Genomic DNA, 144,179 nt, shown 5'->3' on the forward strand with positions numbered 1-144,179 from the left:
ATGGCATCGATAATATATCTTTTGTAACAATGGACTCTAGGGGGTGGACGTCCACATAGGTTGGCCTAATAATGAATCCCTTTGCTGACACATGTAAGAAATGGCATTGGTACTATGCTATCTTCGTACCAATGGACTCTAGGGGGTACACCCATGTATGATCTGTATCAATCTTCACAATCTTGAACTTTATAGCTTGATCTCTCTCTATGAGTGAGTTCTAAGTATGGACAATCCAAACTGTATGGTAGTGGTGGGAGTGTATCCATCTCTAATCCATGTCCTGAACCATGAATGCATCTTTGCATACCAACAATGTGTACCCCTACTCTACTAATTGTCTAGAGTCAATACCAATAACGAATATCTATAACTAGGGAGCTCCCATATTCTCTATAAACAAGTTATTAATGAAAATAATGGCTCAAACAAACATTGACATCACTTATGGAAAAGGCAATAATAGTGGCCATATATCTATAATAAGGAGGGCTTTTGCATATATAATGCTCCTCTATCTAACCCTCTAACTAGTAACGTCTTGTCTCCCATGCCACTCTAGGGAATCTATTAATCTCAACTCAAAGTATGTGAGAAGGTTTGTATCTAGCTTATGGCACATTGCATTCCAAATTATATGTGCACATCCATGCAACTTGGTGTGATGATGTCCTTAAAAAGCTAGAGAAAATGATCCTTGTAGAGAAAGTCATATTTATACTAAGTTGTGTGAAGAAACTTAATGTTCTCTAAGTGCAATGATGTCCAACTTGATGATATACTTCAAACTCTTGTTATCCCCAACCATGATGTGGTCTATGCAAATCAACATCCAATGTGTCCTCTTGCAAGCCCATTTGGGAGTGTAGTGGGTGTCTATTTGGAGTTGGCACCTATAAACTATTAAATACATGTGGTTGCTTGGAAAAGAGTCTCAACCACGACCAGGGTAACGACTCCTTGCACAATCATGTCTAGTGATGAGTCGTTGAAGATTGTTCTAAACCTCATCAATATGAGTGTCCTTTCCATCCTCCTTTGCCTACTATGAAGAGACCCTAGATCTCCGAGAATTTGGGCCAAAAGTTGATCTAGGGTAAACATGATGAAGCTCACTTTACTAAATTGCCTTAACAAATGAAAAGAGATTAAAGTAGCAATCCAACTAGCAAAGTTATTTAATATCATAATCTTGGTCTTTTCAAGGTTCATGGGTAAGAACTCATGAAAAAAGCATGTAGGGCATCAAGATTTACTTAGTAGTTCGTGAGAAATTAAAATCTACACAATATCAATTGCATACCAACCCTACAATTTGTGCTCCTAATCGATCTCTCATGACCTTACATTTTATTTATCAACATTTACTATACATATGCAACTAGATAAGTACATCGCTATCCATACTCCAACACATCTTACATTAGTATTTTATCCATAAAGTTTCTAAAACAAAAGAGCAAAAAATGCTTAAAAACTTAGTGTATGAAGTCCTTCACATAACAAGCCAAAAGCAAAAAAAAGCTAGTTATCATGACTATTGTATGAGCATTCAAAAATAACAACCATACTATGAGAAATATAGATTTCATTTTGATGTTTATTCTACATACTTCTTTAATTCTTACATGACACAACACATTGTTAATAAAAATTCAACCACCCATTGGCCACTCTTTGTTTGAATAACAAAGTGATGTGTTACAATTATTGGTGAGCAAGTTATGATTGAAAATGTTTTAAAAATATGTAAATGAAAACAAGGCAAGCAAACAAAAAGAAACAAGATAGCACAAAAGCTTTGTATTGCAATGTTGCTTTGGAGCTCAATTTCCTTGGGTAGCTCTACACCTTATTAAGAGGATATTAGCACATTATCATCAAGGAAAAAACTATGCACTTGAACATGCTAAAGGATTGCCCTTTCTTTTTCCACTAGAATCTCAAAAGCTAGGGCTACTTGTGCTCTCATTAGTCCCAAAAGCAAGGGCTACTCTCTCTAGGGTAAAAGGGCCAATAAAGTGATACCCCCCAAAAAGGGGATGCACCCCATTATAGTTGAGTGACAAATTTGCACAAAAAAGACATTTTTAGTTACTCAACATTATGAAATAAAAATTTTCAAATTACACATGAACTTAATGTGAGTCAAACAATTCATCCATGTAAATTTTTTTATATTTTGGATTTTATAAAGCCTTAAAGCAATGCATCCTTGAGTGTTACTCTATTGGCCCCTCATTGTCATTCTTTTATAAACCCTTCATTTATAACTAGGGTTACTTGATAAAAATATCAAAATACCCTAATGTTTTTTTCTTTGAGCTCCATATGATATAAATAATTTAACCATTTAAAAATATTTGTAAAACTCACTTGGAAAAATAAGTTGCAAGGGAGGATTGTTAGATGACACTTTATTGGCATGTTTACCCTAGAGGTGATTTTTCGCTTACGATTCACCATGCCACCGTACTTTTAAATGTACATATGCCCTAATTGCCAATGCTAACAAACCACATTAGATGCACCTCATTCGAACGATGACATATTCTCGCAAAGAGCACAAATTTCATTTTTGGAAATTTCCACATTGTAGCCAATTACTGGTTTACCCTTTGCTTTTGGTGAATTGAAAAAGGCAATAATATCAGCATATTTTCTTAAGGAAACAAAACGCATTAGAGAATGCACCTCGCTGAGATGATATTGCCCTTCTCATTTAAGGAAACATGTTAAGAGCATTAAGTAATCGACTGGCAGTTCAGCATCGGCATTTAGTGATTCAAATATGTTAAGAGCATTCAAGACAGAAGGCCAGCTTGCATGTCATGATATAGCATGAAAAGCTGCATGCTCTCATGAACTTGCATGGAAATTACCAAATTGAAACAATGAAAAGGAGGTGCCCTGGGAGCATGTTAGAGCTACAAGGTGCTGGATGAGGGCTTTGAGGCTTATGGCGGCACTTCCTTCTTACACTCTGTCAATTTGTCTATACAGTAAAAATGAAAAAGAGGAGCCTTAGGAAGCAGCTAGGGAGTTACAAGGTGGTGTGACAGGGCTTCCAGGGCTATGGTCCGCCGGTCACACATTGTGTCACTTTGTCTGTTACAATCAATCATTCTTAGATTTCTCAGTTAGGCAATACTACAGAATAGTGCCCAAGCTAAAGCTCTTGGTGAGAGGCTTTCAATGAACAGAAATGAGCTTCCAATTTTATCAAAGAAGTCCATAGGTTGGACAACTAACAGCTTGCACCTTTGAGAGGTTTTAAAATTAGTGATTTTACATCACAAAACAAAAAAATTGGTTGAATTATCAAGCTGCAAAACTGGAAAACAGATCCGCTTGTTTGACTGCCTAATCTGGAGATTTGTTTTCCTTCAAAGCTTCCATGAAACGTGCTCTTTCCTCTTCAGACATTGCAGATAAAGAACAATCACCGACACCCCAGTCAGCACCTCTTTCGCAATACTTGTTTTGTATCTCTTGTTTATGCCTGCACAGTGACAGTTGAACTTAAGTAGGATCTGTGAGGCATACAGGCATTCATGAATGATAACTCTAAAAGACACTGAACCTTACTTCTCTGAGTTTTCCTTGGACCTCTTCAACAGTTCTTGAAGCAAGGGAGAAGATTTAAACTTCGCATCATAGCCCTGGTACATTTTCCTATTTTCCTCTGCATTGACAGCCACGTCAAACAAGCCTATATGCATCAGTTTACAGCTTAGCTTGTCCAGTGAGCTTATCACACTCATCTAACATCTGAAATCTGCTGCTACAACAATCTAAGCTTGGCGGTAAAGAAGTGACTTAAAGAACAGATCAGAGCCCATAAGGTTTAGTTCACCAAATTATCAATCAATCAAACAGTTATGATGTCTGAATTAATATTGACTAGAGCTGAATTTACAAACCCTTGTGCTGATCATGAGGAACCTGCAGAATCTGTCAGAATATGTAACTATACATACACAATTCAGTGCAGTAAACAATATTTGCACATTACTTGGTTGCTGTCGAAGACCTTACGGCTTAACTAAGCAACAATAACCAATCTTTAAACAGGATATATTATAAGCTTGCGTGCTTAAGGGATCCTTTATACCTAAAACAATAAACTTGTTTCATTTGCTGAAAACCAAAATCATGTTACTAATCTATTTCAATAGACCTTTGTGTACAAGAACTCAGTTCAGTCACATAGAAAGAACCATCATTGCGGAGACTGGCATCAACAAGATACAGTCCGCGACCAGCCCAATTTTGTCTGCATTAGATCCTCTATTTACTTGACAGCAGCACCTTAAAAGTATCGATGAAAAATACACCAGCTGTCAGTGGGCATGACCATTATGGAGCTCAACACAATTTCTCAATGATCGCGACTACAATGAAGGTGAGGCAAGAAGCACCCCTCTAAAAGTGGTGGGGGCCTAACCTCAACTCTGGAAAGAAGCAGATCAAGGCTGCTCTGAGGTAACCCTTGGTGAGACAACAACTGCATTTTCCCATGTAGAGACATACTCAATAATTATCAGACTACCTGCTGAATTTTCTCCCAGTGCTAGTGGATGCCAATGTGTTTGCTTCTCAAATGGAAATCTAGCTTCCATCCCACAGCATGGCTCTCTGATTGTCAGTGTAGAGCATAGAGGGTTGCTACCGAGGATAGCCCAACTCATCCAAAAGCTGTCTCAGATACAAAATCTCAATTGGTACTGGACATCATTCACGAAGCACTAAGCTCCATGCCAACACGGGCACTCTGACTGTCAGTGTCAGTATACAGTATAGGAGGCTGCTACTGCTGATAGCCCAACTCATCCAAAACCTATCGTGGATACAAAATCTCAATTGTACCATCATATAACAAAGATGTAAGGAGGGACCCGGCCATCCATAAGAGGGAACGATCCTTCATGTATTTTGGGGGCTACAAGTGCCTGAGAAGCAGTCTCCTAGAGCCCCTTGACAAGTTCTACTTGGGAGATGGGGGCAGTTCATGGGATGAAGAGGTTGGACAGCTGGCAAGGACCATCCCTCCATCCTTCCCACCCTTCATGTCCCTACATCTGACTTCGATCCTCCCTCTTATTGGATCCTTGATTCAATCTAGGAGCATGGGGAGTTGAACAAAGAGATATGCAAGCATTGGACCAGAGATTGAGGTCAACAGTAAGAATGAGGTGGCATGGACCCTCGGAGAGTTGCACAGGATTTCCCAAAATGAGGCCTTAAGAAGTAGACAGCTCTGTTGAGAGGAGGGAAGAGTAATTGATAGGATCTACCAGCCATCCAATGGTTGCTAAAGGTCTCCCCAGGGGATCATATCCTTCAAACCTAGGGGCTCTCACCAACATTGAGGACGAGAGGATGGAGTTCTCCTTTTGTGAGGAGAGCAATACGACATAGCAAAGCAGTGAATGAGACAATGCACAAATTATAAATACAAAAAACAAAGTAAATGGGAACTGTTGCACCACCTCTAACCACACAAGAAATGTTCCGTCATAGCCAATGATAGGCCCAAAGTGAACCAAGATGATGTAGACCTCCATGTGATTTCGTGCTCCAACAAGTATGACCATTGTTGCCACCATGGAAAGCAACAAAAGGTCTCCCACCTTCAGTCTCTTTTGAGAAATGTGACACCATTTGACGTTGTTCCAACATGCTTGAGACTCCTTTCAGTATGCATTTTTATATAACTTGGATATGTGCAGTTTTATGGTTGTTCACACATTGGTTTCTTTCATTTGTGTTTGTTGAATGTAATTAAGCTTGAGTGCATGTCATCACTTTATTGTGCTTGAGATATTTGCAGGTCATTGCACTTGCTACTCATTTCCACCTAAGGTAATGTACAATTTATTTCCTTCTCTCCTTTCACTTCATTATGATCCAATCAGTGCTCTTGTACTGAGAGATTCATTCCTTGTTCTCACATTAGTAATTACTCACAGAGTTGTGCTTAGTGCTGTGGTGCTTACTAGTGCTCTACAAGAATGTTGGAGGAATCTCTAATTTCCACAACTATACGAGTGTAGCCACTCACCCTGCTTTTATAGACAAAAAGATGGGATGATCTATGAGAAGTCAGTGGAAATCCAAAGATACCACCCCCATGAATTGGGGCTTGGGATGCCCATGATTTACCACTTCCAATACTTTTCCTGTCTCCACAGCCTTCAAAGGCACGGAAAGGGGCCACCATGTGTAGGCAGTTCTTCCAAGTTAACCAGCCCAATACTATGGGAGCCCAGATCATGGCCTTTGAGACCAGTATGGGAGAGGGAAGACATGCCCATTTGTGGGGCACGGGCCAACTTGCCTAACTCATGAGTGCATGCCATCTGCTTAGATGCACCTGAAGTCACAATAGCTCCTGTGCCACATCATCACCATATCACCTATTACCCAAGTGAGCCTACCTTTGAATGAACGTTCCCTCAAGTGCTTGACCATTACCTTAATCAGGCATGTCACAGACTCGGACATCTCTTATGTTTACTGTTTAGCACAACCCACACTACTTTCATGTATAGGTATATTGACTCATGCCCACCAATGCCACAAGTCCACATAAGTCCCAACCTCCGATGCTTGCACATATGGTTGGTAGCATCACTATCTACTATCTAGGCATTAGAACAGTTGGATCTTTAGTAGGCATGGGTGATCAACAAATTAGCATGCCTATCCGTTTGAATACAACCTCCATCTCAACTACCTTTATAACCCCCTTTGGCTTCTTTGCTCCATCTTGTATCCCTTAGCCAAGGCCCTTCCCTAACACAATGACCAGGATAGGTTTGGTTGCAGATTTTGTTCCTCCTTGCTATAGCTGCAACCTTTCAAGACAGGCCCTCTCATTTCCAGAAGAATCTTCAAAACTGTGGAGGGTTACACTGTTAACATGAAAACAAAACTCAATTGAACTGAGACAAACATGACAGATGGAGTAGGTCCCATGAAGTTAGGCCAGCAGGTGAAGAACCAACTCATTATTAGCAAAATCCTTTCACATAGCCTTGATAATTTGGTGATTTGTACACAGGAAAACTTTCTCAAAGAAGATCAAGATCACCACCAACATTCAACTGTGTAACTGCACTCCTAAGCTAATAACACACATTGTATCCTTACTACATCACTTGCCCTTAAAGAGAAGGCCATGATATCACAAAGGTCTTGTGCCTACAAACTTGCATGATGAGCTGAGCTTTTGTACAACAGAAGAAATGCCAATACATGTGATTTCCAATTTTCCATTTCTGCTTGGCAATAGACTCTTGTACCAACTCACAATTAGTGATATCCTTCCACATGGCCTTGACGATTTGGCGATTTGTACACTGCAAAAATTTCTTAAAGAAGATCAGGATCACAAACAATGTTCAACCATGTAACTGCATCTCTAAGGTAAGTGCACACAAGGTATCCTTGCTACAATACTTGCCCTTAGAGAGAAGGCCATAATATCACAAACGTCTTGCATCTATGAACTTGCATGATGAGCTTTTGTACAACACAACAGGAGAAACACCAATACATGTGGATTTCTAATTTTCCATTTCTGTTTGGTAATAGGGCCTTGTAATACCTTTTCTTGCTTGTGACTATCTCCAAATACCCATTTATCTTTGATAGAGGTTCGATCTTGTGTTTCAAACATGCACAGTTGCCTTCTCCCAACTCAAATGTGTTGAGCAAAGTAATATACGACTGGGACCTAATGATCTTCTCAAGAACCTTCTCTGTTTTGTTGATGCAACTTGTCTAACAGAAATAATGCCTCCAGAAGCCAAATGCAGTTGTTTTAAGCTGCTCTTCCTCTGTGACTGTTCAACTCAGAGCTGTCTGTTGCTTTAAATCACCTCGCCATGAAAACAATGTTCCACTGCCTGCAATAACTGCTCAAAACTTAACTGCTTATGCCTTGTCTTGTGAAAATGCCCCTGTCTGCTGCTTCAACATGAAGAGACACAGGTTGCTTCTGCCTTGCCTGATGAAATGCAGCCTCATATTGCCTCAACTAGTAAAAGGCACAGCCTCGTTATTTCTGCACTGTAAACCACATCCGGGGCTGGCTCAACCTTGGAAAATGCACCATCCTCCTGCAACATCACCTTCCACGCTGCTACAGGTGAAGGTGCAGCAGCAGCCACCTAGTTTGCAGCTTCTGTTGGTCACTCACACATAGCAGCCAGCATCCTTCAGATGAGGGAAAACATAGTTAAATTTAGTTACTTTTCCCTCATCTGATGAGGGAAAACTTGAGCCCACAGCTGGCATGCACACTTGCTATGGTCAGTGGTCCACACTCTGAAGATTTGACCTTTGAAGAATCAGTTAGATGCTCCACAGTGCAAGTATCGATCCTTGAGGCAAGTTTCCTCAATATAGAGGTAATCAAGGCCAAATGAGAGCAATAAAGCTAAAGTTAAGTCCTAGGACTCACTCACTAATTGAAAGTGTCTTTGTTCATCCCTGCATCATTGATCCCTACCCAAGACTTTACTAGTTGCATCGAGCTACAGTTATGACACTAATGTCTAGACTTAAAGGATTATGCCATTACCTTCTACTGCTTAGCAGATTAGAATTCGAAAACAAAGTAACACAGTTGGCAGCTAGCCAGAAGCATCAACTCAACCTACCTACAAGGACCCAAAACTCTTAGAAGTCGCACACAGACCTCTTAATTCCAGCCAACCAAGCAGTCAACCCTTCCAGTTAACTTTCACCAGTTTATTTAGGCCATAGCTTCCAAATAACACTAAACAACCTAGCATCCTAGGAACCCCCTAATAACATTTCCCTTGAAAAACCGATTCTGAAAAAACAAAACGAAACAAAATAACGGCAGGATCAGATACTTATATTGAAGCTTGGTCATGAAGCTTCTCAACAAAAGCCCATGCCAACCAACATGGGAGACAAAACGTTTTTTAAAGACTGAAAAAAATATAAAATTATTTCTTAACAATGCTTAATTGCTTGAGTGCATAGAATGGGCCTTCCCATGCTAATCAAATATACGTATTTCCTAGTTTAGCCTCCCACATTGAATGCAGAAAGAAAATAAAAAACAAGTACCTAAATATGTATAATCCTACACTTTGACTGTGTCCTTACTTTCAACCTACAATCTCACCACTATAGAGGCTTGGCTCATTTGCCCAGTCCAAAATATACCTTGGATTTTTTTGAGGTTTTCTGGCTGTGGAAGGGAAGGAAACTCCAATGATTCAAGACCTGGTGAGCCTGACAAGAAACCAGCTTGAGCTGCAGAGCAGATGATAGATGTGAGTATGTGACATTATGGTCATTTTCTGTAGGAGTTATCTAATTTAAACATTTCAATAATGAAATCAGTGAACTTTTACATACAACATTTTGAGCTGAGCCATGAACCTTCAGATGGTTACCTCTGGCCACACAAGCTCTCCAAAGTAAACCATAAGGAGTATCATTGGCCCTTTATGTACACAGTTTGATTATGGCAAAACACAATCACCCATGGAATCATCATGTGAGTATGTGATATTACCTTGTTCTTCAGTCATTTTTTGTAGGAGTTGTCTAAAGTAGAAAAACATAGGGGGTGTATCACTGGCCCTTTTTGTACACATTTGATCAGTAGAGGAAGACCTTTTCACCAATATGCATGCTTGGTTGCACTGTGAGGAGCATCCAAGTGACTGTCTTTTAAAGTCTGTAAGTACCATCTAGGCATTTGTCTAGCCTCCTGATTATGTACATGCTCCTAATGAGCCTCAAGTTCAGCATCTTGCTGATATTCAGATCAGTCATACACCGAATTTCTGCATTGTTTTATGGAGCAGTTGGCGGAACATTTTGTTCATTTAATGAAGCTTTAGCTGTATCACCAAAAGAAATAGGCAGCAACCCTTTAAACACATCTTTTTTTTTGCAACCTGATATGTGTCAAAACCAGAGATAATTCTAAATTTTCATCAAAAATCACATCCCTACTAACAAAGAATTTCTTGGAAATAGGATCATACAATGTGTACCGTTTGCTCTCACTGCTGTACCCTACAAATATGCACTTGAAAACCTTGTTGTCCAACTTCTTTCTCAATACTTTAGGAATATGAGCATATGTAAAATACCCAAAAGTATGAAAGAGGCCAATTGAAGGTTTACAACTGTTCCAAGCCTCAAAAAGCGTGATATGTTGCAATGCCTTGGTAGGGCACCTGCTCAAAATGTGACAAGCACACATAACTGCTTCCATCCAAAAACCATGTGGTAGATTTTTAGCTTTCAGCATACATCTGGCCATCCCCATGAGTGACCACAACCTTCCAATTTTATGGCACAATCATAGATGTCTTGCATAAATGTATTAGGGTTACTATGAATGGATTAGGGTCTTCCGTACATAACATACATTTATCAAAAGCTCTAACTCTACCAAAAGTCCAAAACCCTAGCCCTAATTGTATAGTGCCATATAGTTTGATATGATGTATAGAACATGCATGTGTCATAAGAAGGCAAGGCACATGCATGATCACAACTCACTTATATCTTATGCAAAGATCAGCTAGTGGTAACACATGTTAATAAAATGTAAAGATGTGATGTGACATGTGTCACATGATAGCTACTAGTATAGTTGAAGAATTAATGGCATGTGTGCTATTAATCTTCTCATGGTGAGCTAGGGCAAGATGTGTTCTTGAAAGCTTACTGTGCCACCCCTGTGACAAAGTAAGAAAGCTGACCAAGGGCATGGCAAAACACAAACCCCATGGAATCATCAATGAGTTTGCAATCATATACTTTGTGTGTGTGTGTGTGTGTGCACAAGCTTTGTATGCTTGCTGGATTTATTTGAAATTGATGACTCGATCTGTAATATTTCTGTTGGAAAATATTACTAGCTGCGTGAGACTCATGAAAATGACAATGCCGGCATTGAAGGTACGGATGGTGCGATCTTTATGTTGTACACAACGTATCATGACCCTCCACTGGCAAAAATCGGGACCAAGGAAAAAAAACCCGCATAACCGCAGGTGAACTCCCTCTTGGGAGGAGGTCAAGAGGATAATTGATAGATTTATGGCAAATTTTTTTAATTACCTTCCCCTAGCCGAAGCATGGCTGAGGAAAGGGGATGGGCTGAGTTGGGAAGCTATGGAGGTGGAAGGGGGGATAGCCATGCAAGGCAACACGTGGGAGGGAGCCCTCACCCCCCCTCTTCCTATAATCACCCCCCCTCTTCCTATAAATACCCCCCCCCCCTCTAAGGGGTGAAGAAGGAGGGAAGCTCAGAAGGGTAGTGAGGCTGATAGTCGTGAGAAGAGGGAGGAAGGACGACTGTGGAAGACCAGGCGTGGAGGAGGAAGAAGCTGCCGTGTTGCTGCGCCGTGAGGAGTTGCCGCAGAAGAGCCGTGCTGCCATCATTTCGCCTCCTGCCCGCCAACAAGCCGTCATAAAAATCGTCGCCTCCTCTTCTACGTAGAGTGCTCACGGCTACAGAAGCTTCCAAGAAGCTTCTTGGGAAGCTTCTAAGGGGGCTCTCTAAGCCCTCTTTTCCAGTGCATTCTTACACAAGGGGTTTTACCCCCGCGAATTAAGCCCTTCCCCTTGCCTCCCCCGGGAATTAAGGCCTTTCCCCTTGCATCCCCCAAAATCCATTCTTACCCCGGGTTTTTTAAACCCCCTTCCCGTGGATTCACATAAAGCCATACTAGTCGGTTTTAAAACCCCCCTTTTCCCATTGAATCTCCTTAAGTCCACTTTATCGCCCCCCCCCCCCCCCCCCCCCCCCCCCCTCCCCCGGGTTTTCTTTAAAACCCTTTTCCATTGCAATTCCCACAAGCACATTTTACCCCCGGGTTTCCCTTAAATCCCCTTTCCATTGCGACTCCCATAAGTTCCTTTAGACTCTCAATAAGCCATCCCAGCTTTGAAGCAAAGGAGAAGTTTATAAATCCCCATTTCCGCAAAGCTATACAACCCTTTCTAGCCGGAATTTCAAGAGAAGAATCTCCCAAGCCTCCATTTCCGCAAGGCTTTTGCAAGAACCCACTCACGAATCCCTCTTTTCCGCAAGAAAGAAGGCCCAAGCTCCAAACCCTAAGGCCTTCCAAAGCCCAATTCCGCAAGACAGTGCTTCGGTCGAGGAAGCCGTACCGCAAAGGGAATTTCGCGTATAAGGGAGACGAGCCAAGACCATAAGATTGCGGCCAAGGCAAGAAGGTCGAATTCACGATGGCCCCTAAAAAGGCACAAGGCGCAACCGCTGCAGGAGGATCATCTCCTTACATTCATGTGGACATTTCACCGAACCCACAAGTCCAGGTTTTCTTCCTATTTTTGATTTACATTGAAATATTGCAATTATGCATGGTTAATTCACGGAAGTAAAATGCACTTTTGCGATTAAAATACATTGGCTATTTTAAAGGAAATAACTCACGATTGAAGAATCGGTCATTTGTATTTTTCAATGAAACGAACGTAAAAAAAGGAACATAAGATGTCTATGAATTCTTAGCAAGTTGTTTTTAAACATTGCAAAGTAACGAATCTAGATCAACTAATGACCATCATTACAAAGTCCAAATTATTGTAGTACACTTCGATTATGCATGGAAAGATTAAATCACATGTCGCATTATTAGACATCTCTTTCTTCGCAATGATTCATTAATGAAGATTGCTAACAACCGTAGGAATTTGCAAGGCATGGAAATGATTCTAGGGCTGCATGAAGTAGATTAAACTCTAGTCAATTGGCATAAACCTCAATCAACTATGTAAGTAGTTACAAAAGGTTGTGTAATGCTCATTCAACGTACGAATAATTCATTCAAAAATGAAGTTAGGAAAAGGCTGCATGGTTCGTTTTAACATAAACCCTAAAAGCTTAGCAGCATGAATCATGAATGCATCAATGGAAATTATGCCGGAACTTAACATACGCTTTGATCTTAACCAAAAAAGTTAAGGTTTGTAAATCTAATCATACGTGGGCAATGAATCGTGTGCTTACGAGAATGGTATTGTAATGCAACTAGCTTTTTTCCCCCTTTGATCAAGACAATATCTTTAGGAATAGACAAGTACATTGTTTTACTCTAAACACCTAAACCGCAAAGGACTCGCTTAAGAATGGTTAAATCGATGCAACATATCCCAAGTGCTAACTAGGGTTTAGCACGTTGAGGACGTGACCTAGTCGCTCTTATTGCCAAGTTGAAACTCTCATACCCTAAAGACATGCCCACATTCATGGAATGTAGGGACAATAGGATATACTTGCAAGAAACGATCTAGGGTTTCTATCCTAAGGATCGCTCGCTAAAAAGATGAAACTCGGTTTGAGATGGAACCCTAGGACTAACGATGTCGGCCTAGTGCAAATCAAGAACAGATTGGATATGAAGACACCCTAACCCTGTTTCTTATCTAATCATGATTCCGTGATTAGAAGACACCGTTCAATGGGTAAAATAGTCCCATGGATTAGATGCAGCACTTGTGCAACAAGTTGCTGAGTTGCATGATCTTGTGGTTTAATCACAAGAGAATGGCCAATTCCTCGGAATGAGATTGGCAGATTCTTGCGCAAGTTTATCTTACACGAGGATAAGTAGTCATCCTGATATAGCACATTTCTTGGGAAAAGTGGCCAAGATAAGGGGATTAGATATTTGCTTGGAAGCAAAGGACCAATCAATAATTTGGAGCAACATATTTTCTATTAATAGAACTTAAGGTATTGGTTAAGTTGGGTTAATAGGATACAGCCCTGACCCAAGGACACAAGGGTCAACAAACAATCCCTTGGGGAACTTGCCAAGTCGAAATTGATCCCAGATCGAATGCTGGATGCATTCGGAGAGAAGAATTCACTCCTTAGCAATTGGCCAAATAAACAACCACTGGAATTAATTGTGCTTGTAACAGTTTAGAAAGCATTGTTTGCATTGTTTGTTCAAGGAACTAAAGAATGGGAAAGATATTTAATGCTTCAGATTGAAGGCCTGAAGGAAGAGGCAACTTCAGTTACCCCCGACTGTCTGCATGACCCTAACCAAGGGGGTTGTTAGCCGCGCCGGGAAGGTGGACCGAACCCGCCGCGTGAGGTCTCTCCGTTGAGCGCTACTTAGAGCAGGAGGACGCTTGGATGCCAGGGGGAGCTCTGGCCGTAAATCCCTCGCCTTCCGTATGTGAGGTGAGAGGATCGAGGTGTAGCTCAGAGTGCAGTAGACAGTGAGAGAGAGTGAGACAGAGTGAAACACGACACCCAATACCAAATAGACTGAAAGAGTGTAGAATGAAAGTATAAAGTACAACCCTTAAACCTTAGGATTGTAGGGGGTGTTCACACCCGAACATAGTAAGTGCCCGTAAGTGTGTAACATAAGCACATAAGAAAATAAGACTATAAGTCTGAGGGAAAAACCTCTCCTACCGAGAGTAAAAAGTGTCCCAATGTCCTACTGATCATCAACACTCCCATATGAGCGTAGGCGTAAGTAAGACGTGAGTCAAATACCCAACAAACCCCCCTGGAGTGAAGAGTGATCAAGAGTACAAGGATCATCCGCCACCAAAGGATATCAAATTTAAAGCATCGCGAAATGCTTCAAATTTGTCATGAGGAAGAGCTTTGGTGAAGATGTCTGCCACATTACTGGTGGTAGGACAATAGACAAGGCTGATATCACCTGCATGTAGCCTCTCTCTGATAAAGTGATAATGGATCTCAATGTGTTTCGTGCGTGCATGAAACACTGGGTTCCGTGCCACTGCAATGGCACTCTGACTGTCAGTGAACAAAGGAGTAGGCTCCGTAACAGATACATCCAGATCAGCTAGCAAGCGTCTAAGCCATACGCATTCAACTGTGGTAGTGAAAGCTGCCTTGTATTCAGCTTCACATGACGATGTGGCAACAGTGGACTGTTTCTTGCTAAGCCAAGAAATGCAAGAAAAGCCAAGAAAGAAACAATTGCCACTAGTGGAGTGACGTAAATCATAATCACCAGCCCAATCAGAATCACTGTAAGCATGTAACTGTAGTGGTCCCCCCTTGGCATAAAGCAACCCAAGAGATCTAGTACCCTGCAAGTAACGAAAAACACGCTTGACAGCTTGCTAATATGACATACATGGCTGATGCATATACCTGCTCAAGGCTGAAACTGCAAACTGTATGTCCGGCCTAGTGTTGCATAGGTAGATAAGACATCCAACTGCTAGAGCATATGTATGTATATCAAACAAATCACTGTCATCATGTAATGACAGTTTTAGTCCAGGTTCCATGGGGGTACAAACTGGCTTGCAATCCTGTAAGCCAAACTTCTCAAGAAGCTGCCCAATATACCTTGACTGTGATAGCCCAATACCGTGAGTATCATGTATGAACTGGATGCCCAAGTAGTAATGCAAAATTCCCAAGTCAGACATGTCAAAAGTTTGCTGCAAATTTTGTTTGAATGCTGAAATCTGATCAGCATGTGTTCCAGTGAGCAAAAGGTCATCAACATAAAGACATATAATCAGCATAGATCCCCCTTCTTTACATAAGTAAAGGGTAGACTCTGATGAGCTGTTTAGAAACCCCTGACCAAGCAAGAAAGCATCTATTTTTGCATACCAAGCTCTAGGAGCTTGTTTCAAACCATATAGTGCCTTTTAGAGCTTGCAAACCAAATGTTCTGAGCCTTCAACTGCAAAACCAATGGGCTGCTGTACATAAACTTCCTCTTGAAGTTCACCATGTAAAAATGCAGTCTTGATATCCAGCTGATGCATTGTCCAACCATAATGTGCAGCCAAAGCAATCATAGACCTGATGGTCGTCATACGGGAAGTAGGAGCAAATGTCTCCTCATAGTCAATGCCCTTTTTCTGTGCGTAGCCTTTAGCTACAAGCCGTGCCTTGTATTTATCAATGGATCCATCTGCTTTCCTTTTTAGTTTGTAGACCCATTTCGTTCCAATGGCTTTCTTCCCAAATGGCAAAGACACCAAATCCCAAGTTTGATTCTTAGTGATAGAATCTAATTCAGCTTGCATTGCTGCCATCCAATGCACACTGTGTTGTGCATTCTCAAAACATTCAGGCTCTTCATTATCAAAAGTACTTGCTGCCATAACAAACTCCATGGTATGTGCCGAATCATGCAAACGAGTTTGCCTTCTAGTACGACCAGCCATGGGTGCATCCAAATGACTATCTTGCATAGTCTGCAAACACCATCTAGGTATCTGTCTAGCTTCCTAATTGTGTGCAAGCTCTTGCTGAATTTCAGTTTCAACATTATGCTGAATATTCCGATCAGCCAATGGCTGAATTTTTGCACTTTCCATAGGAGCAGCTGGCTGAACATTAGGTTCATTTTCTGAAGCTCCAACTGAATCACCAAAAGTAATGGGCAGCAGCCCTTCAAAAACATCACGGGCAGCCTGATATGTGTCCAAACCAGCCAAGGATAATTCTGATTTTTCATCAAAAACAACATCCCTGCTGACAAAAACCTTCTTTGTAATTGGATCATAGAGTCTGTAGCCTTTGCTCTCACTGCTATATCCCTTAAAATGCACTTAACAGCCTTGTTGTCCAACTTTTTTCTAAGTACTTATGGAATATGGGCATAGGCAAGACACCCAAAGGTACGGAAGTGGCCAACAGAAGGTTTACGGCTGTTCCAAGCCTCAAAAGGTGTGATGGTCTTCAAGGCTTTGGTAGGGCATCTGTTCAAAATATGGCAAGCACACATGACTGCTTCCATCCAAAAACTATGAGGCAAGCTCTTTGCCTTCAGCATACATCTGGCCATCTCCATGAGTGACCGATTCTTCCTCTCTGCTACCCCATTCTGCTGTGGAGTATAGGCAGTAGTGTATTGAAGGACTATGATTTTCAACAAGTGCACTGAAAGCCAAAAATGCATCATACACTTCTGACTTCTTTTTCAAACAGTAGACCCAGCAAAAACATGTAAAGTCGTCAATGAATGTCACAAAATAGTAACAAACGCCCAATGACATTGTTTGCATAGGCCCACAAACATCTGAATGCACCAACTGCAATCTAGTTGTTGCTTTGAAAGCAACATCACGAGGAAATGAGAAACGATGCATTTTTCCCAAAATGCATCCCTCGCATAAGTGCTCAGGAGGTCTCTCCAAGAGAGGTAAGCCATCCAGCATCTGAGTACGCTGCAAAAGCATCAAGCTGCCAAAGTTTACATGCCCCAAACGAGCATGCCATAACTCCGCCTGTATCATAGCAGGAGTAAGAGTGGATGTCAAGTATGCCGACTGATCTACTGAAAGAGCATCCAACTCATATAAACCATGACACAAAGATCTTGTCAAGACCAAAGTCATGCGTTCTTTATCTCTAACCATGCAACGGTCATCATCAAATGTGACCTGCAAACCACAACGTGCCAAAGAAGAAATAGATAGCAAATTCTTCTTGATCCCAGGCACAAATAAAGCATCCTGCAGGCGGAGAATAGAGCCATCAATGGCTGTGAGCTGAATCTCCCCAATACCACGAATAGGGTATGATGCATTATTGGCACACTGTACAGATTTCCCAACGGGAGGTGCACTAACTGAAGCAAACAAATCTCTGCGAGATGTAATATGCCTAGAAGCACCACTGTCAAAGAACCAAGTGTCAGCATCTTCTGTAGAGCTAAGTGCTCTATCAGCCCAAGAGATGTCATAACTGCAAGTGTAAAAACAATAGTCCCTGTCTACAACAAAGGACACAGACTCACTAGCAGTGGAAGTAGTAGAAACAAACATTCCTGACTCCTTCTTCTTCTCTTTGGCAATGCGCTTCCTGCACTCAGTTATATAGTGACCTGGCTTCTTACAATAATGACATTTTCCCTTTTTAGCTTGCGTGCCCCCTTGTGTCTGATTCTGTGATGTGTCAGAAATACCAGAACTCTATGGAGCATTTTTTACCTTGCTGTTTTTGCCTTTCTGTCTTGCCACAAAAGCCTGCTCAGAGACTATAGCATCCACACCACTATTTTTCCTTGTTTGCTCGTCCTCTAGAAGCAAACTAACCAGCTGAATAAAAGTGAGTGGCTGCACGACAATCCTCATGGTGAGGTTCAAGGCAGTATGAAAAGACAAGTACGAAGGAGGTAAGGAATTCAAGGTGGTGGATATCAACTGTGCATCCGAAAAGTACTCATCTACATTCATAAGTTGTTCCCGCAAGTCATGAATCTTATTCAAGTGATCCTGCATAGAATCACCTTCATTCATCTTCAAAGTCTCTAACTCTTTCTTCAAGAAAGAGATTCGAGTCTCATTTTTTCCTGCAAACATATGCTCCAAAGTCAGCCATGCATCTCGTAAAGAAGATGCTAAACGAATGTGAGGGGATGATGGACCGCTGAACTGCCAAAGCAATCAACGACAAAGCCTGTGTATCTCGTGTATCCCAAGCTTTTTGAGCTACAGTTCTTGGAGAAGGTGGCTAAGGTGGAGCGGGCTGAGGTCCCCGTTGTCCACGTCCCCCTTGAGGAGGAGTAGCGGGAGCTACAACTCCCGGTCTAGTTTCCTCTCCACTGACATAATCCCATAAATCCTTAGCCACTAATACATTCTTCATCATGAATGACCATAGCGAATAATTGTTTCCATCCAATCTGTCTTCCTTGGATACATAGATAAATACATCACCTCCCTGATTTGCCATGATGACAAATTTCCAAAGACAAATGAGCAATGTCAAAGCAGTAAGGGCTGGAAATCTGCAAATTTCCAGAAATTGCAGCAAGCAAACTTCTACAATTAATGTGCAAGGGTGTACTCTATCAAGAACTGTCTTTAATGCACGCTTCCCAAGGTGCAAACAATGCTCAGCAACACTGTAATGTCAAAATCCCCAAAAATTCTGTCACAAATACCCCAAAATGTGCATTTAATGTGTCTCTGTCACAGACACAAGCACGTGTCCCAATGCAGAAAACTGATCCTGCTGCTGCAGAACTCCTGTGTTGAAATAAAAAAATGCAAAATGTTACCTCTGCAGAATGATTGCAGCTGACTGATGACGGGCATGGATCCCGAGGGAATGTCTGCGCACAGGAACAGGCTGGCAAACAGAGGCCCACGCGTCAGCTGGTTGCTGAAACAGGGACGGATCTGCGCAGTCGGTAGCTGGTGGTGGGCTTCTGCAGGTACAGGAGGCGGCGTCTACGGACAGGTGGTGCACGCAGGCCAGTGGCGCGCGCAGTCAGGACTGGCGCACGCTGACACGTGGCGCGCACGCAGACAGGTGGCAGCTGGGCAGAGGAGGCGGCGCCTGCAGACCTGGCGGCGGGAGCTGGCGGCTGGAGGGACAGAAGGTACTGTCGGGGGCGGCAGACTGCAGACAGGTGGCTGAGCTCGGAGCTGAGCTCTGATACCAAATGTGTGAGGTGAGAGGATCGAGGTGCAGCTGAGAGTGCAGTAGACAATGAGAGAGAGCGAGACAGAGTGAAGCACGACACCCAATACCAAATAGACTGAAAGAATGTAGAATGAAAGTACAAAGTACAACCCTTAAACCTTAGGGTTGTAGGGGGTGTTCACACCCGAACACAGTAAGTGCCCGTAAGTGTGTAACATAAGCACATAAGAAAATAAGACTATAAGTCTGGGGAAAAAACCTCTCCGACCGAGAGTAAAAAGTGCCCCAGTGTCCTACTGATCACCGACACTCCCATATGAGCGTAGGCGTAAGTGAGGCGTGAGTCAAATACCCAACATTCCGGGCCCTGCACAAGAGGCCAACATGACTCGAGATTGGATCTCGAGGCCCGCATACTAGTCTACGGGTGGAATCTTAGATTAGTAATCACTGTGGATTACTGGATAGCCTTCGAGCGGATTATGGATAAGCCTACGGGCTGGACTTTATAATTGTATTCCAAGGATAATGTGGGAGCTTTCGCTCAACCGCCAAGACCCACGGACCGCTTATTGTTTCAGGCGTTCCAAGCAAGCTCTAATGGCTCTCTCTCACCTAGCCGACGCGCCGTCGATCCTACGGGTGTAGTGAGCTTACCTTAGCACCAATATGAGTTGCCTCCTCTCTTCCACACACCAGTAGCTCCACGATCCTAGATGCTAGCTCAAGCATCCTCAAGCCTCCTCCACCTCCTAGCTGCACGCGCAAGAAGAGAGAAGGGGAGAGAAGAAGAAGAAGAGGAGATGGTGAAGAGCTTTACCCTCTTGATCCCTCACTCTCACACACACTCACTCCCTCACACTCTCACACTCCCTCTCTCAAGAGCACACACAAGCAAGAAGGTGAGAAGGAGAGAAGAAGAAGAAGACTCCTTTTGTCACACACCAAAGAATGATCTCTTATTCACTTTTTGAACTTTATATATACAAACCCTAAAATCCCATGGACACCCATCCCTTTTTTACATGACCGGTCATTGTGGCAAGGTCCTTTTTCCATTTTCCTCTTTTAGCGCCGTGTCTCTAGCCTACACCCATCTAATATTTTATAATGGGCACAGGAGGCAGCCTGGCGCTCTTTTACAAATATTTTTCGAGTTTTTTTAGGCACCTTTTCTTTTATGATTGCGCTTTTTGCCCCGGTCCATCTTTAGGGGCCACTTGCGTGCCTTTGCTCTTTTTCTTCATCTTCCTTTGCTTCTTTTCCATTTTTCGCCATCTTGGCTTCGCCATCTTGACTTGGGGTTAACATTACCCCCCTCCTAGACGGGTGCCAGTCCCATGGCACTTTTGGCGTGGATGTAAGGTTAAGGGCCACATGTAGACTCAGGGGTTTGTGGAAACTCAAGAACGATGGTCATCGGAGCAGCTCAGTGGATTGCATGGGTGAACGAGGGCCTCCGAAGTTGGTGGTTGGGCGGAAATAGTGTACCTGAGGAAGAAGGTGCGGTGCTCTACCTAGAGGGGGCTGCTGTCGTCAGCGTATTGGTGCGGTGTGCTCGTGCTAGTGAAATGGGGAAGTGGGTCTGCGGACCCGGGTGATGTCCCACACTTGAGGACCCCATTTGTGCCAAGGGGGTGTGGTGCTAGTGGCTTAGGGTGACAGGTCGAACCATAGGGGAGTGTTACTTCCCTAGGTGTGTCCTGCCGTTGATATACCCTAAGCGTGACGTGGGGGCTCAAAAAGGGCTAGGGGGTTAGGAGTGGAGCCAACCGACCGAGATCACTGGACACGCCTAACTTAAGGACCCCTAGGTGCAGTTTTTTTTTTTTGCCACATTGCGGGATAGTATTACAAAAAGAGCAAGACAGCCAAGGCTAGCTCTTGTCATCAGAATGAGGGGGGGAGGGCGGGCGGATGGATTTGCGTAAAAATTGATGGCTCTGCATGTACCCTTTCAGGTTCATGCGGACATGGAGAGAGATGGTGGATAGGAAGGGGTGGTTGCACCTAGTGAATTGGCTGTCGCTCATATCCTCTAGAAGCGTTAGGCAAAATGAAGGTAGAAGGCTAGCCCGCATCATTAAGCGGGTCATGGCACAACTATCGATAGCGTTAGGATCAAAAAAGAGGGGAGGCAAGCCACTTTCTTGCAGTGCCGGATCTTGCTTAAGTAGGAGTTTAAGGAGCCTAAGGTAATTACAGGTGGTTATGAATGCGGGATCTAGGCAAGAGGAGAACTCCGCAAGAAAACGCGTCATGGAGGCGGGCAGGCTTCCTAGATCAAAAAGTAGAGCGTTTTCAAAGGAAGTGGCGTTGGCATTGTAGATAACGGGGAAGTCGTGCCTCCCATGGAGGGTGGCGACAAAATCCACACCTACCCTATGGGGATACACCATAAACGTGGGGTCGTTCCGCTCGTGGGGTAGGGTGTTACAAAAAGCCATCCAGGCGAGCATGTTGGTATTATATATTCGCCTCCTCCAGAGGGGTTGGCAGTCGTAGCCCCTCACCGTGTGTGGCACCTCGTATATCTTGTCTTGCCAGAACTCGGCCTCTTCCGTGCCCCACAAGGTGGGGGTTCTTGCTTTGTCCTCCAACCATCTTTGGCCTAGTCGGCTGCCAGCCGCTATCACCTCCTTCATCGCCTTGATCGACAGGACCCTTCTCAAACTATCAGGCATAAGAAAACTGAAGGAGAAAGGGTCCTTTTCCAGTTCTTGCCGTTCCCAGACCACCAGTTCTGCATGGAATTGCATAGGTAGGTCTTCGGGGCATGGTGGGAGGGGAACGGATGGCTGCACGACGGGCTTGGTCTGCAACCGTTTTCTAGCCTCTTCCACCAGCTTTTTCCACCGCTCTTTAAGGATGGCCTGTCTGTCCAGGGGCGGGGCGGGGCGGGTTGTTGCTAATCTTGTTCGTGCGGTGAGGGGGGCTCCGGGATTACATCTTCTCTGAATCTGTTCATGTCAATTCTGAATTCGACTTCCACCCCCTGTCAGTTTTCTTGTAGTGTTCTTTCCTCAAAGCCGAGGGCATTTGTCTCCTGGGGGGTTAGGCCGGCCAGTAGTAGATACTTCCGCTGCTCCTCTAGGCCCAGCCTTACCTCTGCAGGTTGGGGTGGCATCGTCAACCCCGCGTGCAGAGCTCTGCGTGCGATGCTTAATTTCTTCTTTACCACCTCCAACGGCTCCGTTCTCTCTGGTTGAGTTGTATCCAGCAACGTATTGAGGAAGGCTTGTTGTTGGGCGGTGAAGGCTGTCTGGATGGCGCCCGCTTTGCTTTCTGCCAAGATTTTTTCCTTCTCCACCAAGGCGAGGCGCCACGCCAGAGCCTTCACCCGCGCCTCGTTCTACATGGCCCATTCCTTCGCCCTTTTGCTCATTCCTTCCATGCTCTCCCCCTGCTTTTGAGCTAGGGTTACGAGCTTCTGCTCTTGGGCCCTGAGCTCTCTGCTCAAGTTGTCTTGTTCTGTCTTCCCGAGACGTAGCTGATCGGAGATAGACTCGATCTTCTTTCGTTGCTGTTCCCTCTCTTGGCTCCTCTCCTCTTCCTTGGTGTTCAATTCCCCCATCATCTACTCAATGGTAGCGGTCTTTGACTCCAGTTCTTGATATTTTGGCTCCAGTTCCTTAAATTGCATCAGGAGGAGTTTGTACTCCCGCTGCATCTGCACGAGTTCCTGGTTCTCGTCCTCCAGCTGCTGCTTGTAACTCTCTTCCTTGTTTTCTTTGGCCTTCAACTCTTGCTTAAGTTCAAAGATTTGGCGTTGTTGCATGGCGATGATGCGGGTTTTTTCCAATTGGAAAGCTGCCATTGACTCTTTTTCTGCCATCAACTCAGCCACAGCCGTCCTTTTCTCCTCCTTCGCCCTCTCCAATTGGGAGAGCAGCTCAGCGACGTATTCGTCGTAATCGACTGGCGGCGTCATTATTGTGTGGGTGGGGGTGAGGGTGGTTGAGGCCTCCATGCGCGGGCGCTTTTGATCCTACCTTGATTCAGCATCTACGGCTGGCCTTTTTGGTCTTGTGGTCATCGCCTCCGTGCTTTTCCCTTGGGTCATTTCCTTACTGATGAAATATTGCATCCAGGCCACCAGGTTGGACACTTCCAAGCTGGTAGGGATGCTAGGGGTGGGCGTAGTGGGTTCAGCGGGGGGCGCCATGAGGGTGGGGATGGGATGTAGGGGTGCTTTGTCTTTTCCTTCTGGAGCGGCGGGGGGCGCGGGTTCTGGGGCCTGCATGCTGAAGCTAGGCCTCTCTTCCCTGGGCTGATTCCAAGCTTCTGGGTCATCTGCCCTGCACTGCTGCTCAATTGACCGGCGGGTTGCTTCTGCCAGGTCGTCCTCCTTCTTTCTTCTTAACTCCTCGTCCTTCTCCGCGACTCATCTTTTCCTTTCCTCCTCGGCCTTTTTGCATTCTCCCTCTAGTTTTTGTTTTTTCCTCCTAATCTTCTTTTCTTTTCCTTTCAGCTTCCCGCTTGGACGCCTTTTTATCCTGCCTTACTTGTTCCGTTGTCTCTTCTTCTTCCTTTCTCTCTCCTCTGCCTCCTTGAGGGATTGTCATTTCGCTTTCTTCAAGTCCTCCCTCTCCTTTCTACGGCCTTCATCCTATTTCTTCTTCTTCTGCGCTGCTTTTTTCTTAGTCTCCTTAACCTGCTTTTTGCTCTTTTGCTCTTCCCCTTCTTCCTCTGTCTCCGTCCTATCGCTAGACCTGTCTTGGTATTGATGGGGCGGTGATCGGTTGGGTGTTTCTCCCTCCCCCTCTTCTGCTTCCTTTACGGCCCCTTGGATAAGCGTCGTTAAAATGCCCCCATATGCGATGAATGAGGCTTTGGAGGAAGCCCTTTTTCTTTCTGCGGCCTTCGGCATCGGTGATTCTCCTCTTGCTGGCAGGCTTCCTAATGCTAGAGCTCGGGCTGCCTGATCGATAGTTTTGCACACACCTGTTCCAGTCGACTTCGTGCAGGGTTTGGGCCGCTACATTTTCTAAGAATGGTACGCTGATCCTGTGCATCAGCGCGTTATAGCACTGCCTGGAGAAAAGTGCATGTACGAGCTTCGCTTGTAGCCTGGTTTCTGCGCTGGGGATGTCTTGGATACTGATGCCATCGTTCATCAGCACCTCCTTCTTCCTCATCCCCAGCATGGCATACACGTCCCTCTTTTGCTTCTTCTTAACCTTCGATTCCAGCCCCAGTGCCTTCTCCACTAAGGCCGAGGTTAAATGGACCAGCACCTGCTTAGCATTTTGTCCTCTCCCCACTGTGGCAGTGCCGCACTCTCCGTCGAGATTGTAGGTCCTGAGGAATTCCACACAGCTCGTGTGCTCAGGTTCTCGTGAGAAACTTTCCAGGTACTTTTTAAGGTTGCAACTTTCCACGATGCTCCTGGCCGCCTCTTCTTTGGCCACTAATTCTTCCAAAATGTGGATAGTTCGGAATTTCAGCTGATTATAGGCGCGGTTCTCCAGGTTGATGTTGTACCGCGTTCTCTCTTCCTCTGTGAAGGGGAGTCGGTGAACTCGGTCCTGCTGTGACATCTTTTGTTCCTGTCATAACCATAAGTTTCGTTAGTGCTCACGTCATAGTAATCACTAAAACTTTATGCTTCTGAATGAACTCGTTAAGGTCTAGTGCAGGTTCGCTTTTCAGACTTTGACTTTTTGCTTTTTAATTCAAAGTTTTTGTGTCCTCCTTCCTACCCCATCCATTTTCCACAATGTATGTCTACATACTTCATGGCTTGATTTGCTTTATTACTTCTGATCTAATTCACCTTACCCCTTCCCCTTTTAGTATGAGAAGAATTCTTCCTAGGATGAGGTTAGAAGGTGTAGGTCTTTCGGCATGGTCGGCTACTTGTGAAGGAGCCAGGTATAGAAATTGGGATTATACTCCAAATGGGCTTCACGGTCTAGGGCGGAGGGTTTAATCCCCACTTGAGTGATGTATGTGAGAACATCAGTTAGAAAGTCGCCCAAGTTGACTCGACTAGCGATGTGTAACTCTTCTTCAATCAACAGGCGGTCAAGGTAGGGGTGTCCCTTGATGTGGTCTTCTATAGGACGGCCTCGCAGCATGGTTAACACTCGATATGATGTCAGCGCGACGTATGTGGGGTCGTACTTTGCCGTTTTGATAGCGCATCGCTGCTCGGCGTTGGTCATTACTCGGCATCCTTCGACTTCCCATTGCAGTCTAAGATCATACCAATGCCTTAAGAACTGGGATTTCGTCTCAGCCAGTTTTGACAACTCTGCCACTTCTCGGTCAGTGATGGCAGAGGTGGTTCGCTGATCATACAACATGATGAGGCGTTGTTTGATTGCCTGCTCTTTTGAGATCTCACCGCTGAGCATCTTAGCAGCGGAGGTAGGGGCTTTTGCAAATGCAAATTCAAACGTTTCCCAAGAACAAGGCATCGTTTGAACTTCGACTGCGAAGGATTCATCCAATAGGCCTAAATCGAGGCGATCGTAGCTCAGAGCTAGCAACACAAAAGTAGCGTCCAGTCATTTAATGCAATCCACCACATCATCCCCTGTTTCCTCAACTAAATCAGGTGCTAGTGAGAGAAAGAATTTCCTCTCGTATGAGGGCCTAAGGCTTGCGGGTGGTTGGGGTTTGGTAGGACTTGAGCCTTTGACTACGGAGAGTTGCTGTGGTAGGACTTCAAGAGCTTGCGATTGGGTCGCTGGGACAGAAGCTAGGTTAGCAGCGGCCTCGCGTGATGGCCTATTGCTTTCAGGATGGAGTTGGAAACCCGGATCATTTCCTGCTTGTAATGATCCTCGAGCTAGCGGTTATTGATTGGTTTGACAGGCTTGGGTGATTCACGTTGGTTTGCGCGTGGATGGACTCGATGGTTGCGGATCGGGGAAGCTCTGCGGCTCGTGGTTTCGAGGTCTTACGGTTTTCGGGATAATCGAGCTTAAGGTTGGCGTGCGAGTGGTGCCTCTGGCCACGTGGGCCTTAGGTATCCATAGCCAAGCATTGCCCTCATAGTAGCCTTGTGTGCGCAAGAGAGCCTTGGGGACCCATCTCTAACTGATTACACGTCTATTCCTGTGGCTGCATTTGGGCCTCCTAGGTTTAGAGTTTCTGGTCTTCTGAGGGTAGAAGCGTCGACTCCTAGGCGGCTATTGCAGTTGTTTAGGCACCCATTGGAGGCGGGATTGTGGGGCCTTAGCTTGGGCTGGTATGGGTTGCGGGCGATGGGACTCGGGGAGTGGCGGCCGCATTCCACCCCCTCCTTAGAATTACCTACGGGTGTTTCTATCAGTGGCTGGGTGGCCTGGGATGAGGTCGCGCAGCCCTTGCTGAAAGCTATAACAATGCGAACGTTGCCTATTACTACGTAGATGCGCTGCGATGCATAATCGACATTGCAGTGGGTCTGCTTTTTGAAGGTATGCCCCAGCAGTGACTCTGTGCCTGCATTTTTAGCATTTGGCAGTACATAGAAAAACATTGGAACAGTCTCAGACTCGATAGAAACGGCAGCCTTGCACTTGGCGAGTAGTACATAGGAATGAGCCTATATGGGCTTAATTTTGCAGTGGTGGGTTGAAGTTGTGGTGGCTGGCCAAGTTGAGTCCAATGATCGTAGGTCAGGACGTTGAAGTCTGCTCCCTCATCGATCAAGGCGGGGAAAGCACATGTTTGTTTAGCCGTGACTGTGATACGAAGGTATGCGGGTTCCACGGCTTCCTTGTCCTCGTCGTCGATTTCAGTGATTGTGGCTACTCGGACCTTGACAGGCGGTTCTAACATCGGTGGTTCATGCAAAGGATGCGTAGGAGGGTAGTACTTCTTGACACGGCTGCCATTGAAGAAGCCTATTCCTTCACCGTTTAGAGTCTCGAGTTCGACATTGCCTGTTCGGCTGATTGCACGAACCTTGAATGGTCCAAGACCTCTAAATTTCATCTTTTGCTTATGGCCTTTAACTGAGTAGAGGAGCACTAAGTCACCCTCTTCGAACTCGCGCTGCTTGACGTGCTTGTCAAACCAGCTCTTGCGTCGGGCTTTTTCGCAGATCAGTGCATGGGTGGCAAGAAGACAAGTCTCTAAGAGACGTTCGAGCTCAACTAGTCGCTGCGTCCATGCCTCCTTCCCTTCCCATTGCTCTTGAAGCGCTATTCTCAAGCTAGGGACGAAAAACACTACCGGTAGAATCGCTTCTGTCCCATATGTCAGCCTAAAGGGGGTTTGACCGACAGCCATTTTATAGACGGTTTGGTAAGCCCACAGAGCTGCCATCAACTTGTTGTCCCAGTCGCTGCGTGAAGCAGAAACGACCTTGGTTGGGACATTGATGAGAACCTTATCTGTTGATTCGGCCTAGCCGTTTGCCTGAGGGTAGTATGGCGAGGATTTGTGATGGATGATGAGAAAGGTGGACAGGAGGTGTACGATCACTTCATTGATGAAGCGCGTGCCTTGGTCACTGACCAGTTCGATGGGGCAACCGAATCGTGAAATTACTTGCTCCCATAAGAACTTAGTCATCGTTCTAGCGTCGTTTTTTCGTATGGCTCGCGCTTCTGCCCACTTAGTGAGGTAGTCCGTGGCCACAATGATGTACTTGGCCTGCGAATACTGTGTTGCAGGACTGATGGGCCCAATGAAATCAATTCTCCAATTTTCGAAGGGTTGTCGAGCAATAACCGGGGTTAAGTCCATTCGATCCTTGCAAATTGGGACCTTCGTCCGCTGGCACTCATCACAGTGCTTGACAAATCGTGTTGCATCGCGGAAAAGCGTGGGCCACCACAGTTGAGACTGCAACGCTTTTCCTGCTGTCGTGTCTCTGCTAAAATGCCCTCTAGCAATGCCACCGTGCGCTTCTAAGAGCACATCGTGTACCTCATATTCGCACACGCACCTGCGCAACAATCCGTCTTGCCCCAGCCTGTAGAGTTGGCCTGCAATCAGCTTATAAGGCTGGATCTTGAGGATTAATCTCCTAAGCCGGGCTTTTTCTATTGGTCGGTCAGGCAGTCCATGCTCAAGCACTTGAACTATGTCATCTGCCCAATATGGTGTCAGATCAGCCTTAAACAGGTCTCTCTCACTGGAGAGGTTAAACAGATGGGCGTCCGGCAGTTCATCAATAACACCTTGCCCAGCGGCTTTTCCAGTGGGAATGCGCAACATGTGATCAGCCATGTAATGCTGCTTTCCCTTCCGTACCACTACGGAGAAGTCGAACTCCGAAAGCAGAAGGAGCCATTGAGCTATCCGTCCTGTAACACAAGGTTTGTTTACTAGATATAGCAAGGCTTGATGGTCCACAAAAAAGGTGAAGGGCGTGGCCAAGAGGTAATGCCGGAATTTCTTCACTGCGAATACCATGGCTAGTCCTTCTCTTTCCGTCGTTGAGTAATTCATTTTTGTCTCAGTGAGTTGTCTGCTAGCAAAGCTCACTGGATAGTCTAAATTGTGTTCGCCAGGCTGGCACAACACTGCCCCCACGGCAAACTTAGAAGCGTCGATATGCACGTGGAAGGTGATGGTCCAATCTGGGGCTCGTAGAATTGGTGTTGTGGTTAGAGCCTTCTTCAACTCTTCGTAGGCCCTTTGGCATGCTTCAGTCCATTCGAAGACTATAAGCAGTTTGTACAATGGCCTGGCGATCAACGTATAATTGAGTACAAACCGCCAATAGTACCCGGTATGGCCTAGGAAGCATTGAACTCCTTTGTAGTTGCTCAGGGGTGGAAGGTCAACAATGACCTTGACCTTCGAGAAGTGAGTGGCAATGCCGTTCTTTGACACCACGTGCCCTAGAATGCATCCATGCTTCACCCAAAACTGGCACTTTAAGGGGTTCAGGGAGAGGCGGTATAAACGACACCGCTTAAAGACTGCTCGGAGTTTATCTAAGTGTTTGACCCATGTCGAGTGGACACAGAGGTCGTCGACAAAGACTTCTAACTCCTTGCGAAGCATGTCCTTAAAGATGGTGTACATGAGGCGTTGGAAAGTGGCAAGGGTATTTGTCAACCCGAAGGGCATGACTATGTAAGCAAAGACACCCCACTCAGTGGAGAAAGCAGTTTTATGCCTATTAGCAGGATGCACTTGAACCTGGTTGCACCCTGAGAAGCCATCCAGGAAACTGTAGGCTTCCTTGCCTGCCACTCTCTCCAGCATGTGCTCTGTGTACGGCAACGGATAGTTGTCCCTCTTGGTAGCAGCATTCACCTTTTTGTAATTGACGCACACTCGGATTTTTTCATGTTTCTTCATCACGATGACTATGGGCGATACCCAGTCCGTGTGCTCAATTTCATAAATGAATCCTGCTCTCATTAGCTTATCAATCTCCTCCTTGACAGCATGAGCATGTTTAGGATTCATAGGGTACAGTCGCTGCTTGATCGGTATTGCGTCTGGCGTCATGGGTATGTTGTGGGTCACGACACTTGGATCTACCCCCTTAAGCTCTCCTAAGGACCAGGTGAACACGTCTATGTACTCTCCCAAGAGAGCGACAAGACTCGTTTCTTCTTCATTAGTCAAATCATCAGCAATGAAGACTGGTCGGGGTGGTTTCCCCTCTTGGGCTAGGTCCACCTCCTTGACCTTGACTAGTCCCTCGATTGGTTTGCTTGTTTATGCTTGACGTTTGGCACCTAGCAGCACTACCACCCTATCCCCCTTTTTGAATTTCGTAAATCGTTTAGGGAGATCCTACGGCTTCTGCTGTTCTTCCGTTCGATCCTCCCTGGGTTGTTTTGCATTTTCCTGTCTCACTCACCTGCGCCTCAAGTAGACCGGTAGGTCCCCCTTGGTGCGTTTGGTTGCGGGTGGCCTAGGGATCTCTGGATCACTATCCGAGCTAACCTCTAATTCAAAGTCGAATCCCCCTCCTTCGCTAGAAGAGGTGGTCTCTCCTGGTGGGCGCAGTTCAGATGGTGATTCAGTTCTAAACACCGACCTCATTCCTGGCTGGGCTAGTCTCGCTTGCTCGAGGTCTATGGCTCCCACTTGTTCCAGCCAGGTGCGATCACATTCCACGCTCATGACTCCTCGCTCTCTCCGGAAGACACTCTTTCTCTGCGGCTTGGAGTCCACTCGTATTTGCTCTATTTCTTGTCCTTCAGTGTCGTATTCCACGGTGTCCACCTCACCCTCACTTCCATCACTGAAGGACAAGCAGTCTTCGTATTCATCGTTCGAACTTTCTTCATCAAACTGCTCGTCATCTCCTAGGACTCAGTCTATCCCTGGTCGTTGGTCGGGCATTAGAGCCCAGTTATACATGAGGTTTAAGTCATGCACTTTGGTCCATTGCCACTTGGGTTCATCTAGGAGATCCTGGAGTGGTTCGAGATTTGCAGCTGGATTGCCAGCTAGCTTGTCCAATAGATATTCCAGTATCTCCTAGAGTTCCCTTTTGTCGGTTAGAACGTGGAAGTTGACGGGCTTCCGCTTCCCTTGAAGACTTCATGCCATCATGCAGACTGGCACGGAGGGTGTGTCATCAGCCTTACCAGTTGTTTTGATGGCCGGCTCATATGCTTCGTGATCAGAGAACGGCAAGTCGATTATAGCAAGGACATACATCCAATCCCGCTCGTCCTCTGGGCATGGGATATACTTAGTCAAGGGCCTATAGGACTTCTTGGCCTGAGTATTGCCCTTGAGCATAGTAAAGATGGCATCTAAGTCGACAGATGAGGTCTTCCAGGTATCCATCTCTACTCTCGCGGCATCTATCCTATTGCCAAGGAAGATTAAGCCGTTACCCCAACCTTCGATGACCCTAGCATTGCGCATCTAGGGGCGGCCTAATAGGATGTCATAGTCCACTCCCTTCATGACTATAAAGTCAACGGAGAACTGGACACCTACGATCTTCACTGGCCAATTCTTAAGCACCCCGAATGGCTTAACTCTCATACCGTTTGCTAGTGTGACATTAAACCTAGCAGTCTCAACAGGTGGGTTTCCCCAAGTCTGAAGCACGGTGTAGCTAAGCACACTAACCCCGGCTCCCGTGTCTACGATTCCCTTCCTCGTTGTGTCGCCTAGGGCTAAAACTAGCAAGATTGCATGTATCTCGGAGCCTTCCCAAAAGGCATTGACATGCAAGGACTTAGGCACAGTGTGCAGCATCAAACTCGGTATTTGCGTTTCTGCCTCATGGTCATGAGGGTCTATCGTGACCTGCTCTTGTGTCCCTTCAACACACTGCTTAAGGTCCTGCCATAGGGTGGAATGCTGCCTAAGCAGATCTCCCAGACTGAGTGTTACAGGGATAGTCACTAGTGTGGTTAGGAGATCATTGGGTGTTCGTCTCTCTCCTAACCTGGATTGTCCTGACCAGTGGTCGTGACTGAACCGCGGCCCTGTAGCAGCGTCGAGGCTTGGCCTTAACGGCACCGCTTGTGGTGCAGTTGCTTCTCTCGACTTTGGTTGTGGGAGTGAGGTCGGCGTACTTATGCTGGAGGGGTCATCGATCCCATCCTCTATGATGGGCTCAGCGTCCTTTAGGTGTTATTGGGCTTCCTTCACCCATTCCCTCACCTTCTCTATGGCCTCTAATTGTCGCTTCGGTTGCGGGTATTCCCCTACCTTAGCGCTTCCCTTTTCGCACGTCTTAGGGGTTGACGTCTCTGCTTCTGCATCGAAGACCTTCTTTCCAACGGGCAGAGTTGTAACACTCTCAGTCTTTAGGGCGATTTTAGCTTCCGACTTCCTCTTCTGCCGTCTACGGCTCTTCTTCCCTATCGAGGCTGCATCCAGATTACTAGGCCCTGGCAGAGAGATGCCAGCTTGCTTCGTTTGGGCACAAGTCATGACCCGCAACGGGATAGGCGTGGCCTCCCCGTCGTGGTTCTCGACACCGAACAGCCCCAATGGGACAGACGGCTCATTGACTGAACTAGATGATGGTTTTCTCCTTGGGCAGTCAACGAAAAGATGGGTGATTCTGCACTCAGCGCACCTTTGGTCAGCCTTATCTCTGTTTTCCTGCTCTCTCTCGAGGCAGCGTGATAAGACATGACCTGGGTGGCCACAGGTCCAACAGGTAATTGGGTCCTGTGCCTGCCCTCCTAGGCCCTTACCTCGTCCTCTTCCCAACGCTATCACCGAGACTGGTCGATAGTCCATGAGGACAGCAGTGCCCTCATCGTCATGTGAAACATAAGGGCATATGTAAGCTTCCTCCTCGTTTGGTTCTTCCACATAGTGGACAGGAGCGTCACTCGGTGGGTGGGTTACGTAAGGACCAAGAGGCCTAGGAATGCCTGTAGGATTTATCTCCATCCTAGGAATAGCCGGCTTAACGTCGTTGGGCGCGGAAAGGGCCAATGGGAATCCCCTTCCGAAGAATGACTGCGGCCTGCTCACTAGGTAAGGCTGGCCGTATGGTTGTGAGTACAGAAGTCTCCTTGGCAGTCTACAATACGCGACATCATGACTGAACCTACCGCAGTTAGCGCAAGGCCGTGACCTAGGGTCTTGATACTCGGCTGGTAAGTGGTTTCCGCCACAGTACACGCATTGGATGTGTGGACGCGTTGGTCGTCTCAACATTTCTTGCAACTTGGCTAGTTCCAGTCTAACATCAGCCAAGTCTTGATTCGTTTCGGTGGCTTTTTCCTTATCCTGGGCTGATGGTGCTGATCGCTCACTCGAGGCTGACAGCCTCTCTGAGCTTCACGAAGCGGTCTCTTCTACGTTCACGCTCCTGGAGCTCCACTCCTTCAGCTGATCGTCCACTCGGATGGCCTCCTCAAAGAACCTGGCTAGCACGTCCCGCTGCAAGCTCGAGTTGCCTACCAAAGCCTTGTATAGCTCCTCATTCTGAATCCCACTGATGAATATGGTCGACACTGCTCTTTCAGTCGGTCGCTCTCCAGTAGGGATTCTCTTAAAGAGACTCCGTACATGGGTCACGTAGTCGCGAATGTCCTCCTCTTTTTGCTTGACGTTCATCAAGCGTACGAGTAGATTATCGGAGTATCCGCGCTCGGCAAATCTCTTAATGAAGAGATCCTTGAGGCCATCGAAGTTGGCTCGCTCCGCGTTATCTAAGCTCGTATACCACGTACTACCCTTGTCGCCCAAGCAAAGCCCGAACGCTTGCGAGCGTTGAGTCAGATCGTTAAGGCCGTTGGCTTCGCAGACTTGCTCGAACTGCTTGACAAAGCTATAGGGATCGTTATGGAGCTGGTACTTATCGAGTTGCTTGGCAACAATAGGGATTTTAGCCTGGCTCTTTGAGCCTTGGTTTGCTCCTAGTCCTGCGAGCAGCGATGTCGCTAGAGCTGTGGCACTTTGCTTTGCAGCCGTGTTATCGAGCAGTCGCTTCATAAGAAGCTCACTCAGCGTTAAGTCTCCTTCTAGTGCCCTCTCATGGTCCGTTCGATTCCTGTCAGCCAAGTTCAGTACCCGCTGCACCTCTCGCAACTCCATGCCTTGCCTTTGGTTCCTAGCCTGCTGATCCCTATTGTACTCAGCCATGCTTTGCAATGCCTTGCGGACCAGCTTTCTCTCCTCTTCTAGATCTGCAATGATAGCCTCCGCCGTTCTACCACGGTGCTCGTACCGAGCATGAGCGTCGTAACTACTGACCAGCGCTGCTGAACTGCATTTGGAAAGGCTCCTAAGTCGAATTCCTCGTTGTACCTATGGTCTGGACTTTCTTCTGCCATTGTCGAGTTGTCATGCTCCACCAAGCTATCGATTAGGTTCAGTAGGCTCGTCAGATCCACTTCATCAGCGTCCCTTGCTTAGTCCTACCTCTAAGCGTTGACGATTTGTCTCTGTATTGGGTTCTCTCCTGTTGGGGGTTCCTTGAGTGGTTTATCTAGGTGGGTTCCTTCAGTTATTTAATACAATCCTCAATTTATGGCCACTCAATGTGTCTTTCCTCGTGCACTTGTGCTCAATCAGGCTTTCAGTTTCCTTAAGTGTACTTCTAGTGCAAAAATTCAGGGTGAGTGTAGCAACCACTTCCTAGTCGTCTTACGCACTCTCGCGTTGTTTTGGACCGAATAGGCTTGTTGGTCAACTTCCTGGCCGTCTTGTCAGGGTTTAGGGTTTCCCTAAGTTGTCGCCTTGTTCGTTTTTTGTCCAATCAAGCCTTACAGCTCAGCGGGTCGTGTCTAAGCCTCTAGGTCTTGCAACTGCCCACGTCTAGCTGCTAAGCAGTGGCGCCCTACGATTTTGCCTATTCCACATGCCAGAATCAAGTTCTGAGTGCCCTACGGGCTTTCGACAGTCTGAGCTGCTGAGTCCTAGCCGAGTCAGGTCAACTTTCTGAAGATCTGGCAAAAATCTACACTCGGCCCAACTAGTCCGAATTGCAGGGTCCGAATGGGTTACTCGAACGGGCCCAGGCGCATGGGCCGAGGGCCGAATCCGAGGACTCGGACGGAGTCATTCGGACGGGCCGAGCGGTTAACTCGGACAAGGTTATTCAGACGGGCTGAGGCAAGTGGGCCGAGGGCCGAATCTGACACGTGGCCGAGAGCCGAGTTTGTCCACGGTCCGAATTATAGACTCGGACGGGCCGATTAGGGTTTTGGTTGGATGGGCCGAATTTGACACAGGAGTGGTCACTCGGACGGGCCGAGCGCGGCGCACGTAAACAGTGGAAACTCGATTTCAATCGTTTCTCATGCTTCACTCAATCATACCAGGCATAACCTTCCAGATCCGACCTAGGGAAGTAAGAGAAGGGATTCATATACCTAGATGGAGTGGCGGGCTTGTCATCGGTGCGATTAAATCGAATCGGTCGGTAGCTCTGCATGTATATTGCCATATGCTACTTTCCCCCTGCATACTCTAAGTTTGCCCCTAAAGAGACATCCCCGTATGCACCACTATATGAGGACATAATGGGATACATGAGAATTGGGGATGTTCTACTAGCAGGAGACTTTAATGCACGCACAGGAAACAACCAATCTACTTTCTTTGACACTAGTGATGAGATATTCAGAGATATTGCATTAGATGAAGTGGGATTAGCTAGATCAACCCAAGATAGAGAGATAACAGAATATGGAACACACCTACTGGCACTGGGAAGTGCACATGGTTTGGCCATCCTTAACGGGCTACCACAGTGGCCAAGATCTAATGGCTTCACATGTTGGAATAACAAGAAAGGGTCAAGCACAGTGGACTATTTGATTGGATCACCCAACTTGCTACCTGACACAAAAAGTTTTGAAATCTCAGACAGACCTATTGGATTAGTAGCAGACCATGCTATTCTAGCTTTCACAATGCAATATGGGCATATACACGAAGCATAGTCACACATACCAAAATTACCACGCTATGATTTTGTGGAAGTGACCTCACACATATACAGCATTACTGTGCGAGATGCATTGAGGGAGCTAGACACACAGGCCTCTCTGGATGAGTTTACAGGACAGTTGGCCGAGATAATACACACTTCAGCAGCATATGCTTTCCCACACACTACACCGTCAGATAAACCTCCACGAGGTAATGCTCCACAGAATGGCTGGTATGATGATGAGTGCAGAGAGACATAAGCACGTTTTCAGCGAGAGATGGCACTTGGCATATATACACATAAGCATGCTCGAACACTCTTCAGACGATTGGTACGCAAAAAGAAGCGGGAATACCTAAGCAGACTAGAAACGGAAATGTATTCCATGTTCTTGGGGCAGGACAGCAAGAGAGCATGGAAAAAGATGCACGAGAACCAGCCACCCCTACAAATTACTAGACTGGATGATTGGCATGGATATGCTTGCACACTATGATATTCCTAGCCAAGAGCCTATGCCACTCCCCTCAACCTCAAGACCAGCAAATTGCAGATTTTTCACAGAAAAAAAAGTGAGGAATGCCATATGGAAACTGAAAAATGGAAGAGCCCAAGACCATGAGGGTTTAGTGGCTGAACACTTCACGCATGCCTATGATATTCTGGCACCAACGCTGGCTCACATCTTTAATAGGGCAGTTTGTGAGGGATTTCCAACCTGTTGGTCAGACCATATTATTGTGCCGCTCTTTAAGAGTGGAGACCCCGCGCTACCTAGTAACTACCGAACTATCATGATTGGACACATGCTGGCCAAGATATATGGCTCTATCGTGGAACAAGCATTGAGTGAATGGGCCGAGATGCATGGCCTGAGGTCAAAAGGCCAAGCTGGCTTCAGGAGGGGATATACAACTCTAGACCATATCTTTAAGTTGAGGGCAATCATCAAAGAAGGCAAGGCATTCAAGAAAAAGATCTATTGCTGTTTTGTGGACTTTCGCAAGGCCTTTGACACAGTGCCACGTGCTAGACTCATGAGAAGAATGCAAAACATTGATGTGCCCATAGAGATACAGTGGAGTATCTATGCCCTGTATGCGACAGTGACAGGCAGAGTACGAACACCTGAGGGCATCTCAAATACAGTCAATAGCACCATTGGGGTGAAACAAGGCTGTCCACTTTCACCGACACTTTTTGGGCTGTATATAGATGAAATTTCAGAATATGTGGATAGGACTGGTGGGGCCGGAGCCAGCCTAGCTGGAGTGCTGATACCATTACTGCTTTATGCCGATGATATTGTACTTATATCTGACTCACCTAAGGGACTAAATAGACACTTGGATGCATTATCAACTTTTTGCAGAGATAGAGATCTTAAGGTGAACCTTGGGAAAACTAAAGTTATGGTATTTAACACTTCAGCTTCTTGGGTGACAAGAGCTGAGCACCAGTTTACTTTTGACGGAGAGCCAGTGGAGATGGTTAGGCAGTATGTTTATTTGGGGGTCACATTGAAAGGACCACAGTTCTCTTGGAGAGAGACATCAGAGGCTCGTCTGGCAAAAGCATATGCAGCCTTAGGTGCATTGGAGAGGCAATGTGCTCACATACAATTTCATGAGCCGTGCACCAAACTGTGGCTTTTTGACACCCTGGTTACACCCACACTCCTATATGGGGCAGCTATTTGGGGTCCGAGTCTCTTTCACACGAGGAGACAGCCTTTGGGGGACCAAGATGGACCAGAGAAGGAATACTATGACGGATGGGAGCATATGGAAAGACCACTGGTCATGATGATCTCACGCATGATACGAGCGAAGAGCTCGACCCCACATGAGATTATCAGAGCTGAGGTGGGAGCATCACCCATGGTGGCTGAGGCCTTGGTCCAGGCAGTGACTTTCATACATAGACTATGGGAGCTCCCCCAAGATAGATACCCACGGCTAGCCCTGGCCTCTTCTAGACAACTAGCAGCAGACGGTGACAAACACTGTTGGTATGATCAGATGAGTACATGGATGAGTCTACATGGGCTGCAGATTGACAGACTACCCCCCTTCGACTATAGCCTGGATTGCCCTACACTTGACCTAAGCCGATCAGAGCTAAACCATGTGATCAGAGCAGACATACTGAAGTTAGATACGGAGAAGACCTGGATCCGACCCCCCTCCCCCCATGGCACGAGGATGGCACACTACCAGACCCACTTCCTTCAGGCATCTGAGGATGGTTTCATCACCCGACCCAATTACATGGGCACATAGCTGCCTCATGGACTACGCACAATTATTGGTCAGATCCGCACCTCATCCCACCACCTAAGGATTGAGACAGGCAGATGGGAGGGTATACAGACAGAAGAACGCATATGCCCACTATGCGACAGAGAGCCAGAGACAGAGGAACACTACATCTGCCGATGCACTGTATATTATGACATACGAGGTAGATACCACTGTCTATTTCGAGAGGGTTTTGGACCCCTGAGACGGATCATGCAGTTTGAGGATCAGAGATGCTTGGGATTTTTCCTCTTGGAGCTCCAAAGGCGCAGAGCAACAATTCTACGGAGTAGGAGGTCCCCACAGCTCGGCTCACATAAACAAAGAGCAGTCACTGACTTTTTCACTGATACACGACAGAGTATGGCAGATACCACTACTACTGCCACACAGCCTACAGGAGTACATCATCATTGGACCTCATCCTCTGTAGGTGTCCCTTTGGATAGAGCAGTGGCACTTAGCCGGTCTAGGCGCCCACGTCCACCCGGACGAAGGCCTAGACATCCACACCACTAACAAAATAAAGCCATCATTGAGCGCCACAGGAGACAAATGCCGAGACGCCTCAGCCATGCAGAGATACACCTCCCTAGAGAACAGACATATCATTGATGGAGAGTTTTCCTTTTCCTTTCTCTACTCTCACTTTCAGATCACTGACATGTTTCCCCTTTTATAGGACACTACTTCATTTCTTTTTCAGTCTTATAGACATGCTTTTCATCTTTTTTCTCATTCCAGATGAGAAACACACCATCATTGTATGTACTGATTTGGTCTCATAGGCCACATTGGCCTTTTAGAGACGTTAATATACTCTCTCTCTCTCTCTCTCTCTCTCTCTCTCTCTCTCTCTCTCACACACACTGAACTGTTGCAAACGAGTGTTTCCTTGGCCTTTTGGCTCTTATACCCCTTCCTGGGTATGGTATTGACGCCCCCAATCACTCACTTACCATTCTTAAGCATCGCAAGTGAGCTTTTTGCCCTTCTGCACGATTTTTTGTCATGTTTGCCCTGTTTTGCAACAGTAAACCCTACCCTTCTCCGGTGCAATTTCCTAATCCTATCCTACTCTAAATGCAACACGAATCGAAAGCAAAATACTGAACTGATTTCTCCATGTTTCCTAATCATCAAACAAACAAAATAACCCAAAATACTTACTTGTTTTAAAGATAAAAAACACCCAAACTTCCTACCTATCTCAAGCTCCGTTTCAGGGATGAATCCCTTACTTCGATGCTCGATATGAGGCGCGCAAGTGCTCAAGCTTGAATCCGTTGGTCCCGGCAACGGAACCAAAATGTGGGAGCTTTCGCTCAACCGCCAAGATCCATGGACCGCTTATTGTTTCAAGCATTCCAAGCGAGCTCTAATGGCTATCTCTCACCAGTCGTCAATCCTACGGGTATAGTGAGCTTACCTTAGCGCCGATATGAGTTGCCTTCTCTCTTCCACACACCGGTAGCTCCACGATCCTAGATGCTAGCTCAAGCATCCTCAAGCCTCCTTCACCTCCAAGCTCCATCCTCCATAGCCGCGCTCGCAAGAAGAGAGAAGGGGAGAGAAGAAGAAAAAGAGGAGATGGTGAAGAGCTTCACCCTCTTGATCCCTCACTCTTACACACACTCACTCCCTCACACTCTCACACTCCCTCTCTCAAGAGCACACACAAGCAAGAAGGTGAGAATGAGAGAAGAACAAGAAGACTTATTTTGCCACACACCAAAGAATGATCTCTTATTCACTTTTTGAACTTTATATATACAAACCCTAAAATCCCATGGACACCCATCCCTTTTTTACATGACCGGCCATTGTGGCAATTTTTCCATTTTCCTCTTTTAGCCCCGTATCTCTAGCCTACACCCATCTAATATTTTATAATGGGCACAGAAGGCAGCCTGGCGCTCTTTTACAAAGATTTTTCGAGTTTTTTGAGGCGCCTTTTCTTTTATGGTTACGCTTTTTGCCTTGGTCCATCTTTAGGGGCCGCTTGCGTGTCTTCGCTCTTTTTCTTCATCTTCCTTTGCTTCTTTGTCATTTTTCGCCATCTTGGCTTCGCCATCTTGGCTTCGCCATCTTGACTTGGGGTTAACAGATAAATATGATAACCTGTTGAAAAGGAACTTGTTTGACACTATTTTTCTATGTCAAGTGCTAAGATTACGTGAAGGAACCGATGCCTAACGGTCTAATTAAGGAAGCTGCTTGATGCATATCCAACTAAATGTGATAGATAAGTAGACAACTAAAACAACCTAAGGAAAGTGCGGTGGATGTGGCCATGGGTCCGTCCTACGGATGGGTGGTCCCGGTTGGCCGGGAACTTTTCTCAATCATAATGGACAACAAGAAGATCGTTTCAAAGAAAATGAATAGCAAAGGCGCTGACCTATAGTCTAGGTGATAACAACCCCGGATTTATGTTGTTTTAGGGGAACGGAATGGGACTATGCCTTATGGCAGAGAGATCGAGCCTTGCATCCCTCTCGTTTCCCATTCTCCTTGAACCAAGTGTAGCGTGAATCCGCTTCGGCCCTGGCGTTTCTGCATAAAGTAGTTCACTAGGGTTCAACGCGTGCGAAGATCTTCTCCAAGATTGATCTCAGGTCTGGTTACTATCAGATAAGGATCAAGGAAGAAGATATCCCAAAGACGGCCTTCAGCACAAGATATGGACACTTTGAGTTCCTAGTTATGTCATTCGGGCTCACGAATGCACCTGCCACCTTCAACAAGTTAATGCAGGATATCTTTACGTACTCGTCTTCTTCGACGACACCTTAGTCTATTCCAAACAGGAAGAAGATCATGAACCCCAACTTTGGATTGTCCTTGAGACAATGAGAGCACATAAGCTCTATGCTAAGATGAAGAAATGTGCATTCTTGAAGCGTCATATTGAATATCTGGAATTCATCGTATCAGTGGAAGGAATCTCAGTGGATCCGGCCAAAGTCAGAGATGTTCTAGAATGGCCAATACCAATAACTGTCAAAGAAATACGCAGTTTTCTTGGATTAACAGGATGGTATAGGGTCTTCATCAAAAACTATGCTTTGATTACAGTACCTCTGACGGACTTACTGAAGAAGCAAACATCCATTGCATGGTTAACTACCGAACAATCTAGCTTTGATAGATTAAAGCAAAGTTTGGTATTAACACCTATCCTAAAACTTCCAGACCTCAGTAAGGAGTTCGAGGTAGTAACTGATGCTAGCACGCTTGCCTTAGGATGTGTGCTCATGCAAGAAGGTCACCCTGTAGCCTACTCTTCAAGGAAACTGAAGAGCCATGAGAAGAATTATGCTACCCATGATCTAGAACTGCTAGCTGTCATCCACGCTCTAAAGCTTTGGAGACACTACCTGTTGGGTAATAAGTTTACTCTAGTGACTGATCATAAAAGTCTCAAGTGGATCTTTACCCAGAACGAGCTCAACATGAGACAACGTCGGTGGATTAAAATGCTGGAGGAGTATGATTTTGAAATCAAATATCAACCTGGAAAGGAGAATGTAGTTGCCGATGCACTCAGTCGCAAGGCATTCCTTAATTCTCTGATCTTGCAAAATCCATCAACAGCTAGATCTCTAGCCACAAAGGTATCCATACCAAACAACCCAATACTTGAGCTAGCTAGAGAAGAAGCATGCCATGATCCAACCTATCAAAAGATGCTAAGGGAGATCCCGATTAAAGACCAGGACCAAAAGCTACAAGCTAAGTATCATGAATTCTCTATCAATAGTAGACTTGTCTACTATAGAACGAGATTATGTATACCGGCAAGCTAGTCACTTAAGCAGAAGATACTGTGGGAAGCTCATGATTCCCCTTTCTCAGGACATCTTGGCTATGCTAAGACTCTCAATGCAGTTAGGAAGAGCTACTATTGGGAGAGGCTTAAAGGTGACGCTCTCAAATATGTCACTGAGTATTTGTCGTATCAGCGTATCAAAGCCAAACATGTCAAAATGCCTGGAAAGTTACAACCACTTGACATTCCCCAAATGAAATGGAAATTCATCAGTATGGACTTTGTTGTTGGCCTACCCCAAGTTCAAGGAGGATACAACTCCATCATGGTTGTGGTTGACATGCTTACTAAGGTTGCACACCTTATTCCAGTAAAGACAAACTATAAAGCCTCAGACATTGCAAGGTTGTTTATCAAGGAGATATTCAAGCTATATGGGCTACCCAGAAGAATCATTAGTGATCGTGATTCTCTCTTTACATCACATTTCTGGAGAGCTATCTTTGAAGCCATTGGGGCTCAACTTTGTTTTAGTACAGCTTACCATCCCCAAACTGATGGCCAAACGGAGCGAGTCAATCAAGTTATCGAGGATATGCTAAGGGTACACTGCTGTCATGAACCAAAAATGTGGATTCAATACTTGCCTTTGGTTGAGTTTGCCTACAATGCTTCTTACCAACAAAGCATTCAGATAACCCCTTTTCAAGCATTGTATGGTCATGACTGTCGAAGTCCCCTAAACTTCTCAGATCCAACCTTGAGGGTTGAAGCTTCAAGGCAGATGTTGGAAGAGATGGATGACCAAGTAAAGTTAATAAGACAGGACATCCAAGCCGCCAAGGATAGACAGAAGGCATACGCGGATTTGAAGCGTCAAGGTAGAACCTTGGAGGAAGGAGACATGGTCTTCATTCGCGTATGGCCAAAGAAGAGTTCCCTATCCTTAGGGGATTGCAAGAAGCTAAGTCCAAGGTATTGTGGACCATACAAGATCCTCAAGTGCCTAGGACCTAGTACTTATAGATTGCAACTCCCTGAGAACCTAAAGGTTCATAATGTATTCCATATCAGCCTATTGAAGAAGTATGTACCTAATCCTAACCATGTACTTGATGACCAACAAGTTGTAATGCCTAGTCAAGGAGTCCTTGAGCTATGGCCTAACAGGATCTTAGATGTTAGGGAGAGACAACTGAGATCCAGAACCTTGAGAGAATGCCTTGTCCAGTGGAAAGATTATCCTGAGGAGGATGCCACTTGGATAGATGAAAGCACTCTCAACCATCAATATCCCCATTTTATCTCGAGATGAAGACATCTTAATTCATTTCACCGAACCCACAAGTCCAGGTTTTCTTCCTATTTTTGATTTACATCGAAATATTGCAATTATACATGGTTAATTCACGGTAGTAAGATGCACTTTTGCGATTAAAATACATTGGCTATTTTAAAGGAAATAACTCACGATTGAAGAATCGGTCATTTGTATTTTTCAATGAAACGAACGAAAAAAAAGGAACATAAGATGTCTATGCATTCTTAGCAAGTTGTTTTTATACATTGCAAAGTAATGAATCTAGATCAACTAATGACCATCATTACAAAGTCGAAATTATTGTAGTACACTTCGATTATGCATGGAAAGATTAAATCGCATGTCGCATTATTAGACATCTCTTTCTTCGCAATGATTCATTAAAGAAGATTGCTAACAATCGTAGAAATTTATAAGACATGGAAATGATTCTACGGCTGCATGAAATAGATTAAACTCTGGTCAATTGGCATAAATCTCAATCAACTATGTAAGTAGTTACGAAAGGTTGTGTAATGCTCATTCAGCGTATGAATAATTCATTCAAAAATGAAGTTAGGAAAAGGCTGCATGATTCGTTTTAACATAAACCCTAAAAGCTTAGCAGTATGAATCGTGAATGCATCAATGAAAATTATGCCGTAACTTAACATACGCTTTGATCTTAACCAAAAAAGTTAAGGTTTGTAAATCTAATCATACGTGGGTAATGAATCGTGTGCTTACGAGAATGGTATTGTAATGCAACTAGCTTTTTTCCCCCTTCGATCAAGACAATATCTTTAGGAATAGACAAGTACATTGTTTTACCCTAAACATCTAAACCGCAAAGGACTCGCTTAAGAATGGTTAAATCGATGCAACATATCCCAAGTGCTAACTAGGGTTTAGCACATTGAGGACGTGACCTAATCGCTCTCATTGCCAAGTTGAAACTCTCATACCCTAAAGACCTGCCCACATTCACGGAATGTAGGGACAATAGGGCATACTTGCAAGAAATGATCTAGGGTTTCTACCCTAAGGATCGCTCGCTAAAAAGATGAAACTCGGTTTGAGTTGGAACCCTAGGACCGACGATGTGAAGATGCCGTTCAATGGTAATTCCTCGGAATGAGATTGGCAGATTCTTACGCAAGTTTATCTTGCAAGAGGATAAGTAGTCATCTTGATATAGCACCTTTCTTGGGAAAAGTGACCAAGATAAGGGGATTAGATATTTGCTTGGAAGCAAAGGACCAATCAATAATTTGGAGCAACATATTTTCTGTTAATAGAACTTAAGGTATTAGTTAAGTTGGGTTAATAGGGTACAGCCATGACCCAAGGACATAAGGGTTAACAAACAATCCCTTGGGGAATTTGCCAAGTTGAAATTGATCCCGGATCGAATGCTGGATGCATTCGGAGAGAAGGATTCACTCCTTAGCAGTTGGCCAAATAAACGACTACTGGAATTGATTGTACTTGTAACAGTTTAGAAAGCACTGTTTGCATTGTTTGCTCAAGGAACTAAAGGATGGGAAATATATTTAATGCTTCAAGTTGAAGGCCTTAAGGGAGAGGCAGCTTCAGTTACCCCCGACTGTCTGCCTGACCCTAACCAAGGGGGTTGTTAGCCGCGCCGGGAAGGTTGACCGAACCCGCCGCGTGAGGTCTCTTCGTTGAGCGCTACTTGGAGCAGGAGGATGCTTGGATGCCAAGGGGGCTTTGGCCGTAAATCCCTTGCCTTCTAGGCCCTGCACAAGAGGCCAACGTGACTCGGGATTGGATCTCGAGGCCCGCATACTAGTCTACGGACGGAATCTTGTATTAGTAATCCCTGTGGATTGCTGGATAGCCTTCGGGCGGATTATGGATAAGCCTACAGGCTTGACTTTATAAATGTATTCCAAGGATAAATATGATAACCTGTTGAAAAGGAACTTGTTTCACCTTGCTTTTCTATGTCAAGTGCTAAGATTACGTGAAGGAACCGGTGCCTAACGGGCTAATTAAGAAAGCTGCTTGATGCATATCCAACTAAATGTGATAGGTAAGTAGACAACTAAAACAACCTGAGGAAAGTGCGGTGGATGTGGCCATGGGTCCATCCTACGGATGGGTGGTCCCGGTTGGCCGGGAACTTTTCTCAATCATAATGGACAGCAAGAAGGTCATTTCAAAGGAAATGAATAGCAAAGGCGCTGACCTATAGTCTAGGTGATAATAATCCTGGATTTATGTTGTTTTAGGGAAACGGAATGAGACTATGCCTTATGGCAGAGAGGTCGAGCCTTGCATCCCTCTTGTTTCCCATTCTCCTTGAACCAAGTGCAGCGTGAATCCGCTTCGGCCCTGGCGTTTCCGCGTAAAGTAGTTCGCTTGGGTTCGACACTAGTTGCCGTTTAGGAAATGACCAATAGGGGAAACCCTGATTCAGGTCGTCCTAAGTGGGAACGGCCAGAATACTTCCGCTATGTAGCAAACGCGGAAAGTCCTAGATCGCAAACCCCGTGACATTCCATGGGAGTGCCGGGCGGAGCTTTCTAGACCTCCTTTCCGATGGACTGCTAAGACGTATCCTGAAGGGAATAGGTGGACACGTTACACAATCCTTAGGCTTGGCTACTCTAATGAACTTGGAAATATATATTTTCATGTCTTTAATGAATTTTTTTTCAAGCTTTCAATTTCCTTGGCCTTATTCAAAATTGAGATCAATGTAGCACCGCTCTTTCATTTTTTACACTATTGACTCTTTACTACTACCCATGTTGTAAAGAGTGAGTTACACCAGAATAGAGTGAGAAAAACTCCTCTTTTTATAGAACCTCTTGGCCATGATGCACACATGCACAAATAAAAGAGAAGAAATAGACATTTCAATAGATATGCACATGATTTACATACATCCAAGTGGTATGATGGTGAACTAAAGGAATATGCTACATGTAGGTGCAGTGTATGTGTATGTAATGACCCATGTCTAGGTGCTTGAATGTGAGTTAATTTCTAATTACCTTAATAAGGTTGGATTGAACATTTCAAAAGCCTCAGTTTTAAATATTTGTTTTGAAAAACCATTAATGAAAAGAGGAGGTTGATTAAAAATTGAAAACCCTAGTTTGTTTTTGCTTACCCAAAATTTGTTTTGGTGGCTAAAGGGCTCTATTGAACCCGTCCTTGTGATAATTAGAAGATTGTGCAACCCTCAAGTTTGCTACCTGAACTTTGTCTACAAGCATGTGCATTGTTTTGTGAAGGTTACTATCCTCCAACTCTGAGCACAAAGTTTTTGGGAGAAGGGGAGAATGTCACATGCCCTAATAAAGTCATTTTGAACTTTTTTTTGACATGTGTATAGATGGTGTTTGAAAATTATTTTTAAGTCCTTTTAAGTGTATTGACAAATTTTGGTGATGGTAAATTCTTTATCAAATTTTTTCTAACTTTTAGGCATAAGATCTATTTTGAAAGCTGATTTGTGATTAAAGGAGCAAAATTTGGTCAAAGTTCTTCTCACAAAGTTCGAAGAGAAGGTCGAGGAGAATATTTTGTCGTCTCGTAAGCTCGGTCCAATTTTTCATTGTTTTGGAGATATGAGTCTTTGAAAATAAAAAACAAAAAATTTTCAACACAAAATGTATCTTACTTTTGCGCTATTTGCTACTCCTCTGTTTCCTTTAAACTCTAATACAAATTTCTCTTTCTATCTTTCTACTATCGTCTCTCTATCGAAAATTATATTGATTTTTATCAAATTGTGACTACTCATGTTGCGCGGAGGGTCTCTTGCTGGTTGGAAATGGCCTGTCAATAGTTGTAGCAGCTATGGCAGTCTTCTCTCTCTCTCTCAACTTGTACAAGACAGGAATGACCCTCTTTTTTTTTCGTGAAGATAATTGAATTAGATAGTGAATGTTTACATAAGACCATCATGTCAACATTCTGTATGTAGCAGTTATTTTCTATTACATCAGACCAAGAGGTCAGCATACTTTGTCTCTCTCACTCTCTGTGTAACTAATATTTACATGAGGCCTACAGGCTATTAGAACAACCAGAACAACCTATTACATGAACAGTACTATCAGATCACACAGAAGGAGCAGCTGGAGTAGAGCAAACAATCGCCATCCAAGGAGCAGCAATATCCGGAAGAACCAAGTCCGCTAACATCATAGAGGAGATTTGCCACAACACTATTCCCCGCACACGGGCCACATGCCCATGGATCCCCGATGCTGAATCAAAAATAAAGGCATTGCGAGTACGCCATATATGCCACAGGGCTGTCCGTCTAAGGAAATGAAATAGGCAGGAACAATCTCAACTAAAAGAGGGCATAGAGGACATATCTCCCATAATCCACGAACCAACTAATAGGCAGTGCTGAGTCACCGAGAACCGGACACGCGAAATTAAATTCCAGATTTGTCGCGCAACAAGGCAGGAGACAAAGAGGTGAAGCAATGTCTCATCACACGTAGTGCAGAAAACACAACGCCCAACAGAGATCTTTCGGGCACGGAGCACTTCGCCCGTTGGAAGACCCCCAATGAGTAGCCGCCACATGAACACTTTTCCCTAATACGGGACCTTAGACTTCCAAAGCTGGATAAATCTTTCCCACCACTTCTTTTTACTGTCCCTACGATGCCATAACCTATTCACTTTCCCCATGACCCATCTCTTGGCTTCCACCATCTGATGATATATCTGATTAGCTGACCTTTTCCCAAAATCATTAGGAAGCACAAACATCCAGTCACGACAAGGATCCAATGGCTCTAATACAGGCAAAGGAAAGAACCTCTGAAGACTTTCCTGTATGGATGACCAAATGTCCCTGTATCCACGAGGCACCCAAAAGTACTGACAAATACGCCTAAAGGAATAAAGACGGGCCTGCCCAGGAATAACACCATCACGGACTGTCTTCAACCCCAACCTAGCCATTCGATTGAACTTGTCTCGCTCAAATCTTTTTGTGGCTAATCCAATAACCTTGAGCAAGCCAGTATTTCTCCTTGCAACGAATTTTCCTCTTTATGAATATCAGGGGGACGCCAAACTGCAAAACGAAGCACCTCCTGCCAAGAAGCTATCAAATGAGAAAGAAGAAAAGATTGGGAAACCTTTAAAGGCCTCATAGAATTAAGCACATGCCACCAGGAAGCATGAACAACCATGCTACCATGAGAAATGTCAGTCTTTTCTATGAAGAATTTAGCAATGTCTGACCAAGGATGACACTGAGTACATAGACTCTGCAATAGGGAAAGCCTCAAAGCGACCATATGCAAATTGACATCTAGCAAAGCTGCACCCCCCCATCCTTTTCGGAGTTGTGACATGCTGCCAGGAGATCCATACATGTCCCAAACGATTGCATTTCTTTTTCCAGAGCATAAATCTAATAGGCTGAACCAAATCCAAAATGAACTTCTATGTCCAAGGAAGTAGTGGCAAAAAGAATGAGATCATACTGATCATTATACATGGAGCCACTTTTAGTCTAACATGTAGTGGCCAACTCTGGGATTTCCAATACATGAACCTGTCATGAATTCAAGAGGCCATCCAATCCAACAAGGCTCGGGGAGCAACCTCCACACCAATAGGGTATCCCAAGTGTCTGGTTATATTGCCCCTTGTGATCGTAATTCCATTCCAGCCCAAGGCCTACAGATCATTCTCCGTAAAAGAGAGAAGGGTGAATTTCTGAGTATTAATGTGAAGACCCAATGCCAAAGCAAAAAGATTCAAGGCCACTATTGCCCGGTTAACATTAATACCATCCACCTTAAGGAACATAAAAGAATTATCCACCAAAGATTGACCCACAAGCTGGTCACTGCCAGGAAGAGTTAAGCCAACTGTCTCACCTTGAGCTGCCAACTTATCCAGTAATGAGAGCATGGGGTGAGTAACCAAAGCAAACAGCCAAGGGCTAAGAGGACAGCCTTGCCGAAGGGACTAGGATAAGGCAATTTCCTCAATAATCCCTCCACTAAGAGCAATATGGGCCACAGCACCCTGACTGATAGTATCAACTAGAGAAATCATACGGGGCCCAAAACCCATTGTAGACATTAATTGCCGCAAAAAAGACCAGCTGACATGATCAAAAGCCTTCTCAATTATCCAGCTGAAGCATAACAACCTACTGGCTAGAAGCTTTGGCATAGTCAATTCCGAGCTAAACATTCAAAATGTTGTGCATAATATTCTGACCTTTAATAAAACCATATTGACGTGGATGAATGAGGAGCGAAAAAACTTTTTGCAATCTGTTGGCAATAATTTTGGAGAAGGTTTTATATAATGATCCCATAACAGAAATGGGTCTCCATTGTTTCAAAGAGGTCGGAGAGGGAACCTTGGGCAACAATCTAATGACAACAATCTTCCAATCCATAGGCATCATACCAGAGTTCTACACCTGCTGACACAAGCAAGTTAATGGGTCCTTAAGCAGTTGCACATGGGCTGAAAACAGCTCATTAGGAAGCCCATCCCAACCTAGACTTTTCCTTCTAAGCAAGTGAGACAACACCTCTTCCACTTCATCTTTAGAAATATCAGCCTCCATTAGATTCACCCATTTTGGTTTGACCTGATTACTAACCAGGTCACAAATATATATTTGAGCCGAGAGAATAGCATCGGAAAGAATCTCTTGCGGACCCAACAAGGCCCTATAAAAGTCAACAGTCATCCGAATAATAGAGGTAGGATCGGTCACCATATCACCTTGCCCATCTTTTAAGCACACAATATTTTCCCAGGCATATTTCTGATGCAGACGAGCAAAAAATTGATGAGTTTGACAGTTATTATCATGTAAAGCTTCAGCTCTGGCCAACAGTTTATATTTTGCATATTCCTCTTCCTAAAGAGATTGGACCTTGCCTTTCAACCATTCAATGCATGTGAGCAAGTCATTGTTAGAGTTCCCAGTCTGACACAGAGACAAGGAATGAGCTAACAAGGATTGAGCATATTGCAATTCAGCTCGAAACAAGGAAGCATGCTGAATACCATATTGTTGGGATAACGCTTGGGCATTATCCCTAAAAACCGCCCATGCTTCCACCCAGAGAGGACCCTGGAGCTAAAAGAGGCTATCAATTGCTGAACACCTGCCAAAAACTGATTGTGTTGCAACAAAGATTGATTAAACAGAAGAGGCAAACAGGCAAGGAGAGCCTTAAATGCATGAACAGGTCTATGGCTCATTTCCAAGACCAAAGGGTAATGATCTAACAAAACATGCTATTTTTCCACGCGCATATCGATGACTGTAGGAAGAAAAGAGTCACTTTGACAGATATATATCCTATCTAGTCGGGCCCAAGTGTTTGGATGCTGAAAAGAACGATAAGTGTATCTAGCTTGTGATGGATATATCTAGGACCACATGTTCTGTTTCAAAAATGCCGCTGCAAGAGCATCCCAAGCCTGTCCCTCAGGACCATCCATAACCGAATGCGGAGAGGTCGATTGCTCTGCAAAAACACATGCATTAAAATCCCCCATAACAAAGCCTGGACAAGCCATGGCAAGGCAGTGCAGGTCTTCCCAAAGCTGATGGCGTTCCCTTGCATTAGAAGGAGCATACACACCTACCATCCACAAAACCTCACCCTCATAAATTATTTCAAGAATCAAAAATCGGCCACATGGGTCTTGAGAGACCAACAATGGTTGTAGGGAGAATTTAACAGCCAACATAACTCCCGATCTGTGCGGAGGACAACCACTAAAGAAAACTGCACAATCCTTATATACATATGAAGATTCAGCCAAAGCATGCTGTTTATGCTCCACAACACAGAAAACATCCCATTTTCCAGCTAGCACCACTTTCCACAACCGATACTGTTTTCTGCCCGAAGAAATACCTTTCACATTCCACAGAGCAATTAAGACTAGAATGACCCTCTCTCTCTCTCTCTCTCTCTCTCTCTCTCTCTCTCTCAATCTTAAAACATCTTTTTCACTTGCATGGGCAAGTTTTACCAAGTTGATAGCCTTGTAATCCCATTTTCCAACATTATCTACATTACTGAATTAATTTTTAATAATGTAGATAATGCCAAGTTTTGCCAAGTTGGTAACCTTCTAATCCCATTTTCCAGCATTATCTACATTATTGAATTAATTTTAGTACCCAGAAAATTAGACAAACTAACCACAATTAAATTGGCTAGGCCAATTCATCTCTCAAGTGTTCCCAAGACTTATTTAGCTTCCAAATTGGCATTAAGTACCATTAAATGCCAAATCCCTAGTGTCACCAACTAACACTTATGGCTAATAAAATGTCTAAGGTCAATTTCTAGCACCAAATACCACCTAGTATCTGTGCAACATTACTTAAGACAAATTTTGCCTTTGACATCCACTGATTTCCTCCAATCCTTGGCTTGTAAATATGAAATAATCTCATTTGCACTTCACATACGCAACACATACTTAAATATTTAATTAAAAATTAAACAAAATGTTAAGTAAAGCAATCAAATTTTCACATCCTCATGGTATCCCTACCCCTTGAAATCCTTGCAATTTTCCCCAATTGCACTATCACATGTATCAAAAGCAAAGTACTACACTAGAATTTCCACAAGGCATCAATAAAGACAACATTGGCACTGCTACCAAATCACGCTACTGCCAAACACATGCTGAAAATTACCAACGAACATAACATAACATAAGACTCACCAAGAATCTCAAAAGCATTGCCAGAATATCATGGGATGTATACATTACTCATGAGCTCAACTTATCTATAAAACCAAACAACAGTATAGCATAAAGCAAGCATAAACCATGGCTGAAACATCAATGGCATCCTAACAGATGCTGCTGTCCATATAATCAATTGAATACCATTGAAACCTACTAACCATTTACCACAAATACAATATAAGATAAATAGTTTGTAATGATTAAAAACTAATGATCCAATGCCGATCATAATTGATGCTACACTAAGTATAAAGTGATGCAAATGTATAGTTCCATAGCTACAAATAAAAAACCATACCGTATGCATATCAAACATAATAAATAGTACATTGAGTAGTGATCTCCTAGCAAACAAATTGTCAACTACAATACCCTGAATTTATGCTGAATACATCCGAAATCCACTACATCTAGAGCTGTCCATCACTAAGGACTCAAGAGCAAAGGTGCTAACTCCCTCACAAGCACCAATCAATATTCTGGACCCTTGTCTACTAAACCTGATTGAGCCCGATCCGCCTCTAGCTGGAAAGCATCAAGGTAAAGCTACGACAACTGAGGATGGCCTAGCAAGTCATCTCCTCCATCCATTTGGCATCCATTGGTGAATAGTTCTAAAATTTCTCCAAATACCATTTAAAAACCTTATCCTTCATCTTTCACTTTGTGTGTGCCAATATCTGTTCAAATACCAATTCTCATCCATGGTCCAACTCATCAACTTCAAAGTGACTTTCAATAGATACATCCTCTGCCACATTACCATGAAAAGGCTTCAATAAGCTCACATAGAAGGCATTGTATATCCACCAATGTGGAGTCAATTTCAGCCTATAACATACAACACTAATCATCTCCAACACTTGGAATGGCCCATAGTATGTCATACTCCACTTTGGGTTACGGGTACAATCTCTCATTGCCCTTCATCTTTTCTAGCCTTGTCTTTTCAAAACGCAGCAATACATAATTACCCTCTGCAAATTGTAAAGCGCATCTATGACAACCAACTATCCTCATCATAGTCCTTTACCAAACCTATGGAAGCCAAATTGTCATAAATAGGCTACCACAAAAAGGCTATGCTTGTTGTATTTCCATGATAACCAGCACTATCACATGCATTTACATGACCAACACTAAGTTCTTGTGCTCCAACAGTCCCAAAGGGTGTAGATACATTTCCATATGGCCAACTTTGTGCCCTAGGCATCATATGCCTATGCTACCATACATGGAATTGTACATTCCATCTGACATACCTAGATACATTGGGTGTTAAGAACCATGCATTGGCTACTACATACCATAGGGATTCGTCCCATACATTCCCGTATGTGGTCCTTGTAAAAAATAACAAGTATGCTCTAATACCATGTCAAAATAAGCAACAATGCTCTAATAGCATGTCAAAATAAGCATCTTGAGAGTTCTTGCCACCTCCGATTTTCACTTGCAAAGAAGTCTCTCTAAATAAGAGTACATGGAGGACTTCTTGTTGACTTGATTGTGCAGCCTCGTGTAACACAAGAGCTAACAATCGAACTCATAGAAGGTTGGCAATCATAACAACAAGATAATGTGTTGAATGAAGTGGAAGTATTTTTCAAGGAGCTTGTTTAAGAAGAATGTAACCTAATCATCATCTAACTTCGGAGAGCCAGTAGTGGCAATCTCAACCAGTAACCGTCTTTATTCAGTCAACTTGACTTTCAAATCATCCCCTTCCTTAATGGAAAACTCCTAAAGCTCAAAATCGAGATTGATACGTCAAATGTGATCTCTCACCACATAGTGTTCAATGAGATGACTCCAATGCATAGTTACAAGGGAAGAATGCTGTAACTGAGAGTGAAACTCAAGAAGCAACCCCTATATAAGCTCAACACTGACTATAGCATTACAAGCTCTCCACTGACGGTGAATGTGCTTAGGGTGAGCTAGTCAAGGGTACGGCATAGACTCCAGACCAACTACTAGGTCCCAAAGTCCTTGAGATTCAAGCACTTGTTGCATGAAGTTCGACCAAATAGTGAAATTGGACCCATTGATACAAGTCTTATTCATGAAGGCATTCTTGGCCATAGCAAACAAGAGTTGTAGTGTTGTAAGAAGGATAATGTGGGTAGGGGGGATAGGGTGGAACAGTGGAATACACATGGAAATTAATCCCAAAGTGCCCACCACGTATGCAAAAAGTGCACAAGGTGGATCCAAATGTGGGCATGGACATGGTGACCATATAAGTAGGCCATGGAGGAAAAAGAGGGACACATGGAGCAAAAGATGGAAATCCTTGCATAGAAGTGACCCATAGAGTATATGGCGAGGTATCATGGGCAAAGGATAGAAATTCTTGCATCAAGAAGGTCGAGGAATGAAGGGTGAGTGACCTTGAGAGTGAGAGGGATGCCTATCACAACCGTCCCAAGGTAAAAAGAAGTACTCGCATGTGGGTATGTGGAAGGCATTGTGTTAAAGGGTGGCATTTTCCCTTATAATGTGCCAATGTGCAAAGTGGCATTTACTTGAGGATAGGCGACATGGAATATACAGAAAGAGAATGAACTAGGAGCAAAGATGAAAGACCCAACTCCCAATGTGCTGGATGAAGAAGTTGAGTGTAATCCTAGATAAAAAAGTGCCAACTCCATGCTCAAAAAAAAAGAAGATACAGTTTCAAGTATACATGTATATGTATGTCTGCGTCTAGAGCCTCCTCGATTAAAATTGACATACTCAAAATTATATGAATCCTACGCACTAAAAGGAGACCAAGAGAGGGTTTTGATTCATATGACTCAAAGAGGTTATACGAACACTGGGCCTAGCTAAGATGAAAAAAATGATTTGCCAATTGTCCCAAATGTCATATGTCCTCCATGATCGGTGACCAACATCACCAATTAGTCCGGATTTAGTCACAAAGCTAATAGGAGGGACGTAAACCCGGCTATACGTGATGCACAAGTACTCTTCAAACTCCTCTTCTGTCATGTGACTCTAATCGGAAACAACAGAAGAAAAAGAAGATGAAGGTGAAGGTAGCATGTCATCTTTCTTGCCAAGACCATAGTGTCTCCTCAAGGCCTCCAATCATGGAAAAGATTGATAAGACTTCATGAAAACCCAAGGAGAAGTGGTCTAAGACGTTATGAATCAATCACGCATAAGCCTCCTTAATATCTACAAGATACTCTTTACAAGAGCACAGGCTCTAATACTATGCGAAGATATGCCACGGTTTGCACAAAGAAAACACAAAATGTATAAACACGACTAAAACACAATAACTCCGATAGTAACACAATAACACAAATCCTAAACGCAAAATGCATATTGCAAAAAACATAAATACAAACAAAGAAGAGAGAGAACTCTGAACTGAATGAATGAATGTTGTAAATGAAGGAAAGAATGTACCAGATACTCAAGGGCAAAGTTGCCCAACAACCAATCGCTCTCATGGGAGTAGGCTAAGGGAGGTATCAACATGTGTCATCCACCGGAGACAAATCCCAAGTACAGTAACCACTAGTCGGAGCAAAGGCTAATGAAAAAAAGTGTTGAAAACACAAAAACGACCTACTATAGATGCAAATGCATATCAAGCTAATGCTAGAAATAAAACAGTAGCAAACTCGAAACCAAAAACGTAGTAGTCTCTAGGGTTGAAACTAGTAAACACAACAATGTAACTACTTGAAGATGATGACAGCTAATCACCAACAACAGTGGGAGGCTGAGTGGCAACTGTAGACTACATAGCGGCAGTTGCTCAAAGCTAGACAATAGATGAAAGAGGACTAATGTGGCTGAAACCTGCAAGACAATGATGGGCTAAATTGTGGGCAATCTGTCTATTTATAGATGCAAAAGTATCATAATTAGGATTTTGCACATACAGAAAATCTCTAGAATCACTCCTTGTTTAATGAGATTTTTTATAACTAACATGTTTTGGGCATGTTTTAAAGAGCCAATTAGTGGATAATGAATTTTTAGCTCCACAACTCCTCCTCGATCAAGATCCCTGGTCTAGGTCGCGCCAAGTTTGCTACTGAGAACAAAAATCTCATTTCATTGGACGATTATGTCCCTAGCTTGGGATAAACCTTTTATCTGTTCAACGGCTTTGGCAACAATTGGGGCGAGCAATTTTCTTTACTACAACAACAGTCAAGGTCATAGACTCTCAAACTTAAGGGTTCAGAGTTTCACTACTTCCAAGCTGTAGCCACCACACAAAAGCATACGAACAATGAGCATCTTTAGTATCAACACTTTAGATATCTCGAATATGATTCTCTTTAAGAGTTATCACAATGTTAGATGGTTAAGGGCCTTCCTCGCCTGAAACTATCCAAAGATATCTATCAAGCCTACCAACCCAAGAAACAAAACCACGGTTTTCCTCAACAAACCACACATTGAGCTAAGGCAGCTCTAAGATTGATTCATATTGATCTTTGTGGGCCAACATGCACTACCACTCTTAATGCATAAACATCAGGCTCATCAAGATAGCCTCTCTTGATACTTATCTAGTGCATCTTGCCACTTGGGTTTCTAGCACATTCAAGAATAACTCATTTGCTAGTTTTACCTCAGTTCTTGTAATGACAAACATGAAGATTTTTAATGTGGAATGCCCAATTGATTAAATCCCTTGTAAGCCTTAATCTCATTGTTCAAGGATAGACACTACCTGAGTATACTCACAATAAGACCTCCTTCAAAATGTCTGAACTTAAGCAAATAGCCAAATTCAATGATGAAGGCTTTCACACCTAGAAAAAAAAGACAATGTACCATCTCATGAGGAAAGACCTTTGGGATCTATTTGAGGACGGATTCATTGAAGAAGTCCCGGCTCAAGACAAAAGAGTGGAAAAAGATGAACAACAAGGCTCTAGGCATCATTGCTTGGGGACTATTTGATGATGTATTGCACCATATCTCAAGCATCAAAGATGCAAAAAAGGCATGGGATGAGCTTGCCAAGATCTTTGGAACTCAAGCTAAAAACTCAAAAGTAAACCTACTCATGCAGTTCTATAAGCTGGATGTAAAGGATAGTCATAGCAGTGCTACTAGCAAGTGTAAATCAAGAACCATATGAGAACCTTGTGTCTACCCTCAGTAATGTTCCTAATCTCTCACTCAAAGACATTGAGTACTCTCTACTTGATGGAGAAAGTAAACTTAAAAACAAGGATACAAAAGAAATCATCTCAAAGGACAATCTCTTGTACACACACCAAGGGAACTTATGGAGCAAAAGAACATGGACGAGGATTCAACACCAACAACAAGGATCGGGTCACATGTCATTATTGTGATAAGTGGGCACATGGCCAATGAATGTTTCCACAGGAAAAGAGCACAATAGGTGCAAAATGGTAACCATCAAAATTAGTTCATGAATGAAGAAGATGAAGAAGATGCTTTCACTATTAACAACAACTCTGATAGATTGTTTTAAAGAAATTTTCATTGTATCTTTCCCATAGTGGATTTTGTTTCCCTTAGTGGATGTTGTTTTGTAAAAACCCTTGCCAAAGATATGTAATTTCAAGCTTTAACTTAATTAAGCTACCTATGGGCTAGTCTCCCAAGCCATGTCATCATGTAAGGGGAACAAAAGCTAGCAAGTATAGGAACTCACCATTTGAAGGGCGATGTTGAAAGATATGACAAATGATGTATGCTCTAGAAAGAGATGCTTTGTATCCCATAAGCACAGTGAAGAGAGTGGAACAATCCAAAGGCTACATAAGCATGTACTTAGTTCTTATTTCAATGCAATACTATTATACTTTGTTCTTTCAGTCATAGTCAGTGTCATACTCAAGATTGTGTTTATAAGTCTAAACTTCCATCTTAAAACCTAATTCACTTTGAGTAACAGTCAACTTCTTGTCTATGTCGTCATGAACATTGTCTTGGTGTTCCATTCACCATAGCCATGCTCTAGATCCATACCTTCTCAACATCATTTTTATTGGATATTCCTCCAATACAAAAGTCTATCATTTGTTCAAACCAACAATCACTTTATTCAGAGAGATGTCATTTTTTATGAGAGGAATATAAAGCAATCCACTGCACCATCCTTTGAGCTAATTTCTCCATCTATTAAATTAGAGATAGTGTCTTCTGAGCCAAGTCTGTTACCTGCTCTTGACCCACCTAACTACAAACTCTTTAGTATCCAAGGCGCCTCCACGAGATGTGTTACCTCGTTGGTACCAATAGACCATGCAAGATCCAGGTATCCTTCCACCAGATTCCACTTCGAAGGGCCCTAGAAGATCTACTCAACTTGTACCTAGCGTCATTTGCATCTATCTTTATAGCAAATTATAACCCATTTTGTACCAGAAGGCTCTAAAAAATCCCCAATGGCATGAGGCCATGAAAAAGAAGCTTTAGAGTATCAACTAAAATGAGACTTGGACTTTGGTGGACTATAATGAGCCACAAGAAAGTCATCGGGACTAAGTGGATTTTTAGGACTAAATTGAAAGCTGATAGAACATTGGACAAATACGAGGCTCGCTTATTTTTGCAAGGTTTTCAACAAAAACATAGTATAGATTATCATGAGACCTTCGCATCCACTGCACAATTAATATCATTCCGTCTATTGGTTATACTAGTCACTCAACATAGCTAGCTGCTCTATCATATGGATGTCAAAAGTGCCTGTCTGAATAATTACTTAAGAGAAGGAAATCTACATGGAGCAACCTCTTGGATTTCCTTCTGCCGACCATAAAGATAGGATCTTTCGTGCTCCTAGTTACATAGGATGGATGAGTTTCTTAGTACTCGAGTCTCGTGGTTACCCTTCTAACCCTTACAACCCAAACTTATATGTAAAATCTATTTCAAAGGGGATCAACTATATCCTTCCATATATTGATGATCTATTTATCACAAGCTTAGATTTTGCTACCATACCGGATATAAAGGCCTAGCTTTGTTCCATATTCGAGATAACCAACCTTGATCAATTGTCTTATTTCTTGGGGATGAAGGTAGATCGATCTAGAGAGAGTATTTTTGTCTCACAACAAAAGTATGTCCTTCAATTAGGTGAGTAGTATTACACTAATCAAACACGACATGTGGCCTTACCTCTTGATTCCATTGCCAAGCTTTCTAAAAATTTACTAGATCACAAGTTTCAAGCAGTAAAGAAAGCACATAGAGAAAAGATCAATAGTAACCAGAGTGTACTAATGAGAACACGACAACCGGATGCACGTGAACTGTCTCTAAAGCTAAGCAATGTGCCACACAGTGAGAAGACAAACCAAAATAACCAGCCTGAAAATCCTGCACAGGAGCAAAAAGCCAAAACGCAAGTGCTGATCAATAAAACGCAGGCAGCAAACACCAAAATGCAGATTTGGAAGGGTCGGTAATAACATATCCTCAACCCTAAAACAACCCCAAAAGGCTGAAAACGAAATGGCAGTCTACAAAATGCTGAGGAGATAGGCCGAAAATTATTAGAAGATGGACACCCAAACTGTAAATTAGTCACAGCAGTCAGCATAGGTCCAATTAGCAAACAAAACGTCAAAACTCAAGCCTAAAATAGTGTAAAACAATAGTAGGAACAATGATCCTAAAATCTGATACCATGTCAAAAGTGGATGTAGTGATGGAAGCGTAGGGAAAACTGCTGTAATAAATTGCTGAATACGAGGCAAAGGAAAGAGAAAAAGAAACACTGCAAAAGAAAAGAACACTGCACAAGGAACTCAGAAGCAAAGAGATACTCAAGAAATGGAATCCATATACCAAGATATCAGATAGTACAGAACCGATGTGAGTCACTAGCTATGAAGAAACTGGCACCTACTCCTCTCCCTCCACCAAAACCAATCAGGTGAAGAATGATCAATGAATGTGGAGAAGAAACCTGAATAAATAAGTAAAAATAATGCCATAAATCATGTCAAATCGGCCAGCATTTACCGCTAGTTGGCCAGCAATAAATACTAAAATAGCCATCCTTAAATGCTTGGAAAAAAGCCTAAATAATCTAGGAAATGTCCTAGTGCCCTAGCCCACTAACATGCACAAACTCAACCATGAACTAACATATCTGCTAACACTCTCTCACTCAGCATGGGTGATCTGATACAATAGAATATACAATAATAATATCCCATCATAGTACATACAAGGACCACCAGAGGAGAACCATGCATATCCAAGTAGTGGGTGCGCAAGTGACCACCATGGTGTCTCAGAGAGAACCTGATGTCGATGTTGATTGTATCAACACTTGAAAATAGAGAAAAATCCTCGCAACTCTCAATATCTGTCAACAATGTCTTGCAATAGCATACAAGACCATCTTGTCAAAAATGCCACTCAACATATGTGACCATGGATTTCCCACCTTTGACCAGATTGCCAAAGTATCCCCTCGTGTGAGCTCAGACTAGGAGCCAAGACTGCTCTCTATAAAATAAATAACTCATCATGAACCTAGATGACAATCCCATCTCCAAGATTTTAAACTTCAATCAATGCGTCAGGAAAACCCCTCTCTGGAACTTATACACCTATATACCTATATAGATAAGGTTCACCTACCCCATCTCACCACCCTCTCATACTCCCTCTCTGGCACTCCAGAGTTGTAAGGATGACCCTATCACCTGTACTAGCAGCCTGGAAGGGAGACCCCTGTAGCCATCGCCACAGCCACATAGATGGAACCAAAACCTAGACTTGGAGAAGAGAGAGACTCACTGAGAGAGTCGTCACGTGTCGTCGCCGTCCATACTTACTCCTGTCGCAAAGCTACTAATATTCTACAGTCCTTCCGGAGACGTCCCTTCTTGCTACAATAATAGCACTGAGACTTCTTCTTCTTCTTCTTCTTCTTCTTCTGTAATATGCCACCCCTCTTTGAACTGGAAACATTTGAAGCACCAAGAGATAGCATCCTCACAAAAACCTAAAGTTGAACACAAAAAGTCTCCAACATAACACTTGAAGATGAAGAAATAATGTCGGCATGCTAAACATCAAGAGGAGATGCCAGAGGAGCCACGAGGAGGGAGATACACAAAAGATGAAGAAAGGTAAGGGATTTTCAGGGAGAAAAGTATACCAAAAATACAAACTCACAAGGATTGCACAAGTTTGAAGCAGTAAAGAAAACACATAGAGAAAAGATCAATAGTAACCAGAGTGTACTGATGAGAACACGACAACTGGATGCACGTGAACCCTCTCCAAAGCTAACCAGTGTACCACACAGTGAGAAGACAGACCAAAAATAATCAAAACCGGCCTAAAAATACTATTGCACAGCCTTGCACACGAGCAAAACGCCAAAACGCAAGTGCTGATGATACCATGTCAAAAGTGGATGCCATGATGGAAGCGTGTGGAAAATTGCTGTAATAAACTACTGAACACAAGAGACAATGAAAAGAGAAATAGAAACATTGCTAAAGAAAAGAACGCTACACAAGGAACTCAAAAGCAAAAAGATACTCCGAAAATGAAATCCATATACCGAGAGACAATACACAATCAATGTGGTGTCAAAAGATGACGTACCAGTAAGACAATAGGTTTGGCGGGGAGAAACACGGAGTGAACTCGGCAAACATGGAGAAGAAAAGAGAAGAGAGAAGAAACTCTGATGAATGGAATGATGAGGATCTGAATCATGGAGTGAATGTGATACAAGGGAACAAAGGTGCCGTAGCACAAGAAAGATGATGAAGACAGCCACGAACCACAAACCGCAATGTCCTCCTAAAGGGGTGTGAGGGTAGTGGAGAAGCTGGAGAGAAGAGGTGACGGACTGAATGAATCAGCCGTAAGAAATGAATGAGAGTGTGGCCTATAAATAGGCCTAGTCAGTCTAGGATGATGCCCCTTTTTGGGGCTACTAACCCTAAACGCAAAACGCAAAAATGCAAAAACGCAAACTACGGATGAAGGGTAAAGGGTTTCTCAACACCCCCTCTCAGGCCCAAAAAGGGGAACAAGAGAAGAGTGAGGTGGAGATGCAATGCTACATGCTGAAGAATGCTCATTCAACAGGTGCCACTTGGACAATGTCCCTCGTGGAGAAATTGTTCACTTGCCCAAGTGCCCTAGTACAAAGATGATGAAAACATGCAATGCATAGGAGGAATGTCGGACTTTGTGTAGTGCCGAGAACCATAAGGATATGCACGTACTCAATCTCGAGAGGTGGCTCCATGCTGACCAAGTGACCAAGGCAAGAAGATGTAGAGGATCCCTAAGATCCAAGATTTCCACCGCAAAGGGAACCTGCAGTAAAGAACAGGAAACAGAGTGAACTGGAGAACCCGAAACTCAACCTCGAGAGAGAAGCCACTAGCTCCGTGCATCCATGCTGGAAGGAATACGAAGGCCTCGTCACCAAGTCGTAGCTGAACCTCCAAGGTCCCGATCTAGGTGGTACCTGAAGATCTTGGGTATCAGTAGAAGAGATGACTAGTCGAAGACAGCCACCCCAAGAAAGTAGAGGATGGATGAAGAACTTCATGTGGAGTAAGTTTCCTCTCTAAAGTGGGAGGTGAAAGGGCCCCCGTTGAAGTCGAAGAAGTAGATGCCCCCTCTGAGGGCAAAGAAATAACATCCCCCTCAGAATCCCCCTCTGAAGTAGATAGGAAATCCAAAAACTCATGGATCACGGACTCCGAAATGTGTAATGTCGAAGGAAGTGCCGTCAGTCGTGCCGAAGAAGGTATCTGGGGCGCTGAAGAGCTCCTAGAGGTAGCCTCTCGAACCTAAGTAGTCGAGGGTGGGGAAGGGTGGGCTCAGAATGAGTAAGAGGTGGGCAACAGTCGCTGTCTCTCAGTGGAGTAGACTGGGAAGGAGTCGAGCAGCCACTCTCTCGAAGGAGCAGACTGATGAGAAGACGGTATCAAACAATCACTCTCTCGATGGAGCGGACTGCAAAACTACAGGCCGTGGTAGCCACTGAACCCGAAAATAGGTGGGAGAAGATTGTCGCGGGCATTGCGACGATTTCTAGGAGGTCATAGCACCAATCGATCCTCCATCTGCTCGAAAGGACTGAGTGTGTATCGGATGCATCTTATTGCCTTGATCATAGTACTCTGATAGCCTATGAAGAACGATCTCTGTGGCCCAAAAAGGAGAGGTGACACAAGGAGTGCCTAGTGGAAGACGCATGTACTCCGGAGGGGTGGGGAGCAAAGGTCGATGTCGACAGTCTTCGGTGGGATGACCGTTCGTACTGCAGTAGGAACACCCAGTAGACTGGCAGTCTGTCCGTGGAGACACCATGGTACCGATGTGGCAACCTAAAAAAGAAAGAGGTTAACCACCATGAACCACGAACCGCAATGTCCGCCTCAAGGGGTGTGAGGGCAGTGTGAAGGGCTAGAAGTGAGCTGCTACTGGGAGGAGGATGTGACCAACAGTAAGAGGTAGCAACCAGTAGAAAAACGCAGGTGAGGAGAGAGAAAGACTAAAAGCACAAGCAACAGGTGAGAGAAAGACTAAAAACGCAGGTAGGACAGCCTGCAGAAGAGAGAAAGACTAAAAACGCAGGCAACAAGACTGTGATGACATGGCAGGCTGTACGGCAACAGGTCTGCACAGAAACAACATTCGTCTAGCCGAAATCAGCTCCAAACCGCGTGAAGAGGGCTGGAAATCAAGCACCAACTGATGGAGACAGCAATGGATAGCTTCAGCTGAGATGTCCTCCGCGAACAGGGTGTGGGCAACAAGCTGAAACACCTGATATCTGCAAAAACGAGATTATTTTCTGAATGGAGAGTGATCAGCAGCAGCCGCTTTGTTGTAAACAGCTGCAAACTGCGGGTGAAAGGCTGGAAACAGCCCCAGACTGTAGATGACAGCAAGAGACAGCTGAGACTACGATGTCCTCCGTGAAAGGGCTGTGGGCAGCAAGCTGGAAAACCTGAAATCTGCAAAAACGAGATTGTTTTCTGAATGGAGAGTGATCAACAACAGTCGTTCTGCTGTAAACAGCTGCAAATTGCGGGTGGAAGGCTAGAAACAGGCGCCAAACTATAGATGACAGTAAGGGACAGCTGAGACTGCGATGTCCTCCGCGAAAGGGGTGTGGGCAGCAAGCTGAAAACACCTGAAACCTGCAAAAATGAGATTTTAATGCAGCGGAAGAAGACGAGAAGTGGATGCCGAGACCCGCCACCGGTCTTTGCCTTCACTGGAGTGGAGGATCTTCGCTGCTAGGTGAGCAAATCCAGCTCTAATACCATGTCAAAAGATGACGTACCACTGAAATCTGCAAAAACGAGATTGTTTTCTGAATGGAGAGTGATCAGCAACAGTCGTTCTACTGTAAACAGCTGCAAATTGCGGGTGGAAAGCTAGAAACAGGCGCCAGACTGTAGATGACAGTAAGGGACAGCTGAGACTGCGATGACCTCCGCGAAAGGGGTGTGGGCAGCAAGCTGAAACCTGCAAAAATGAGATTTTGATGCAGCGGAAGAAGACGAGAAGTGGATGCCGAACCTGCCACCGGTCTTTGCCTTCACTGGAGTGGAGGATCTTCGCTGCTAGGTGAGCAAGTCCAGCTCTAATACCATGTCAAAAGATGACGTACCAGCGAGATAGTAGGGTTGGCGGGGAGGAACACAGAGTGAACTCGGCAAACATGGAGAAGAGAAGAGAAGAGAGAAGAAACTCTGATGAATGGAATGATGAAGATCTGAATCGTGGAGTGAATGTGATACAAGGGAATAAGGGTACCATAGCACAAGGAAGATGATGAAGACAGCCACGAACCACGAAACGCAATGTCCTCGTGAAGGGGTGTGAGGGTAGTGGAGAGGTTGGAGAGAAGAGATGACCGACTGAATGAATCAACCGTGAGGAATGAATGAGAGAGTGGCCTATAAATAGGCATAGTTAGTTTGGGATGGCGCCCCTTTTCGGGGCTACAAATCCTAAACGAAAACCCTAAACGCAAAACACAAAAACACAAAAACGCAAACTGCGGGTGAAGGGTGAAGGGTTTCTCAACATGTGAGTCACTGGCTGTGAAGGCATTGGCACTCGCTTCTCTCCCTCCACCAGAACCAGTCAAGTAATGAATGGTCAATGAATGTGGAGGAGAAGCCTGAATAAATAAGTAAAAATAATGCCATAAATCATGTCAAGTTGGCCAACAATAAATGCTAAAATAGGCTGTAAATTAGTCGCAGTAGTCAAAGCAAGTCCAATCAACAAAACAAAAGCCAAAATTAAGGCCTAAAACAGTGTAAAACAACAACAATAACAATGATCCTTCAATCTGAACACTCAGTGAGGCTAGGATGCTGACGCCAAGCTAGAGATGATGTCGCTAGGCAAAAAGATCTCCATACTGAAAAACACAGACGAAGTTGAAGCCTAATGGAAAAGGGTGCTGACACCAAGTGGAAGATACTCCAAACACAAGGCCTGATACTAGAACACGATGCCTCAAGTAGAAGAGAAAGAGTGAAGGCAACTACGAGCCACGAACCTCAATGTCCTGAAGAAATGTAAGAACAGTGGAAGGGGCTGATGAGAGAAGGGAGGTGTCTGATGACGGAGAAAGAGGGGTGAAGAATGACTAAGAGTAGTAGGGTGGTGAAGAATAACTAAATAGAGAGAGAGGGAGGTAGAATGAATGAAGTGACAGTCTATTTATAAGCATAGGCTGTCTAGAGTGACACACCATTGTATAGGTGCCCACTGAAAAAGTGACCAAAATGTGAACACTAGCCCTTTTTAGGGTTGTTAGTACAAAACCCTAAATGAAGTGTATAAACTAAATAAGTGGTTTCTCAATACCCCCTTTTAGGCCCAAACATGGATGAAGAAAGAGAAGCATAGAGAGATAGGATGAAAAAAATGAGAATCTCAAAGATCCAACATTGCCACCTTAAAGGTAACCTGTAGTAAGGAACAGTAGATGAGATGAATTGTAGAACCTAACTCCACCTCAGGAGAGAAACTACTAGCTCTAAATGTTATAAGGAATTCGAAGGTCTCGTCACTAAGTCGTAGTTGAACCTCCAAGGCCCCAATCTAGACGGTCTCTAAAGATCATGGGCATCAATAGGAGAAATAACTCCTAGAAGACAGCAATCCCAAAAGAGTAAATGGTGAGTGACGAACTTCATGATGAGTAGGTACCCCCCTTGAGGGTGGAGGTACAAGGGCCCCTCTAAAGACGAAGAAGTGAAAACCCTCTTTAAGGACAAAGAGAGTACATCCCCCTCTGAAACTCCCTCTACAAGAAATAGAAAATCTAAAAACTCATGGATCACAAACTCTAAGTCATCTAATGACAAAGGAAGTACCGCCAATCGTGTCAAAGAAGGTATCTGGGACGTCAAACGCCCAAAGGTGGCCTCTTGAACCTTGAGTAGTCGAGGGTGAGGAAAGATGAGGCTCAAGCTGGGCAACAGTCGTCGTCTCTTAGTGGAGCAAACTATGGAGCTGAAGTAAAGGAAAATGTTGAACAATCACTGCCTCTCGAAGGAGCGGACCGCCAAGGAGATGGTAGCAAATAATCACTATCTCTTAGGGAAGCAAATTGCATTACCATGGATTGTTGAGGTGGCATTTTTTAAACCCTAAAAGAAGTACAAGAAACTTCCATAACGCATTGCGGTAGTCACGAGAGGCCGTAGTATCAATCAATCCTTCTATGGCTCGAAACGGCTTAGTACACATCGGATGCATCTTATTGCCTTTAGCATAAAAATCTAAAACCCAATGCAGAATAAACTTTGTGGTCTAAAAGAAAGAGGTGGCACAACAAATGCCTAGGAATAGATGTATATACTCCGATAGGGTAGGGAGCAAAGGTCCATAACTACAAGCATTAGTGGGGATTCCAGTGATATCAAACGAGGAGCACCCAATGGCCTATCCATCTGCTTGTGGAAAAGTGGAGTGTCAACCTGTAAAAGAGTGGGTGGATACGAGAAAAAGATAGAGATATCTCTGTCTCCTAGTAATACAATGGAAATAAAGGAAAAAATCAACAAATAGAGTATTGACGCCAAGCTGGAGATGATGATGCCAGAGGTAAGAAGAAGATCTCCACATTGAAAAATGCAAATGAAGGTGAAGCCTAATGGAAAAGGGTATTGATGCCAAGCTGGAGATGATGATGCCAGAGGTAAAAAGAAGATCTCCACATTGAAAAACGCAAATGAAGGTGAAGCCTGATGGAAAAGGGTATGGACACCAAGCTAAGGATGGTAACACCAAGTGAAAGATACTCCAAATGCAAGGCCTAATACTAAAAAAAGACGCCTGAAGCAAAAGAGGAAGAGTGAAGGCAACCACAAGCCACAAACCACAATGTACTCTTAAAGGGGTATGAGGGCAATGAAAGGGGCTAGTGAGAAAAGAAAGGTGTTTGATGATGGAAGAAGAGGAGTAAAGAATGATTGAAGAGTGGTGGGATGGTGAAGAACAACTTGAGAGAGAGAGAGAGAGAGAGAGGAAGGTAAAATGAATGAAATGATTGTTTATTTATAAGCATAAGCTGTCTAGGGTAGCAAACCATTGTCTAGGCACCCAATGAAAAAGTGGCTAAAATGTAGACACTAAGCCTTTTTGGAGATGTCAATGTAAAACCCTAAATAAAGTGCGTAAATTGAAGTGATTTCTCAACATAGTTGGCATATCACAGCTTTTGCCTTTGATACCCCTATTGTATCCTTAAGGTTCTTGCCTTGTTACCATGAAATAATTGCCATGTGCATCATATATGCTTAAGCAACCTTACATATTTGATTAATATCTTAATCAAATGTTATTGACAAGATTAAAGCATCTCAAAATTTCATGTCCTCGTGACAAAACCTCCCCTTTGAAATCCTTGCAATCATTGCATGACATTGTACCAAAGAAAAAGCATACTGCACTAGAATTTCAAGAAGGTAACACAGTCATAACATTGCACATTGTTGTTTAACCATGCTACATATCCTAAACCTGTTGAAAATTTTCAGCCAACATATACATAACATAAAACTGAAAATCAATCCAAAATCATTGATAGAAACTCATTGGATGCATCCATAACTCATGTTTCTCAATTGTTCTGACTATCAGCCATAGAACAATATCAATTCAACATAAACCATGGCCAAAACTATCAATGGCATTCACTAACATGCTATTATCCATGGAACTAGTTGTAAACCATTGCAAACTGAGCATAATCCGATCGTAAACTAATCACTTGCTGATCTGAGAACTGATCACAAATTGTTGCAAATGTGAGCCCAAACTAATCACAGACTCATTGCAAAAATTGACCAGCAATCAATGCAAAAATTAATACTAAACTTATCCTAAAAGTGACCATAAACAGTTTTCAAACTAATCAAAAACTGAGCTGAAACTGATCGGATTTTTTGTCTCAAAATTGAGGCAAATTTTATGTAATTTCATAAGCTAATGCAAAACTATAGTTCCAATGCTGGGGTGAAACTCATACTCATCTGTATATACTTCACAGTGACTAGTACACTAAAAGTATTGGCCACATAGCAAACATATTATCAACACAGTACCTTGAATACATCTGAGATCCCCTACTACATACGAGAGCTATCCATAACTGGAGGTGTTGAAGTGCTACCTCCCCTTTGAGAATTAGGCAATACTCCAAACCCCTACTCTACTGAGCCTGATTGAGTCTCAACTAAAGTCAACTCTAACTGAAAGGCATCTAGATAAACAGTTTTCAAACTAATCAAAAACTAAGCTGAAACTGATCAAATTTTTTGTCTCAAAATTGAGGCAAAATTCATGTAATTTCATAAGCTAATGCAAAACTATAGTTCCAATACTGGGGTAAAACTCATACTCATCTGCATACACTTCACAGTGACTAGTACACTAAAAGTAGCGACCACATAGCAAGCATATTATCATCGCAATACCTTGAATGCATATTGAATATATCTGAGATCCCCTACTACATATGAGAGTTATCCATAACTGGAGGTGTTGAAGTGCTATCTCCCCCTTGAGCATTAGGCAATACTCCAAACCCCTACTCTACTGAGCCTGATTGAGTCCAAACTAAAGTCGGCTCTAACTGAAAAGGCATCTAGATAAAGCTGCAACAACTGAGGATAATCTACCAAGTTATCCTCTTTCATCCATTTGGCATCCATTGGTGAATAATTTTGAAATTTCACAAAGTATCTCGTGGAAAGTTTACCTTTGAACTTTCTTTCCTTATGTGCCAAAATCTGCTCGAGTATCAAAATCTCGTCCAGCTTCTCAATCTCAGGTTGAATTTTAGCAAATATATCCTCTGGCACATCACCATGAAAAGGCCTTAACCAACTGGGACTTTTGATCACATGTGCTTATGGATTCAAATAAGCCATGGCACTCTTTGAGCTTGTTGCAATGTTACCAATATTTTGCAATTGCTCCCATCTCCTCATCACATTGTTTCAAACAAGTTAGTAATTGAATATCTATGGATTTAACACTATCAATAGCTGTCATATAGCATCTCACTTTTGCTATAAGAAGGACCCAAAATATTTGGTTTCACAACTCTGAAGTTAATTTCAAACCTTGCCAGCCTTGTGAAATGGTTAGAAGATATAAAGATTGATTGCCAAACTTGGCCATCTTCACTAGAAACAATCACTGAATTATCTTCTTGCTTCATAATGTGATCCAGGATTGTGTACCCTATTTCTTGTGTGACAATTCCCTGTCAATCTGAGCTTTGGCACATATGTTGCCAGGTTGGATGTGTTAGTGGTAGTTCCATTTTTTTTAGATTCCAGGGCTGGTAATTAGGTGGAACTAATGGACCTTTGTTGGAGGTAACATTTTACCAGTCAACAGCTTCTGCTTCAACATCCGGTTAAGATGCTATTATTACAGATAGAACAATCTGCCACTGCAGTAGAAGATTTTGTTTTCAGTGCCATCTTTGGACAGCGGACTGTTAATGCAGGGCGATCCTTTCATGGGCAATCTAGAGGATTTTTGAGGACTGCTGCAATTCTATTGCAAGCTGGTTGCAATGGCCAATTTGGGTTGGAGGTTTGAGGCATGCTGCAGTTCTAGTATAAGTTGGTTTTAATGGCCAAGTCAAATTAATTGTAGAGGGCGAGAGGATAATCCACCTAACTACCCCACTTTAAAGATGTTTACAGAGACAGTCCCATAAGAGTGGTTGTGGGACTTGGAAACTCACTGAGGATTGGATGTAATTCTTGGCCTTTTGAGGATCTACGAGAACGCACAAATACGTTAATGAAAATAGCATATATACGCTCCGACGAGACAAAGCAAAGCAACGGGATTACCGGGAGTAGCCCAGACTGACAAGAGCAAGCACGCCGCGATGGAAGCCATGGTAGCCGACGGTGGCCTGGCGTCTGGTGCAGCAGCTGCGATGATGGCAAGCTTATTCGGAGGCGATAGGCGGTGCGCAGAAATGGCCTGTCGCGGAGCTCTTAACGGACGCATGTTGCCTGGTGGCGAGGCTCTTGAATAACAGGGAGCTGCCCACAAGGACAGGGACAGAGCGGCCATGCCTGCTTGCTCGCTCGCACGAGAGCTATGGCAGGTTCTCGCACACCGTTCAATTTTTTGCGCTACCACGTCGCGCGCCAGCCAAAGGAATTTGTATTAATTGAAAAATACTAGCTGGCTGGCCAGGTCCGCTAATCGCACGTTGTGCGGTTTGTGAACTTGCAAAGCTGGTGAGGCTTCATCTTATTTGGTTTGCATTACGATAACACAAGAAAAGCCTAGAGTACCATGCAATCAAGATACCTTCCCCAAGTTTTAATGCATGTGTGCAAAGGTATTGTGAAGTCAAGATGCCTTCACCAAGTTGAGAGAGAGATTGAACATGTACAACTCTCTCTACAATAGAAAGCACAAAAGGCTATTTCATTTCTTCTCGATCATCAACTCTATGAGAAAACATACGTCTAGAGGTTTGCAAGCTCTAGATTTTTCTTTCAATGACAATTGCCTATATTATCCATATCTAAAATCTATTCAAATTGCCCAACTAACATGACTTTGAGTCGCATTTGGGGCTTGCAAATGTTTGCAATCGAGGATCATGTTATAACTAATGGAACTAACAAAAAATTTTAAACATGTATATGTTTGCACTCCATCAAAAAATCATAATTTAAGACAATACTGAAGTAGGGTGGACTTTTTAATTAACTTAAGGGAAATTGAAACCCAAACACACTTAAGTACACACACACACATGGGAGGGGAGGGAGAGTAAATAGAACCAGATCATTATCCTTAATTGCATGGTCTAGAAATGTGCCCTCCCTTCAACACACTACATGAGCCAGAGCCACACATACACGTCTCATTACGAGAGAGAGAGAGAGAGAGAGAGAGAGAGAGAGAGAGAGAGAGAGAGAGAAAGGTCAGTCTTAAAGGTAGTCTAGTGCACACCAAATTTTAGATTTTTAGATAGTTTGAGAAATAAGATATTGGTAATATTCTATACTCTTCATGTCTAGGAGTGCACTCTACATGTGCCATATAGAATAGGTGGAGAGGTTTTATGGATATTTCAATTATAAGATAATATAAATACCCTATGTAGCTTTTATGGATGTATTAGTTTTCTTATCTAAGGTACTAATGCGCAAACAATATGAAAAATTCAATGATGCAAACTCTTCCTTTTATGAACACATACATGACATAATAGTTTTGTTATACTTGAATAATAGACATATTGTCACACATTCATGAACACATGCATGACATAATAGTTTTGTTATACTTGAATAATAGAAATATTAACACACATTCATGAACACATACATGACAGAATAGTTTTGTTATACTTGAATAATAGAAATCTCGTCACACAATATTATTAAAGAGACCTTATTTTGTAACATGTGTGCATCTATATGTCACGCACCCTCCTTGAAACCTTTCAAAGCTTCTCACATTATTGATGTGTTGGTATAAAAAACAATTTCCACTAAATTTATGGGTCTTTGATGGTATGCTTGTTGAGTGGACCTTTCTTCAATTTGTATTATTTTATTATGCTTCGTCGACGACCTACTTGTTCAATGGACTTTATTTCAATGTTTGGCTTGCAACGATGGAGTGATGGCTGATACATCACATGAATAGCGATGCACTGGGAAGGAGGCAATTTCATCAAGTGTGACCCATTTAAACAAACTACATAGTATAAGCGATGATATATGAGAGAGAGAGAGAGAGAGAGAGAGAGAGAGTGAGTGAGTGCAACAGTAGTAGAGTGATGCGATAATGGTGTTTTGTTAGTGTGTTGGTGGGTGTGGTGATGGTGGGGATGGGGATCGGCAGGTGCATGTGAGAGAGTAGGTGTATGTGGTACAAGAAGACATATTGATCAGGACATTGATCGCAATGTGGATATGATCCACTACTTGGCCCACCTACCATCACCGAACAAGATGGCATGGGAGGAGAGGGAGACGACATTCATGGGTGCACCCCCATCAATGGATGTTCATGCCAAAGGATGTGGTCTAAGTGGTCCACCAACACATCTTTCACCTTGAAGCATTGGCCGAAACTTCCATTCCATCATTCACCAATAGCATCATGGTGGCTACATTGTTATCGAGTTGGAGCCACCACTTGGCACCAACGTTGTAGTTGGGTGATGAGCCGAGGTGTAGTAGTTGAAGGGGAAAATCAAGTGCAAGGACAGGGTTCATCAATAGTCTCATGTCATGCGCATGTGTGTGTGTGTGTGTGTGTGTGTGTGTGTGTGTGTGTGTGTGTGTGTGTGTGTGTGTGTGTGTGTGTGTGTGTGTGTGTGTGTGTGTGTGTGTGTGTGTGTGTGTGTGTGTGTGTGTGTGTGTGTGTGTGTGTGTGTGTGTGTGTGTGTGTGTGTGTGTGTGTGTGTGTGTGTGTGTGTGTGTGTGTGTGTGTGTGTGTGTGTGTGTGTGTGTGTGTGTGTGTGTGTGTGGCCTTCCCACTACTCTCTCAATTGCCCCTTGACCTTTCCCAAGTACTAAGAATATCAAACTTTTGAGTGGAGAGTCTCGTTAATCTAGCACTTCATACTAAAGTGGGAGGTGTTCATGGTAGTGGAGAATAGTCCAAAGACCATGTGGTTATTCCTCACTATGAGCTCCCATTCGTATTCCTCACCTTCTCCCCGAGCACGTGACATATTTCATGCACACGCACACAAAGGCTTATCATCATCGACCTACTTCATGTTCACCCTTGGCATGCAATGCGTTTGAGAGAGAGAGAACATAGAGAGAGAGAGAGAGAGAGAGAGAGAGAGAGAGAGAGAACAACTTGGCATATTCTTTTTTTAAGATAATATGGTTGTTATATTAATACAGTAAAACTTTACAAGTCCCAACTTGGGTAAAAGCACCTACCTAAGTAGGAAAGAGGGAAAGGTGATATATGCATGCTGCTACACAACATACTAATCAATAGAGTCACAAACATTGATAATGAACCACCAACAACCATAGGATTCATAAGAAAGGGGTGGCATGGATTGATATTTGGGAGTGTTATTGGGCAACATATTAATGTTAGTCATCACTATGGGTAGTAGCTTGTTGGCTACTCGTGTTGTTGAAGTGCATGGACCATAAAGAATAGAGCTTCTATGGATGCAACAATGTAGGTTGAGAGAGAGAGACAGTGACACAGTATATATGGGTACAAAGATTGTATCGCTAAGGTTTTTGATAGATATGTGTGTGTGTGTGTGTGTGTGTGTGTGTGCGCGCGCGCGCGCACGCGCGCAACATAGTATAGTGCCCTAATGGGCAGGCACAGGCATGGTGGCCCTTTATTCCCAACAACCTCCCCCCTAAAGGAAATGTGCCTAAAGATAGAGGAAAAGAATTAGCTAAGTCTAAGTATGTATAAAGCTAAAAACCTATACCTATCCAACTCCCATCTGGAAGACCTTTTGTGAGAAGGTCTACATGTTTATCATCAATATGTACCTTGACTAGCTCAATGCTCTTGTTGTCAAGTACTTCCATGATGAGATGATACTTCACCTGTATGTGCTTTGTCTTTGCATGAAAGATAGGATTCCATTCTAACATAATAGCACTCTGACTGTCATAGTGGAGGATATGAACCTCTTTAATGCCAAGCTCTCTAACCAGACGTGAAAGCCATAAGGCCTCTTTGCATGCCTCAGTGGCAGCCACGTACTCTGCCTTTGTAGTAGACAATGCAACACACTTCTACAACAGCCTGGATATCCAAGAGACTAATCCCCCTATAATGGTAAACACATACCCTGAAGTAGACTTCTTGCAGTCCACATGTCTAGCATAGTCTGCATCCATAAAGCCAATGGCAGATGCCTTTTACTTTCCAATGCAGATGCACAAATCCTTTGTACCCTTGAGGTATCTCACGATACCTTTCACTACTTCCCATGCTTCTTGCTAGGGTTTGGCATGTACTTGCTAACCACTCCCCCTGTAAAGGCAATGTCAAGACGTGAAGCGACCATAGCATACATCAAGCTACCAATAGTTGAAGCATACAGAATCTTGGCCATTTTAGCCTTCTCATCATCAGATGTAGGGATGTCCTCAGCATTGAGTTTCACATATGGAGGCAATGGAACACCAATTGCTTTCCCCTCTCCATATGGAAATGCTGCAAAATCTTGGATACATACTCTTGTTGTTGGGATAGATAGAGAAGCCCCTTCAATCTATCCCTATGTATCCTCATTCCAAGAATATGATTTGCATCACCAAGATCCTTCATGTCAAAGTTGCCATGTAGACTTTTCTTTAGAGAGTCTAAGTCATGAACATCCCTACTTGCAATCAAAATGTCATCGACATACAAGACTAGGATAATCAGGTAGCCATTTGTTGCCTTCTTGGTGTATAAGCAGTGATCCACTTGACTCCTGTGAAAGCGCTAAGACTACATGAATGTATCAAACTTGTGATATCATTCTCGAGGTGTCTGTTTTAGCCCATATTACATACAATCTTCTCTTTTCCCTTTGCCACAAAACCCTCAAGCTGGGGCATATATATGTCCTCGTGCAAATCACCATATAAGAATGCAGTCTTTACATCCATTTGTATGAGTTCCATATCTTTAGTTTGTTGTTGCAACCAAGCCCAAGATGGTTCTCAAAGTAGTCATTTTGACTACAAGAGAGAAGATTTCATCAAAGTCAATCCCATGTTCCTACTTGTACCCCTTTGCAACAAGCCATGCTTTGTTCCTTTGGTGAGGAACTAGAGGTGACTTTCATCTTATAAACCCACTTGCATGGAATAATATTTTGCCCTTTAGGCAGATGCAACAAATCCCAAGTACCATTCTTTTCAAGAGATTCCATCTTTGATAGCATAGGCTTAAACCACTACTTGTTGTCCTATCTGCTCATTGCTTCCTTGAAGCATGATGGTTCACCACAGTCAATCACCATGACATAATCAATAGCATACTAAGCACTAGGAACAAACCTATTAGGTGGCCTTGAAGGTCAGTCGACCTACAGAAAGAGAAGGTTCAACATTTGTCGATAGCTTGTTGTCCTAAAATTTCTACATGCTATCCTACCACATCTGGCTATCCTAAGTGCATGTTATCTTGTTGATATTGTGGTGTATCATGGGCAACATCTTGATGACCATTTTTAGTATCATTTTTTGCATTTTCATGAGTATTTATAGTAGGTATTTGTTGTTGTCTAGCATAGTCTATTGTCCAACAGGTATATCTTCCCTGAAAATAACCCTTCTAACCTCCTCTACCTTTTCGGGCTACTTATGCATACAATCTTCATGGAAGATAACATCATTGCTGCATACTACTTACCTTTTATCAAGATTCTATAATATGTATCCCATTTTGCCCTCGTCACCATATCCTAGGAAAATTCATTTACACGACTTTGGCTCAAGTTTGTTGTGTTCCTCTTTTCAAATGTGCACAAAAGCCTCACAACCAAACACTCTTATGTGAGCATATGAAGGTGGCTTGCCTGACCATTCTTCCAGAGGGATTCTCCCCCCCAAAAGACATGTTCAATGTGATCGATTGATCAAGTGAATTGTTTTCATAATAGCCTTTGTCCAAAAGCCATGAGGTAATGTAGCATGAGACAATATAGGGCATACTTATCCTGAATGGTCCGATTCATATGCTCTGAAACTCCATTTTGGGGTGTATTATGAGGGGTAATGACCTCCCTCCTTATCCCTTTATTGTCATAAAAGTCTTCAAAGGCTTTGGGCACATATTCCCCACCATTCTTAGAGTGAAGACACTTAAGTGTCTTGCCAGTCATATTTTCAACCAATGCCAGGAATTCCTTAAACTTATCTAGAACCTCGTCCTTTTACGAATAGGATACACCTAGACTTTGTGTGTAGCATCATCAAAAAATGCGATAAAGTATTTCTTTCCCCCTAAAGATAGCCCTGGCATCTAAAATACATTTGAGTGTACCAAATCTAAAAGAGAAGATTTCAATGAAATAGACTTTTTATGTGAAGTTTGAGCATGTTTACCATAGACATCAAGATCACAATGATGAAAACCAACATACCACAAACAAGGCAAATAAGCCAAATGAGAGAGCACTTTCATTCTAGTTTGACTCATGTGTCTGAACTGGACATGCCACAAAAGAAACACTTGGCTGCTTGGTTATGGCAATAACATGGTCATGCACACTTGATACATGTAATGGATACAAAGTATCACTCTTTGAACCTCTAGCAATGACCCTATATATCCCTTACTAATCTTCCATTTTCCATCACCAAAGGTGGTATGATAACCATCATCATCTAGCTACCTTGTGCTAATCAAGCTCTTCTTGAGTTGGGATACATCCCTTGCATTCTCAAGAGTAAAGACTGAACCATGCTGAAACAGCAGCTGCACATTGCCAATGCCTGTAATATCACATGCATAGTTGTCCCCCAAGTAGACAACATCAGGTCGACCCTCAATGTAATCGAAGAGCCACTTATGGTGAGGAGTAACATGAAATGAGGCACCTAAATCCAAGATCCAATTATACATGTCATCGTTTATATATGCTACCAAGGCATGTACACTAAAGCAAGAAGAGACAAAGAGTACATCATTACCAATATCGCTCTCATGGCTAACTACATTCACTTCTATCTTAGCATTTCTCTTCTTTGCTAGCTAAGTATCCTTTTTCTCATCCTTGTTGTCATCACTCTTCTTACCCTTCCTTTCTCTTTCTTCCATTTGTAGTAGTCACACTTGAAGTGACCCTTCTTGCCACAATGATGGCACTCTACATCTTTCCCATGAGATTTAATGTGTCCTTTACTTTCAGATTTCCCCTTTTGTTGAGACTGCCTCTAGTATGCAAAGCACTGGAAGACTTGTTGGATGCATTATTTTGTCGATTCATCTCTTCCATAAGTAGAGCACTCTCTACATCGGAATACATTAGCATAGCATTTGAGTTGCTCATGGCTATCCTGTAAGTATCCCAGCTTTCAAGTAGAGTACACAACAAGAAAGTAGCCTTGAACTCATCATCAATATTGAACTTCAAGGCAACCAGCTAGTTGAAAATGGAAATAAACTCATTGAAGTGTGTAGACACGACTGTACCCTATTTCATGTGGAGATTCATTAACTACTTTAGCCTGTAAACTTTACTTGCATCACTCTTCTAAGCATACAACTCCTCAAGTCTCTTCCAAATGGCATAGCCAGAATCCAATCCTTCTATGTTAAACAATAAGGCATCAAAAACTGAAAGTTCAATGTTTGAATGAGCAAGCTCATCCCAATCCTCTTGTTCCATGTCCTCTAGTCTTGCTCCCTTCGTCTTGATAGGCTTCACTTGCTTCTTCTACACCAAGATGTTGTAGCACTGCTTTTGCCAAATTGCAAAGTTATGTACCTTTAAGCTTCTTGATGTGCATAAGATAACTGTTGTCACTATTGCTAGCCATGATTGCAGCTCAAAATGATAAGAGAACAAGCCTAATCCGTCACACAAGCAGTGCAGAAAACCAACTTGCAATATACTTCCAAAATCTTAGTTCTGGTTATTGATCATATTTCAGCATGACAGTGACATTTCATAACAATAGCATGCATATAGGCATCACCAAATAGCAGTAGACAAGTCTAGGTACAAACTGCTTGCAAATGGTCTTTGATGCTTACTGTATATAGCACCAAGATGTCTACACAAACTAATCTGTTTTTAGCTCAAAAAACGAGTCATAACACATATCCAATTGCTTAAGCATGTGACCTTATGTTAGTACCAAAACCATGCTTATGAGCTTCATTGGAAACATACAACCCTATCAAAATCACTTGGAGATATAGCTCCTAATATTTGCAATTTCTTACAGCTAAGACAACCTTTCTCGAGCTCCAAATCACAGGCATGTTGTATACAATAGTGAAATAACTATAGTGGCAAAATCAGCTCCAAATCAATCCCATAACATAGGCATAGCATCTCTTGGCTTTTAGGCATCAATCGGTGACAAATAGGCATTAAATGTCAATGCCAACAAGCATAACATCAAATGTTAATGTTGTTGCCATGTTTTACATTGTATGTGGATTGTTATAACAGTCTAGAAGTGATAAAAAATAGTCCCAAATGTCAATGCTAGGAAAAGATCCAATGTATAAGCATAAAACCAAGCATTTGAATGCTCAAATGAGCTGCTAATGAAGCCCAAATGGAGTAGGAAAGTTGATAGAAACTAAATGTCTACTGTAAATTGATCTGCTACTATCCACGTGGCTATGCTTGTAGGTCTAGGAAGGACTAGGGGCTACTCTTGATACTGAGGAAGGTGAGGGGGGTTGTCAAGAACCCAAACAAGCTCCCAGTTGAAGCTCAAATGCAATGGTGTGACTAATGCTTCCCAAGAAGCAAAGAGCAATGGTTTCCTTGCCATGGAATGAATGCAATGTCTTTCTCAAGAGACACAAAATGCTCAATCTCCCACTCCAAAATGCCAAGCTCTGATACTAGTTTGAAGTGCACGGATCATGGAGTATGGAGCTTCTACGGATGCATCAATGCAAGTTGAGAGAGAGAGACATTGACACATTTTATATGGGTAGTACAAAGATTATACCACTAAGGTTTTAAATAGGTATACATATATATATGTGTGACATAGTAAAGTGCCCTAAAGGTTGGGCACGAGCATGATGGCTCTTTATTCCCAACAGTTGTCATGTCACAACAATTATTCTCTACAATTGACCTAACTATCACACACAGAGAGTCCCTCTCTCTCCTCCTCCCCTTTTCAACACTATTTCACACCCCCCACATATCACTTTTATCACTCCCTCCAAGCCTCCCACATGTATGTGTGTGCATGCGTGTGTGTGGTAGGCAAGCACTAGCTCAATTAGGAAGTGGTAGTTCAAGGTGGGAAGCAAAGATGGAGTGGGAAGGCCAGAACATAGTGACACAAGGCCAAGAGAAACACAACATAGTGATATGAGGGAGAGTGGGAAGGCCATGTTGGTTAGCACACACACACACACTCTCTCTCTCTCTCTCTCCCCACACACACACACACACACACACACACACACATGCACATGAACACATGATATATATGCACATGATAGTGGCTACCTTGGTGGCATGCAATGGTAAATGAGTGACAAATGGGTGAACATCAAGGCTACATTGACAACAAATAGCATGAGAAGTTAGCAACAATATAGTGGCAAGCTAGATAGGCGTGGCAGAGAGGAGGGCAAGGCCATAGGAAAAGGTCATGTGATGTCTTTGATTTTCACGTTTAAAAAAAGCACGTGTTACTAACACACTCACACACACAAAACTGAGGGACTGAGAGGAAAAAATAAGAGAGAGAGAGAGAGAGAGAGAGAGAGAGAGAGAGAGAGAGAGAGAGAGAGAGAGAGAGAGAGAGAGAGAGAGAGAGAGGGAAAGGAGAGAGTGTGTGTGTGAAAAAGAAGAGGAGAGAGAGAGAGAGAGGAAGACGAAAAGGAGAGAGAGTGTGTGAAAAAGAAGAGGAGAGAGAGATAGAAGAAAAAAGAGAGGTGAGAGAGAGAGAAAGAGAGGAAAGAAGAAGACAAAAGAAAAATGAGGAGAGAGAGAGAGAGAGAGAGGGGGGGAAGAGAGAATGAAATTGGAGAGAGAAATAAGGAGAGAAAAGGAAAGAAAAAAGAGGAAAGAGAGAGAGAGGAAAAAATAGGAGAAAAGAAAAGAAAAAAGAGAGGACGAGGGAAGAAGTTAGGAAAGCAAATTTTTAGTTGTGGGTCTAATGATCCTTGAGTCTTCATCTTTCTCTCGGACCCTTCTACAAACTTATAATTTAAAAAAAAGCATATTTTTTAAAGTTAGCAACTTAAATGTAGAGACAGGTCCTCTGTTTCTCTATTTCTCTCTCCCCTTTCTATCACATCTTGTAGTATTTAGAGGGCCTCCTTCGCCCTCTTCATATAAGCAACAACAACAATGAGCTTCCTCTCCAAACAACTTTGTGCACCCCTCGAGCAGTAGACTCTCTATCTCTCTCTCTCTCTCCACACACACACACACACACACACACACACACACACACACACACACACACACACACACACACACACACACACACACACACACACACACACACACACACACACACACACACACACACACACACACACAAACAATTGGGCAAGAGAGTATAGTATTAGTGAGTGACAAGCATTGCAAGAGCAAATAGGTGTAGGTAGTAGGGGAGGGCAAGGCACACACACACACACACACACACACACAAAAGCATGGTGAAACTATCAGTAGCCTAGCAACACAATGAGCACAATGAATAACTATAAAGCGATAGAGCCCACTAGCCAAAGCCATAGCCAACATAGCATCTAGTAATGAAGTACTTGCATGAGCAATAGTGTAGAAGCATAAGTGTCGAACAATGGTGGTGGTGGAGTGAAAGGGTGAATAGGAGTTTGAGAGAAGAGCACAACTGGAAGCAAGAGCAAGAGCTATGGAGATTTGAACAAGAGAAAGTGAGACCAATGTGTGGAAACTTCTAATAATCACAATGTGTGACATGCCTTCCTTTTATTATTCGATCATAGTAAAGAATAAGGAATAGAGATGACAACCACCACCTACAATGTATATATTAGCAACTAGGCACATGCAACTTTTAAGCCCCAACAACCTCCCACTTAAATATGAATGTGCTTAGAGCAAGGAGAAAAGTAAAATATATACATATAAGTACATCTAGATGAGGCAATATATCATCTCATCCTACACCCATCAACCCTCTAAGGAAGGCATAACATTCCATGGGGAGATTTTTGTGAGCACATCAATAGGATTCCCGTCTATGGAGGTTTTCACAAGCTCTATGTGCTTGTCCTTAATCCCCTCTCCAATGAAGTGGTAACACACCTCAATGTACTTGGTCTTCACATGAAAGACTAGATTGCGTGCCAATTGGATGGCATTTAATAGAATCCAAATGCAAGGTAGAAGTCATAGAAGTAATATCAAGGCAAATGACCTAGCCATAGGGCCGCCTTGCAAGTCTTAGTGCAATATACTTACCCTTGGTAGTAAACAAGGCAATGCATTTTTGCATTCTAAACATCCAAGAAACATCACCTCTAGAGATAAACTTCCTACTATCTACATATCATGTATAATCTAAGTCAATGTAACCCATGACTTTGCTATCCTAGTTGCCATAGCAAAAGCACAAGTCTGTAGTTCCCTCAAGGTATCTCAGGATACCCTTCACGGCAGTCCAATGTCATTGACAAGGTATCACCATGCAACAAGCCACAACTCTCATTGCAAATGCTATGTCAAGTCTAGTGAATATCATGGCATAAATCAAGCCGCCAAATGCATACAAGATCTTGGTCATTTCAGCATTCTCATTATTTAAATAGGAAACATTCACCTAACCAACATTTACATGAGAAGGGGTGCCAATGGGTTTACCACCTTGCATGTGTAACTACTTAAGTATATTGTGAACGTATTCCTTTTGTGAGGCATGAGTAGAGGAGTCCAACTTATGATAGCATTATGGGAATAAGATTGTGAATGCATAAAGGCATCAAACTTATGATACCATTCCCTGGTGCTTGCTTACGTCTATATAAACTCTTTCTCAACTTACATAGTAGGTGTTTCCTGCCCTTTTCCACAAAGCCCTTAGGTTTTTTTATATAAGGCTAGTGAACATCCACCAAATAGTAAGGAAGGGGCAGCAAGTATGAAACTGACTAGGGAATGGGAATTGCTATTTTGAGGGCCAAGGGATGCAAGGAAACATTTCAACCATGCTTAAGGGCTGGAATGGCCATTCCTTGTTTCTATGGTTTAATTGCAAGTGCTAGTGGAGCCAACCTTTAATAAGCAGAAAAGCATAGCCATAACTTGTAGTGGTACCTGCCCATCCACCTACCATAGTGAATTTAGATAAAATACCATGAATATTATAATTTTGCAATACTTAGTATGATTCTACTCTCTATAAATAAAAAGAAATCACTACAATATATGCAACTAGTAAATAATAAGGAAAAAAATGCTCTCTTACTTTTTCAAAATCCTACATATAGGAGGAACTTCATGCGATGTTCCCCTTGGTCTACCAAATAGGGTCACAATGCAACCTACTCCCGCAAAAATATATTTTCAAAACAATGGATTGGATCTTTATACCACCTCACTACTAGCTCTTCAACATCCACCAATGGATGCAATACATGGGATGGAATATAACACCTTCCAACTACTACATGCATGTCGGCTATATCAACAACCTAGAGTTTGAGCTGTGGAGGATTTGTTGGGTTGAAAGGCTCAACATTGTTTGAATTTTTACTTTTTACCTTTTACCCAAGCCCCTTGGTCCTATTGAGTACCATGAGGGTGAGGCCATGACTTGAGCTCAATGGGTTTATAAGAGAGTTATCCGAGTCATTCAACCAAACGATATTGTAATTGTCCATCGATCTCAAGGTTTTGGTTATCAAATGGAGGGATTCCCTCATCTCCATGCTGCAGAGTATTTAGCTCTAGATGTGGTGAGTAAGCCATCTAAGTATTACATTGTTTTCTTAGAGAAATTTCATGGTTGATCTTGTATGAGAAACATGACTTCTGAGAAAAGCCCTTGTATATAAAAAATAAATAATATTGTTTTGCTTTTGATTATTTGTCTTAAGAACAATTGTGATTCAATTTACTTAAGTTGTTGTAATATAGATTTAAAATGAATCATAGCATGATTTTCTAGTCTTTTGCACTATGTTCCAATCCACTATGCATTCGTGGGATTACTTTTGATGGGAAGACTTTATGAATATCTTAGAGAGTCTCTACTATCCCCTAGGATATTACGTGGACATGTGTTGGCCTCCTTTTTTTTGCAAGTAAAATGTGGCTGATTATATTACTCAAAAAAACTGATTACAACAGAGTGCTCATGCTCAACAAACTAGCTAGAGTTGATGCAAAGTCACAAATACATAATGTATACAAGCCTCTCAAGGCAGTCTAGGGGGGATGGGGGTAAGAAGCCATGGAGGGGTGCGTATCGCCATATGGGGCTACCTGCCTGCATCACAAAAAACAGGTCCTGGCCGCCCCAAGTACGCATGAAATGACAACGGAGCTCCTGACAAGCCCTGGACTTGCCCTGCACCTGATCCCATTGACTGCGGAGGGAGTGGATGATGGAGGTCCAGAGCTTTGCTAAGGTTGCATGTACTGAAAGTCTCTCTCTGCCAAAAGCCTCCTGACACAGTGCCTTCCACATATGCCATCTAGTAAGACTCCCTATGATCTCCCATACCTTAGAGTGGTCTGTTGTGGGCTCCAGTACCTGGGAGATGGGTAGAGTCTCCAAACTGACCACTGCACACGACCCTGCCTCAATGATGAATATCGTGTCTTGCATCTCAGCCTCATATAGAAGGTGACGGCCCTGGCTAACTGCCTGCCAGCATAAAACTCCCCAGGAGATACATCCAAGGCTAGGTGTTATATGACGAAGGATGCGGCATGCTCCTCTCCACACGAGCTGCGTCTCCTCACATGACCAAAGGCAATGCTTTGGGGTTTCTAAAGGCTGCTGTGTGCAGCGCTTACAACCTCCCTCTCCTTCTACATCTAGGCAAGCCAAATTCCCACCGCCAAGCCTCTATGTGCCACCAGCCATAAGAAATACGATATCCTCCTTGGCCTCTAGCTATCCCATAGGCAACACCAGAAGGTCCATCAGAACGGCTCCGTGATGCTATGCTCTGCCCAGTGCCTGCTACATGATGGTGCCCAATCCATATCCTCCTGCAAGAGTATGTGTCTGCCAATCTTGGCAGTGTACTCCAGGAACCTCAATGGCTTCTTGGCGACTGTAGTGGCCGGCCATAGCCACTCTCTTGGATCCCACTCCAGCTCAGCAAGTGGTTTGCCCTCCTAGATCCAAAGGCGCTACTCCCTGAGCTCCTTCCAAGAAACATAGGGGTCCAATCGCCATGTCTTCCCTTGGAGGCCCACCACCCGAATCCTCCTCCACAAAAGGGTAGCTATCCCCTCATCTTGATGCCTTTTGTCAAGGGCCAGACGCCCCCCCTTCTGAACGGTGAAGAAAGTCCCCTACGAGGTGCCGCCCACTCTACCTGCCACTTGTAGAGGGATGCCAGCTGGTGAAAACCTAGCAGCCCATACCTCCCCGGGCTCTATCGGCTCTCGTATCGGGGGAGCAAGCCACTCCAGAGGTTTTGCTATGTCTATCTCCCTTCTCCTCAACTCCACTCCTCTCTAGCAGCTTGATACTCGCTGCAACACCTCCTCGTCCGCCATCCTATACACCTCCTGCGATGTCCTGATGGTACGAGCCGCGGGCCAGCCTCCCAACCAGCCCATTGAATGTGGGGGCGCTCGCCAATCTGTGCCCCTTCCCTATCTTTGACCTGGGGGTTCCAAATCACCGGCTGACGGTCTATCTCCTCCTGGAAGCTTAGGGGGCTCTGGATTAGGGCCTTATGGAGGCCCTACCACATGCGAAGTAAGTTGTGTAGGAAAGGTGATTTGGGGGAGTGATTTGGGTTGATGTGAAGATCTATCTCAGGGACGGCCTCCACTCACCACCAAGCCTCAGTCTACAATCTCAAAGACCCTCCTGCAATAAAACCTTCCAGGTTTGCCCGTTTGATGTGAGGCCGCAGACAACTAGCTTGCCCAAGAGGGCCATACTCTAATACTCTGGGTCTATGATCCCAAGCCCTCCCTCTGACCGATGTCGTATGATGGTCACCTTGGCCCTGGAATCCCTGGACCCATTTGACCCTGACCAAAGGAAGTTCCGCACTAGGAGGAGAAGTTGCACTACGCTGATGAGGAGAAGCACCAACACGAGGCGATGTACTAGGCCGCCGCTAGGAGGACATGGTTAACCACCAAGACTCGGTCGGCTAGTGAGAGGCAAGCTGTGCTCTAGTAGGTCATCTTCCTTCGAATAGAATCAAGGACATAGGAAGAAACTGCTGGGGGTAGGAGTGATGTAGAGTCCCACCTGAAACCCTAGGTATCAAACGGTCTGCTCTCCGCTCACCCACCTAAATCCCATGTGGACGCCCCACTCCGTGCTAGAGTTCGAGTCTGTGAGGAGACCAACCGACTTTTGCCAGTTGATTTTCACTCCTGCTGCAAGACAGAACACCTCAAGAGCCAGCCTCATTCTCTCTCCAGCGTCATCTCATCGTCCTTTATGTAGAGTGATGTGTCATCTGCATACTCAGAGTCGAACAAATCAGTCTCCTTTGGAAGTCAAAGGCCACGTAATCCGCTCACACGTGACTCGAGGAAATGGGACATCACCTCTACAAAGAGTAGGAACATGTACGGGGATAGGGGGCAGCCCTACCATACTGATCTCTCCAGTTGAAACTCCTCCCCATGCCTACCACCTATGAGAACCTTGGTGGTGGCCAATCCGTAAAGTGCAGAGACCCCGTGAATCCAAGCTTGAGGGAAACCCAACCTCACCATGGTGCCTTATAGGAAGTCCCAGTCCCCCCTATCATAAGCTTTCTCAAAATCCAATAGTACAGCCAGTCTTTGCCCACTGTGCTGAGCCCACTTTGTCACCTCAAAGAAGGTGAATACATTGTCTAGGATGCTCCTATCCTGGACAAAGCCTGTCTGTATGTCATGGATGATGTTTGGAAGCACGGGGCGTAGTTGCCTACCAATCATCTTTGCCATTGCCTTATAGGCCACTAACAATAATATGACCAGTCTCCACTGGGAAAGCTCCAACCGGTCTCCCCCTTTGGGGAGAAGATTGATAAGGCATGTCGAAAGACTCCCTCCCATTTGTCCTGAAGTAAAGATCTCCTGGAAGGTCATCAGTAGGGGGTCCTTTACCACTTCCTAGAAGGTAGTAAAGAAGTCCTTAGAGAGGCCATCCTCTCCCAGGCATTTCTGTCCGTCCTGTGTATAGAAAGCCTCCTCTAGTTCCTTCTCTATGAAGGGGGCTAGGAGAGAGCATCCCATCTCCTCTAAGACGAGGGATGGGACGTGATCCCATACCTGCTGTCTACATCGATGCCCCCTAGTTGAGGCAGTCTCCTACTTGAACATGCGACTGTAGTAGTCGGTGGCAATTTCCATCACCTAGTAACGAGTCCTCCCATATTGATCTCGAAGGCTGCGTATCTGCTCTCCTGAGGACCAAGGCTTGCATTGGCCTCATATATGCCATTTATTATTTCATTGATGGTGAAAGGCTAGCGTACCTCAATACCAATCTAAAGAGGATTTGATGGATGGAAGAGCTAATGCTCGTCAAAATATTCATGTTTGAAGAATCAATAATAAAGTAAATGATAAAAATATATCAAGATTGGTATATTTATGATCGAGTAACTCATACCATTTCTCTTGATAAAATAGCACATATGGACATACTAAAATAGAACAACTATGTCGTTAAAGGTTTCTTGGAATAGCTCAATCAATATTGTCTTCTCAAAGTCCACGAGCACCCTTCTATATATAAAGAAATATCCATCACTAGCTTCCATGATTAAGTCCCTAACCAGTGTTTTACAAACCTCCTTCCAAAGCTATGAGCATTGTATATATTTTATACAATAAAACTTGAACTTTTTATGGTGTGAATGATCACATGTAAATTTTAGCAATTTTTTCAGATACCCCTACCTCCAATCACTTTATTTGATTAGCAAGAAAAGAACTTTCTATTGAAATAAGTAAAGTTTCTTCAATTCAATGGCAAGGGTCCCAAAATAAGAACCAACATTGAAACATGGATTGAACAAATGGAGGGCTTGCATTTTGCAAGTTCTTGCAAATCATCAAGGTAAATCCTCTCCAATCCTCATTGATCGTGGTGCCACTCACTCCTTCATGTCTCCTAAGTGTATAAAGAAGTTAAAATTAAAATTATAACTTGCTAGAAAGCTACTAGTCCAACCAACAAATGGGAAAGAAGCCTATTCAACTCATGCAATCAAAAATGTAGAACTCCATTTAGGGAACCAACATATAAATGTGAATTTTCAGGTCGTCTTGTTCGTAGAAATGTACAATGTCTCCTAGGTGTGGATTGGCTAGTTCTTGATCAAGAAACTATCCACTCTGGGAAAGGGAATATTTCCTTTAATAACAATTGAAGAAACCTTAGTTCAAACTCATGGAAAGATAAGAAAACCTAGAATACAATTAACCAAGGCCAATTGATTAATTAAGGGTCTAAGAAAATGACTACCCATATATCTGATCAAGGTGAGTAAGGTAGAACCACATGTAGAACCTAAAATAACCTTCATAGCTTAGCAAATATGTTGATGTGCTTCTAGAAGATCTAATGGAGTTACCTCCTAGCCATGAAGTAGATCATGAGACTAAATTAACAAGCTAGTGTTGGAAAAAGACTTTATAAGACATCTATTCATGAAGCTATTAAACTTAAAGAACAAGTAAAACAACTATAGAACTCCAACTGAAGAACTTTAGCTCCTTGACCCTAGGACTACTCCCCTATAAGCTCTCTTGTTCTTTGAAGCATTAGAGGCTAATTTTGGAGAGATTTGGCACAAGGATGGAGAGGATATCTTTATGGGCAGCTATGGCCACTTCTTGAAGCTTGAATTTCTTTAGGAAGCATGAGAGTTTGAACCTTAAAGCTTCCCATAGTCATCTTGTACTTACATAGGATCAAGCATTGAAGTCTTGGAGTTTATTGACCATCAAGAAGCTCATGCATGCATCATGGAGCATTATGGAGCATGAATTCAAAAAGAAAAGCCCATCCATCGATCATGGGAGAGCATTGGAGCTTCTTGAAGAGGGATTTGCATCCGATTGAAGGAAACCTACATTGAGCTCACTACAAGGTACTCCTTTGATTCTTGGTCTCTCTTTCTCATTTCCACTGCTAAGCTGAATCCACTTGTTGGAGAGACCTAAGGATTGAAACTTGTCTTCGAATTAGAGCTTTTCATGAAATGAATGTTGTCCAACTAAAATAAATAGCCTGATTACCTTTACCATTGCATAAGGAATGAAATTAGTCATGAGAAATTTGATCATCTGGTAGATGCTTACCTCTAACATCCCCTTGTGGTATGTTCACTAATTTGATCCCAAAAGAAATTATTAAGCCATTGTAAAAGGATCATTTGGCATCTACCGAGTCATTGGATTGCCAAGGTAAGCACCTCTCCCACCCAAAACATTGTCCATTCCATGCACTTCATGAAAATGCCCAAAGTTTCCTTTTCTACATGCATTTTATGCTAGTTGATTAATAAAAAATGTTTGCCATGTATACTTTAGCAAGGAAAAAGGCCGATGCCATGCGAGGTTATAAGCCAAAAGAGAAGCAACCCTCCCTTATCACTTGTGACCTTGAAGGGGTGCACCACATGGCCCACGTTGTTGGGGAAACTTTGTTCACCTCCCAATGATCTAGAGCTTCATACTTGTGTGTAGGTATAGGTACACTTAGTGGTTACTCCATTTTCGATGAAAGATACCCAAATATGAGGCACATTCATTGACCGAGGCATCTATGTCGGACACTTGACAGGCACTGATGCTTTCATATGCAATGCTCATATAGAATAAATTGATACTTGGATGGATGTGGGATCATGTTTGGTATATAAATTGGATAACATGACGCTTAGGCTTTTCAGCCCATAAGCTAGTCAAATAGGGAGAAATCAGGCTAAGATAGGCAATGTGCTAATTGCAAGTAGTATTTCTCTCTCATGTTTTCTCTTTCTCTCTCTTCTTTTTGTAGTCTTATTCCTTCTCTCACCTCTCTCTCAGATCTCCTTCATCACAATAAATTAGTCCTATAACTTATAATGATCATTATCCTAGATCGTTTTGTGTTGAACTTTTGAAAGTTTGTCTCAAGAAGTAGATCAACTAATCTACAAGTCTCACCATTTACATTCCTTATTATGGTTTTTCTCTATTCCTTAATAGAAAGTAATTATTTTTATGACTTTAATAATAAACCATTCAAAAGAAACAGCCTAACATCTAGTAAAACCCATAAACTAATTCCTTTTTAAAGGTAAAATCTCACTCCGTAAAACATTATGTGTTACGGCTCATTAAGTGATTTACAAATTATTTATTTTAAGATTTTGAGAATAACTCCCTTGCCTTTTTCTTTCATTTGGCTATTTAAAGAAAGGTAAATCAAATTTTCTTTCTTACTCTCTCACTTAAACATAAATAATTCATTTTATAACCTCAAATGATGCCCCCTAAATGATAAATTTAAATCTACAAGCCCTCGTCTCTATTTCCTTGCTTGAATAACAAAGTTGTAATTATTATGAATGAATTGACTTTTAACATTCACAATCAACATTGAGGCTTACCCCCATATTGTTAGTTTGGTGTGAATGGAAATATTGTTTTTTAATATGATAACAATTTTGTATGTGTAAATCTTTGAAATTATTTCTTTGCATAAAATGAATGAATTATATTGCCTTAAATATTCATTTTAGAGTATCCATGAGCTCAAATACTCTTGTGAACTAATTATCAAGATAGCAAGTATGTTTGCATCTAATCAACATGCAAAATATAAAGGTTTTTCAATTATTATATTCATTAAATTTTAATTTTAATTTTTATTTGACTCAAAAAATGTAGAAATATCAAAGAAGCTCAAAAATGGTATTCTTAACATCCCCAAGAATTATCTTTTTTAGAATAATATATTTTTAAAGTTTTTAAATATATTATATTTAATATTAACATATTTTAAAAATCACATGAACTTTTATTAGCATTGGAAACCTGAATTTTTTTTTGATAAATATACATTGTGATGTTTCTTACAAATTTTCAAATGACATTTTTAATGATTTTTTAGTGTTTCTTGGAGTTTTGTCTTTTTATAAATTTGGATAAAAACCACTAAATGTCATCAACCATGTAGAGTAGAAAAGCATGTGTTTGTGTAGTGTCGAAAATTTTCAAACATGGAAAATTTGAACATTTTGTTGTTCATAATAGATAAGTGAGTCGAGCACTACTGAAAATGCCGACATTTGTAAGTTGTGCCTTTTGAAGGACTTGTCCTCCAATCCATCAAGTATGTTGATCTATCAAACCTCCGACTTAATAATTCCTTTCAATTGTTCAATCCTAACCTTATGCCCCACACTCATTGCGATACTTTTACTTGCCCACATATGAACCAACTTGAAAGGCTTTTCTTTTAATCAAATGTTATTCTAAGGTTTAAAAGAGGATTTCTATTGTCTTTCAGTGACCAAAAATTTGAAGAGGGGCTACCATTACACTTAGATGATGGCAATGAGGATGGTATTGATGAAAAGAGGTTCATGTTCTGACAATGATGATGGCAATGAGGATGGTGAAGATGATGATTATCATAATACAATGTTGATATTCTCTCTCTCTCTTCTTAGACATTCAACTATCCTTTATCTCTCCCCTTTGCGCCTTGATTCATGGCACCTCATCCTCTTCTTGGTGGTTCCATTCTCACGCACTCTCCCTTCATGTTTGGTGTCAACAGTTTCTCTTCCATTTTTTTTTTCTTCATTTTTTCACTTTCTTTCATCTTCTAACCTTCAAATTCCTTTAACTTTCAAATCCCTCCCCCCCAAGTTATCCAGAGCCTTAGAACACACACTTCTCCTCATTCCATGACTTGATAACCATTTTCTTTGAGAGGAGATCTTGGGCAAGCCTATTGTTATGGTGTATTACAAGATGTAGAATAACTTGGCAGACTTGCTCGCAAAAGCTTTTAGACATGGCCTTCACTTACCTTCTAAGTCATAAAAATAATTCCTAAGATATCACTTCGTGATCTAAGACAAACTTTATATGTCACGAAAATACTCACACTAGATAAACATGCTGATAAAGTTATCAATGACTCTCCTTAACACTACACTATTTCCACCCTTCTCTCGTATGGGAGCTCCCTTGTACCAAAATTTTTCTTTTGCTTGACTGTGGAGATGAATTCTTCCAAGACACAAACAACAATGCATCTATATTGAATTATTTTGAAAATATGGTAACAAGTTGTTAAGTTTATAACAATTTGTTTGAAAATTTTAAAGTTTTTAGTAAAATTTTGCAGTTGCGAGCCAAATTAATTATGCCATGGTTGCCTTAGGCACATGTCCCTTAGAGGAATGGAAGTTTTGACTCATTTGTAATATCTTCCACCCTTGGATTGTTCTTGTTTTGATTATTGTGATCGTTGCTTATATGTCAAGCAAACTCATAATGCTCATAAAAAGTTTGGCTCTACATGCATGAGTGAGTTGTTGGTGGTTGTTCATTCTGATGTTGGTGGTCCCATGCCCTATCAATATTTGGGTGGTGCTGTAAGAGAGGGGGATTTAATAACGGGGAAACACTAGCTACACTGGCTGGTACATAAGGTGAGAGAGACTTAATTTTTCATTATCAGATAAATATACAAGTCTTCTTTCTCCTTCACCTTGCTCTCCAAGCTTCCATGTTTTCCTTCCCTCTCTTCTAGTCTTTCTTTCTCTATTTCTAGTATTTCTCTCTCCTCGTAACTGTCTTTCTCTCTCTTCTGCTCTTCTTCTTCTTCTCTTCAGTATTCTCTCTCCTCTTTCTCTCTCCCAGTTCCTCTCCTTGACAATTGGCATTAGAGCCTAGGTTCTTGGTTCTAGTTAGTCCCTCATTTTACCCAGTTACAACTTTCTAGTCACATGAAATTTTGAGTCATAGGTACATAGGTACAGGGAGCAGTAGGGGAGTTCCCAAAGATTTATGGACCACAAGGACTGCAGGTAGGAGCATTAATGGCGGCTTGGACCAAGTTTGGAGGGAGGAAGACCGACTTTAGTAGCTCGTGGGTCATTTTTGGCCCATTTTGAAGGTAAACTCTTAGTAACTGTGGTCACAGGAGTTAGAAGAAAGCCTAGTTGGGGTTACTTTTCAGGGAGGGTCTTCTCTCTCCTCATTTCTCAAGCTTCCTGCAAGCTCCCATGGAGGAAATTAGGCCCAAATATTACTCCCCCCCTCTTCCATGAAGCATCAGCCCTTCCCCTTTCAATTTTGAAGCTCAAGAGCCACAAACCAAGCAGGGTTGAGCTATGGTGGCCATCTCCAACCCTTTAAGAGTAGCCTCATAAATTGTGACGCAAAATGCGGGCTGCTTCGGGGCCTGTTTGACAGCACCCCAGCCCTCCTCTCCTTCCTGGCTCTCACTCCCAGCTCATTGTAGGTCCCCTGGGCAAGATTGAAGCCTTCCTTCTCAGCTTCTTGGACTCCTCTTCCACTTCAAGAAATCTTGATCATGTGTAGTCCATGGTAGCCATGAAAGCTTGGCATCAAGCTCAAAAATCTTGAATATTTTGGTCTTTTCTTGGTCCTGGGAGTCCCTCTTTAAGCCTAGCTCAAGATTTTAGCCATCAAGAAGCACATGAAGAAGATTAGAAGCAAGATTTGAAGACATGCACTTGTGGGCATCCATGGCTATGGAAGTAGAGCTTCAATTTCAGCAAGAGCTCTTTAGGGGAAGGACTTGAGCCATCCTATCCCCAAGCTACAACCACATTGGAGCTCATGCTCAAGATTTGAAGGCTTCTTGCAAGCAAGAAGGCATTATGGAGTGCTCATTTGGAAGGAATCACCCCCTTGATCAGTCTATGCAAGCAATGCCCTTTCCCCATGGAAGAATCCTTCTTCCCCAAGCTTGACTTCATCCTTTCTTGATGGAGCACAACCATTTTGGAGCTATGGAGCATGTGGGATCAAATTGGATCTCTCATGAAGGATTGAAGTGGCATTAGTGGCTGCCTTCTTCATCAAACAACTCAAGGTAACCGATTCTTGGCTCTCATTCTCTCCCATTAAGCCTCTTGTTGAATCCTATCCACTTGTTTGAGAGAATGCATGAGTCCAAGTAGGTAATAGGAGTCCCAAACATTGTATGCATTATGAATATTAATCTCAGTCATTCTCATTTAATCTTATGGCATTGGAATGGATTTTACTCATGTTGAAGCTTCATTGAGATTATATTTTTGCTTACCCATAACCCATTTGGCTTCTTGTGAATTGGCTGAGCCAAGAATTGATTAAGAAATCCATTGTATAAGGGTGAGTAGGCAGTGAGTCACTGCCGATAAGCTCTCTATCCCTATTCCCCATTCCAATTCCATGCACTTCATGAAAAGCCCAAATTTTCCATTCCTAAAATGCATCTCATGCTGGGTGTTTAATTAATAAATGCCTGCCATGTATATTCCAGGTGAGGAAAAGCCCTATGCTAGGCGAGGTGGCAAGACAAAAGAGGGGTGACCCCCCTTGCCATCAAAGACCCTGAAGGGGTGCACAACTCGGCCCGAGGGAAACTTTGCCCACCTCCCAATGATCCGGAGCCCAAAGCTCGTTTGCAGGTGCAGGTACTTCTTGGGGAAATTGAGAAATTGACTTGGCATAATGGAATTTTGATGACTATGACATGACACACTCTTGTGTGCATGGGATGTACGGATGTACCTTAGCAAATGTATCCTTAGATATGCATGCAGCCATGTATGCAGTGATGTATGGAAATGCATTGCCTTACTTGGGTTGACGATGGATGTATGTATCATTGGATACACCTATGCAGTCATATATGCAGTAATGGCAGTGATTATGCATGTATGAGAGCCTACCTTGTTGATACGGTCATGGGAATGCTTATTCTCGTGCTCATAATGCTGAAGTGATGCAAAAAATGCTAAGGGGTGCTAAGTGATGCATGATACCAAGCAAACAGTGAATCCCACAGTGCAATAGAAGGAGAACCCAATTTCAGCCCTATTGTGACTGTTTTAGAGTGCTGGAGAAATTGCTTGCATTTGCAAAGGTGTTGCCACTCCCAAGAATTGAGGTACTAACCTTGGAGAGTACCTTCAGGCCTTACCAAGAACCTCGTTCAGTTTTGGATACCCACTTGGAGCATACCAAGTACCTACAGCCCACAACAGGCCTTTCCTAAGTGTGGACAGGGTGTTGGATTGCACAGAACAATCCCACATTTCTGATTACAATTTTTTTTGTATAAAACCTAGGGATGCGTGCATATGATGATCTCGAAGAGGGCATCTCTGCCTCCGTTTTGAACAAAAAAGTAAGTCAATCGAAGTTGTCTAGCTCTAGTTATAGCCAAAACAGTGACATGTGGTCTCACAGGACTGCACCTAGACATGGCGGGTAACAGGGGGAAAAACAAAGCAAATGAAGATGTTCAGCAACAAATAAGGGATGCATGCACCATGAGGGATAACATCAACTTTGAGGTTGAAGAGGAAGACCTCTCTCACTCCATGGGAAGTCTTAGTGTACTCAATCATACCCTTAGCTCACACGAGACTAGACATGCGGAGAGGCATAGGGAAATAATGGAAGGTCAAGCTCAAATGGTGACGAAGATGCGCCAAATGACCTCTACCATGGAAGCACTTGTAGCCAAGTTCTCAATGTGGATGGAGTCCCAAATGAAAGGCAAGGAAAAAGAGGATAGACCAAGCATACAAGCTGAAAGAGTGACCATCCCATCCGTGAATGCAGCCTATGCAAGTACCCAAGGTATTTTGGGAAGAATGGGCATCCCCAATATCAGCTTTGAACAAGGAGAGCCCTCACAAAGGCATGAAGAGCCCACAAAAAATGGGATAAGAAGTAATTCTCAGCCACCAACCACACCCATGCCACCCATGCATGCTCAGCCATCTTTTGGAAGGAATCACTCAAACAATGGGTCATTTCTTGGCAGCCCAATGGATCAGCCCCATTTTGGGTATATGGGATAGCCCCCCAACCATGAAAGGGAGTTGAGAGACAAGATCATTTTCTCAAAGTTCAATGGCCAGCCATCCTCCCCGGCTGAATTAGAAGAATGGCTCTCGAAGCTTGAAGACTACTTTGACATAATGCCAAGAAATGACGATCAAAAGGTATACTTTGCCACGATACACTTAGAGGGCTTTGCCCACACGTGGTGGCAATACACAAAGAGGAAAAATCAATAGCTTGTGACACTTGGGATGCATTCAAAGCCCTTATGATTCAAGTCTTTGTATCTCCGGTTGAGAAGGAGAAGCTTGCAAGGCAATGGTATGGTTTAGAGCAACGTGGGATGATGGTGCGTGACTACACAAACCAATTCCTCAATCTCACAATGTATGTTGAGTCCATTAGTGACGATGCAAAGCTTCACAAATACATTTATGGTTTGGATCCCCAACTCTCGGCTGATGTTTCAACCCAAAGCCCATCAGATTTGTTCAAAGCTATTGAGTTGGCTGAGAGGTACTCTCATAAGTACCGCCGAGATGCTTCATTTCAGCATGGGCAGCAAAGAGGGGCTTCTCAGCCACTGTTTGGGCAGCAAAGAGGACCTATGCAGTCACATTTTGGGCAGCAAAGAAGTGTTGTAAGAGTCGGGCAATTTAGAGCAGGTTCTGGTGGTGGAAATATGCCATTCAGCACCTCGAAGATCCCCACATACCCCACCTTTAATGCCTCTAGGAAAAACAATAATTTCAGGATTGCAAACCAAGGAAGAGCTGAAGATAGACAAGGAGACAGCAAGGGGAAAAATGTCTCACAGCTTTTGGTGGTCAATGCTCTATCCTGATGGACCTCTACAAAGAGAGGAAAGAAAAAGGACTTTGCTTTAAATGCGGGGAAAAGTATACAGCCGAGCATGCATCTAAATGTGCTTACAGGAATGCAAAAGCAAGAAAACATAGCATGTTAGTCTTTGATGAATTGGATGAGGATCATGAGGATGCTAGTGCCTTTGCAATCATGGCTGAAAATGATAAGGTTGAAAAGGAATGTGGGCAAGAAGAATTCTTTGACCTGGCTGACACCTTCCCATTTGACCTCGGCGGTCGTGTGGATGTAAATATGGGTGATAAGAATGATTCACATGTTGCTGCCACTGTTTGTACTATCTCCTTGGATGCTTGGACAGATCTAAGAGCCCCAACACTCTTCGTCTTCAAGGCAAGATTCATGGGAAAGATGTATTTGTCTTGATAGATAGTGGTAGCACACACAGTTTCATAAATAGAGCAGTCATGGACAGGCTGAAATGTTTTGTCTCTAATTTACAGCAACCAATGAGGGTGCAAGTGGCCAAGGGGAGTGAGGAAATTAGTACTCATGTATGCCCAACTGTACCTATTAAGCTTGCTGAAAATTATGAGCAGAAAGTGGATTTGATTGCACTAAATATGGGGACGATAGACATTGTGTTGGGCTGCGATTGGCTGAAAAATATGGGCACCATTTCCATGGATTTTTCATTGCTGTACATGCAGTTTTTCAGGGCTGGACAGCTTGTTCACTTGCAGGGAATTAAAAACAATAGTGAATTTCAGCTTATTACAGCCAAGCAACCCAATAAAGAGTTCAAGAAACGCTTCCAAATTTTTGTGCTGCAATTAAACAAGAAAAATGCAGATTAGTCCCGGAAAATGTAGGATAATTCAGCCCTTAAGGCTCTACTTGCAGAGTATGGTGACTTGTTTCACCTACAACATTACCTCCCAAGAGAGCGGTTGATCATCCCATTGATTTGGAGCCCCATTCCAAGCCGATCAATAAACCCCCTTACAGGCTGTCCAAATGTGAAAGAGAAGAAGTGGCCAAGCAGGTCAAAGATTTAGTAGATATGGGATTCATTGAGCGTAGCTCATCCCCTTTTGCATCACCTATCTTGCTGGTCAAAAAGAAAGATGGCACTTTTAGGATGTGCATTGATTACAGAGATCTGAATAAGATCACTATCAAGAATAGATACCCTATTCCTAGGGTGGATGACATGTTAGATGAGTTGAAGGGAGCTAAGTATTTCACAAAGATTGATTTGAGATCCGGCTACCATCAGATACGCATGCGTAAAGGGGATGAGATAAAGACTGCATTCAGGACCGATCGTGGGCTCTACCACTTCTTAGTCATGCCCTTTGGCTTGACTAATGCACCAACCACGTTTCAGAGCCTCATGAACAAAATACTTCAGCCTTACTTATTCAAATTTGTATTGGTATTTTTCGATGACATTCTCATTTATAGTCGCTCAAAGGAAGCTCACCTTATGCACATGAGGCAGATATTTGATATACTTAGACAGCATAGACTCTTTGCTAAGGAGACAAAGTGTTCGTTCATGCAGACTGAGGTTGAGTACTTGGGACACATTGTCAGTGAATCAGGCATTAGAGCTGACCCAAAGAAAGTGCAGTGTATCAGAGATTGGCCCACACCTGCAAATACTACCTCCTTGAGAGGATTCTTGGATCTCTCCTCATTTTACCGTAGATTCATTCGGCACTATGCCACTATTGCAATCCCTCTCACTGATAGGATGAAGAAAGAAGCATTTTTCTGGGATGCATTGGCATATAGAAGCTTTAATCAGCTGAAAGATTTGCTTACTTCAGCCCTTATCTTGGTATGCCCTGATTTTTCTAGGGAATTCACCATTCAGTGTGATGCCAGTGGGAGAGGAATTGGTGCAGTTTTGCTGCAAGAACATGGGGTCATAGCGTTTGAGAGCCGAAAGCTAGCTGAAAATGAGAGGGTTATGAATGTTTATGATCAGGAAATGCTGGCCATCCTTCATGTCATCAAGAAATGGCATCACTATTTGTATGGTAGCCGATTTAGAGTGAAAAGCGACCATAGAGTACTCAAGTACTTCTTGTCTCAGTAGAATCTGACTCCGAAGCAAAGGAGATGGGTAGCCACCTTACAGAACTATGACTTTGACATCGCCCACACTTGTGGGAAGGACAATGTAGTGGTTGATTCCCTGTCTAGAATGTGGGCATGTAAAGTCTCTGCTATCATGGAATTACACAATGATTGGATACATGAGCTTCAGGAGGCTTACCTATACTAGATGCTGATTTTAGCAATGGATTGCAGAAATTACAGCAAGGACAATGTGTGGAAAACTCTTCGTATCAGTTGAAAAATGGGCTTTTATGGTATAATGGCCGAATTGCCATCCCTCATACCTCCCCATTCAAGCAGAAAATCATGCAGGAGATGCATTCAGCCCCCATAGCTGGTCATTTGGGAGTCTTTAAGACCCATGACAAAATTGCTAAAAGCTTTTACTAGAAGGGCCTTTGGAAAGACGTGAAAGGCTTTGTCTTGGGCTGCGTGCCTTGTCAGCGAAACAAGGACAACACCTTAAAACCAGCTGGTTTACTTCAGCCATTGCCTATGCCTGAAGGCAAGTGGACACATATCACTATGGACTTCATTACCAGCCTACCGATGAGACCAAGAAAGGTTGGGATAGCATCTATGTAGTTGTGGACAAACTCACAAAGGCAGCCCATTTCATTCCCACGAAGACTCAGTATAATGCTTCTCAAGTAGCCAGCCAATTCATGGAATATGTTTTCAAATTGCATGGCTTACCACAGGTCATTGTGCATGACCGAGATGCTAAGTTTATGAGTAAATTTTGGCGGGTAGTTTTCAGCTCTATGGGAACTCAGTTAGCCCCTTCCACTGCTTACCATCCACAGACAGATGGTCAGACAGAAAGGGTCAACAAATGGCTGGAAACTCGAGGCATTTCTGTCATGATGTGCAGCATGCTTGGGACTCATGGTTGCACTTGGCTGAGTTTGCCTATAATAACTCTACACATGCTAGCATTGGAGTTTCACCTTTCGAGGCCTTGTATGGCTACAAGGCGCTCCTTCTTGTGGTTATCTTCAATGATAAAATAAATCACAAAGCAAGGAAGAATTGGAGAGAATGCAGGCCTTAGTTCAGTAGTGTAAAGCTAACTTGAAGAGAGCCCAAGATCAAATGAAGCTTTATGCTGATGACAAAAGACGGGATGTGGAGTTCCAAGAAGGGGATTTGGTGCTCTTGAAAGTGCCTAAGTTACGAAATGCCTCCCTTAAAGATGGGTCCAGCAATAAGTTGGCACACAGGTTCTATAGACCATACTGGATTATCAAGAGAGTGGGAGACTTGGCATATCGATTGGCATTACCCCATCTACAAAGATCCCTAATGTCTTCCATGTGAGTCAGTTGAAGCCCTTCATTGGCTCAATAGTGGACTATGTTGAGGAACTCCCACCAATAGATGAAGAAGGTATCATTCAATATATACCCGAAAAAGTCATAGAACAAAGGGAAAAAAGGCTTTGCTCTCGCTCGATCATGGAATACTTGATTAAGTGGCAAGGTTTACCACTTGAGGAAGCTTCTTGGAGGCCAGCTTTAATTTTGGAAGAGTTCCCATACCTTTTAGAAGCAGATTTGGCTGAAATCTAGCTAACTATGGCCCTATTTTCCCCCAGACAAACTGTAGACAACACTCTGTTTTAAAGCATTTTTTTTCTGCACTATGGATAGCAATACACACCATACATGGGCTGAAAGTACTTCTCGAGAGCTCCGTTTTGATGTATAGTACACCCCGTTCGGAGTCTCCCACAGAAAGTTATGACATATTTACTACAACAGGGTCCTGTAATAAACATCATGCTGTCCATTGTTTGCAGCCCGCATTTACTCCAGATATTTGGGTCAAAAACTCATGTTTATAACTCCCCAATAAGGCCCATGTATCATACATACCCCATAGCCCATCATACACAATAATACCTCTTCATTCATCAGTATACCCTTGTAATAATGCCACAGAGTAGTACTCTGACCGGCCCCTCCCAGTTACAACACGTGCCCAAATTGTTTTTGAGAGCAAAAACCTTCGGGTGGGGATGGAATGTAAGAGAGGGTGATTTAATAATGGGAAAATACTAGACTGGTTGGTATATAAGGTGAGAGAGACTTAATTTTTCATTATCAGATAAATATACAAGTCTTCTTTCTCCTTCACCTTGCTCTCCAAGCTTCCATGTCTTCCTTCACTCTCTTCTAGTCTTTCTCTCTCTATTTCTAGTCTTTCTCTCTCTTCTGCTGTTCTTCTTCTTCTTCTCTACAGTCTTCTCTCTCCTCTTTCTCTCTCCCGGTTCCTCTCCTTAACAGGTGCTACTTATTTTGTTACATTCATTGATGATTTCTCATAAACTGTATGGATTATCCCATAAATTAGAAACCAAATGTTTTAACTACTTTTCAGTGCTTGCTTTGGTTGAGAACTAGTCTTGGCAAATGTTGAAATACCTAAGATTAGAAAATGGGGGCAAGTATATATCCTACGCTTTTGAGTAGTTCCATGATGATTAGGGCATTAAGTATCAGTCAACAACTCCTTATACCCTACCCTAGAACAATGTTGCCGAAGTGCATGAATAGGACCATTCAGGAGAGGGTCTATAATATGCTCAATCATAAAGGCTTATCCATATGTTTTGGATTAAAATAGTTATTACTATAGTTCATTTGATTAACAAATCCCCATGCATTGCTCTTGGTTGTAGAGTTACAAAGGAGGTATGGTCTGGTAAACCTCCATCCGTCATATGCACACTTGAGAGTCTTTGGATATGAGACATTTTGCCATATTTCCAAAGACAAGCAAAACAAGTTGGATCTGAAATTTGTCAAATGTATCTTTCGTAGATGTGGTGATGTGGGTGAGATAGACTATCATCTTTGGGATCCACAAGCTAAGAAATTTATCCATAGCCATAATGTTTTGTTCTATGAGGATGAGATGCATAAGATACTTGAGCAAGTGATTGAGGTGCGCAAGGTGATATTTCAAGAGGCATCTCCTATTACTATATAGCTAGCCCCCATTAGATAGCCTACAATTACTGCTAATGCTTGAGTGGCCCAAGATCCACCTATTGTGTAAGATCATGTTGATGTTGGATAGAGAGGATATGATGTACAAGCTCAATAACAGTTTTGTGACACTCTACTTGAGCTTCACATTCTCCTATTCGTTATGAGCCCTCTATGGATTATGTCATGGTGATAGATTCTACTAATCCCCCTTTCTTTTGAGGGGGCTGACAATTCTTCTTGGGAGAGGGCTATGCAATCTCAGTTTGATTCTTTGCAAAAAAACTATATGTGGAATTTGGTTTTTCTAGGTAGTGAGAAACGTTCATTGCCATGCAAATGAATTTATAAGCTGAAGTGCACCCCTGGTTATCCTAAGCCAACATATAAGGCCCATTTGGTTGCAAAGGATTTTAAACATGAAAAGGGAGTTGATTTTGATGAGATCTTCTCTCCCATGGTTAAAATGACTATGGCCTTGGTTGCATAGTTAGATTTGGACTTGTATTAGATGGATGTTAAGTCAACTTTTCTACATGGGGACCTACATGAGGATTATATCATATTTAGTTGAATACGTTTTGTAGATAATTGAAAAATCTAAAGTTTTATTTCATATATAGTATTCTAATTATTAATTAATTTTAAAGGTATTCCAATCCTAAGATGCCCTAAGTCAAAATCTACTTCAAAATCAAAATAAATTAAGGTTTATAGGTGTACATTAAGTAATTATTATTTGTTTGATCTCTCTACATTTCATCTATTATACATGGCTATTATATAGTTTAATATCTTTTGACTTTATCTTAGCTTCATTAAAAAGTAAACCCCTATTGATATTCTTAACTAATAACTATCTACTACTCACAATCACATTAATATCCCACAAGCATAGATTCGCCGCATGAGGTAGTATTTCATGTAAAATCCACAGAGTCTTATTTTTATAGGAAAGTGTTAGTTCGCCACATGAGATAACACTAGCATATAGTTTGTTATCCTTGCCAATTTCTTTGTTTGTCAACTAGGAATAATTATTTTTAAGCCCTTAAGAAATGTTATAAAATTATGATATCCATTATATTTTATCAAAACTCACAATGAAAATAAGATGATTTTTATTTTATTGTGAATTTAATCTATTTGCCACATGATTTGTGACTTATCACACGAGTGCACACATGTGGTACTAGTCACATTATGCCTAGTAGATAGATGGAAAGATACTAATGTACTTTGTGTGATATATGAAGTAGATTATTATTATAAATAATTATTAAGTAAATCTATATAATAAGTATAATATATAACATATAATATAATATAATACTATATTATATTAACATTATTAGTTTATTTATGAATTATAAGTTTAAACTTCTTTAGTAGTAATTTTAAAAGAACCATTGATCTTACTATTAAAGTATTTCTTTTAATATTTTAATATAAATAATATTAAAATAATAGATGTCAAATATTATTTTGTTAAAAGAAGCTTTTGTTATGGAATGCTTTGCTATATTCTTTACATGGTTCAAGCTTTCCTAGCTTTTGTTATAAAAGCAACATGATCGTGCATAAAATAGGAGAACAAGGTGAAAACTTAGTTTTGTTGTTTCTCCCTTATAGTGAGTTGGAATTCAAAACTTTTGGAGTCATTGTGGGCGTTTTTGCATTTTTGAGACATGATAGTGATGTCAAAATGTCATGATTAGGTACATAATTTTTTTTGCATCAACTACAATAAGCTACAAGAACTCTCTTAATATATAAAACTTTTTTGTTTAATTGATATTTACATTTTCTTTATAATTATATATGTAATATGAATGTAAATAGCTATGTAATCAATATTTCATAATAGCGAATCACAAATCATGGCTTTTGTCATAGGGATGATTGGGTCCTATTATGTATTTTTCTCTTGTTCTTTGTAAATTTGTTAAGTTATTCAAAGTCTTTTATGTTTAGTGCAATTGTTTATTTCTAAGATTTAATATGTTAGATTTTCCTTGTGGTCAAATTTGCAACACTTAGAAGGTTTATAAAGAATTTTATCACCTTCATATTTTCCAAGGTTGATGGTTAATATCTGAAGCCTTATATTTCATTTCTAATACAATAAATTCCTTTGATTTACAAGACTATGGATGACCTAAATTGTTATTCACAAGGAATATGAATGATAAGTTTACTAGACTCAACGCCATATTTGCAGGGAGGAGTTCTTTTCATATCTACGACCGTAATGGGATAACTTGTTATTTTTAGATTAGGTACAAAGGACTTATAAGGCAAAATTTCAATGTGGTTAGGATCCATGACTTTTGCGAGTTGAGAGTATATATATTGAGTTTTATTGCTCATTTAACCATTTACATAGATAAGAGCTTGGGAGTCTTTTGTTTCAAGGAACCAAAATACTTCAATCATATTAAGTTTTTTAAGGATCTCAACTCTCTTTACGTCCTTTTTAATATGTCTTAATTTGTAGCATCTACCAAGTAATTTTCATCCCACAATTTCCACCTTTCAACTTGGATTTATTACCATTTAGATCCAAGGATAGCCTTGAAGGTAAGCAATGCAATATTGTGTTGCAACTAGAAATTACTTGATTCACAAGCCATTATATACATTGCTTGAAATACCTCGTGGCTCAAAAGTTGGTTAAAGAAGCCCTTTCAAAAAATCCTAGCTTGAATAAATTGCTCACATAAACTTATTTTATCAATGAGATTTTGATAAAATTATTTGTCTTGCAAAAATTGACATTTTTAAATATAATCTCATTTTTAACCACGTGAAATGTACCTGATCCTAAATCATAGGGAGGGTAGTTTGGTAGTTGTCTAAGGATCCAATTTAAGCCGTCATTATTCGTGCCACTCATGAGCATGCAAACTTAGGCAACTAGGTCTACCTTGCAAGTGAAGCATCTAGCCTCATCTCACAAGGATCAACTTGTAGGTTCTTATTGACACATCTATGATCTCTAGTGGTATTCTAGCATTGAGTTAAGATGGTCACTATTGAGTGAGCCATTAAAGTCGTGAGACATGTAAGCAATACACTTGGTTCAATGAGAGTGAGAAATGAGGGGGAGCTTAGCATCGACCCCTCTACCTATAAGGCATAGTCTCACATTGGCCCCTAAAATGATGCTAAATCAGATCTAGGACTTGACCTTAGGATGGTCACGATTAAGGGTCCTTTTCTAATTTTAGGAAAGCCACCCAACTAACCAAGTCTATCTAACCATAGGATGGTTTCGTCAGGAAGACAGTCCACCCACTTTTGATTTTTAGATGTGGTGTATTTTAGTTATCTAAGAAATATGCTTCTCACACTATGAAACACATAGAGATAGCTTCCTTAATTAATATTTACTTAGGATTTGTTGTCACATTCTTAAGCACAAATATAAAAGTGTTCCTTTGGAAAACAATGTATTTACATTATTATCATAATTACAACTGTTGTTTATCATGGGCCTTCCAACACTAAACTACATTAGGCTTATATAGGTTTCATTTTCTATCAAATGACCACGTACAAGATTATATCCTTTGACTAGAGCCTCACTAGTTCTCACCCACCATAAGGGAGAACCTTCCTATATAGATGGCCATATGTATCTAAGTAGTGGTATGTCTCTTTCCATATGACTTGCTCCTTCTTGCATATGGTATGCATTAAATCATTAATGTTTGCCTCTTTCTTCCCTCTCCCTCCCTCCCTCCCTCCCTCCCTCCCTCCCTCCCTCTCTCTCTCTCTCTCTCTCTCTCTCTCTCTCTCTCTCTCTCTCTCTCTCTCTCTCTCTCTCTCTCTCTCTCTCTCTCTCTCTCTCTCTCTCTCTCTCAAGCTTGCAAGGCAAGCGTCCATAAGGTAGGGTATCCATGGCTTCCCCTCACTTGGTCCCCTCCCACCTATATGCCCTGTGTGTGTGTGTGTGTGGGCCAACATCCATAAGCTAGGGTATCCATGGCTTCCCATCTGTATGCTCTCTCTCTCTCTCTCTCTCTCTCTCTCTCTCATGCTTTCATACTGAAGCCAACCAAACAATCAACATGTGATTGCACATATATGACATGGCAACAACTCCTATTATTTTTTTGATGTTGGTGTACTTGCTTGCACTATCCAGTAGCATGCTTAAGCATAGTAGTTCATAAGTGACTATGTGTGTGTGTGTGTGTGTGTGTAGCAACTAGGGTTGGAGCTAGTGGTTTGCCATGGAGTTGCTCATGCTCTTCCTAATGTTGTCGTAGTTGCCTATACCACAAGCATCACCTCAATAGCATTGATATCAACCCATGCATTTATTGATGTATACTATTTGAGATAGCATTTGCATCATCAATGTTAACATTTAGTAATGAGAGACATCAAGCAACAAATTTTCAAAGTTGTGTAAATTCTAAAGCAAGATGTTGAGAATGTTAGTTTTATATGGTCATATTTTTTCAAAATTTTTCATTTATGTTCTTAAAATATAAAATTTTTGTGATAAATAGTTCATATTTGTAGATTTTGGTTTTCTGAATGAGTTGGCTTTCTAACTTAGATTTCAAAGTTCTATCCTCACTTAATAACTGCATTGACTCTAACTTTATGACAAAAAGAATCCACAAAAGTTTAAATACTCTTTCAAAGTAAATTATTAAGTTATAATCAAACAAGGGAAGGAACTTGATACAAGAAACCTTTGCCTTAGTGCTCAACTTAAAGTTTACATGGATAACTAGAAGTCAAAAGCGATGCATATATGACTTTTAGTTATGGATTGTGCTATAACTTACATATAGAATTTAAGATTATGTATTGGGAAATAAATATTTAGAAAATAATTGGTATGCATAATATAAAATCCAAGTTAATTGTGAGTGAATAGTTGTTTATTTCACGAGAGAGAGAGAGAGAGAGAGAGAGAGAGAGAGAGAGAGAGAGAGAGAGAGAGAGAGAGAGAGAGAGAGAGAGAGAGAGAGAGAGAGAGAGAGAGAGAGAGAGATGGTGGGGTGGGTGGGAGGGGGAATAGAGGGGGGTTAAACACCATTGCTCTATAGGCATTGCATTTTCCACGGGTCCTAGCACAAAGCACTAGCATATTCCTTTATTAGGACTCTCATCACCCCTTTAAGTAAATCCCACATGGCTTCCTCAAGTCTTAATTGAAATGGAATTGAGTTTTTACATTAGCAAACAAAGGAACTCATTGAATTTCTCCTAATCTTTGACTTAGAGGGGAAGATCCTCACAAAATAGCCTCTAACTTACAAAAATCTCTTCAATGCATGTTTCAAATGTCTAAAGGTCAGAGATGACATTTGGAAGGATTATCCAAACATGAAACCTAAAGAAGCCCCTTCCAAATAGGATGCTGAGAAGCCCAACTTAGATGGCTTCTAGGTGGTGTTAAGAAAAGGAAAAAGAAAATAGTAACAATAACATTGGTAATAATAGAGGTTCATAGAAGATAAAGAAGCCAAGTAAAAGCTACATGCCTCTCCTTATTGATGTTCTTGATGAGCTAGATGGTCCAAGACCAACTAGTGAGAACTTCAAGGAAGCAATATCCTCCTCTAAATTAGAAAAAGAAAGATTTTAATAGAGATATCATAGCACAACACAGATGAAAATAATAAGATAGAATGAACATTTCAATGATGTACTATTTGAAAATATGGAAGGGGGTAGATCAGTGGAGATGATCCACTGGAATCGTAAAGAATAAGCTAACAAGGTTGTGCTCAAAAGATGCTTCCCAAAAGTTGGAGAAAGCAAGAGCAACCCATTTGGAAAGAACAAATTATACCAAATCTGAGAAGAAATACTATATGTTTTAAGTCCACACATATTTAATCATTTAATTCCAAGTCTCATAGACCCCAATGCAGCCAATATCATCGAGGGGTCGATGAAGGTTAGCATGATAACCCCAAATGTCTTATGCCTCTAGGAGGTCAAGATTGTTGGAATTACATAGGAAATAAATATAAGAATAATACAAAATAATATTACATGGTTCTCAAAAGAACATAACAATAGAAGTGGAGGTGTTGTAATGGAACAAAAAATAGCCTAGCCGACTCCATCTTAAAAACTACAATTGATCATAGCAAACAACTGATGGGTTGCAATACACCTAAAAGGAGATGAATATTTAGCCATTATCTCTATAGATGATCCCCACAACTCATAAGGAAGAACTAATTTGTGGAGGCTTACTATTCAATCATTGCACACCAATGATTCTAGTTGTTGACTATAATATAGTGGAGGACTTAAGCAACAAATTTTAGCCAAAAATGAAAGAGGAGCTCAAAGAGAAGCAAAAATGTGATCTTTGTAGTTGAAACAAAAGCTTAGCTAGATTGTAAGACCTTCCATTGCCTTGTTGACATTAATAAAGAAATGATATTTCCTTAGAGTAGTATTTAAAAAGTCATAACTACTATAAAGAATGCTTGGGTTGAAATGTTTTGTGCTTTTGCTAGTGTGAGGCCTTCAATTCACATACCATCCATGTGGAGAGGGACATAAAGAAGTCCAATTCCCACCATTGGATGTGTAAGTATTGCAAAAAGTGCTACACAAGCGGTGTGACCTAACTTCTCTAATATCTTTTCAAGATGGGGGAAAGTTGTTCCATGCAAGGAAATCCCTCAAAACATCATGGATGGGATTCTTGTTAAGATGAGAGGGGGATCTACTAGAGGAGGAGAAGGAAGTGATGCATCAGTACCAACACCTATGGCTACTCATGAGGAAGCCTCCCATGTAGGCTTATCTTCACTTGATGCTTCCATTATTAGTGGTGCTGACTCCACATTCTCATCCAAATATGACAAAAGACAAGAAGTGGAGGCTTATGTAGTGTTGGACAGGCAATCCTCTCTCTCTCCCAAGCCCTTGGTCATGTGCATGGGTTCATTGCCTTTCTTATAGAAAGGCAACAACTTGTGGACATTGAAATTGTTTGTGATTGAGTGTAATCTTGCATTCAATGTCCTAAAGCAAGAGTAATGGAAAAAGATTGTATGGGTCATGCGAAGGATGGACCGGTGCCACCTATAATGACATGTGGACCTAATGAAGAGAAGGAGAGGATTGATAGAGCCCTTGATGCTATATTTGGGTTGCATGGACAAAGTAAGGTTGGTCCATTTTCACTTATAGATGGAGAAGTGAGGCATCATCCTACTAGTGTCATGTCTAGTTGGCAAATACTTTTTGTGGGCCATAGACACTAGCAAGAGGGGAGAAAGATGATGATGCACATTTGTTTATACTGTCACATTCAACAAGCCACCATTGAGGTTCACATTGTCTTTTAAAGTTATCACTTTCATAACCTCTTAAGTTTTGTATTATAATTGATGAAATGATCATGACTCATAAGTCTCTCTCTCTCTCTCTCTCTCTCTCTCTCTCTCTCTCTCTCTCTCTCTCTCTCTCTAAGTAAAGTATTGTGCATGCAGGTGGGCCCATCAAATTGGTGTAAGTCGTTATTGACAATGCACCTAATTGTCGGCACATGGGGCACTTGTTTGAGGCCGATTTTCCCACAATTGTATGGACTTCATGTGGAAGTCATTGTTTGGACTTGCTCATGGAGGACATCAAGAAGCTCAAGTGGGTGAAAAGAGTGGTGCATAAAGCTACATTGGTTGATTGTTGTTGTAGTGTGGCTACAAGTTCATTGATGGAAAACATTGGAAAATTTGTTTATCCAAATATTTCATCTATATGCACATAGGATATCATTTGCCTAGATTGTAAGAGATTACATGTCTAATGGATGAAAGTCATATGAATGATCATCTACATGAGAATGTTAATCGATTGCATATGGAGCATTTGTCTAATGAATGAAAGTTGTATGAATGATCATCTACACATGAGGATTTTAATTGATTGCATATGGAGCATTTGTCTAGATTTCACAAAATGGCATGCAATATTGACACATGCCTTAGAGACTTTTGACAAGTGTCTTACATGCTCGAGAGAAACAAAGACTTTATTATGGTTAAACCTTAGGATACGACAAGAAGATATGTAAGTGTTTAAATCAAGACTTAAGGGCCACTTTACAAAAGATCAATTTATGCTTTTATGCTTTTGAGTAGGAAAAAGAACGTGGGAAAAAGCAAGTTGAACAAGGCACCATCTAGGGTAATGCCTTATCCATGATATGGGGTAGATGAAGGATAAAGCAATCATCCTATAGATAGCTTGAAGAGCAAGCAACAAAGCTTGAAAGAGTTGGGCTATTTTGGGCTCCTTTAACTCAAAGAGCATTCTTGTTGAATACTTCCTAAAACAGGGCAGCACTATTGCTACTTTCAATAATGACCATCGAGCGATTAAAACAAAGCTTGTATGTGAGAGATAGAGAAGACAAGAGCCGTCATAAAAGAGGGATGCTTGAAGAACAAATATTTGGGGTCTTTTGCACCCAAAGCATGAGAATTTAGTGTTGTAATACCTAGAGAATAGGGCATCACTCTTGCTATTCACTTTCTTCCCAAATTTGAGCACTTCTTGTGACCCAAAACAAGTGGAGTAGTGATCTGATTTGATGCTTCTGAAGGTCTTTGTTGTCATGTATATAGAGATTGTTTATGAAGGTGGAAGAAAGGTTCTAGTACATTCTTAAACATGGTTTTTATAGTCTATGTGGGCTGATTATGACATGGGTTGATCTTAAATAAGATTGCTCTCAAGCTTGGATTTTGAACATAAAAAAAGCATTGCATGCAGCCTATACATAGCCTTATTGATGTATTTAGATTCCGGATTGGTTTATGCACTGAGCACGATGAAATATGGTCTCAATATGTGATCTATATACATGATTTACTAAATTTGGATGCTTCACCTCAAATGGTTCGAGTTTATGAAATACTATTGAATCCCTATTGCACACCTAGACTTCTCTTCTTCTTATCCTGAGGATACTTTCCCTTTTGTTGCACTTTCTTCTGAGACTCCATGTCTTTTGGCTCTTTGCACTTATTCCTACAGTGCGTAATCGACTCGTATGATGTTATGTTCACTAGATGAAACAGTAAAAGAATCAATCTTCACAAGGACTTTACCTATATGCCTATGGACACTTGTTGGTCTATATGCATGAGAAGTTGAGTTAGTTCATAGACCAGACAACGAGATTCAACAAGTGGCATACATACGCAGTGAAACAATCTCTTCACAAAGAGTTTACCCATATGCCTATGGACACTTGTTGGTTTGTTTGCATGAAAAGTTGAGTTAGTTCTGAGACTAGACAAGGACATTCAATAAGTGGCATGCATGCCGAGTGAAACTTTAGTTTGTTCATATTACTTGAGAAGTTCATATGGTTCATGCTTTGGTGGAGATGATAAAATAAACTTTTTAGAGGAGACTTGTAAGGCACAAATTACAAAGAAAAAGGCAAATCAATTCATGGAGGAGGATATAGATCCCATGCTTTTTGATCATCATCTTAGACATCTCATGAAGGGAAAGAAGTAAGGAAGAGCATGGATTGAAGGGAGAGAGCAATCTGATGCCTTTTTAGGGATTGATCTAATGTTGAAAACATGTTATTTGTTGTCTCAAATAGGGATGCACTATTGTACATCACTTTCCCTCAAAGATATAAGCTTTAAGGGCACCAAACTATGAGATTTTTGTATATGTAAACATGGCAATGAAGGTCTTTCCTTGTTGCTAAATTTTCTTGAAGCTTTTGGGCTGAAATTAGGATTAGTTCGTTATTGTAAAGAGAGAATTACAAGATACCACTACTATGGCTCCTATTTTTCTTAAATCTGCTTCTTGGGCCCTATTTCAAGCAAACTAGTGGACTAAATTGTATCTTTTTGGGATCCCTACTATCTTGTATGCAAGGATTGATGCGTGAAGATTCAAGAAGGGAATAAAAGTAAACAAGATCATGGTTTATAAGGTTTTGTGGATTGAATACAATTGAGGCTATTCTCATGAATTTATATGCTTGAATTAAAATCAAAGGATTTTGTATGTTGTCCATAAATATTCGTATGCTTATTTATGTTATCTAAATTAAACCAAAGTAAAACCATGACGAATAATAGTTTCCCAAAGTAATATTCAAGTTGGTTATAACTCATCTTTGTGCTTAAATAAAGTCTCTTGATTGAACCCTTGTCTACTACTTACATGTCCCTTTCTTCTCTTCTTTGTGACTTGTTTCTTAGCTTTGCCTATTGTGCCTATTGTTGAACTTCTTTTGAGTCTCTAAGACTTTGGCATTGTACACTTAATTCTCTAACATTGTGACTTCCTTTTATAGAGTATTGTGTGTATGAGTGATTACAAGGCATTCACAATGCGCTTTCTCATTTACTTCTTCAAAATAACATTGGTGGAGGTGCAAAGAGAGGAGATGGGTATGGATGCATAAGCCCAACTATAGTTTTATTGCTTGGTACGTGCAACTTACAAGTTGTTGGCCATCATGGATAATAGAAAGCTCCAATTAAACCAACTTACATATTTGACTCATGTGGTACTTGCGAATGACCATAATGTAGCACTAGAGAAGCATGGATGCTATGTAGATTAGAGAGGGCATGTGTCATTTGCTTCTCCCACTTGTTGGAGGAGAGCATCACTTGTGAAGCCTCTTTTTTGGTGGCAGAATTTTTGCTACACATTGGAGACTCTTCAACCCTTGGCCATGAGAGTTCTTGCTTAGGATTGTCCTTCAAGTGCGTGTGAGAGAGACTAGATTGCCTATTCTCTCATACACATGAAGATTCACCATCGACTTAGCACACAATAGTTAGAGTAGCTAGTCTATTGTTGTACTAACTTGCATATGATAAAGGCTCAACTTAGCATGGATAGTTCAAAGAAAACAAACACTTGATCATAAATCATAATTCATAAATTTAAAATGATAAGTCAAGTTTCAACTTGTTGCTTTGAACTTTATGCTTTACAATTTAGTATTTATAATCTTTATGTGTATTATATATGTGAATGTTGATATCTTCAAGTTGACAGATAACACTCTTGCAAGTTTACATCAGGATATTGATGATGAGGAGTTGATCTTTGCATAGCTATATGGAGATCTAATGGTAATCTACGCTAGTAGTCAATGTTCTCATGGGCAAGGAGTTCAAGTAGGCAACAAGGGTGTGGTCATTCGACGCCCTTCAACACTGGCGAGGGGTGGTTTTGAGTGGCCCAAGTCTTTGGTTTATATCCTAAATGGGGGAATCTCAAAAGTTGAATACAATGGCACCATAGACCACTCTGGTCTGCTAGCAATAGAAAAAATGGATTTAGGAAATAGAAAGTGCAACTTAAATGTGCCAACCGTACCCTAGATTTCTCTTAATTGTGAAACTAATTTGAATACTTTGAATATTTAGTAAGTTCTAATTCATCCATCCATTTCAACCCATGCGCATCGATTGGAAAGAACTATTAAAAGGGAAAATTTATGGATCTCCCCTACCCCTACATGTATGTTACCACTGCGTTCCTTGTTTCACAATGGCATGTTGGCTCCTGATGTTTGGTAAGGGAACCTCTCGATGCTCGATATGGACTGTTGCATATATAATTTACTGTCAATCTATTCAGAACACAGAGAGAGAGAGAGAGAGAGAGAGAGAGAGAGAGAGAGAGATGATTACCGAAAAAAAGAGACACAGAGAGAGATGAAATCTAACCATACTGGAAAGAATAACCCTACAAAGAATTTCCAACCAGCTCCATGGATGATAAAGAGGGCTGGTGATAACCGCGCTATCTTAACTCTCTAGTCTGCTTTCGCTTGCAGTAATGTAATGAGTATGGGCTATGATTTTAAGACGTCCTCCTGGTTTGATTGCAACTCCAGTCAGCACACCCACGTTAGTCTTCATCTTAAGCAAGCCAGTGAAGTGTAGCAGTAGCCAACACAATGATTATAGAGTATGAGAAGCCCCCAAGATGAAATCCAGCTGCCAAACAACAGAAGAATTCATGCCTTTAAACCTGAATTGTGCTAGAAACACACACATATAGACCCCATTTTGTCTGCATGGCCTTAGCAAGAGCATACCACTGTTGGGAAGAGCAGACACATTGGTGTTTTGAAGTGCTTGTACACTTTGGGCCACAGTCCCTGAGTCTCCCAAGTAAGACCGCGTCAATTGCACGACTTCGAACACATTCTGAGCACTGCATGTGAGCACCCACAAGTTCATACAGTCAAATATATACCAATGTGCCCTCCATCGTTCTTAACCCTCTGCCAAAACCATGCTTTGATACTGGAATCAACAGTATGCATTTCATACTGAATAAAAAACTACATTCATGGGGATTCAAGCCCAGACAATATGCACAAACATTTCACTTGTAAGCAGAAAAGGATAACTCTTTTCTTCTGTATGGAGCAAAGCTCATTGAGAAGAATATACGCCAGCACAACTCAGCAGATCCAAGCTTCTTTGAGACATTACCTTGCTGAAAGTATATGGTCATTCCAGTTATGACCACTGTAAAGGGCATCAGCCCAGCTCGCATTGAGTAAAGTATTCACAATGGCAGTCCTTTTTTCATGTCTTTGAGAATTGAAAGTCATAATCACATTTGCAGGAACTGCACCAAACCTACAAGGGGAATTTTTTATTAGAAACCTTATGGAAGGGAATGCCAAAGCAGTAGACAATCCCAGAAGTGGAGTTTGGTCCATACGAGCAGCTGCCTATATTATCATTGATTGGTCTGCAACCACCTCCTGGGCAAAGGTACCTGCAAATTACAAAAGAACTCATGGAACACTTGAAAAAAAACCAATTGGGCAACCTTCTTAGACATACCAAGTCAAAACTAGCAGAGGGTTCATTTAGCTGAAAGTAATCCAGATCTTCACTCCTTAAAGATTTTCTAACTAAAAATCATGTCCTGAAGGAAGAATCTTGAGGGAACGAAGCATAAACTTCAATCATCTGACATTATAAGGCTGTTGTGTAGCTAAATTAACCCTTACAATAACATTTGAAATTGTTGCTAAGTTGGCTTCATGTATATGGTTTGTTTCCTTTTTGTGAGCACCATCAGCTATACTTGCAGATTGTTTCCACTAAGTGAACATCATGAGCTACACTTGCAGATATCTTGTTCATCAAACTTTTTAGATTAGTATTGAAATGCTGTTCATTAGGTGAAGTGATTGATTGAAGTTCAGTGTTAACAGTCAGCTATGTATTGCTTTTTTTTTTAGTAAATATCACCAGCTACATCTGCACTCACATGAAGTCATTCACAGACTTGGTTGACCAGTTCTGAGCATTGAGACCATCACTAGAGAGCCGAACAGTGGTATCAGGCCTCAGGAAGGCAATGTCTCCCACCCCTTCCATGAGACATCGTAAGGCCCCCGAGTATCCTGTGTACTTACTGGACATCAGAGGATCACAAGTGCCATTGTTGCCGCATGAGCTGCATAAGCCTGTGCCATCAAACTCAGAGGGAGCACAAGTCTCTGAAAAAAAACTGGTCACAACTGCCTCATCCATCTTCAGTGTTTCACTTAAAACAGGCCTCTGAAGTCCATTTGCAACCAAATACTGGACTGGATAGTTCCATCCAGCTGCTGTTCTGTATCCAGGATGGCATGACCGAAGGCCACGGAAGTCTCTCATGCTCAGTTTTGAGTTCTTGTCACACATGTCCTTGTTCACCACAGCTACTGCATTGTAACTTTTAGCATGATAGCAGTATTCTTCCGCCATGACAACTTTCATGGAGTAGTTTGTGAAGGCAATGTAGGCCAGGCCTGCATCTAAGCTCATGAGATCTGCTTTTTTCTCTTTGATGGCCTCCATACAATCCATTGCACTTTGCTTCCTTACACTGAGCAAAACAAAAACCACAGGATCAGCACTGATCCATTCAGACCATGTTTATCTGCCGGCTATACTGAAAGAGATTGTAAGATTAGCTCGCTAATCAGTTCATGCTTGCATAACTTTGAAGTAATGCACTTAGTAATCCAGCATTAAGTTTAGAAGTCATATGAAACAACCATCATCATCTTGCATAGCTTGCAATTTGGCTACTGATGCAATATTCCATTCAAAGATTTACACAAAAGCATTTCCAAATTGAAGCAGCTAGCCACTGTGAAGGCAAGTACCAAGTCCAGTTGTAGGACCCTCCATGGAGCAGAGTCATAAAGTTTTGGCAGTCGGTGTACTCATCCCGAACAGCACACCAAGTAACGGTTGTGTTGGAGTTCAGATCTGAGGGGCCATTGTCCTCTCCAGTATCTTCTTCTCCAGGAGGTTCAGCTGATGGGGAGATGTCTGATGATGGGGATGAAGGAATGCCAGGGGACGAAGTTGGGATCTGAGAGGGTCCAGGGGCAGATGACTCTTCTGCAAGTGATGGCCGGGGGGTTGATGATGGAGAGTGTATGTGCTGAGATGGCGCTTGCGGCAGATGTGATGTTGGTGATGGGGCTTCCCCATTGCCTCCAGCATCTGCAGGTGGAGAGGGCGACGGCTCCAAACCTGCGACAAAACAAAAGCCATATTGTTATAGATGCAGTAGCTCATGAGAGGTAAGAACCTGCACTTTGGCCCAGGTCTGTTGTAAAAAAATGGCATATTTTTGAGCGCACATTAAATAATGTAATCCAACCCACATCGACAATGCAATCTGAACCATGGATTGGCTCACTCACACACACACACGCGCGCGCGCGCGCTCTCTCTCTCTCTCTCTCTCTCTCTCTCTCAGCAATGTAGCTAACTGACAGTGGGCACAATCAATCAAATGCTTTATTGTGTAGCTTATCCTTTCTACTTGAGTGGAGCAAGTCTCATAGTGACATGAGACCTGCATCTCCCTTCAATCGTAGTAAGTGCTTTAACAAAGAATATAGGTGTCAAATTGATCTGCTGAGCTGAGAATCGATTTAAACAACAGCAATTTGGGGAAAGAAAAGAGGCAAAACTAATGTCCTGGAGCTAAACCAGCAAAACTGAATGACAGGAGATAATGCTTGCAGGCTAATGGAAGGCCTTAAGGAAAATATGCCGAGAATGCAGGTGGGGAAGAGGACAATCAGCAATCGGTTACCTTCTTGACTTGTAACTGAACTGCTCAAAGTCGATAAAGTGGCAATGGCGACGAGAAGGGCGAGCAGAGGCTGGACAGGAAGGAGACGAGAGGGAGCCATGGCTTGAGCTCGGTCAGGGGGGACTGTCACAGAGAGAGAGAGGGGGGGGGGGGGGGCGTTGTTTTCTGCACACACAAGAACGGGTTACAGCAATCGTCAAAGAGATGCAGGTACAATTTCAATTTGTTTTCTGCTCCCCAATCACGATCTACGTTAGGCTCTCAGAAAGTGTGCAGCACCTCCACACACCCCCCCCCCCCCCTTGGATCCTTTTTTTTTTGGTTCTCCGTAGAGGCCCGGTCACAAGCAAGATGGTGAACATCTACTCTTCTATCTCTCTATATTATTAGTTACAGCTTTGGCGTGACCTAGGAGAAAGTCCCCCTAGCCCACGTGGCATAGAGAGGAGGTCTCATACTCGACAAAGAAAGAGAAGCCTCATACACAACAAAGAAAGAGAGGAGGTCTCATACACAACAAAGAAAGAGAAGCCTTTCTAGAAGGGTGAGTGTAGTTGGTATCGTGGCAAAATCTCTCTCTCTCTCTCATCCTAGAGGGTGTTCTTGGTAGTAACAAAGGTTTAATCCAAAATGAATCGATGCAAAAACATTTGCAAAGAAACAAAGATAGGTGCTAAAATCAAGAAAAACATCCCCCCCCCTTAGTCGTTCTCTTTGAGCACATGCAAAGAGGTGATGGCTGCATGTAAGAAGAAGAAAAAAACTTGAAGTGACAAGGACAAAGGAGGAGGTTGATCGTCATAGGCCTAGATCATCTTTTTCATCTTAAGCTACGAGCTTGAGGCCCATTCCATCAAAACTTAGCTATGCTATGCTGACTTTATGGCATTGGGCATAAAGCCATTTAATGAATCATCATTACTATCAAGAGGAGGAGGGAAGAAGCAATACATATTGCAAATATAAAGCTTGAGAAGTTTTGGATGACACTCTGTAAGAGGCACATGGAGATGAGAATGTGGTGTCGAATGTGGAAGGGACTCTTGCAACTCACTCTAATGATTATGAATTTGTTACTTATCTATCTTTTTTTATCAAGTGTGGGAGGAAGTTTGAGTGGAGGTGCTTGGAGAAGTGGATGACATGATGCTCAAGAGCGATGTGGATGTAGATGACCACAAGGATGCTGTGGCAATGGAGGAGCATGCAATCCATGTAGGTCTTTGAGATTGCCTGTGTGGCCTATATATATTTGAGCGGGTACTTTGAAGGGGAGGTCAATGGAGACATTGACCTCACATACTTGGTCAGGCAGGCCTCTCTCTAGAAAAAAGGAAGTATAGGAAGACCAAGGAAGCCCAAGTCAAAAAGTGAATGAAGAAGCTCATTCTGCCCAAGCAGGAAAAGTGGAGGAGAAGGCAAGCAAAAAAAAAAACGTGGGAGAGCACCGCAAGGTCCTCTTAAAGATGAAGAAAGTCCTCTCAAGGATCAAGGATGCTCTCTCAAGGATGAAGGAGAACCTCCGAGGGCTCTTGCAAGGAAAGTGCGAGGCACAATATAATTCATTTTATAAGAGCGCCAGGCTTCCTCTTGTGCAAGTTGTAAAGTCTAAACGGACATGGATGAAGGGATAAGGCAACTAGAAGGGAAGAGGGAAAGAGGACCTTGGCATGATGCCTGGTCATGTAAAAAAAGGGGACGGGTGCCCAAGGGATTAAGGGCTTGTATACAAACCTGAAAAGAGAACGAGGAGCTCATTCTTTGGTGTGTGGCAAAAGTGGTCTCTTCTTCTTCTCTTCTTCTCTCCTTCTTACTTGCTTGTGTGTGCTTGAGAGAGGGAGTGAGTGTGTGAGGGTGAGGGATCTTGGAGAAGAAGCTTTATATTATCTCCTCTCTTCTTCTTCTCTTCTCTTCTCTTCTCTTCTTTTCTCTTCTCTTCTCTTCTCTTGTGTGTGGCTATGGAGGATGGAGCTTGAAGGAGGAGGCTTGAGCTTGCATCTCGAATCGTGGAGCTACTGGCATGCTTGAGAGAGGAGGCTACTCATTCGGGCATCAAGGTAAGCTCACTACACCCCTAGGATCGAAGGTGTGTCGGTTAGGTGAGAGATAGTCATTTGTGCTCACGTGAAATGCTCAAAGCAATAAACAGTCCATGGGTCTTGGCGGTTGAGTGTGAGCTCCTAGTATACCCTTCTCCTCTAGATTGATCTCATCTTGGTAGGCCAATATCCTATGCAACCTCGTTATACTCGACATTGTTACTATTCATGTTCTTATTTAATATATCATCCCATTATTATTATATGAACCTTCATTGTCCCTTTCTATTCTCCAACCCTCGTTCAAGCCAAGTCCCATTTGCTAGCCTCTTTAATACATATGCAAACTCAAAGAGGTTGTCATGCCATCCAAGCAAGAGGTTGGTTGTCTCAAGATTGTGGGAGAGAAGGAAGGAGTCTCACTTGTAGCTTTCTCACTTACACAATGGGAGAATACACACACAGGTGGAGGCTGAAAACAGTTTTCCTCTTATTAGTTGTGTAAGCCAAAAGAACTCACATACAAAGAAATAGAAGAACCGTATATATGGGTCTCAAACCAAACTCAACTAACTAAGGTGGCATACTAACTGAGCCACGAACTAGAGTAGATAATAATAGCTGTCATCTAGCTATTATTCATGAGCGGTGTACCAACCGCATCTGCAGCTAACAAGTCAGTGACATAAATGCACAACGGTCACCCTGGCGTATCACGAGTGGAGCTCGATATCTCAACACTCCCCCTCGAGCTCAATCCCAATTCATGCACACCAAGCAGGTCTCTGAACTTGTGCAGCTTCTCTGCGCCCAATGCCTTCGTGAATATGTCAGCTACCTAATACTCTATGCTGACATAAACTAGATCAATAAGACCTAGTAAAACCCTCTCCCGCACATAGTGATAATGCACCTCAATGTGCTTTGTTCTAGCATGATAGACTGGGTTATTTGCCAAGTGTATACTGCTCATGTTGTCACAATAAATGACAACTGGCCCATTTGTAGGCTGATGCATATCATAAAGTAGCTTATGCAACCAAGCTACCTCACATGCAGCCATTGCTGCACCCCTGTACTCAGCCTCTGTGCTCGACAAGGCAACTATAGGCTGTTTCTTGCTGCTCCAAGTGACAACAGCACTCCCAAAAGAGAACACATATCCACTGGTAGATTGTTTATCAGAAATACTACCAGCCCAATCAGCATCAGTGCATCCATGCAACTGTATCTCAACTCCAGTCTCATAAAATAGTCCATACTGCAATGTGGACTTTACATACCTAAGTATGCGTCTAGCCGCATCCAAATGTGGTTCCCTTGGAGCCTGCATAAACTGACTTACCAATCCAACAGCATAGCTCAAATTTGGCCTGGTAATAGTCATATAAATCAAACTTTCTACTATGTGTCTGTATATAGTAGGGTCTTCTAGAAGCTCACCTGCATCTGCGCTCAGCTTCACATTCTGCTCCAAAGGAACTGAAATAGGCTTACAGCTTGTCATCCCATATTTGGACAGCATGCCCAATCCATACTGCTCTGCAAGAGGCGTATCCCACTTGGTGATCTAATCACCTCAATGCCCAAGGAATAACGCAGCTCTCCCAAATCCTTCATCTCAAACTTCTGCTTCAATAGCATTTTCACATGAAGGATATCTTCATCACTATCACCCGTCATAATCAAATCATCAACATAAATGATAAGTAGCATAATATATTTCTCTGTTTTTCTCACATAAAGTGAGAAATCTGCCTTGGAAATCTGAAAGCCAATAGTGACAAGATACTGTCCTATCTTGTCAGACCATGCTCTAGGTGCTTGCTTCAAGCCATACAAGGCTTTCTTCAACCTGCAAACAAACTCAGGATGAACAGCATGCACATAACCTGGTGGCTGCTCCATATAGATCTCTTCTTGCAAATCACCATGCAAGAAGGCATTCTTTACATCCATCTGATGTAAAGACCATCCCTTTGATGCAGCCATAGCAATGACTGCTCTTACGATTGCCATCGTTGCAACCGGACTGAATGTTTCTTCATAATCAATGCCATATGTTTGTGCATACCCCTTGACTACTAATCTTGCCTTGTATCTATTCACAGAACTATCTGTATTGTGTTTCACCTTATAAATCCACTTACAACCAATTGCATTCTTATCTTTAGGCAAAGGTACCAATTCCTATGTAGCATTTGCTTCCAAGGCATCCATTTTTTCATCATGGCTTTCTCCCATTTTTCTTTTCCCATGGCTTGCTCAAAAGAAGTGGGTTTTGGTTCCTGTATCACTTTGACCATATAGGCATAGTGAATGGCTGTAAATCCATCATATTTCAGCCTATCCACAGGATATCTAGCTCTGGTAGACCTGCGCAAAGTAGGTTCACTCCCAGGTGCTCTCAAAACATCCCTGGTCTTCCTTACTCTAGGTGTAACAATAGAAGGAATACCCAACTCATCATCAATGGTCTGTTCTGAGCCACTGGATTCACCATCCACATAAGAGTGACATGCATTCACATCAAACATAGGCTGATCTACCTTCTCTTTTCCTTTTCGTGAAACCTGCATACCACTATCTGCATTGTTTTGAGGAGATTCTCCTGATCTCAATCTGCCTGTCCATGGGGAAGAATGTGAACCACTGCTAGAGGACACTCCAGGTCCACTAATATTTTGTGACTGCTGCTGTGAATTCTGTGCAGCATTACCATTTTGTGCATCTACATCATCAATCACATTTACTGGTTTATACCAGCTACTCATCTCATAAAAAACAACATCTCTGGTCACTGTAAACTTACGAGTAGAAGGGTTATAGCATCTGCAGAGAGTAACCAATGAAGATGCACTTCTCAGCTTTTGGATCCAACTTGGATCTCAACTCATCTGTCACATGAACATAGGCAATGCAACCAAAAATCTTCAAATGAGAAATATCTAGTTTCCTACCAGTATACCTCTCCTCTGGAGTCATCCCATGTATTGCTGCAGTGGGAGTCTTGTTCATTATGTAGACTACTGTAGCAACTGCTTCAGCCTAGTAAAAATCTGGCAAGTCTTTTTCGTTGAGCATGGCACGAGATACCTCTCTAATATGCCTGTTTTTCCTTTCTACAATTCCATTTTGTTGTGGGGTATGACTGCATGAATATTGCTGCTTTATGCCATGCTCCTGCAGAAACCTTGCAAACTCATTTGAGAGGTACTCTCCCCCTCCATCTGACCTTAGGCATTTTATTTGCAGGCCTGTTTCTTTTTTAACCATAGCTTTAAGAGTTTTGAAATGCCCAAACACTTCACTTTTCTTTTTCATAAAATACACCCAAACTTTTCTGCTATAGTCATCAATAAAAGTGACAAAATAATGACAGCCTCCAATAGATGCAGCTTTAGTAGTCCACACATCAGAGTGGATTAATTCCAATGGCTTCTTACTCTCTTGAACATGTCTAAGAAATGGTTTCCTTGCCTGTTTTCCAAATTGACAAGCTTCACATTATGCATTTCTGCAACCTTGAATTTAGGCAATCCTGCAACAATATTTTGGGCTTGCATTGATTTAAGTCGCTGTACATTAACATGACCAATGCGTTTATGCCAGATATCAATATATGCAACTACACCGGTCCCATGTGCAAACATTGCTGCACTCAATTCAGGTATGTCTGCATCCAATGTAAACATTCTGCCCTTCTTCTTTCCTTTTGCTATCAAGCGACCTTTATTTTTCATATCCTCAACAAAACATCCATGAGAATTAAATATGACCTGCAAGCCCTGCTCAACCATTTGACCAACAGAAACCAGGTTCTTGGTGATATTCGGGACATGAAATACATCTGACAGGCATTTCTTTTTCCTATCCTGCATAGACAAAGGAATTTTTCCAATCTGCACAATAGGATGTGTAGTATCATCACCAGTCTCCACAAATCCTGGGTTTTCCATTTTTCTTGCATCCTGCATCCATTCTACATGACCTGTCATGTGGTTTGATGCACCTCAGTCAACATACCACACATCGTTGCTTTCTTCTGCACTTGTCACAGAATTGATCATGTGCTGCACCATAAACAAATGCTCATTTCTGTCATCACCATGTCTACTAGAAGATGCATAATTCACCTGTTGCAATTTTCCATTCATGATGTCATTCTGCTTTTTATAGTAGTCTTTAGCCATATGACCCATTTTACCACAGCAGTAGCATTCAACATTGTTGTTTGCATTTTGGCCTCTTTGCCATCCACCACGACCTCTTTGGCTCCCCCTGCCTCTAGAGTTACCACGTCCTCCTCCATAGGACTGGTTTTCTTGAGTTTGCTGCATATTCTGATTTCTACCACGGCCTCCAAATCGGCCTCCTCTACCTCTGCCTCTACCTCTTCCAACATTTGAGTAGAAGACAGCTTCTTTTGAAGTTCCTCCTGAAGAAGATGCACCACCATTTCTCTGCTCCTCAGAAATTAGAAGAGCAATCAACTCCTCAAAATCAGGAAATCTTTCACGGACAGAAATCGATGTTCGAAACTGTGCATAATCCTTTCCTAGACCATTCAAGGTCATAGAAACTAAATCATCATCTTCCACTGGCGACCCAATGGAAGCAAGTGTATCTGCAATCTTCTTCACCTTCATGTGATAGTCATTGATGCTCATACTTTCTCTTTGCACATTGTGCAACTCTTGCTTGAGTTGCATTTTTCTGGCTTGCGTATTTGTGCTATACATTTTTGACAAAGTATCCCATGCCTCCTTTGGCATACTTGCATCCTGAATATGCACAATCATAGAGTTTGAAATACTGATAGACAGCCAGTACATAACTTTTCTGGCTCTCTCATGCCATCCTTTAAATACCTGCATTTGTTGTTGATTGGGAACATCAGGAAGAACTGGTTCTTCTTCGTTTCCTGCAATGAATTCCCAATATCCTTTTCCCATAAGGAAATTCGTCATTCTAAACTTCCATGCTTGGAAGTTGTTCTTGTCAAGCTTTTCAGTGACAATCTGTGAAAGAGAATCAGATGCCATTATAGAACACTGCAAAAAATTATGTCACTGCAAAAAACACAGCTTCAGTCTCACAAGGACAAATCTACAAAACTGACGAAAGTGGTATTTGACCACACAGTCACTTCCTAGTGACGATTTTGCATCAACAGGCAACAAGGATGATTTTGTAACTCCCAATGTCTCTGCGCACAGGCATATGATGCAATTTCTATGGTAACTTTTCACCGACCTGTAGAACAGTGGTCGCACAGCAAAAAACAGGGCCTTTTCTTGAGTGCGTGCGAAAAACTACTATCTCCAAAACAGGCCTCGAAATGGCCCTAAATCAAAAAAATTGGGCAACCAAGGGCTAAAGCCCTTATCCGCAGCATATACTGCCCTCTTGCTACACTGCGAAGGGCGTCTCAATCTGAGACAATGCACTCTTGCCTTTTCCGGCTGTGCTGCAGAGACTTGCTCCCAAACTCGAAAAATGAAAGCAACACTGGTCCTCTTACCAGAACACCGCGAACTTGGTTTGCTTTTTTGAGCTCCTTACCACGAACCAGGCTCTGATACCATGTCAAGATTGTGGGAGAGAAGGAAGGAGTCTCACTTGTAGCTTTCTCACTTACACAATGGGGGAATACACACTCAGGTGGAGGCTGAAAACAGTTTTCCTCTTCTTAGTTGTGTAAGCCAAAAGAACTCTCGTACAAAGAAATAGAAGAACCCTATATATGGGTCTCAAACCAAACTCAAATAACTAAGGTGGCATACTAACTGAGCCACGAACTAGAGTAGATAAGGATAGCTATCATCTAGCTGTTATTCATGGGCGGTGTACCAACCGCATCTGCACAACTAACAAGTCGGTGACATAAATGCACAACGGTCACCCTGGCGTATCACGAGTGGAGCTCGATATCTCAACAGGTTGGAGATGAGTGCTTGGTGGCATGACAACAAAGTGAGGCAAGTGGCAGACAAGAGGCAAGTGATAGGCGATACCATACAAGTGCAAGCCTCGTGTGTAAGCGAGGTTGTGGGTGAGGCAAAGGGCTACATCAATGTGCAAAAGAAGAAGAAGAAGAAGAAGCTTATAAGAGGAGGAGGAGGAAGAAGAAAAAGAAGAAGACCGGAAAAAGAAGATGAGAGAGAGAGAGAAAAAAAAAGATGAGAGAGATAGGAAAAAAGATGGGAGAGGAGAGACAAAAGAAGGGAAGAGTGTAGAAAGTACACTATATGCACCTGTTGCATCTTTCATATTAAAATATATAGACTTTGAGAGTGTCAACATAATAGTAGAGCATGCTAGCTTATTCAATTCCTCCCATACACATACATCCACATTGTTAGGCTTAGTTCCACTATATTTAATCAACTTGACCTACTTCTTTTGGACTAATGCATTGTATATTTACTATTTCCTATATGAAAAGTTTGTACCATCAAGATTTTAAATATTGAACAATTCATTCCCTGAACTTGATGAAGAAGCCATAACAACAAAGGTATGTTTGTATGCCAAAAATAACAAGGTATATATCAAAATAGATCAATGGATTGTAAATGGAGTGCTTCACAAAGCTAAGCAATCGTTAGCATAAATCTGAGGTTAAAAATCATATTTTAGCACTCCCATAGGCATGTGAAATTTTTTAGGTTGTCCCAAGTATTCTGGCTATCTTTTGAGTATAAAATAGTCACTAGAGACCAAATACATGCAAATTGCCTTCATAAATCACATTTTAGGTCACATAATTATTGCAAAATAAGTATTAACTAGCATAGAAAATCGTCCAAGTTGATAGATTCATCAAACTTTGTGTATAATCCAAAGTTAGGAGTTATTGGGGAGCTTCCTAGTGTGAACTAGTTACTACCAACTAAAATTAGGAGTTATTGGGGAGCTTCCTAGTGCATAATCCAAAGTTAGGAGTTATTGGGGAGCTTCCTAGTGTGAACTAGTCACTACCAACTAAAGTTTAGACCTCACAAAAAGGTTTTTGTGGTAAAATGGATGCCCTATTGCTCTTAGATAATAAAAAATGTGGGGAGCAACTTGACTTATGAAAATGCATCAAAATAGATTGTTTTCAGCGACACAACTAATGAATATCGCTATCTCAGCAAATTGTCAAGTCTGTTTGTCTGTTTAACTATCTGTTTGTCTGTCTGTCTCTCTCTTTGTTTCGCTATTATAGACACAATCAGCCCCTCTACTTCAAAACAAGCAAAGCTTGAGCTTAAGTAAGCCCTATGCTAGATCCAAGGATATCCCTTCCTTAAATCCCTTGCATATGAAGAACAAGATGCCCTTGTGCTTAAGCAGCCCCCATGCTTGTGCATACATCAAAACCATGTACCAAGATCTCTTCCCAAGCATCCAAAGCCAAGGTATTTTGCTCCAAACCTAGCTACAAATGGCTACCAAATCATTGCCAAAGTGGGTTGTTGTAGCCCCAAATTGAGCTTCCATGGCTCAAGCACTTAGATCTAGATCCTAGCAATGAGAATAATAACTCTATTGGTGTGCGGGTAGCAAGTATCAATATCGAAGAAGAAGCCTGAATCCTCAACCTTCATCTGATAAAGCTTTACTCCTCATGGGGTGTGAGGCAAAATGCCATTTTGATACCAATTGAGAGAGAAGCAATGTTGGGATATGAGGTAAAAGCTATAGAGCATAATAGGGTTGAGAGAGAGAAGAACACAAGAGGGTTATGAGGGTACAAAATGAATGGCACCCTTATTCTTTGTTATCTTCACTTATATATAATTGTACAGTGTGTATATATATAAGAAGTACCTACCCAACTATTGGCCATTGGCCTTTACCCCAACACCCTCCTTCTCTATTAAGGCTACTTCAAGTTTTATGTTGTTGGCAAAAGTTTATATACCACATTGACAACTAGATGTTAAAGCACTATTGGACTCTAGAGCCTCTCCACATTTCATGGATGAGAAGTTTGCTAGATAGCATGGTATCACAATCGTGGAGAAATCTAGCTAATTTTTTGCAAAAGTCATAGATGATTGTCCTCTTACTTCAGATGATGTCAAGTATGAAACTCATCCAATAAAAGTAACATCGAGAGACTTTGTAAATAATGCATTTGCTATCATATATTGCTCAAGCAATCCAATCATCATTTGTCTACCTTGGTTCAAACTACACTATCCCAATATCAATCAAAAAACTCAAACAGTTGAACCAAAGGCGACGTCATTTACTAAAATAGAGAATGTACGACCAATAGGCAAAGGTATTCATGAGAGCAACCAAGAAAAATCCCACTTTTCTAATATGTGCTTTGCTAGTTGTTGAACTAATGGTTAACAAAGGTATGTAAGCTCTCCCACTCCAATATCATAATCATCAAGATGTTTTTGAAAAGAAGAAAGTAGACATGCTTCTCAATACACTAGCCTTATGATTGTGCCACTAACCACCCTTTGGCTCAATATATGAGCTATCTCGAGATGAATTGGCAAAACTACGAACATATATTGATAAGAATCTAGCCAAGATTCTCATATAATACTCGAAGTAGGAGCTCCAATATTATTTATCAAGAAGAAGGGTGGCTCTCTCCATATATGTATCGACTACAGATGATCCAAGAAGATGACTATTAAGAATCGTTATCCACTATTTAAAAGAAGAGAAGACAATGAATAGAAGGCAAGTTTTTGCACAAGATATGGCCACTTTGAATATGTTATCATGATGTTTGGTCTTAGAAATGTTCTAATGTTCTTCCAACATCTAATGATTGACATATTTCATGAGTACCTTGATGACTTTATGGTAATATATTTGATGCCATTTTGTATTTTTTAAAGGATCAAAAAGAGCATGAGTATCATATATGATTAGTTTTTGATAAGCTACACAAAAAGGTATTGTCTGCTAAATTGAAAAAGCACCCATTTTATCAACCAAGTGTGAAATTGCTTTGATATGTTGTCCCTCAAAATGGAATCTCAATGAATGGGAAAAATGTAAAGACTATTCTTGAATGGAAAACATTGAGATCAATTTGAGATATGGAATGTTTCATGGGATTTGCAAACTTTAATAAAAACTTCATTAAGGATTATTCCAAGGTCACTATGCCACTCACACAATTAATAGGGAATGATACATTTACGTAGAACTCTAATGTAAAGAAGACTTTTCAAATAATTAAGCAAGCCTTCACCACCCCCATATTGATACAAGTAGATCCATTCAAACCTTTCTTCTTAAAAATTGATGTATTGGATTTTTCTCTTTGTGTTATCCTTTTCCAAGCTAGCAATGGCCAAGTACATCTAGTGTCTTTCACTCTAGAAAATTCTTAGTAGAGTTGAAATAAATTATGAAATTCATGATAAGGAACTCTTGGCTATTATAGACTCTTTTGGAACATGGAGACATATTCTAGAGGGGACACCCCACAAAATCATAGTCTTTATAGACAATAAAAATCTAGAGTACTTCATGAGTTCTTGAGTCTTTAAATGATGCCAAGCAAGATAGAGTATCTTTCTTTTTAGATATGATTTTGTCAGAACATATTGCCATGGAAACCAACAAGAAAAACTAGGTATATTATCTTAATGCTCTTATCATGGACCTAAAAAAGGAGATGCAACAACAAGATTCTATACTCTTGAAACCAAGACCATTCAAACTTTACGTAGTAATAAGTAAAGCTCTAGAAGATCTAGCCTTCCTTCTACAAGTCAAGAAAGAACTGTCCAAGGATTTCTTTTCCTAGCTCTATAATCAAGGGCTACTATATATATCACTCAGATCGCTTCAGTTACATATACTCCAAACAAGGCATGACCTTCCAATTGTTATGCGTACGGTAAGTGCTCTTTGAGAGCGAGGAGATTGCTCTCGCAACTAACAAGAGAAGAACTTGAAAGAGAAATTGAACTAGAACTTGATTGCGAGATAACTCGATTACAAGAGAATGCTCACAAGGGCATGGCTTAATTACAACACGAGATTCAAGACTAAAAAAAGATAAGAACTGGAAGAGGACTTACCTTGTAAGAGCCTCACAATTGGAGTCAGCAAGACTAAAGGGCTTATAGCCCAAGACCCCTATTCATAGTAGAATTGAGGAGGTCAAAGGGAAGGTTCTAGATGATGATACATTAATGGCAAAAGCATCATCAATATAAGTAGTGTTGATGTAAGAGTTGATGCAAGCCTCTTCTAGAACTTTTCAAAGAATTATCTAGAATCTTCTTAGAATTGTTTAGTACTTTCTTGAATCTTTTAGAATATTTTAGATTATTTTGTAATTTTTCAGAAACTTCATGGAACCAAGGGCTGTACCAGCTTACATATGAACTAAGGGATGTCCTTGCTTGAGCGTTTGTTACATTGTTTGAGCATTCGTTACATTACCCTCCTCCCCTTCTACAATCGTGTTCCATGAGGAGTGATGGTGTACTTTTGAATAGGCCTCGGCTTGGTTGGGTGTTGAAGATGAAATTTGTGAACCTTAACAAGAGCTCTTTGAAGATGTAAAGTTGGTTTCCACATTCATTTACTTGCATCATAGCCCTTCCAAATTGATAAGATACTGTAGTTTGCCTCTTGAAATTCCCGAATCCAGGATTTTGTCTACCTTATATTCCTAGTGATCTTCAATTATGATTGGAGATGATGGCTTTGGTATTCTTCCAGGGATACTAGATGTACGACATGGTTCCAAGACCAAAACATGGAATATAGGATGGATTTTCTTGGATGGAGGAAGTTGGAGATGATAGGTGACTAGATTTTACTTGGCCAAGAATCTTGAAGGGCCCAAGTCATTGATAATCCATGTCTTAATGATAGTTGATTGTGTATCTAAGGTATTGCTTTAAGACTTAATTCACTCTTTCTATTTGCCCATCACTTTGTGGGCAATTGGCTGATGAAAGATCCCTTGAAACAAGCTCAATTATCTTGTTAACCCCCAAATGCCCTGGTGAGGGGAGGTCATGTCTCCTTTTGAGTATATCCACTTGCAAAGAATCAGGAGGAATATAAAGGAGTCCTTTATTGTTGTCCTTGATGTAATTTCCTTCTTATGTCCTTGGTGAATGAGTCTTTTGTAATTTCCTTATTGACCTTTGAAAAGAATCCAAAGTCTTTTGGGCCTTTGCTGCCCTTAACTTCAATTGCTCAAGTTTCATGATTACTGAATTTTGTTGGTCATGGGCTTCATTGCCTTCTTTTGATGCTAGGTAGGATCTTCAAGATAAAGCATATGGCTTCCCTTTTTGGTGGCTAGGCCTTAGGTAATGATGAAGTTGAATTTGGATAGAAAACCACTCCATCTTATTTGGTGACGATTCAAGACACAAGAAGTCATAAAATATTCTAGAATCTTGTGATCCATATAGATAGTGATATTATGAAAGTTGCCTTCAAGTAGGCACCGCCAAGTCTCCAAGGAGTCTATAATAGCTAGAAGTTCTTTATCATGAATTTCATAGTTGATTTCTACAAGTAGAGAATTCTCTCGAGTAGAAAGCTATTGGATGAACTTGATTGTCATAACCAATCTGGGATAGAACGAATCCAAGTTAAAATTTAAGGCATGTATCTCCATGATAAAGAGATTTTAATGGATCTACATGGATGAGAATGGGTGCTAAGGTGAGGGCTTGCTTTAATATTTGAAAATCTTGTTCAGCTTTTTGATTCCATACAAACTTGTCCTTTCTAGTTAGGTTGGTTAGAGGGCAACAATATCAGAGTAATCCTCAATAAAAATTCAATAAAAATCATTGAGCATCTCACATAAATGAAGGAGTTTCCCATTCTAGAATAATTTGTACCTTCTTAGGGTCCATAGAAATTCCTATCTCAAAAATGACGTATCCCAAAAACTCAACTTCAGTTTGATGGAAAGAACTCTTTTCTAGCTTTGCATACAAGCCTACTTCCCACAAATTATTTAAGATTATTTTGACATTATACTCATGCTCCTCTTGGTTCTTGGAAAATATCAATATCATCCAAATAGATCATAATAAAGTCATTCAATTATTCTTGAAAGATATCATTCATCATATGTTGGAAAACTCTTGGAGCATTTGTGAGGCCAAATGGCATGACACCATAGTCAAAATGCCCATACCTTATACAAAAAGCCTTCTTCCATTCATCACTTTCCTTTATCCTGACAAGATTGTAAGCACCACCAAGATCTATCTTGGTGAAGACTTTGGATTTCCCAAGTTGTTGAAGTAGTTCTAGAATCAAGGGAAGAGAGGTAGCAAATCTTGATAGTAATCTTATTGATTTCTCTATAATCCACACACATATGGAGGGATCCATCTTTATCTTGATGAATAGAAGTGGAGAACCTACTAGAGATTTTGAATGATGTATGAATTCCTTAACAAGATTCTCATCAATATATTTCTTGAGCTTTGCTAATTCATCTTGTGAAAGCTTGTAGATGTGGTTGAAAGGAGGTTGAGCTCATTCTCGTAAATCTATTGCACAATCATAATGTCTGTGTTTTAATAGCATATCTACATTCTTCTTTTTAGACACATCCTTGAACTCTAAATATTGAGTTGAGGCTTTTAACCTTTGGCTTTTCCATTGGAATTTCATAAATAAAAAAGTATGGATTCTTATTTTCTTGATACATGAACACATTTGTCCCACTGTATATTGGTCAAGAATTCTTCTTTTTATTATTTTGCACTTCAACCTTTCCAAACTCCTAATTAACAAGGCTATGTAATTCTAGTTAGGATAGCAATAACAATGAGACTCTTTGGGCAATGGATGATGTCGAAAGCTATATCTAATACCAAAATCCTTAGGGTAACTTTTATGGGTTGAGTCTCATACTTGACATCTCTTGAAAAAAGTGATCGGCCATCAATTACTTTTGCACATACCAACTTTACTTTCCTTAGAAGTTGTATACCATGTTCCTTTGCAAACTTCTCGTCCATGAAGCATGCTATGGCTCTAGATTCTAACAAAGCTTGCCTATCCATATGTCTTCCCTCCATGTGGATCTTTATTGGTAACATAAGCTAAACATTGGATCTACAGATAGAAGGAGACCTTCTTTTGGGTTTCTTAAAGATTTGTCTAGCTGCATGGTCTCTACTGAGGCTAGACATCGACATTTTTGGACAGTGATGGAATAATTGTGCCATGAATTCTCATCTTTCCTTTGTTAGGACAATAAACATTGGATCTACAGATAGAAGGAGACCTTCTTTTGGGTTTCTTAAAGCTTTGTGTCCAGATGCATGGTCTCTACTCAGGCTAGACATCGACATTTCCCAACAGTGATGGAATAATGGTGCCATGAATTCTCATCTTTCCTTTGTTAGGACAATATTTAGCTATGTGTCATGCATAATCCATTAACGTGTTGCCTTTGTTTTTCTTGAGCTATCAATGGCTCAAACTACATCATATCAATTTGCATAAGCTTTTCCTTGCCTCAAATACTTGGTCTTCTTGGGCAATTGGATAGTTAAAAGTCTTCATCATGCTTGAATTCAAGGGGGTTCCTTAACATCATTATTGTCTTCTCTCAAATGGGTAGTTGTCACATTCAATTGCTTGAGAGATAAACTCAAAGGAGGTTATCACATTCAATTATTTGAGAGATAATTTCACTAAGTGTATGCACCTTTGTCATGGTGAGCAAAAGATTTTTAACATCATCTTTTAGTCCCAACAGGATTGACTAATAAAATAGCCTATGCATAGACTAAGCTATGAATGCCTTTTTTTCTACAATCTTTTTTTTGACTACTCTTACTTTGTCTACTTCTCCAATTGTGGAAAAGAACTCTTTTATGAAGGACTCAAAATTATATACCAACGGGAATTCCTTCTCAAACAAGAGGGAAAATCAAGAGAGAGCTATACCTAAGAGGAGAGTTTCGATGAGCTCGACCCAAGAAGCATCATTTGGGTAACGATTTGGTTACATACGTATGAAAAACCATACCTACTAGAGGAAAGCTTTGAATTTTGACCTTGTGCCATCAAATTTCTTTAGAAGACTAACCTTTGGTTCTTTCTTATATTAACCATGAAGGTTGCTAGTATAACTAGTAGACCTCTAGCTTGATGGAGAAGGGCAAGAAGCGAGATTTTTGAGGAAGCATTTGAGTGAGCTTTTTTGGGTGACCTCCATTTCTTGTTCCACATAGTCCACTTATTCCACACCTAGACTATCACCATAGCTACCTCCACCACCACTACCATTACCCTCACCACCTCCACAATGGCCACCACATCCTTCACCTTGTGTACCTCTCTTTCTCTCTCTCATCTCTCATTTTAGTTTCTCGGTTTCTCTCTCTACATGTACATTCTCTTTTTCTCTTTCTAGTACACTTGATCAAATAGCACTCTATCTCATGTAAATGATTCTCTCTTTCTAGCACATAATGTGGATATATCCATGCGATCACCTTGGAATGGTACACCACGACCCACAGCTCTCTCTCTCTCTCTCTCTCTCTCACAAATTGCTCCATGTCTTTACTCTCTCTTAGTTTAGGGTTGTACATGCAATTTCTCCCTCTCACTCTACATTCTCTCTCTCTCTGTGTCTCTCACACTTATATATATATATATATATGTGTGTGTGTGTGTGTGTGTGTACATAAATCTTGGTCACTCACTCACTCTTCGTGTTTATCTCCCTCTCTCTCTCTCACTTTCTCTCTCATGCATGCTATCAGTCCACATTGTAGATTAATGCCTCACATCGGATTACAGTATGTGTTGTAGTAAACACTTCTCTTAAATTCTCTCTCTCTCTCTCTATATATATATATATATATATACATATATACATATATATATACATATATACATATATATATATACATATATACACATATATATATACATATATACACATATATATATACATATATACACATATATATATACATATATACACATATATATATACATATATACACATATATATACATATATACACATATATATACATATATACACATATATATACATATATACATATATATATACATATATATATATATATATTATATACATATATATATATATATATAACACACACACACACACACACACACACTCTCTCTCTCTCTCTCTCTCTCTCTCTCTCTCTCTCTCTCTCTCATAAAGTAAATGCTTGTGCGGCCAATTTGTGTTTTTAGAACTTTAATTACAATGGATTGATAGCTCCCTCCCCTCCCCCACACTTTCACCTCCCCCCTCCCCCCAACAAATTTGATACGAGACAATTCATACAAGTAATCCAAATGTACATTTGTATTGTGTTAACTCTTGAAATAGTGCTTTTGCTTGACAAAGTAAAAGAGACAAGGTCACCAAAGACGTATGCATGATGAGAGAGAGAGAGAGAGAGAGAGAGAGAGAGAGAGAGAGAGAGAGAGAGAGAGAGAGAGAGAGAGAGAGAGAGAGAGAGAGAGAGAGAGAGAGAGAGAGAGAGAGAAAGGTGTATGTACTTGCGAGATTTAAGAAAATATTCCACAACTTGAGGTAGGGGGGTGGGGTTGTGTTGTTATAGGGGGTGTGTAGCCTTATATAACCACTTTGAGATAGTGGGGCATTAAATGCACGCACACACGCATGCATGCGTGTGCGCGCGCACGCGCGCACACACACACACACGCACACACGCACACACACACACACACACACACACACACACACACACACACACACACACACACATAGAGGTGTACATACTTGCGAGATTAAGAAAATAGTCAAGAACTTGAGGTAGGGGGAGGCATTGTGTCATAGGGGGTGTGTAGCCTTATATAACCACTTTGAGATAGTGGGGCATTAAATGCATGCCAGAGCGAGAGAGAGATGGAGTGACGAGAGAGTTGCGAGAGGGCGGAGGGAGGGTACTTGTTATATTTTTCTACACCAAATATGGGGGTGTTGGTGACCCCTTCTTTGGTAAGAATGATCCTAGTCCATATGTACTCTCTCTCTTCAACCATCCTGACCCACACACACTCTCTCTTGCATACCCTTGACTCTAAATCCAAATAACTAACATAGATGCGAGCGCCGACGACCTCTTTCTCGGCAACAGAACGATCCTAATCCATTGTAAGAAGCTGGGAAGAACAAATAAGTGTTAATAATGTTGATATTATGCCATGTCACACTGACATCGGTATAAAAGGAGAGAAGATGTAATTTTTCACATCTTTTTGACACATTAATACAATTACAATCTTTCTCTCCCTTCTTGCTCACAGCTTCTATGGCTTCCCCTTCTTTTCTGTCTTTCTCTCTCTAAATCTAGTCTTTCTCTCTTCTCGTCACTCTTCTTCTCTCTCTTCTTGCAGTCTTTCTCTCTCTTCTGCAGTATTCTCTCTCCTCTTTCTCTCTCCCTGGTTCTCTCTCTGACAAGTGGTATCAGAGCTTGAGTCTTTGATCCATTATTTTCTTCCATTTTCAGTCCCATTTTCCTATTTCAAAATCAATTTCAGACAAAAATGGTACAAGACAATGACTAGTGGAGCGCTGCAGGACATCTACAGTTAGTAAGAGACTACATTTGGAGATATCCAAGGTCAGATATGGCGGATAAAGGCTTAAATGGCTGGACGTCATCAAATTTCATGCAAAAATGGAGGTAACTAGGGTAAAGGATGGTTAACCGGGCTTAGTTAGAGGCTAAACTACAGTTACTTTTCAAAAGAGAGCTTCTCTTCTCTCTTCTTCAAGCTTTTGGCTGAAGCTTTCATGGTGGCTGTCAAGAAAGTCCCAAATATCTCTCTCTGATGAACATTTCTCTCTGTTAAAGCATGGGGCAAAGGATCTTTGTTGCATGAGCTTCAGGAGGAGTACCATGGTTGAGGTGTGTTGCTAATTATCAACCAGGAATAGCCCGAAAAATGCGGCGAAATTTGCGCTGAATTCCCTGCTCTCTCCTCCCTGCTCAGCTTGCTCCAGATCTTCAGCCATTGATCACAGCTCTTGAAGGCTTCATCAAGCACTTGTTGGCAATAATCTTCAGCCTCTGAAGCATTCTGATCAGTCATTCTCTTGCTCAAACCCTAATACACAGCAGGGAAGCCATAGCCACAGATCTGGAAGCTCAAATTTCTCAAAATTTTGGACTTCCCCGACCTCCAAAGCTTCTCTAAAGCTAAGTACAAGCTGGATAGACTCCAAGATTGAAGACATTGAAGAGATTTCAGCCCGTGCATGACATTGGAGCTCAAATGGAAGGATTATTTTGGGGCTTTTCATCAAAGAGCTTGAATCTTTGAGGTTCAAGTGTTCAAGCAAGGCTGGAGCATTGATTCTTCAAGGATTTCATCATATTGAAGCTTGTATGGACTGATTTTATGGAGATTTCAAGCTTTATGACGGATTTATGATGGATTATGAAGAACTTTTACATCAACGGGATTGAAGCTGACATCCATCATATTCTTCAAGCTTAATGGAGGTATTTTCCTTTTACTAATCTCTGAAATCTCTCAATAATCCAATTGCTAATGGCTTTTCCACTTGTTGATGGGAGATTATTGATCAATTAATTCACTGGATTGATCAATAGATCAGAGATTAGTGTTAATTTTCCTTGATTTCAGTCTATTTCATTGAATTTCATTTTGATTCAAACCATTACTTCATCATAGGTATCATTTGACCAGCTTGATGCATAACCTTGATTTGTTTTGTTGAATTTCTCTCACCCAAGCTGAAATATTGTAAAAGGGTAAGTACTAGCAATCAGTGAGTCACTGAATTGCATCGGTAAGACCCTTCTTCTATCCCAATTTTTTCCAAATCTCATTCAATTGCATTTCATAAAAGGCTAAATGAATATTTCAGAAATGCATATCATGCTGATTGCTTAGAACACTAGCCTCTGCCATGTTGATATTCCCACCGAGGAAAAATGTGGATGTCGGGGGAGATAGTGGGACAAAAGAGAGGTGACCCTCCCTCACTATCGAAGATCTCGAAGGGGTGCAACCAACCGACCTGGGGGGAACTTTGCCCACCTCCCGGTGATTCGGAGCCCATGTAGGGAGCTTGTCATGCCGTTTTATCCCTCACACAGGTACAACGAGTGGAGGATTGAAGATTAAAGACTTTCCAAGGACTCAAGTACCTACAGGACCAAAACAGGGAATTTACAGGTCACTTACAGGGTATTTACAGGTGGTTACAGGTACACCATTCATTGCTGAAGCACAGGTGTACTACAGGATACCACAGGTCCTATATATCATTTTGCAGGGTTTGGTAGCCATTTGGGGTTACTATCTTGCATTACAGGGTCAAAACAGGGCACTTACAGGTCTAGATAGGGTGCATGACTGGACAGTTTAGACTCTGAAATCCAGCTACAGAATTTTCTATCCTAAACCTGTTATAGCGTGCTATAGCTCATCTCAAAGAGGGCATTCTTAGCTTCGATTCGCACAAAAAAGTTTTGAAATCGGAGTTTCCTAGCCAAAGTTATAGCCGTTGGTACTGCAGGACTGCACTAATATGGTAGGACATAAAGGCAAAAATAGGGTCCAGGAGGATTATGCTCAGCAAATCAGGGATTCCATGATGGATAGCACACTTCAAGAGAACCCTGAAGAGCTTCAACAACAAGGAGAAGTCAGTATACTCAATGATACTTTGTGTGCGCATGAACAAAGACATAGGGAACGACATGAGGCCATTTTGTCAAGAATGGAGAAGATAGTTTTATCTACTGATCAAAGGAAGTCTTCCATTGATAAGTTGGTGGAATCTAATGCTCAACTTATGGCTCAATTTTCTCAACTCATGCAGTTGCAAATGGGATCAAGAGAAGCTAATGAGAGGGCTTGTTCAAATAGTGGCCTTCCAGTCCCACTTCAGCCATCTAACCAAAATGGTCATGGAAATGGGATTATTGGAAGAAGAGGCATTCCAAATAGTCAGTACGAAGTAGGAGAAGCTTCACAAAGGCATGATGACTATTTGGGCAGCTTGAATGCGGCCAATACTCAAGCTTTTGGACTGCATACTCAAACTTCTAGGGGTACTTTACCAACAGGAAGATTACATAGTAATTCTCAGCCACCTGTTGGAAGATTTCAGTCTCAATTTGGAGGTTCTGTACTTGGTAATCCTGATCAGCCAATTTTGGGACAGCAACCCTTTCATGAAAGAAAGTTCAAGGACAAAATTGCTTTAGCCAAATTTAATGGCCAGTCATCTTCACCATCAGACTTAGAGGAATGGACCTCTAAGATGGAGTCCTACTTTGATATATACCCTAAAACTGATGATATGAAGATTCACTTTGCTTCCTTGCATCTAGAAGGATTTGCTCATACTTGGTGGAGGTATATCAAGAAAGAGAATATACTTGTAGAGAATTGGGAAGCTTTCAAGGCACTTATGGCTGAAGTCTTTGTTTCGTCTCTTGAGAAAGAGAAGTTAGCACGGAGATGGTATGGTTTGGAACAAAGGGGCCTAAGTGTAAGAGAGTATACAAACCAATTCCTCAACTTGACCATGTATGTTGAAAGCATCAGTGAAGCTAAGCTTCACAAGTTTATGTATGGTTTGGAGCCATCTTTGTCAGCTGATGTTATGGCACAAAATCCTACTTCACTTTTCAAGGCTATTGAGCTTGCGGAGCGCTATGGAAGAAAGTATAGGAAAGAATCTTCATTTCAGCCTAGTTATGGACAACCAAGGACAGTTTTAAAGCAGGGACAAGTTGGTAACATTTATGCCAGCAATCATGTGCCTAATGGGAGCTTACGGGTACCAACTTATCCTCCATTTAATGCTTCTAGGCCTCAAAGTAATTTCAGGACAGCAAACAGTCCAAAGGTTGAATTTAAACAGGGTGACAACAAGCCTAAGTCCACTTCAGCATACAAATCCCAAATCTATTCCCATGGATCTTTACAAGGATAGGAAGGACAAGGGCTTATGTTTCAAGTGTGGAGAAAAGTATACACCTGATCATGCTTCAAAGTGTGTATACAAAAATGCAAAGCCAAAGCTTCAGAGTATGCTAGTTTTTGAGGACTTTGAAGATGACATAGATGAAGCTAATGCAGTAACAATCAATGCTGAAAATGAAGATCTTGAGGAGGACGTTGGACAGGAGTACTTTTATGATCCAGCCGACTCTTTTCCTTTTGATCTAGGTGGAAATACCCTGGTGGATCTTGTGATGAGTCGCTTGCTGCCACAAATTATTCTATTTCTATGGATGCTTGGACGGGATCTAAGAGCCCTAATACACTTCGTATGAAGGGAAGCATATGTGGAAAGCCAGTGTTCATCCTGATAGACAGTGGCAGTACTCACAGTTTTGTCAATAACTCCATCGTGGACAAGTTAAATTGTGTTCCCACAGACTTACAATAGCCCATTAGAGTACAAGTGGCTAATGGCGAAGAAGAAATCAGCACACAGATTTGCCCACAGGTTTCTTTGCAGTTGGCTGAAAATTTTGAAGCCAAAGTAAACCTGATCACTTTGGAAATGGGCCCCATAGATATTGTACTTGGTTGTGATTGGTTGATGACATTAGGTAGGATCACTATGGATTTCTCACAGTTATATATGGAGTTTATCTCCAATGGACAGCTCATCCATTTACAGGGAATTCCTAGTAGATCTGATTTTTAGCTTATCACCATTCAACAACTCAAAAGAGAGTACAAGAAGTGCTCACAAATATTTGTTTTGCATTTGAACAAAGAAACACAGGATCAACCCAATAATTCAGCAAACCATCCAGTCTTGACAGCTCTTCTTGAGGAGTATAGAGATTTGTTTGAAGTACCTACTTCATTGCCTCCTAAGAGAGCGGTGGATCACCCCATTGATTTGGAGCCCAACTCAAAGACAATCAATAAGTCATCTTACAGATTATCAAAATGTGAACGAGAGGAAGTAGCCAAGCAAATCAAAGAGCTTCTTGAAATGGGATTCATTGAACCAAGTTCTTCACCTTATGCATCTCCAGTCCTGTTAGTCAAAAAGAAAGATGGATCTTTCAGAATGTGCATTGACTACACGGATCTCAATAAGATAACAGTGAAGAATAGGTATCCTATACCCAGGATTGATGATTTGCTTGATGAGCTTAAGGGGGCTCGATTCTTCACGAAGATTGATTTGAGATCAGGGTATCATCAGATTCGCATGCGAGAGGGTGATGAAGTCAAGACTGCTTTTAGGATTGATCGTGGGCTCTATCATTTCTTGGTGATGCCATTTGGGCTTACAAACGCTCCAGCTACCTTCCAAAGCCTGATGAATAAGTTCTTGCAATCTTTCCTCTTTCAGTTTGTCTTGGTGTTCTTTGATGACATTTTGATCTATAGCAAGACTTTACAGGATCACTTGGCACATATGAGGAGGGTTTTTGATGTATTGAGACATCATAGGCTTTTTACTAAGGAGAAGAAGTGCTCTTTCATGCAGACTGAAGTGGAATACTTGGGACATATAGTCAGTGAAAAAGGAATACAGGCTGATCCCAAGAAGGTGCAGTGCATAAGAGATTGGCCAACGCCTACTACTACTACCTCTCTTAGAGGATTCCTTGGTCTATCTTCATTCTATCGCCGATTTATAAAGCATTATGCGGCAATTGTAGCTCCTTTGACTGATAGGTTGAAGAAGGAGGCTTTCTTTTGGGATGCTCTTGCAGATAGTAGCTTCAACCAGTTAAAGGAACTCCTTACTTCTACTCCTATCTTAGTATGCCCGGATTTCTCCAAAGAGTTTACTATACAGTGTGATGCTAGTGGCCGTGGCATTGGGGCTGTTTTGCTTCAGGAGCATGGAGTAATTGCATTTGAGAGCCGTAAGCTTACAGATAAGGAGATGGCCATGAATGTTTATGACCAGGAGATGTTGGCTATCTTGCATGCAATCAAGAAGTGGCACTATTACTTATATGGCAGCCGATTCAGAGTACATAGTGATCACCGGGTACTCAAGAATTTCCTTACTCAGTCAAATCTCACTCCAAAGCAACATTGCTGGGTAGCTACATTACATAATTATGACTTTGACATCACTCATACAAGGGGCAAAGATAACATAGTGGCTGATACTCTTTCTCGTACGTGGGCCTGCAAAGTGTCAGCCATGATAGAATTACATAATGATTGGATTGAAGAACTACAGGAGGCCTATCTTTTAGATGAGGAATTCAGCCAAATCTTTCAGAAATTACAGCAAGGTCTTATGGAAGAAAACTCGCATTACCAGCTTAAAAATGGTCTTATTTGGTGGAAAGGCAAGATTGTTATTCCCTCTACTTCTTCTTTTAAGCGGAAAATTATGGAGGAGTTACATTCTTCGCCTTTAGTTGGACACTTGGGAGTTTTCAAGACTTATGATAGGATCAACAAAAGCTTTTATTGGAAAGGACTGTGGAAAGATGTCAAGGACTTCGTTATGAAGTGTATGCCTTGTCAGCAAAATAAGGATAGCACTCATAAGCCAGGAGGTTTGTTACAGCCATTGCCTATTCCTACGGGTAAATGGACTCATATTACTATGGACTTTATCATTGGCTTACCTACTACTAAGAAGGGGTGGAATAGTATTTATGTGGTGGTTGACAGACTCACCAAAGCAGCTCATTTTATCCCAACAAAAATTCAGTTTACTGCTTTTCAAGTGGCCAACCAGTTTATGGAGCATATTTTTAGACTACATGGATTACCGCAAGTGATTGTCCATGATAGGGACTCAAAGTTTATGAGTAACTTCTGGCAAGCGGTATTTACATCTATGGGCACTAAGTTGGCTCCATCTACGGCTTATCATCCCCAAACTGATGGACAGACAGAGAGAGTTAATAAATGGTTGGAGACTTATTTTCGCCATTTTTGCTATGATGTCCAAACCTCATGGGATTCTTGGTTACACCTGGTTGAGTTTGCTTACAACAATTCCACTCATGCGAGCATAGGAGTTTCGCCCTTTGAGGCTTTGTATGGTTACAAGGTGTCCTTACCCACAGTCATCTTTAATGAAAAGATATTATCCTCATGGGAAGGAGGAGTTGGAAAGAATGCAGACCCTTCTTCAGCAATGCAAGGTGAATCTAAGGAAGGCTCAAGATCAAATGAAGATGTATGCTAATGAGAAGAGGAGGCCTTTAGAGTTCCAAGAAGGAGAGCTGGTTTTGTTGAAGTGCCCAAATCCAAGTACTCTACGTTAAAAGATGGATCCAGTAATAAGCTTGCCCACAGGTTTTATGGCCCTTACAGGATCCTTAAGCGGATTGGAGATTTGGCATACAAACTAGAGCTTCCCTCTTCTACAAAGATTCATAACGTCTTGCATATTAGTTAGCTCAAGCCCTATTATGGTGATCCAGTGGATATAGTTGATGAGCTGCCACCTATTGATGAAGATGGTCTTGTTCAGTACATCCCAGAGGCTGTTATAGGTCAGCGCGAAAAGAAGCTTCGATCACGTTCTATTGTGAATATTTGATCAAATGGAGAGGTTTACCATCTGAAGAGGCTTCTTGGAGACCTGATTCTATATTGGATGAATATCCATACTTGAGGGAGACATTGGTGGCTGAAGCCTATTGCTTATGGAGCTAGTAATGATGCAGACTGGTTCAGGACATCATGCTGTTTTAGAACAGTTTTTATCGTACCTAATTTTCAAAATCAAGCTATCTATATGGGCTTAAAGTACTCTTCAAGAGCTTCGTTTTGATACATGGTATATCTCATTTGGACACTTCTATCAAAAGTTATGGCAGATTTGGTCCAGCAGGGACTGTTTATTCAGCAAGCTGTCTACTTTGTTCTGGGACTATTTGTTGAAGACTTTATGGCTCCATTTGCTTCTAAAGTATTTCAAATCATGTATATAGTTGGGGCTTACTTCCGTTCTTCTAATTCAGTTCTTGAAGTGGTCATTTTTCATTCATTTCCCATTTGAATTTGATAAAAGAGGGATATGAAGTCCCATAAGGCACTAGATCTCAATCAAAGTTGATAAATTAAGTGCTATGAGGTCATTTTCATCATCATGAGGTATTCCAACCTCAATAAGGAAAGACTGATCCAAATTCTTATCAACCTCACTAGATCTCATAAGGCACTAGATCTCAATCAAAGTTGATAAATTAAGTGCTATGAGGTCATTTTCATCATCATGAGGTATTCCAACCTCAACAAGGAAAGACTGATCCAAATTCGTATCAACCTCACAATCTATGGTACCCACATAAGGTTGCACTATGGTGACCTCTATCTAAGTAGATGTAGGAGAGACTCTCTTTGTACAAAGTCTACAATACCTCCCATCTGCATGCTACGAAAATAATGTGTCCTCCATAGATGGTGATCACTTTGCCACAATCATCTCCTTTCAATTAAGTGTTGGTAATGAGCTATCAATGGGGAGGCTAAATGGATTCTAGAGATAATGGCTTGGACATCGTCATTGGAGGGGAGGGATAGTGCATAATTTTGGAGATGTAGTGCATTGCTAGCATACAAGTTGAGCCATGGATGCAGTGGACCTTGAGGCATGGATTCAAGGTACCTAGGATATAGTCCATGCATTAGCACTACTTTATATTTGAAGGGGAAGTGAAACCTAGGAGGAAGAAGCTTGGCGGTGAGAGCTATGGTGGATGGAGAGCAAGAGCCAAGAGAGAGAGAGACTCAAAAGTGGGAACTCCAACAACCACAATGTGTGGCTAGGCCTTCCTTTATTCAAACTGTCACTAAAAGAATAAAGAATAAGTGACTGTGGCGGGCGCCCGCCACCTGCAGTGTGTAGTGGCGGGTACTGTCAGTGTAGTAATACACGAGCAGCTAGGCGGAGACACCTTTACCCCCAACAGCCTCCCACTTAAAGGTGAATCTGTTGCAGTGAGAGAGAGAAAAAAAAAGAAAAAAGAAAAGATAGTACAACATGTACATATGTATAACAGAATTAGGAAAAAGGTGTCATCTCATCCAATACTACGGAAGCTCAAGAGAAGAAGTTTCTTCTTAAGTAGTACAAGCCACTAGAGTTTGATGGTAAACATGGATAGAATCTATGGAAGACTATTTCATTGGTACAAGGACTGCACCATCAAATCAAGCTATGATCACCAAACTAAAACTCACAGGAGATGCCCATCTTTGGTGGAAACAATGGTGAAAGGACCAAAGAACATTCAAAAGTGTTATCGCTTGGGATAATATTAAGGATGTGGTACATGGGAGATATCTTCCGCCCACATACCAAGCCTGAAAGATGAAGGAGTTCTTCAACCTAAAGCAGTTAATATTAAGCCTAGAAGCCTACTTCTCCAAATCCATTCACTTCTAAAATATGCAACCACGATGGATGTTTCACATCAAGTATCCAAATTTTGCAATGGTCTAAATCCACCCTTGAATACATGTCTTGAATCAATGAGACCATCAAATTTACAAGATGCATTAATTTGAGTAGCTCCCATAGTTTAGGAGATCGGAACAAAGGCCAAGGAATGCAAACATTTGGAACATAAATTATCAGAATAAGGGAAACTTTCAAGGTTATGTTAAAAGAGACCAAGGGACAGTGCCAACCAAACACGACGAAGAAGGCCAAATCAAATGCAGTGGGAAGCTTTATACCCATAGGAAGGGGCAATGAGACTCCAAGGTGCTTCTATTGCAAGGAACCAAGACATTTCAAGAGGCAGTGCCCAAAGCTTGGCTAAGGCCAGTTTCGCAGGGAAAGCCAAGATGCTAG

General features: G+C 41.9%; 2 protein-coding genes across 2 annotated transcripts; both read right to left on the reverse strand.

The window, feature by feature from the left end:
- Window positions 1-2,735: 2,735 nt before the first annotated feature.
- Window positions 2,736-70,603, reverse strand: LOC148021960 (uncharacterized). The gene is made up of 4 exons (XM_087696683.1): window positions 70,218-70,603; window positions 9,208-9,297; window positions 3,589-3,685; window positions 2,736-3,502 (listed from the first exon to the last, which is right to left on the reverse strand). Exons 1-4 carry the CDS (start codon window positions 70,444-70,446, stop codon window positions 3,364-3,366), a joined length of 555 nt encoding a protein of 184 aa, XP_087552809.1. The 5' UTR covers window positions 70,447-70,603; the 3' UTR covers window positions 2,736-3,363.
- A 42,328-nt stretch (window positions 70,604-112,931) lies between these two features.
- Window positions 112,932-116,661, reverse strand: LOC148021961 (uncharacterized). Its single transcript, XM_087697501.1, has 7 exons — window positions 116,350-116,661; window positions 115,403-115,778; window positions 114,517-115,119; window positions 113,959-114,015; window positions 113,724-113,873; window positions 113,321-113,439; window positions 112,932-113,219 (listed from the first exon to the last, which is right to left on the reverse strand). The coding sequence occupies exons 1-7, from the start codon at window positions 116,447-116,449 to the stop codon at window positions 113,143-113,145; spliced, it is 1,482 nt and encodes a 493-aa protein (XP_087553627.1). The 5' UTR covers window positions 116,450-116,661; the 3' UTR covers window positions 112,932-113,142.
- Window positions 116,662-144,179: the final 27,518 nt, after the last annotated feature.

This window comes from Lygodium microphyllum, chromosome 17, assembly GCF_053477565.2.
Source record: "Lygodium microphyllum isolate KBCC chromosome 17, Lygodium_microphyllum_v1.1.10, whole genome shotgun sequence".
NCBI classification, from domain to species: domain Eukaryota; kingdom Viridiplantae; phylum Streptophyta; class Polypodiopsida; order Schizaeales; family Lygodiaceae; genus Lygodium; species Lygodium microphyllum.

Excerpts from the sequence above, each read along its gene's own strand:
- LOC148021961 (XM_087697501.1), bottom strand. The coding sequence starts at position 116,449 with ATGGCTCCCTCTCGTCTCCTTCCTGTCCAGCCTCTGCTCGCCCTTCTC. Across the intron at positions 115,779-116,349 it reads TTCAGTTACAAGTCAAGAAG|GTTTGGAGCCGTCGCCCTCT; the intron begins GTAACCGATTGC and ends GTTTTGTCGCAG. Across the intron at positions 115,120-115,402 it reads GGGTCCTACAACTGGACTTG|TGTAAGGAAGCAAAGTGCAA; the intron begins GTACTTGCCTTC and ends TGTTTTGCTCAG.
- LOC148021960 (XM_087696683.1), bottom strand. The coding sequence starts at position 70,446 with ATGGCCGCTCTGTCCCTGTCCTTGTGGGCAGCTCCCTGTTATTCAAGA. Across the intron at positions 9,298-70,217 it reads GTCAGTCTGGGCTACTCCCG|CTCAAGCTGGTTTCTTGTCA; the intron begins GTAATCCCGTTG and ends TCTGCTCTGCAG. Across the intron at positions 3,503-3,588 it reads TCCAAGGAAAACTCAGAGAA|GCATAAACAAGAGATACAAA; the intron begins GTAAGGTTCAGT and ends GTCACTGTGCAG.